The sequence below is a fragment of the Lepisosteus platostomus genome, chromosome 27 (assembly GCF_059453375.1).
Source record: "Lepisosteus platostomus isolate fLepPlt1 chromosome 27, fLepPlt1.hap1, whole genome shotgun sequence".
NCBI classification, from domain to species: domain Eukaryota; kingdom Metazoa; phylum Chordata; class Actinopteri; order Semionotiformes; family Lepisosteidae; genus Lepisosteus; species Lepisosteus platostomus.
The window spans coordinates 5,282,225-5,423,448 of NC_142637.1; the positions used below are offsets into that span (position 1 = coordinate 5,282,225).

At 41.9% G+C, this 141,224-nt stretch overlaps 9 protein-coding genes and 1 non-coding gene across 20 annotated transcripts in view; 5 read left to right on the forward strand and 5 right to left on the reverse strand.

Moving 5' to 3' along the window:
- Positions 1 to 4,351: 4,351 nt before the first annotated feature.
- LOC148639105 (immunoglobulin lambda-1 light chain-like) lies at positions 4,352 to 13,441 on the forward strand. Of its 5 annotated transcripts, none has more exons than XM_088622482.1 (4): positions 4,352 to 6,282; positions 6,405 to 6,533; positions 9,220 to 9,348; positions 12,725 to 13,441. In XM_088622482.1, the coding sequence occupies exons 1-4, from the start codon at positions 6,243 to 6,245 to the stop codon at positions 13,048 to 13,050; spliced, it is 624 nt and encodes a 207-aa protein (XP_088478608.1). In that variant the 5' UTR covers positions 4,352 to 6,242; the 3' UTR covers positions 13,051 to 13,441. The 5 variants fall into 5 exon arrangements, 3 of the variants coding, with proteins under 3 accessions (XP_088478608.1, XP_088478607.1, XP_088478609.1); XM_088622481.1 differs by lacking the exon at positions 9,220 to 9,348 and adding an exon at positions 10,549 to 10,582 and having other exon boundaries at positions 4,354 to 6,282; positions 6,405 to 6,727; XM_088622483.1 differs by lacking the exons at positions 4,352 to 6,282; positions 6,405 to 6,533 and adding exons at positions 8,947 to 9,100; positions 10,542 to 10,582 and having other exon boundaries at positions 9,220 to 9,535.
- A 1,340-nt stretch (positions 13,442 to 14,781) lies between these two features.
- ctns (cystinosin, lysosomal cystine transporter) lies at positions 14,782 to 23,263 on the forward strand. The gene is made up of 11 exons (XM_088622480.1): positions 14,782 to 14,917; positions 16,029 to 16,123; positions 16,976 to 17,054; positions 17,475 to 17,559; positions 18,169 to 18,272; positions 18,671 to 18,808; positions 19,397 to 19,496; positions 19,864 to 19,983; positions 20,789 to 20,959; positions 21,212 to 21,329; positions 21,720 to 23,263. Exons 2-11 carry the CDS (start codon positions 16,057 to 16,059, stop codon positions 21,854 to 21,856), a joined length of 1,119 nt encoding a protein of 372 aa, XP_088478606.1. The 5' UTR covers positions 14,782 to 14,917; positions 16,029 to 16,056; the 3' UTR covers positions 21,857 to 23,263.
- Positions 23,264 to 23,410: 147 nt separating this feature from the next.
- Positions 23,411 to 33,304, reverse strand: tax1bp3 (Tax1 (human T-cell leukemia virus type I) binding protein 3). Its single transcript, XM_088622484.1, has 4 exons — positions 33,122 to 33,304; positions 28,407 to 28,526; positions 27,575 to 27,652; positions 23,411 to 26,012 (listed from the first exon to the last, which is right to left on the reverse strand). Exons 1-4 carry the CDS (start codon positions 33,158 to 33,160, stop codon positions 25,878 to 25,880), a joined length of 372 nt encoding a protein of 123 aa, XP_088478610.1. The 5' UTR covers positions 33,161 to 33,304; the 3' UTR covers positions 23,411 to 25,877.
- Positions 33,305 to 34,132: 828 nt separating this feature from the next.
- cib3 (calcium and integrin binding family member 3) lies at positions 34,133 to 41,891 on the forward strand. The gene is made up of 6 exons (XM_088622061.1): positions 34,133 to 34,385; positions 35,681 to 35,715; positions 36,546 to 36,657; positions 37,207 to 37,354; positions 38,981 to 39,176; positions 40,173 to 41,891. Exons 1-6 carry the CDS (start codon positions 34,335 to 34,337, stop codon positions 40,192 to 40,194), a joined length of 564 nt encoding a protein of 187 aa, XP_088478187.1. The 5' UTR covers positions 34,133 to 34,334; the 3' UTR covers positions 40,195 to 41,891.
- A 73-nt stretch (positions 41,892 to 41,964) lies between these two features.
- Positions 41,965 to 51,779, reverse strand: hsh2d (hematopoietic SH2 domain containing). 4 transcript variants are annotated; one of them, XM_088622057.1, is made up of 7 exons: positions 51,523 to 51,766; positions 50,418 to 50,490; positions 46,524 to 46,663; positions 45,931 to 46,020; positions 45,657 to 45,822; positions 44,105 to 44,407; positions 41,965 to 43,717 (listed from the first exon to the last, which is right to left on the reverse strand). In XM_088622057.1, exons 3-7 carry the CDS (start codon positions 46,646 to 46,648, stop codon positions 43,106 to 43,108), a joined length of 1,296 nt encoding a protein of 431 aa, XP_088478183.1. In that variant the 5' UTR covers positions 46,649 to 46,663; positions 50,418 to 50,490; positions 51,523 to 51,766; the 3' UTR covers positions 41,965 to 43,105. The 4 variants fall into 4 exon arrangements, with proteins under 4 accessions (XP_088478183.1, XP_088478182.1, XP_088478184.1 ...); XM_088622056.1 differs by lacking the exon at positions 50,418 to 50,490 and having other exon boundaries at positions 51,523 to 51,770; XM_088622058.1 differs by lacking the exons at positions 50,418 to 50,490; positions 51,523 to 51,766 and adding an exon at positions 48,540 to 48,776.
- A 708-nt stretch (positions 51,780 to 52,487) lies between these two features.
- Positions 52,488 to 65,303, reverse strand: LOC148639110 (ras-related protein Rab-8A). Its single transcript, XM_088621888.1, has 8 exons — positions 65,139 to 65,303; positions 61,076 to 61,136; positions 59,894 to 59,954; positions 59,048 to 59,125; positions 58,254 to 58,343; positions 58,016 to 58,081; positions 57,675 to 57,725; positions 52,488 to 57,064 (listed from the first exon to the last, which is right to left on the reverse strand). The coding sequence occupies exons 1-8, from the start codon at positions 65,260 to 65,262 to the stop codon at positions 56,972 to 56,974; spliced, it is 624 nt and encodes a 207-aa protein (XP_088478014.1). The 5' UTR covers positions 65,263 to 65,303; the 3' UTR covers positions 52,488 to 56,971.
- Positions 62,416 to 62,601, reverse strand: LOC148639111 (U2 spliceosomal RNA). Its single transcript, XR_015930909.1, has one exon. It is a non-coding gene; the product is annotated as a U2 spliceosomal RNA (small nuclear RNA).
- Positions 65,304 to 66,565: 1,262 nt separating the features above from the next.
- Positions 66,566 to 69,695, forward strand: LOC148639112 (small ribosomal subunit protein eS27-like). Its single transcript, XM_088622267.1, has 4 exons — positions 66,566 to 66,724; positions 67,783 to 67,891; positions 68,231 to 68,341; positions 69,286 to 69,695. The coding sequence occupies exons 1-4, from the start codon at positions 66,719 to 66,721 to the stop codon at positions 69,312 to 69,314; spliced, it is 255 nt and encodes an 84-aa protein (XP_088478393.1). The 5' UTR covers positions 66,566 to 66,718; the 3' UTR covers positions 69,315 to 69,695.
- Positions 69,696 to 70,959: 1,264 nt separating this feature from the next.
- tpm4a (tropomyosin 4a) lies at positions 70,960 to 100,890 on the reverse strand. Of its 4 annotated transcripts, none has more exons than XM_088622264.1 (9): positions 100,448 to 100,890; positions 94,412 to 94,537; positions 79,963 to 80,096; positions 79,439 to 79,556; positions 78,398 to 78,468; positions 77,283 to 77,358; positions 76,895 to 76,957; positions 76,697 to 76,766; positions 70,960 to 72,533 (listed from the first exon to the last, which is right to left on the reverse strand). In XM_088622264.1, the coding sequence occupies exons 1-9, from the start codon at positions 100,559 to 100,561 to the stop codon at positions 72,451 to 72,453; spliced, it is 855 nt and encodes a 284-aa protein (XP_088478390.1). In that variant the 5' UTR covers positions 100,562 to 100,890; the 3' UTR covers positions 70,960 to 72,450. The 4 variants fall into 4 exon arrangements, with proteins under 4 accessions (XP_088478390.1, XP_088478392.1, XP_088478389.1 ...); XM_088622263.1 differs by lacking the exon at positions 70,960 to 72,533 and adding an exon at positions 74,843 to 75,128 and having other exon boundaries at positions 100,448 to 100,887; XM_088622266.1 differs by lacking the exons at positions 94,412 to 94,537; positions 100,448 to 100,890 and adding an exon at positions 88,976 to 89,473.
- Positions 100,891 to 129,513: 28,623 nt separating this feature from the next.
- lpla (lipoprotein lipase a) overlaps positions 129,514 to 141,224 on the forward strand; it is an 11,783-nt gene continuing 72 nt past the window's right edge. Inside the window, exons 1-10 of the mRNA XM_088621757.1 lie at positions 129,514 to 129,783; positions 131,217 to 131,392; positions 132,234 to 132,413; positions 133,384 to 133,495; positions 134,377 to 134,610; positions 134,893 to 135,135; positions 136,413 to 136,533; positions 137,609 to 137,791; positions 138,161 to 138,268; positions 138,954 to 141,224. The exon at positions 138,954 to 141,224 is cut by the window's right edge and continues 72 nt beyond it. Coding sequence (XP_088477883.1) covers positions 129,693 to 129,783; positions 131,217 to 131,392; positions 132,234 to 132,413; positions 133,384 to 133,495; positions 134,377 to 134,610; positions 134,893 to 135,135; positions 136,413 to 136,533; positions 137,609 to 137,791; positions 138,161 to 138,268; positions 138,954 to 139,005 — 1,500 coding nt within the window. The 5' untranslated portion in view covers positions 129,514 to 129,692 and the 3' untranslated portion in view covers positions 139,006 to 141,224. The remainder of the gene's footprint in view (positions 129,784 to 131,216; positions 131,393 to 132,233; positions 132,414 to 133,383; positions 133,496 to 134,376; positions 134,611 to 134,892; positions 135,136 to 136,412; positions 136,534 to 137,608; positions 137,792 to 138,160; positions 138,269 to 138,953) is intronic.

A 141,224-nucleotide genomic window follows, 5' to 3' on the forward strand; every position in this document is an offset into this window, starting at 1 on the left:
TTAGCCTTTGACCTCGGAGCTATCTGTACACAGCCTCTAATGTAGTGGATTGCTTCCTTCAGAGGAGGACCTCTGACCTGGCTGTGTAACTGAACCCTTAGGAAGGAAAACTATGCTGCTGGTCTGTCTGAAACTGGGGATTACCGTCACAGATGACATTTTAACAGTGCTCCGTAAACCAGGTTATTCATTTCAGAAAGGCTAAAGATCATAGACAAGGTTCTATCGAAACAGACAAAGTGCTGTAAACTGCAGATTAGGTTTCCCTGACGCATCTTGCAAGCTAGGAATCTCCTCTGAGCAGGTACTAGTGAAAGACTGGCTGAAGTATCACACAGATTGCATGAACTACAGATTTCTGCTTCCTTTAATAACCTGATCATGTTGCCTTGGTTTTTAGAAAAGGACACTGAATAGGGATAGTATTTGTCTTTGCTTCCACCTTTATCTTTCCCCTTTTGTACAGCATTGAATTGCACTCCAGTAATGGAAATAAGCCTTTTACAAAATGATCTCAACATTGATCTGTTTAATAAAAAGATTTTGCCAGCCCCTTAATTATAATTGCACCCCAGCCCAATGAGGGATTCTGAACACTCAGTTATGTTACGAGAATGCTCCTAATAAACTTTTATAACAATTTTAAAAATGCTGACCAAAAGTGTTCATTATACCTATTGCAATATGGTATAAAATAATTATCATGTGCATTTTATTTCGCCACTTATATGACAGGTTTTGGAAGTCATGGAAAAGTGGGTTCTTATTGTTCTTATTATTTGCAAAACAAGTAAAAATTCAAGCAGCTACTACATGTTAATACTTTAGAAAAGGAAGCAATTGTTTTCTCTTCAGCAAATGTCAAATAAATTGCAGAACAGGGGTTTCAGGGGTGAAACTTAATACAAAACATGTCACAAATCCAAAGCCATAAAATTGATTTAACTAGAGGTTGTACCACATGAGAAGAGCTCTGTCTTAGTTACAGCATTCCTTTCTAGCTAGCAGCTATATAACACTGCAACTCATAGCTGGCAGCCCACTGGAACTCAGCAGCTGTGAGCCTGGTCAGTACCTGAATGGGAGACTCCTGGGAAAGCTAAGGTTGCTGCTGGAAGAGGTGTTAGTGGGGCCAGCAGGGGGCGCTCACCCTACGGTCTGTGTGGGTCCTAATGCCCCAGTATAGTGACAGGGACACTATACTGTAAAAAGGTGCCATCCTTTGAATGAGATGTTAAACAGAGGTCCTGACTCTGTGATCATTAAAAATCCCAGGGCATTTCACGAAAAGAGTAGGGGTGTTACCCCAGTATCCTGGCCAAATTTTCCATTGGCCCTCACCAATCATGGCCTCCTAATAATCCCCATCTATGAACTGGCTTCATCACTCTGCTCGCCTCCTCACCAATAACTGGGGTGTGGGGAGCGGACTGGCGCACTATGGCTGCTGTCGCATCATCCAGGTGGGGCTGCACACTGGTGGTGGTGGAGGGGATCCCCATTACCTGTAAAGCGCCTTGAGTGGAGTGTCCAGAAAAGTGCTATAATAGTGTAAGGAATTGTTATTATTACAGGGGTTTCTGGGAGTGGCTGTTTAATGAATGCTGATAATGTGTGTGACTCTTTTGTTACAGCATGTCTTTTTGACTAATACCAGGCTCAGTTCCCCCCAAAAATTAACTGTTTGAATCACTTAGGACTTTCACATATGAATGCAGTGTGGGGGGCAGCCTAGAGAATATCATCTTCCAAAGTGTGTTCTCTCTTTCTGTGACTGGAAAGCGTTCTGAAGCATTGCGATGTAGGCTGAGCCCAACCTGGGGCTCAAAGGTAATGCCATCGCAGTTAAAAAAAAGACAGTCAGAAACCTTAAGAATTTTTGCAGAAATGTGCAAGAAAATATGTCAGCACCTTGTTTCAACAAGAAGACTAATAAAGGTTCATTCAGTGGAAACAGTGCCTGTAATTGCCCAATCATGAACTCACTCATGTTGTGTAGAGCCATTATTTGGTAGCAAATTTGAATCCACTATCCTGACAAGATGGCCCAGAACAAAATACATTTCTAGATGTCACCCCAGAGGGAAAAAACCTTCTGAGAAAATGTTTCATGTAAAAAAAAAGACATTTGCGAACCCTTTTATTTTTGAGGTTTTAGGGAGGCTCTGAATTGATTTGCCCGTTTTGTATTTGCCGTAATAACAGATCTGCTTTCTCCCTGGGGGGGAAGAGACTTCTTTTCCCCAAAATGCTGGTCCCTATTGGCGTGTGTATAACTTGAGGACTAGTCCTCAATCAGCCACTGTATTCCATGAAGTACTCCAAGCAGAAGACTGTATTGGGTTGGCTCCAGGCAGGTCATTACCATCTTCCTTTCAAACAACACATCTTGATCCATTCATTTTGATTCAAGCTGCACATTTCATCCGGGATATTATTTCTGTTATTATTCCATTACTTCTGCCAGAGTAGAGACTCAATTGAGCATAGTACCTGTTTGCCTGTCGTGCTGGCACTGAGTATAGTGCAGATCTGCAGTTAATAAATGACAAACACAGATCAATTCATTACTGTTAACCACTAACATAGCTTACGGAATGTTCTGTGCAAAAATGAACACAGTAGTACATGTTTTCTTTCTGAATTGTTCCACAACATTAACCTTCTTGTGCCTAGGGGTAGATCAGGGGAAGGCCCTCAATGTTCTGCATGGATACCCTCTGCAGAGAAAAGGAATTTAACTGCAATTAACCTCCTCAGATATTTATTTGGATGGCTGAGTTGACAACATTCTAGCTGAATTAGATGAAATGGTGCATTTGAAATGAAACAAGACGAGCAAACTGTGCACATTTCCAGTTATGAGCAATGGCCTCTTTTCACTCCCTGTGCACTTATTTAGGCAGGGTGCTGGGTACAAGGACACAAGCAACTTTAGGTCTCCCCCTGGGGGCTACAGAAAGCTCTTTTTACACAACTGCTGTAATATCTCCCAAACAAGCAAGTTTTTTAGACTTTTGATGTAATACAAATTGATTTTTCTTTAGAATGTTACTAAACAGAGTATAAACACACCAATAATAAAGCAACCTTTAATTGTCTGACAGGTCTCCCTGTCTGTGTGTCTGTGTCTCATGGAGAGCAAGCTGGGGTATGTGAAAAGACGAATTCCTAATTAATTATCATCCTATAAAACATTATCATTATCATTAACATTATCATTACATTATCAGATTCTGAAACTTTCTTCCTGGTATTATAATGAGCTGGTCTTTCGATATGACTCAAAATAGAACTGTATCATTTTAACTTCTTGTATTACATTTACATTACACTTCACGTTCACATGCATTCTGATATAACCTACTCTGTGGCCTTGGGATGATCTGTAGAGAAATATCACAAAGTGCCTATTAGGTTCAGAAGAATTTCAAGCTTTGATTACGTCATTGCCAGTTAGAAAGTAATCAATGTTGGATCTCAACTTTCTTAGTGCAAAAATTCTTCAAGCAGTTTGTGGTGAATATTTCAGAAGTCCATCTCCAAAGCTCTGCCAAGCAGTAGAGATTAATCTGCATTTTTGAATTAGTTTTTCAGCTTCTAACAGAATCTTCAGATTATGATGTCTTTATTAACTCCTAAATGTTTATGCCAGGAAGCTGTAACTTGGCTGTACAAGAGGTCACACAATATATAACGTTAAGAACCACCAACTATTGACTCATTGTTTTTTGAGGGGTTTAGAATTCTTTTTTAATTTTAAATAAATACATTTAGATTTTCTTTTAAGGAAGATAAATGTTTAATTGCATATGATATAAATTATTACACAGAATCATTCTTTTTCAGTGCAATTCATGTTGCAAGTAATGTTTTTTTTTTCTGTTTAGCAGAACATACAAATCTGTGCTACATGTCTCCAATAGCAAAGGGTTCTCTTCTCTTTAATATTCTGTATTAAGACTGATTTAGAGGAGGGCCTTCAGAAAAAATAGAACAGAGCTAAAAGCAGTCTATGCATGCTAGAGTAGGATCAAAGAAATGGCTTTCGAAAGAATTTTCCAAACCACACAAGGCTATGCATGCTCTCTAAAGAAAACATCTTGAGCAATAAGTAGAAATGTGTTTTCCTGAAACTGATAAGCACCTGCTGCTCTGTTGTTCTACAGCTGAATGTAAATGATTTTGTACTTCTATGAGATGTACCTTCAAAGAGGGAGAGTCCCTTGTCTGATAATGGAAACACATCTGGTAGCTTCGGCCTACCCTGGGGAGTTGGTGATGACACATCTGTAGTGCTTCGGAGCTCACACTGAGTTTCTTATTCACGGGGAAGAGAAATTATCCCTGCAAGACAAACAGTGGCTCCAGGTTTAGTGTTACACAAAACCTGGCCCTCGCTCTTGGCATCATCGCCTTTTCAGCTATGATTGGGTCTGAATTGTCTCACAGGCTGCTCTGCACTGTCACTCGTCAACAGGGCAAAAGAAGGAGGCATCCGAATTCCACAGAAGCAAGAGCTGAGACTGAGGAGGGACCAGAGCTTCTCTGGGGTCTTGGGTCTGATCCCTGTCTGGTGTTGGTGAGGAAAGTAAGTGCTCCAGCCACATCAGTGCCAGTTGTAGAAATCTGACCTGGCTTGAGTGTTTTTTAAATAGATACCTGTTGTACTGTATGTGATGTATCAGAAACAACTGACAGTCAGGGATAACCTTAGCCTCTATGCCAAAGGTGAAGTATTTTCCGTAGTTCTAATACGCATGCAGTGGTAATGAGAAACACCCTTTCATGGAAATATCATAGAGCTGTTGTTAACATAGATCTGTACTTGGACTATAAAACTCTCTGTCTTCTTCAGTTTCTCCTGAAATGGCCTTTTTCATCACAAATTAAAACTCATCTTAAAGCTTCGCTGAACTTCACGGTGAATTCTTTGCAACTCTACACAGCCCAGAAATAGAGCAGTGGTGATGACCAGCAGTGGCAGGACAAGGGGAAAGAAGAAACTGTCACACCACTGTTCTCAAGGTTTTGTGTTTAAAATCCTGTCCACTACAAATAATCATGAAGAAGTAAAAGCATCAATACTGGACCTGTGACATTAAACTGTCCTGTCTGAAATTATAGTTTTTCCTCCCTTCTTGATCCCTGACTGGGAAAGATTTTTAAAATACATTTCTCAAAGATCAAATATGTTTTTTACCTTGCAGTTTTGCTAGTTGCGGAAGTGCATTGCTGCCACCAAGGGGAAAAAAACATCCAGAGTTATCTCATAATCACGAGATAACTCTAATTTCAACGATGATTTCACTGTATGTACAACCTGTTACACTGTGCACTGACAATACCTACAAGCTCTCAATACGTTTGCTAAAACTGTGGGTTTAGTGTTCTTGACAATGCTGCAAAATGCGCACGGAATTACTTTCACCTAATGTTTATTCATAATGAAATGTTCCTGTTAGTACCTCATGTAAACACAGTTTTACCCTTGAGGACACGCATACATAGTCTCAAACAAGGACAAGTGTACTTAAAAATTCTACTGCTTAAAACTGAAAGTCAGACAATTATAATGTACATTACAATTTGTGCTATCGCGTGATCACATAAACTATGCGAGAGTTACTAACTCTTCATTACGAGCTAATCTGCTAACTCGTAATTATGGGAACATTGGATATAGCAATTAATTTGATACAGAAAGTAATTACGAGGTAGTACATTCTCGCGTACTGTATGTGATCACGCGTTACCACAATTGTCATGCAATACCTACATTATGATTATCTGACTTCCAGTTTTAAGCAGTAGAATCGATTCCAGGTCACACTTGTTCTTGTTTGAGGGTATGTGTGAGTTTCCTCATGGTTAAAACTGTATTCACATGAGGTACAGTACCTACTGTAACATTTCATGATGAAGAAATCCCAGAGTAAAGTCAATCCGTGCGCATGTCGCAACGTTCACATTGTCAAGAACGCTAAACCCACAGTGTCTCGTAATTAAGAGATTATTCGGACTTTTTTTTCTTGATGGCTACAGTGCGTTTACCAAAGCTTCTGTTTTTGCATGAACCCTGCAGTGAGCAGCTGTGATTGGGTGAGCAGAGAGTCGCCCTCTGCAGCTCATTGAATGGCCCCTTATAGCCGAGTCCTGCAGCCTCTCCTGTCCTCACAGTGCAGCCCTGCTCATCTCTCAGCTGGACAGCAAGGGGCTCCTTCACAGCGCACACTGCAAACATGCTGGGACCACTCTGGGCTCTCCTCACTGCTCTCACATGTGAGATCTGACACAGACGTTAATTATGAATGAACTTGCATTTTTCACTTGTAATTGATTTTTTTTTTCTTTTTTTAATTTTGAGTGTTTTTTTCTACTATATGTGTCTCTTGTTCTTGCAGGTGTCAGCTGTCTGGCAGTGGTGACACAGAAGCCTCCTGTTCTGTCTGTCAGTCCAGGACAAACAGCCACCCTGGACTGTAACACTGGGACAGTAGACAATACTGTTTACTGGTACAAGCAGATTCCAGGTGCAGTTCCTCAGTTTGTGCTGTATTTCTACCGCACACACAGCGCTCCTACTTATGGAGCTGGGTTCTCCTCCAGCCGCTTCACATCCAGAGCCCAGACTAACACAGATTATCAGTTAATCGTGAGCAGTGTGGAGGTGGGAGACTCAGCAGTGTATTACTGTAACACATGGGACAGCTCTGCCAAGGCTCATGTATCACAGTGACACCGGCTGTAACAAAAACCTCTCACAGCTCTCCTGCTGTACAGCTGGGTCAGTGATGCAGAGTTACTGTTCTGTAAAAACATACCCAGATCTGAAAAACCAGTCACAATTCTTCAGCTGCTCAATGATATATTTAGAGAGATGGAAGCCTTTTATGTTGTTAGAAACGTGTGCAAAAATGTGTTCCTCGTTCTTCTCTCTATCACATGCTCATGGAAGAAGGGCAGCTCATAAATGTATTATTTTTTGCTTTTTATAGTTGTTCTTAATGCTAGCGGATAACAGGGTGGTTTCTCCTGAAATATGTGTTAATGATACACTCCTCTTCTAATAATATTATTTTGAAAATAGATCAATCACAACTGTTAGTCTATTGAAAAGTCCTAGAATATGATTAGGAAACCAATGATATTAACATCACATCGCTGTCTTTACATTGCTGTCCCAACCTTAGCTCACACCTCAGTAATATTCATTATTACAGTTTCTTATCCTGGTCGTGGATACACACACATCTACTGGGTTAATTCCTGCCAAGCTCATAATTTTACAACTGAACCCTTAACTGACAAAACAATAGCAATATTTTAAATTTTTGACTGCTTTCATCCCTGTTGAATGTCGCCTTTTAACTATTGTATTTCCGACATATAATAAACTCCCAAACTTCTGAGTTGAACAGCTGAATTTTTATGGAATATCAGAAATAAGCTGAGGAAAGATTCCATAAAGCTCAGTATGGACACAATGGTTGAAAAAATACTATTTGAAACCAAAGTCTGAGTGCAGGTAAACCAGTCTAATAATACAAAGTCGATCATTTAACTAATATAAGTATTCTAACTCTCTCGCTAATAATGATGAAACAGTTTAAAGTGTCATTCATCTTTAAAGTCACATGAACTATTGAAAGACTTTCACCTTGAAAATTTGGAAAGGATCATTTTGGAGTGTAAAAAACACCGTCTCTTATTTCCCCCCCCCCCCACAACAGAAAAAATCATTTAAAAAAAGTTTTTGCTGTTTCACAAAATATTTATATAAAATATGAATGTTTTATCAACCTTTAAAGTAAGAGAGAAGCCCTCCTGTGTCGTGTTGTGAGACCCCAGGGGTCACTGCTGTCCTGGGTCCCAGCTGAGGCAGGTGCAGCTCCAGGCCTCTCTTCTCAGGGGCTGGTTTTGCATGAACCCTGCAGTGAGCAGTAATTGATAAGTTTTGTATTTGTGATGTAATTTTGAATTTGTAAATGGCATCCATCCTGAAACAGTCATTGAGTTTACAAATGTCCCTTATTCAGGTGTGTTACCTGAAATGTTTCCAACTGGCCCACTACAAAAAGGAAAAAAATCTTATTTTTTTCATGTATAATGTCTGTTCCTGTCCCACTCATGTTTGTTCATCCTATATTGATCACTTACTTAGTCAGAAATAAACAAGTAAAGTCTTAATAAATACGCCTAGGAGAGATTCCATAAAGCTCTGTATGACACAATTGTTGGCAAAATACCATTAAAAGCAGGGTATTCTGAAACCAAAGTCTGAGTGAAGGTAAACCAGTCTATTTAAACACGTGTATTAATTAAAATGATCAATCAGATCCAGCTATTAAGAGTTCAGTTGGAAAACAAGCCAACAGGCTCAGGGGTCCCCCTGGACACCACAGCTACAGCCCCACTTTGAAATCCTCTCTAGTTCCCTGTTGCCATGACGCCCTGGGGGTCACTCTGGTGTCCCTGCTGAAGATACTGTTTCCCAGACTAGCCCCACTGTTACTGCGAGTGTGGGACATTGCAACAGATAAAGGAAGTGGATTTTATATGTCATAAAATTATTCTATTCTCTCACTAATGATGACAAATGTTTTATTAGAATGTATTTACATCCCTTGAAGTTTTGGAGAAGTTTCACATTTACAATTTGTAAAGATTCTTTTTGAAAAAGTAAAAAATCACGACCCCTGATTTTTTCTCAAGAAAAGGAAGAAATATTTTACCGTTGATTCAACCGTGCAACTATATCACAAAAAACATTACAGTTAGAGAGAAGCCCTCCTGTGTCATGTTGTGAGACCCCAGGGGTCACTGCTGTCCTGGGTCCCAGCTGAGGCAGGTGCAGCTCCAGGCCTCTGTTCTCAGGGGCTGGTTTTGCATGAACCCTGCAGTGAGCAGCTGTGATTGGGTGAGCAGGGAGTCGCCCTCTGCAGCTCATTGAATGGCCCCTTATAGCTGAGTCCTGCAGCCTCTCCTGTCCTCACAGTGCAGCCCTGCTCATCTCTCAGCTGGACAGCAAGGGGCTCGTTCACAGCGCACACTGCAAACATGCTGGGACCACTCTGTGCTCTCCTCACTGCTCTCACATGTAGGAAATGGTTTCTTCTTGCGCGATTCTGAGATCTTGTTTGATAGGAACTACTGGTCGGCATGGTGAAATATTTGTGATGCATGGGTTTTTTCTCATTATTCTTTTCTTTTTTGCAGGTGTCAGCTGTCTGGCAGTGGTGACACAGAAGCCTCCTGTTCTGTCTGTCAGTCCAGGACAAACAGCCACCCTGGACTGTAATTTAGGGGGCAGAGATGATGCTGCTCGATGGTACAAGCAGATTCCAGGTGCAGTTCCTCAGTTTGTGCTGTATTTCTACCGCACACACAGCGCTCCTACTTATGGAGCTGGGTTCTCCTCCAGCCGCTTCACATCCAGAGCCCAGACTAACACAGATTATCAGTTAATCGTGAGCAGTGTGGAGGTGGGAGACTCAGCAGTGTATTACTGTAACACATGGGACAGCTCTGCCAAGGCTTATGTATCACAGTGAAAGAAGCCATGTCAATAACAGCACTGCTGATCCACACTGCTTTCACTGTGGCCATTCTACTGTAGTTACATGGTTTCACTTTTCAAATCAATAGTCTTTTCACATGAACAGTGCAATTAACCTAAGCAGTAAAGCACAAGACAGGAAAAAAAATAATTTTCATATTTTCATGCAACAATGCAGAAGTACATAGACATACAGTACTAACAGCCATAATTAACATTTAAAATCAAGGAATATACTTGTGAACACTGCTTGTCCTCATAATACATATAGTTTACAAAGGATCCAGTATCTATTCTGTTTCGTTCCTGCCCTTTTTTCTGAGCTTCTGAGTCACAGAGGTCTATAGGATATTTCCGCCTGCCATGAAGTGCGCTTCTAGTTTTGAGCATGGTTGTGTTTTCAGTCACCCTGGAAAGGTTTTCAGCCAGGCTCGGTTGTGAGTGCGAGGAACACCACCCTCGATTTGAAAGTAAGGATTTTGAATCACAGTCATTTGCTGACATCAAGTTTCTTCTTTTTTCCCCACCAGAGGTGTAGAGTTACCATGACAGCACAGGATCTTCTCCGAGAGTGGAGAGTGGAGAGTGGACTGGGAGTCTCTGAGGCCAGTACAGAGAGGATTACAAAATATTGGGTGGAATCCGGACGGGAAATAGATTTGGGCTCAATACGACACCTGCTGAAATGAGGAGTTGACTTCCTGTCTCCCGGTTGTCCAAAATCAAAGGCCCACGCAGCCCAAGGGGTTAGTAAATCTGTTGAGAGATGGCATACGGAGTATTTTCCCTGGAGATTCCTCTTAATACAACCCATTTGGGGCTTTTAATTGGTATTTCTGATTTAATTTTTAAAAAAGAACATCCTATTTTCAACATGACCTTAAATTGGATTATATGAAGACAAAACGTGTTTTATTTGGGGTGTATTTTGCCTGGGGAAGTGAAGTGGCAGTTTTTGTACGACGCTGTATCTGGTCTGTATCACAGTGGTATTCGGCCAAGGCACCAAACTCATTGTGACCGGTAAGTAGCTCTTCTTTTCACATTTTTCATGATACATATGATCTTTTTCTTGTTAAATGACTCTCTAATATTTTACTCATTTGCTTGTTATTTCCTGTCTTATTAAAGTATAAAACAGGCTGTGGAAAATCAAAACTTATTTCTCAAAGGTGTGGGAAAAAAAACACATGAATCCTGTTCCTTTTCCTTCTAAAGTTTTCTTCTGATTTCGAAGGGTTTGCATTATTAAATTCTAGGTGTGATATTTATTTTATTTCCTTGTAAGGTAAGTAAAATAAGGAGCAAAAACGTTATTCTGGTAATCAATTGTCATGTACTGGTAAAGAATCTGAACTGAACAGCTCATGTTTGAAATGTTAGAAATAACTGATGCAAAACTGAATATATCTCTTATAACCCAATTAACAGAGTTCAGCTCTGAGAATTCTAAAATGTTTTTAAAAATTGTGTATAAATCTAAATATTTCAACTTTTTGTATGTTTTTGCCCTTTGAAAAATATGCTGATCATTTCAAAGAAGACAAAATATTAACATTTCTGCTTAAAAGAAAGAATGTGATTGTTACTGTATGTTTAAGCAGATTTATACTTATGAACAGATGTTTTTTAATCAGAGTAAATAACATTTTAACAGATACAAATACCATTCCAGTTAGTCTTTCGTGACACTACTTTTAAAAATGTCTGGTTTCCCTGATGAGTCAATTTTAAATAACATTCTCTTTTAATATAACTTCACAGTAAAGAAGTTCTTAAGTAAAAAAGCTTTCATATCAGTAAAACAATGAAATAATTGTTTTATCTTAATTATTATAGTTATACAGTATAACTGTAACAGTGTTCTATCATATTAATGTGGTATACTATTTTAAATATAATTGTACATTTAGTACTGTAATTGTTTAAACTGCTTATAATTATTATTATAATGTTTTAACTAAGGTGAGCATAATATGCTCATAATGTGCTAAATATGCAAAGGAAAAGGTAAGGGTTCAATCCATGCTGAAAGGTAAATCTCTTAATATATAATCTCTTAATATATAAGAATTTCTTATATAAAAAAATCAGTAAAGCTCAGATATAAAGACATCCATTACAGAAAGATAATAGGACGTCTTACAAAGCTTTATTTGTATTCCTTGTTACAGGTTTGGATTTTACATAATTACAAACTATATTTTAGCTACTTTAACCTACTGTTATTTTAGTAAATGCTACATAAAGTTAATGTATTATAGTTATTAAAAGTATCCAGATCGTGGTGATTAAATTGCACCATGTAACGGCGGAATGATGCTATCTCAATGCAATATTGAACCATTCAGGGTAGCTTTTCACAAATACGTAGTTACATACCAATGAATAGATATATATAACAACCAAAATGGTGAAGCACTTTAATATTAAATATAATAAGTTGCAAAATACTAATTTTCAAATAACCATTATTTTTCATAAAAGCGTAGCTTTTTCCTAGTTGTATTAGTCTGCCCGACAGGTAACACCGTGCTGGAAATTGTAAAGGAAAGTACAGTATTTCGAGATGTATTCTTAATTATATTTGTACTAATACTTCAGCTAAAGCCTGGCGTAGATTCAATTCCACACGCATGGGTAGAGTAAGAACCGAAATGAGAAACTGAGAAATTTGCATGTTAGGTTAAAAACGGCTGTTGTGTTTTTTGGTTCTCGTTTTCGGTTCTATTTCTACAGTGTGTGCAGGAAGCACAGAGGAAGCAGGGCACAGGTGGGCGCACAGCGGCCATTCGCTGTGCAGACAGCCGTATCTCAACAGTCTTCCTTTGAAGACGTGGGCTACAGAAGACGCTGGATGGGGCCAAGCTCATCCAGTTATTAAGCCTTTTGTTTTACTTAAGACTCTCAACACCGGCCCCCACTTGTCCACAATATTGATTATTTGTGCATATGACGTCATGATGGTTTGACAGGGTACAGCTCTCCGAGAGCCAACGTGCACCAGTCTGATTCTGATATAAAAGTGGCCTCCAGAGAAGCAAACTTCACCAAAACAACTCTTCAGAACCAATGTGCTTCCTCTATGAGTACTCTACATCCTTTCCACCCAGAACCAGACTGCCTCCCTTACATTTTTCTCGTTTATCTTTCTCCTTATTTTAGCTACGAATCTGCCAGCGCCCTCGGTGACGCTCCTGCGTCCCTCCGCGGAAGAGCTGGACAAGGGGAAGGCCACGTTGGTGTGTCTGGCCAATAAGCTGTCCGTGGGGCTCGCTGACGTCAGCTGGGCAGCCAATGGGAGCCCGGTGAGCGGCGGGATCCTGACCAGCCCCGCCTCCCCGCAGACTGACGGCACCTTCAGCCTGAGCAGCCTGCTGAGCGTGACCCCCGCCGAGTGGAGCAGCGATCGCCTGTTCTCCTGCACGGTCTCGCAGGGATCCTCTAGCACCGCCACCCAGCAGATAAAGAAGTCTGACTGCGCCCAGTGAAGCCGGGTCTCCAAGAGTACAGCTGCTGGCTGGGTCTATCGTATGCTTTTCCTAAATTGCTGTGGCGCTAGAAGTACAAATTTCGACTAGGCTTTATTTAGTTTGTGCATGTGTTCTCTTGAACATGCGAGAGACCCTTGTTCTTCGTGGTCCTTGGAACAGTAAGAAAGTTGTAAGCAATTAAAGAAGTACCAACACTTCAAGTACAAAAGTTAATTCCGATTTAATACTAGTGTTCGATCTTGTTGAAGTTGAAATTGAACTGAAACGCCTCCCCCACACTGCTGGGAGGCACGACGGTACTTCCCTATTTTCTCCGAGCTTGCAGTAGAAACCCCCTGAACTGTGTTGAATTGTATTCAATAAAGAGCATTTGTTGACATTCAGCAAAGGTGGTGTCGTTTTTTTTCTGAGCCACTCTGTCGGTCAAATTAGAAACGTTCGCCTGACCAGACTTTCAGTAAACATCACAGCCCATCGTAACATCCCAAAAGGATTAAGGTATGCAATGTAACTCAAAGATTATACCAGAATGAGATATTTCAGAACTGTATTAATGGCTTTTACAGCAAGAGTCCTTTTTGTATCTACGAAAGAAAACGTTAATGAACTACACGTAGTATATTTACCCCATACCCTGCTTTCGGTAGCTCCTTTGAGCTGCATCTCATCTGCAGCACCTGGGGTGAGGTCGCTGTAGGGTTTTAAGTCGTGCAAGCGCACCATCTACTGGGGATTGTATCGCTTTTTCATTGTCCTTAAATTCAGAGGGGGAATCAGCCCGTTTGCCCGGAGCCCTGGTAGCTCAGATAATAATAATAATCAACTCTATTTTATACAGCGCCTTTAAGGTGGCTTCTCAAAGCGCTTTACAGGATGACAACAACAATAAATTAGAGGAATACACAAGATAAGATGGCAAAGGGCGTCTAGGTCCTCACCGGAAGGTCCCGGGTTCAATCCCAGGTAGGAGCAAGCGATGTAGACGGCTCCCGGGTCAACTCAGCCTGCTTTCCAAATAAGTGCTGTGGGTTAATCTTTCCGGGGGTAATAGGACAGCTGACCACATCACCTCCACCTCCGGTGTCGGATGGTTGATAAATCCTCGCCCCCCCATTCTCCAGGGGCCAACCTACCTCCCAATCAGCCCCGATCGTCATTGAGCTCTGTCTTACTTTCATCCAATTCTCGCTTTAAATCGATTCCTGAAACGTTTTTCAACCAAAGAAATACGTTTAACGTCCCTTTTACATTAGTTTTCTTTAATGTCTGTGGCCTGCTGCTCAGATTAACGTGATGTAATCGAGATTGTTGAAGGCACGCGTTTTCAAACCCTGTTATTACAATCCAGTAAAGCGTGCCGGGGACACCGGAGAAGGTAAACGCCGAATAATCTTGTCGCTACGTTAGACGAATTGCTTTTCAAAGTAAATGCGTGGAGCTGAATCACTGTATTATGGTTTGAGCTAAAGCGCTCTTTAGCCGTAAAAAATATGAAATCGTCTCACTGCAGTGCATACACTTGCCCTGAATTTAACAATAATGTTGACATTAAAAACAAGGAAATATATAATTACACAGGCTCATTACGGTCTAACCAGTTTCCAATACACAAATACAACGAACAACCACGTGTGAATTTATTGTGCCTTACTTCCCCAATTCCGTAACTCGAACACGATTGGACTGTTCTGCATTCAATAACGTAGGTGGGCGGGATGAAACCGTAGGCGCCCTGCGCCATTGGTCAGAAATCGGGCACTGACGACTCACGCTAGTGGGTCAGCTGAGCTGTGTCATGTGATCTCAGCCAAGCTGGCAGCAGAGGAGAGGAAGGGGAATTTTTGGTAGCTGGAGAAGAGCTGGGGTAAGAAACTTTTCTTTTAAACTGTCATGATGCCATATTCATTTATACACGTGTATGCGAGGACGATTTTGTGTCCTGTTTGGTAGCTGTATTTGGTTTTCTCACAAACAGAAACAGGGTCATATCTGGGGACAGAGCGACTGAAAGCTTGTGAAGTTTGTGAATCGCTAACCTAAAACGCAAGCCTTACTTCTTGTATCAGTCCTACAAAAAAAAATCCCTGTTATTCTGTTTTTGTAATGCGTTTTGATCATGCTTGCCTTCGCTGAATTATATTTCATGACGATGCTCATGATGAGTTTGTGGACTCAAGCTCACAAAAACGAGACATGAATGACGCGGACGTACTGTAAACGGCTACTATGTAAACTTTCTGTCGTATTGTTTTTAAGGGGCACTGTAGCTATAGCGCAATATGTTGTTTAAATTCTATCGATGTCCGGAACTCAATGTGTGTGTTAGCGGAACTCGAGCTAAAGTTTTTGAAAACGTGCTTGAAGTTAGCAAAGTTGTCCGTGAAGACTAATAACGCCATTCACTCTTTACAAGTTACAGGACTTGCCATCAAAGAAACTAAAGACATTGCAGATGTCACAAGGAAGAGTTAAAAGCTAAGCATACAGTCTGTCAAACTGACAGCAAGATGTGTCTTTAAAGTTCAGTGGGACGTCACTGGAATACCCAGAATTTGAGTCCAAAATCCCGACAGTGTTTGTGAGACACTCTGGAGGCATTTATACAGGCTAAAACTCTAAGGAGAATTTTAACATTTTATGCTCCAGACCTTGATAAATGATACTATTGATCAGTTAGCAAAATAACTGATGACTAATTAGTTCTGCAACTTGAGCTGTCTTCCATGCCAGATCCCAGCCCAGACACTGGGCCTGTGTGATTGCTGTCAGCTCTCCAGGTGTGAGATTCCAACAGGGGGACTGCAGTGCCTGAGCATGTCTTGATACCTTTCTGCCTAATTCACCTGGAGTCTTGGAGAGTGAAGTGTTCCGAGCCGAGTCTCGCGACGGTGTCGCTCTTTGGGAATGTCCCCTGGCATTCGTGTGGCAGCGCTGGTCTGTGTTCCTGACTCGGCCCCTCTCTGTCTGTCTCCAAGGTGCAGTGGGCAGGCCTGTGCAAGGAAGATGAAGGGCCCCCAGCCTCTCTTGGTTTTGGTCTTGGCTCTTCTCCTGCCCCGACTGGAGCCAGGTGGTGAGTTTGCATTGCAGGGTTTTGTTTCCATGCCTGACGCCACACCTGCCGAGAATTTTGTTTACTGTACTCATGGAGAAGCTACAGTGATCAAAGGAACACGAGACGTTTTTGCATTTGGCAGCTGGTTCAGAATGCTGGTCTCATTAGTACTTTTTGTTCCCTTTATTACATAATGGCTATCTGCTGCCAATTTCAGCTCTAGAAAGAGGAGACTGTCAGCGCTGTGAAACCTGTGTAGGCTAGAAGTCATCATTCAGACAAAGCAGTAGTACATGCTGCTTCTCATTCCTTAAGCCCATGTGCTTTGTTAATCAGGCCTAATAGACTTTGTGCTTGTGTTGAAGTGGAAGCACACCAGACACCTCCCAATGGATCCCCACCGAGTCTGAGTGCTGCTTGGAGATCTGGCGTACCTTTATAGGCGGACTATAAAGACCTGTGATTCAAAAGATGCAGTGCTTAATCAGCATTATTTCTTGGTATTTGTTCTGGCTGACTGCATCGGGATGGGCTTCAGCAGAGGCCGTATTGTCCCAGGTCATGCTGATGTCTTAAGTGTCTTTGGTCTGCAGTATTTGTACTCGCTTATAAGAACCCACGAAACCGCGAATGACTGAGCAAACAGAGCAGATAAGATTGTGAGTTCTCCAACATGGACAACTAATGCACTGCTCGTAATCTGACTTCCCATAGTGCTTACTCAGCGGTTTTCTGTTCGCCCTTTTCAACATTAGTTTGCAACTTGACTGATCCTCATGGGCTGCTCTTCGTACCTTCAGAGAAAAGATTGCCTGTGCTGAACTCCCTGCTTGAATGAATTTGTTGTATTAGTTTGTTTTCTGTGTCTAGATGCCAGTGTGATCCTCTCTGCTCCTCCCACTGTGAGTCTAGAGAACAGAAGTTCAAAGAATGTGACCATCGAGACTAGGTATGGCGGTAATGAACTGGGTTTGTCTGAAGTGCTGAAGTGGTACTGAGTCATTATAGCCCAAAGCAAAATGACAGAATGTCAACAGGACTCCTATTGCACAGCAATTTGAGCCATTTCATGTTTTTTATAGTGTGGTTCTTTTGAATATTCTGGCAGGCCTGTTTAATGTTTTTACCTTTTATTTTGAGCGAGTTTGCATACAGTAGGTAATGGTTGGACTTAGAAGTACAGACTGTTTTCTGTCAGTACATTTATAAAGAGTCACACAATACTGGGACAACTGCTGTACACTCACTAAGTCCCATGAACTTAGGAAAGTTCATGTTGCAGGAGTTCATCATCAGGTTTTTTGTTCTTGTTGAAGTTAAACCATTGTATGTTTTTGCCCATCATTTTGTTACTCCTTTTCACTTGCAGTGCTCCTGTAAACGTGACAACTGTCATCGTCTTAAATGTAACCTACACCTCAAAAAATACCACCATTGTTCAGCTTCCAGAGCAGGTAAGCAGCAGGCCTAGACTAGCAAAGCTGCAGCTCAATAAGCTGGTTATCTGGAGCCTGATAACTTTAAAGTGCCTTTTCCAATTTTAGAAATAGGTTTTCCAATTGCAATTGTTTAACTTTTTTGGAATATCACATTGTAGACCTCTTGTGTTTTTTAAAAGGGTTGCCAAGTACAAAGAATGATTATTAGTTAAGTCATTTTGTTTGTCCCAATCCCTAAAACCTCCCAGATGTCCGGACATCTGTTTTCTATTAATGGGGATTGCTACAGAGAACACATGAGATAATTACTGATGTAGATAATCTGGTTTATGATCAACCCACTTTCACTGATGGATATTGGTTTAGACTAAGTTGCTTCTGGCCTGTTTTAAAGGAAACTCGGCTTTATTTTCCGTGTTCAGATTACAGGCTGCTGCTTTTTTTGTCTTTCCTGCGATATGTGAATGTGCTCTTTGGTTTAGAACATTAAATGCAGCCGTAGTATGATCAATTTCAAATTATGCTCTATTATCAGGGGGATCGCCTGAAGTTCACTTGCTGTACCATTGTAATGCGACTGTGAATGTACTGTAAGGTTTCACAGCAGCGAGTTCCCATTTCCAGGTGGTGTTGCTTACCGAAGCCATGACTACAAGCTTTGAAGTCCAGGCAAGGGAAGTCGGCCAAGTGACCGTACACCTGCTCAGCAACAACACCAATGTTACAAGGTGAGAGGCAGGGCTTTGCGCTATTGTATCCAGCCTTTGCAAGCCACTTCTGTCTTGGTGTGAACGCTGAAGAAGATTGGTTCCTAGGGTTCAATACCTGCTTCAGGCAACAACACTGAAAGTGTCATTAGGGTTTTGAAATCCCCGTGATGAAACAGGACATTTGAATATTCACAGTGTCACAGGAAAACATATTGTGCAGAGCATGCACAGAGTGAGGTGGTCACTGTAAAAGTGCGCATTGGAGAAAAGGAAGACAGATGTCAAACGTAGTGTAAAGAACATCTTTCAGGCCCTCTAAGGTTTTGAATTGTAAATAAGCATTGGGTGGTAGGCCTAGTGCTCTGTTGGCCTCTGTGCTCTTTATTTTGTAAGAACTCCTCCTTCTGCTTTTCCAGCACTCACACCAGGATCCGGTTCAGCGTTATACGAAGCCAGATCCTCGAAATCGTCAACCAGGTGATTGGCTGGATCTACTTCCTGGCCTGGTCAATTTCATTTTACCCCCAAGCGTACGAGAACTGGAGAAGGAAAAGGTACAGTTACTTTCCACTTGGATCCTTCTCGTATTTGTCTTCTGGTGTGTAAGTGTGTGTTGTAGTTTATGATTTACACCAGTTTTGTTACATGTACAGTACCTAAAGTATAACACAGGTCATTCAAACAGCGGCTCCCAGCTACGAGTAGATTTAGGCAATACTCAGTCTTCATAAAATATTTTAGACATTCTCAGGGACCGAACAAGACAGAAGTATGTAAAGGCACACACCTGATAAAGGCTCCACAGCCAAAACGTTGTTTCTTTTCTTCTCTTTTCAGCGTGGAATAAACCTTTATTTGTTCCTTTGTATCTAAAGGCATATGCCTTCTCAGGCTGCGAGCCTATAAGGTTACAAACAAGAGGAGGCCAGATTTTAATTAGTTGATCAGATTTGATTAACAGCTTCAGAGCACACCAGGATCTTAACCTTAACAGTAACACAAACCTTAGTGGGCCCAGCCTCATCTCTGAAAATGTACATTGTTTCCTTTCTTGTTTTGTGCTGTTTGGTGTGCTTTCATTCAGATAACATTGCAGCCCAATCCTTAAAGACGTTTTCATTTCTTCTTCGTTCTCCCAACAGTGTGGTGGGGCTCAATTTTGACTTCCTGGCCCTCAATTTGACTGGTTTCATTGCATACAGTGTCTTCAACATTGGTCTCTTCTGGGTTCCCTATATCCAGGCAAGAATGCCGTCTCTGCTACAGTACTAATGGCACAGTATTGCTTTGTTACCTTCCAACACTGAATGGCATTGCACAAAGTAACTTTGTGCTATATTATGTGATGCGTAAATATGAATTTTGGCTTTCATGGTGACATTTAGCGATACCCATTGCTCTCTGTGAAGAATGAGCAACTAGAACAGACTCTGATATCACTCTGAGCTTATTACATGGCACAGTTCTTTATCTGTGAAATGCATTACTCAATGTAGAATTGCAAAACTGAATGCCTGATACTCCCTGTATGTCACAATTGCATAAACGGTGACCTAAAAAGACGTATTCCCTCTCGTACTTGTTTTCACTCTTTACTTCTCTTTCCCAGGAGGAATTCCTGAAAAAAAATCCTGATGGGGTGAACCCAGTGGATGCCAATGATGTTTTCTTCAGTGTTCATGCCTTTGTGCTGACGCTCGTGTATATATGTCAGTGCGTTATTTATGAGGTACGTACTGAGTGCCCCGCGACAGCAATAAGTCATTTCAATCAGAAGTCTCCTTGCAAATGACCATCTCTTTTGGGGGAACAGTATTCCATGGGGCATGAAGTAAAATAAATAAATATGGTATCTGGGCAATAGGAGACCTAAGCAGAATGCTTTTAAAACCATGATTTGATATTCTGAAGTGTAAGGCTTATCAGGATTCTTTCTTGTGAATGTGTATATTTCTGGATGGAAGATCAGGACACTTCCAGTCTTCCAATCCAGTGTGTCTTCCATTTTCCATCTTCTTCATAGTTCTGTGCCCCTGATGAGAAGGATCGATAGGTTAATTAATTATTAATGGGAGTGAAGTCATGTAATGGAAGTGCTGAGGTCCTCTGCCCCTGCTATAAATAACACCACCCGTGGGGGGGGTCCTGCAGGACTCGCTGGGGTTTAGGTTAACCCCAGTGTCACAAATTTGACCTCGCAACATGGCCATCTGTTCCCAGAATTCCCTAAACGGTGCAGTGCAGTTGAGAGAATACTGACAAGGGGGGATTGGGAATAAATTGCCAAAGATTCTCTGTCTAAACAGTGACCACTGCAACTTCCTGGGTGCCTACAAACCTGTAGCAATGTCACTGACAGATGCGCTGCTACTCCACTCAATACAGGGTTTGATGTGAGCCAGGAACCACTGGTGATTACAAATTATTGGGGTATAAAATGAAAAATCACCCCCCCCCCAAAAAAAAAACAAAACAAAAACAATGTCTCAAAGTAAGCCAGGCCACTAAATTGTCGTTCTGTGTCTGTGGTGCAGAGAGGAGGCCAGAGAGTGTCCAAGGTGGCCATCGGCTTGCTGGTGATTGCCTGGACTTTTGCCATCTTCACCTTCTTCATCGCCATAGCCCACAAGATCACCTGGCTGGAATACCTCTACTACTTTTCCTACATCAAGCTGGGTGTCACACTGGTCAAATACATTCCGCAGGTAGGATTCACCAGTCCTTCTGTCTCTGTCTTTTTAATGCTTTTCTTTCTTCATCTTGCCCAAAACTCTGAATTTATTTCCAGACATTTTTTTTCCCAACACTGTAAATCATTTGCTCACACGACAATAGCTCAGTGAAGCTTATTGTACTATGGCAAGGCACAAGCCTTAGGAAAGAGGGCTGTCTGGGGGGTTTTCCTCAATCTCTTGTAATTCCTGTTTGGATTGAGAGTGAGTTCCTGTGTTGTCCAGGCTTTCATGAACTACCAGAGGAAAAGCACCGAGGGCTGGAGCATAGGAAACGTGCTGCTGGACTTCACAGGCGGGGCTTTCAGTCTTCTGCAGATGTTCTTACAGTCCTATAATAATGGTAAGCCTGCGAGAGCAGCTGTTTTGTTAAGCATGAGCTATATCCCATGATCCAGCCAAAAGTGTATACTCCAGCCCATCCTTTGTGTTCCCCTGTAATATAATGCCAGCGTGACCTCCTTCAAGCCTGATCTTGCCAGCTTTCACAAGCAAGACCAGGCTGGTCCTGGTCAGTACGGGGATGGGAGACCTCCAAGGAAAACCGGGTTGCTGCTGTAAGTGGGTGTTAGTGAAGCAGTTGGTGGTTGCTCTGCCCTATGGACTAGAGTGTGCAGATATGTAATGTCTGGAATTTTTTAAAAATAATATAATTTTTGCTGGATCAGGAAATGTGCAGAAATATTATTTTGTGTTTCTCATGTTTGATCTTCTTTTTTTTATTTATTTCTAGATGAGTGGAAGCTGATTTTTGGAGACCCTACAAAGTTTGGTCTGGGGTTATTTTCCATTTTATTTGATATCTTGTTCATGGTTCAGCACTACTGCTTGTATCGTCATAAATCCGTAGTGTATGAGGTTCTGGAATAGAATTGTGGGTACCTCTTCCTCTTTTGAAATACTGCTTTAGAGCAGTGTCAAACTTGAACCTTAATCCAAAAAGGGATAATATTGGTGTCCATTTCTCTTTCTCCTCTAACGCTTCCCACAGTGAGCAACATTTCAGCACTGTTCCCAGAATTCTTTGGAAAATGTCTTCTATAAATGCATAAATGCCGTTTTCATCCTTGTTTTTTCAGCACCACGGTTTCATTTTAATTTCCTTCAAATGATTCCTTTTAATTGACCCAGTCTTTCAAAACAACCTTGTCTGTGGTCTTTAGTGTAACACTAAAGAAAAAAAGCTAGGAATACTGGACTGAATTGTGCCCACATTCCTGATAAGTATTCAGGCCTTAAGTCTTTTTAACACCATGTTCAGGTTGTTACACTAATTGAAACTGTGATGGACAGCAACCGGTCAAAGACTTCTGGATACAGCATGAGAGGCAGATTTGTTTTTGCTGTTATAGGTCACACCTTCTCATAATGGTCATTTTTAAGCTAGGTGAGTAGTTGAGTATTACATTTGATTTTACTTTCTTTCTTCAATAGTTCACTGATAGTCACTAGTACATATATTTTTTTAGATCATTTTTGTATATTGTCCAATTTATACTTGACTAGCATAGTAACACATTTAGCAGAATTTTTTAAAGATTTAGTCTTGCCACAACTGGTTCCACATATACAGCTTTAAGAGCAATCGAGTCAAATTTTAATAATGGAGATCAATATTTTTGTAATTTATTTTGCAGGTGTATAGTAAAAGTATGAAGTACTTAATATAAGTTTGTTACCACATTTTATAGATAGGTACAATATACCACACCTGATTGTATTTTACTCTTTTTTGAGTAATACCCAGGCAAAAGGATTAATTACTAAATTTTTGGGTATATGTTACCATAAGATTTGTGTAATTGCTTTTGTTGCACATATGTTTTCAGGTGCTTACAACATTCAGTAATGACTTCATTCAGATACTTTTAAATTATGCAATACACCAAATACCTCCATAAACTCACGTCTGGTTTTAAAAAGCTTTCTTGGACATGAGCTTGTATTTATACAAGTATGTCTATTCAGAAGCAGCTTTTGTAAGAAATAATTGCTTCAGGAGTTTGTGATCGTTTGAGATTGTAATGGGATTTTTTTTTTCCACTGGTTAAAAATTCTTTAAAAAATAACTAAAGGTTGATATTTCATTTAATGGTAGAATGCATTTATGTACTGTTTTTTGGAATCTAAAAGTGTAGCTTTTATACTACTCCTAAATTAATCTACTGTTCTTTTGCAACTTGTGTATTTTTTTTAATGTTTGATACAATTTGCATAGACAATTCATATATTTTACCTGTCACAACTTGCAAATAAAACAATTGCAGCTTTTTACAATTTGTTTTTCCTCAATTAAACGTATATTTTCCGCAACAGAATCCGCTACTTTCCTCTGCCAGCTACTTGCCATGCATTTTGAAAAACGTGTTTCTCAATGATTATTTGTAGAGTATTTTGGCAAGAAAAACAGCAGTTACAAGTGTATTGTACCTCATAATCATTTAATAATGCAAGACAAGATATCTTCAGAAACTATTACATACAGCACCACACACACTTGCTAGTAGGAGGGTAACTGCAGCAGGTTGTTATCCAGAACAGTCCTACCACAGGTCTGTACTACTGGAACTGGCTGCAAAGATTTTCATTAGTACTTGTCTTGGACTATCTAATTGTAAAGTAAATACAGTGCAAGACTAATGCTCTTTGGGGTCTGCGTAATCATACATTAGCATTTTAGGAATGAAATGAAAAGAATACAGAGACATAACAGTATGAATACCAAGCAGACTTTTACAAAACAAGATTTTTACAGTGTAGTGTTTAAACAGCCTTTCTAGGTCTTTAAAAAAGTGTTAAATTAGAAATGCATTGTGTTAAAGGAATGTAGTGTGTATACTAAGAAGTTTTAGGGTTTAGCTAAACCCTATTGGAACGATCTTGCATAGGAGTGTATAGTGGATCCACAATAACAAACATAGATTAAAAAGCACCAAACAATAAGAAGAGACTGCATCTATGATTATTAGAATCCAAGGTTTACAATTATGGCAGTGATTGATGAAAATGTTTACTATAGGACTAAAAACAAATATGACCAAGTAAAAAAATGTATTCTGTGTTGAATCCACTGATTATTAGCAAAACTAGTTTCTTCTTTCAGGTCTGTTCCATAGGGTGGAGGTAATAACTGCAGATATTGCTTTCTGATATTGTAGTAGCAATGAAACAAGATGCTTAAATGGTTTGGTTTCCCCATCAAGATCAAAAGCCAATGGAAAACCTCTGCACTAAGTGTTTTAAAATCACAGTAAACCAGGCACATAGTTTACATTTTCTTTTACCCTTTTTGAGGCACTGTGGTCAATTTGATGGTACAAAGGTGTAGTTAACCCCACCATTGATGAGCCATTACAGGACGGATAGAGAAATCTGAATTGAAAATGTTACCTTTATATTGTCCCCTTTAAGGATCACATCTTTCACTGTTATTCTTTTATGGAGCTGTGGGATTATATGATTCAAAAAGTTTATTTTACGGTTTATGTGAATTCATTTTTTTCCCCATAGTATTTACAGGGGGACAAATTGTTAGCCTTGAGCAAAGCTATTCCAGTGTAAAACTACAAAGGAAAAACAATCATGTTACTTTAGAGCTCTCACTTAATATCTCCATGAATGCTCAGCTTCTCTGATCTTACACAAGCTGACACAAAAGGCACTTGAACAGTTATCGAATGTAATGGTTCCAAAACATGGGGTCTGAAGGCTCCCAAAAAACATTTCTGTCCCATATAAGCAGTATATCTATCTATAATGTACTAACCCGCTCAATTGTGCTTGTACTAATGGGAAAATCTTAAAATTTTCTTCAAATAATTGGAAATAAAGTACTCATTATCAGCATTGTAAATTAAGAGTTTGGAAAGCAGTCATGATGGCAGCAGCTACAGCTGGGAGTTTAGTTTAATTCTAATCCATTGTAATTTAAAATCAGCTGGCTTTGAGCTGGCAAAGCATACAGGAACTGAAAATCAAAGATGCTGTAAAAGGAGAATTAATGTAATGTTTAAGGGCCGAGATATTCAGATCCTCAACTGCTTTAATCCTATAAACCCAAAATTTGGGACAAAGCCCAGAACATCAGGCTAACCCTGTGCCCCTACCCTCTCAAATGGCCCACCATTTAGCATTTTAAGGCTGTTTTTTAAAAAATATATCAAACATAATTTAGGCTGTGCACATTACTTTGGTATCATTTAAACTTAAAAAAATGAATCAAAATATACTCATAATGTTTTCATATTTTCCCAGAACATGTACTTTAAAGCACTATATACCTTATTGTTTTTGGCACAATTAAATTAAAGGAATCCATTAGAATTAATCCACATGCTTACTACCTTACTAAGAAAACTGAAGTTGCCACAAAACATGACGGTAAATTCAGAGATTCAGTACAAACTCTAGACCGGCTTTCTTCTTGTGGTTTATAGTTTAAACAGGCTGTAATTATGTTCATACATTTTATTTGCTAAAATGCAATGCATTTTATAACACTTAACTTCCTTTGAAATAATCACACTCCAACATTTTCTCCCTCGAATCAGATTTGCATTTTTTATATATTACTTCCAAATGTGCCTGTATTGTAAAGGTTACGACACATGCACAAATTCTGTAAAGTAGAGATAAATAACAAACAGGTAAGGTCCACCTGAATAAAACAATTCAATCGAAGCTGGCCCTCACATTCCAGAAAGGATTTTCCCTGTACAATCTGTGAAAAATCCGGACAGGTAGTATATCTAACCTGCTAGCAGGTTGTTGGGGGTGAAAACTCTGGAAATACACACCTCCCAAGTGTCGGAAATGAGCTCTGCAAGATCAGCAGCCCCGCTGTGGATTAAAACTACGGATTCCTCATCAAGAGCCCTTGTCTTATGCGTTACTACATCATCGAATGCCGGACTGCCTCTTCCAGGGACTTCCTCGTCACCAGAAGTCTCACAATATCTTCGTTCTTCTTCGTGAGCCTCTTCCGTGCCTGGTCATGGGTCACCATGGTCATATCCCAGCCATTCACCTGGATGGGACGGAGGCATAAGATTCATAGTATACCGGGACATGGGATATGGGTAAGGTGTCCAGGGAGCTGACCATATTGCTCAGATTAAATCTATAACTGGTGACAAAGAAAAATCGGTAAAACTGCAACATGCGTGAAATATATATTAGGTCAGTCTTGGTCCTACTCATCACTAAGCCCTTTGAGATCCTGTGAAAGGAAATTGTTACAAATAACTATAATGAGTAATTGGCTTTATCCAATGACATTTACAACATGTAAAGAATAACCAACATATTCTCTTAATGGTTTTAGGCATCCTGCAGAATGTTTTACAGGCCACAGATGAGAGGCCATAGCTACAGTACAAAGCACAAGAACAGCTTACAGACAACTGACAAAAGGTTCAAAGGCAAAACCATTCCTAGACAAAAGAGCTAAAAGTGAACAGCTAAATGAAAATGAATCTTCATAGGATCCAAGGATCAGAAGAAATCAGAGAAAAGACGACACTGTGGACACCGATCTTTCAGATGAGAAGCCCACAGAGAGCTACTATCAGATCTTTTCACTACTTTGTCAACCTTGGAATTCCAATGAAATAATAAGCACTGCCCCTACGCAACTCAGACGGCGGCTATTATGGAGAAATGAACACAAGCATTAAATAATTGACAACAGCTACAAAGACACTAAAGAAAGCTAAGAAAAAATCCCATGCCCACCAATACTGCCTTCTCTGCCTTGGCTACAAATTAAATCGGACAGATGCAGTTTATTAAATGTAGTATAAAAGCACAGAGAACAATTTAAAAAATAAGCCCATCTTGAGACAGTAAAAATGTAGAAAACAACAAGAAGCAGTACTTAATTTATGACTAACTTGTGTTATTTTTTAAACTCAAAGAGGCTTTGCTTCCCCACAAACGATGAAGGAGGAATCCTACCATTAAAACAAATACAGTGCATCCAGCTTCTTTCTACGAATGAGGTACTCCTCGGGTTTGTTAAAACCAAATGCTGTCAATCCTATCCTTATAAGTCCTTATAACCTCATTATAAGTGGAGGTTTGGTCCGTATCTCCTGAACGGAAACTTTCCACTTTGAGTCAAAAGCTCTGCATCACATCACATCGATAATACTGCTCCACTCTGACTGGATCAACTCAGAGTCTTCCTAGGGGGGCTTGCATGCAGCAAGACAAGCCTGTAGTGCCTAAAGAGTGCAGCACAGATGAGCTGCATACTGGTTCTCTCAAGAAGCCAATAAAGCACTGGAACGTCTTGCTCTTCCTCTGTTGCTGCAGCCCAGACCCGCAGACCAGAGCCATAGACGTCACTGACACTGCACCTCTGGCGCTGATCCCTGTGAGTGTTTATGCTGCCAGGATCAAGTCAAATGCATCGGCAGCACCTGACCCTGATCTGTACCCCAAGAGGAACACCTGATCCGCTCCAGTAGCGTTTTCACGACTTTTTTTTTTCTTGAGCCAGACGAGATGCTACTGATGAATGGGCCCATCGTTTGGACACGTGGGATCACCCGTTTCACCCTCTCGAAGATTCCGATCGAGACCCACCTGCATTATTTTATCCCCGACCATCAGCCCAGCCACTTCTGCCGGCCCCCCTGGCGTCACTCTGGTAACATAGATTCCCTGCATCATCGTGTAAAAACACTGCAGTTAATAACCTTGGCACACATATAGGTGAAACAGAGCATTACTGTATTAGTCCAGATGCTTGTGTGGGAGGCCTCCATGTGTGTAAATTTAGTTGTTTTAGAACAGTGTCAAAGGAGTAATTTTGTAGACCCTGATCATACTACACTTGCTTTAATTAGGGTCTATGAAAAAACTTACAATTGTTCTAGACATTTACTAAACATGCATGATGTCCTTCTGTATTCTTAGATTTTTGTGTTTTTAGGAAGCTAAGGCTGCTGCTGGAAAAGGTGTAAGAGGGACCAGTAGGGGGCGCTCACCCTGCGGTCTGTGTGGATCCTAATGCCTCAGTATAGTGATGGGGACACTGTAAAAAAAGTGCCGTCCTTCGGCTGTGACATTAAACCGAGGTGCTGACTCTCCGTGGTCATTAAAAACACCAGGGTGTTTTTTAAAAAGAGTAGGGGTGTTACCCCAGCATCCTGGCTAAATTTCCACCTGGCGTTTACCAATCATGGCCTCCTAATAATCCCGTCTATGAATTGGTTTCTTTACTCCATTCTCCTCCACAATGATAGCTGATGTGTGGTGAGTGTTCTGGTGCACTACGGCTACCGTTATATCATCCAGGTGGGGCTACTGGTGGTGGTGGAGGGGATTCCCCATTACCTGTAAAGTACTTTGAGTGGAGTGTCCAGAAAACCATATAAGTATAAGGAATTATTATTAAAGTCCTGTTGCTGCCTACCTTGTCCGTCTTGTCTTCCGAAAAGGGGTTCTGCCCAGGGTCCTGATCGATTCCTCCTCCTATACTGAATCCTAGTATCAAGTTGTCGCCCTGACGGAGTTTGTGAATTTCGATACGTTGCTGGAAAACAAATTGAACAACCCGCTTCACTATAGTGAAGTGATCCGATCTGTTCACAAGCATGCAAACTAAGCACAGGTACATAACTTTAGGAAGCAAGGAGCAATTACAATAAAGCTCTAGCAAGGCATGTGTTCAACCACATGCATGCATGTTCCTCTTTAGAGACATGCAGAAACATGTTTCTAACCAAGCATCTCACTACAGCATCTGGCCTTTCCAGAGGATACAGCCTACCGACGTTTCCTTCTTCTGAGTGTACAACAATTACAGATCTGGGGTTTATTCATTCCACTCATTTAAAAGGAAAGTGATTGGTTTATTTCCATAATAGTGCTAAATCATAATAAAATAAGCAATTTTCATCTTTGATGAGGAGTTAATAGAGCTAAAGTGTTAAAACACACTCCACCTTAGCTCGCCAAACTGAAATGATTAAGGAAATTAAACCGTAAAGCATGATCCCGACTCTCTAATGTTATGAGAGATTTCTTCCCCACATAAGGAGATGGACAGATGAGACATTAAGTCAGCGGTAAATAGCACCCATGAAGTATTAAGAAAATACCCTAAATTCTCTAGGTTGCTTGGAATTCGAGCCCTGCAGGCTTTCACCCACTCGGCACTCAACAAATAGCTTTTACATGCAAGACTGTCAGACCTTTGAGTCATTTACCCTCCAACTGCTCAAATACCGGAGGAAAAAATAAGCTCTTCGGCAACAGAGACAGATGCAGTCTCTTGGCAGCATCTGCGGCATTTCAGTACACAAAGCAGGCCTATATGTGATAATCAAGTCCATATAAACATCTGGCATTCTGTTCATCAGTAACTATGCCAATTATGTTGAACTTGTTGATTTGGTTCCTTTTATTATTGTCTGTCTCGCTCTCTGATAACATCTGGCACCCAAAAGGCAGAAGAAGAACTTCTTCAGTTGTCTTTATCTGTAACTCATCAACCCCTTAGATAACCTCGGACAGGCGGGTAGTTCAAGTAGTTTGAGACTTTTTGACAAGCTGAGAGCTACTAGACTCTTCACACTAGTTTAGGATTAAAATCCGTAATGTGCTTTGTTTGTTTGCTCGATGTGACGAACAAAGCTCTTTTAATAGCAAAATAATGCAAGAAGCAGATGCTGTGTGGCTGACAGTAATAAGGACAGTAGAAAAAGATTGAGCCAGAGACTAGAAGAGCTGGGCTCTATTCTTTGTTTTTATATTAACTGTTGTTAAAATGTATTGTTCTGACTGAGAAGAAATAAAACTCTTTACTGAAATACCATATATCATCACATAACTTGACAATCTTCACACTAGTTATGTTAGCATCTAATGGAATGATGAGTGTGTATCTATCTCTGTGGATAAACTAAGAAACATCAATTCACAAAAAGCGGATTAACTAAATATTGAAAATGCTTTTTTCACTCCTATGCAATATTTAAATAATCTATACAAGGGCACTGAAACCAGTTCTGGGACTATGACGTGTTAATTTAACTTCTTATCAGTTATCTCACATTCCTCTCCTTATGTGTAATATCAAGGACTCGGCAATCTGCAGTGAGGCTATTGGCTATTTAAAGAACGCCATCATTAGCTTATCCTGTTGAGAATGTTCTGCAATGTCCTGGCATCTCCATCAATATAAAGAAATACCATGCAGCATGTCCTATTTGCTATAGGTCTTCCCCAAAAGTCTTATTTTCAAGTCCTATGAAAGCTAACACTATCTTAATACATCAAGTAATCTAATTCAAGGTTCTTGATAGAACTGAACACTTTGCAGACTTGTTAGTTGCATTTTCAGCATTTTAAAAGTTGTCTGAATACATATGAAAACTGGGAAACACAATAAAACACATGAGTACCCTCATCATATTACGATGGTCTGAAGTCAACTTCACTGCATGTTCAGAGGGAACCCAGTCAATGCACTGCAGCAGAAAGTGTAATATCTGTATTTACTAATCAGACTGGGATGTGGAAACATGAAAGTTCTTTCTTCTAAGTGTGACCTGGAATGTTAGCACTCACATCTGGCTTTCTTTAATATGTTATTGTACTTGCAATCAAAGCTAAAATACTTTTCCAGGAAGTTACTCTTAAGATTCTATTGTTATAAAATACTCCTTTTAATTAAATCAATATAAATGCATGTGAGGAAGCTAATAAAAATAATAACAGCTTCAAACACTACAGTGTCCCAGATTGTGGATGAAAAAAATAATAATTTCAATATCTCAGTTTGAGGACAGCACAGTGGTACAATGGTTAGGTTTGCTACCTCACAATGCTAACTGCTGGGGACCTGGATTCAATTCCTGGTGGTACTATCTACATGGAGTTTATAACACATGTTCTTGCATGGGTTTCCACTTTGTGCTCTGGTTTCCTCCCACAGTCCAAAGACATACTGGTACAGTAGGTCTACTGGCTTCTGTAAAATTGGCCCTGCTCTGAGTGTGTGTGCCCTGAAATGGAGCCATCCAGGTGAACAGTATCTCACCTTGTGCCAGTTGCTTGCCAGGGTAACTTCCAGCTCTCCCTACAACCATGTTCATCTTAAATGGATGAGAAAATGGAAGGATGGATCTCAGTTTGAAAAACTTAAATTCAGATTCTTTGTAAGGACCTCGGGGTGCTCACTTGTAACTCACACAGCAAAAGCACAGAATATGAAGAGGTCTTCCTATATCTTTTCTATTTTGCATGCCTTTTCTCCTCTAATATTTACTAAAAATCATGTTTCATCGTGTGAGCACGTGCTAATACAAACAACATCCGTATGTAATATCTGCCCCCACTGACCCTGGATAACAGCATGTCCTGTGGCGTCAGTCACACACCCCAGCAGTTTGCCAGCTCGTGTACTGACATGGTGAACAGGATGAATCTCTCCGTATATTAGCAATACTGTTGTTTAAATAGTGTGTTGCCAAGGTGACACGAGGTTCAAGGCTTCTTAGATCTTACTATAAAAAATACCATACATAAAGCCTTCTACAGCACCTACAGTGCTCTTGGTTCTTCATTCCTTCAATATTTAAAAACCCAAAGCTAGAACCTTGAATAGAAACAAATTTGTCAGTTTCTCCATATCAGTCAATTTGTTTAGATGAGAAAAGCTAGAAAATGCTTTCTTAACTCTCCACTTAGTTACTGTGTGCCTGTGTGTGTACAAAGTGGTCTCCCCTTCACATTATAAGGATGCTTTTTACGATTGGTCTCTTTAATAACGAGTAAGCAAACACGGTTTAATCCACAGTACAGTTTGTGCTAACAGTGTCATACGTTTATTTTGATGAAACAGCTGGACATATGTTGAATGAATAATAATTGATACAGATGTTGCTGTTACAGTTCTTCATTGAAGTTCGTGAAATACACTGACCAGAATTGCTGCTAAATTAATACATCGAGGAATTTCTCAGAGCACCTCTTTGCCGACAGGTGTATCAGTAACAACTAACAAATGGTTAGGCGGTCAAATGTTTTTTGAGCAATATATAGAATTATATATATATAGAATAATTCACTGAATTGTTGGTTAACAGTTAACATGCACTCAGCAGTGGGAATAAAAATACATTTTCTGCTACAATTGCTATACTGTCTGTAAGTCTTTTCCACATCTGGTGAAAAGACGATTAAAACGAATAGGAAATTGTCTGTAACCTACAAGTACTCATCTCTATATGAGGATTTTTCATTCAAACAGGTGTAACAAATTAACACGGGTAAAAACAGCCGCACGCCATTAAAAATGTATTTCTTGATACTGTAGTTCCGTGAAACCTGACGAGCAAACTATGATAAAAACTCACTCATACACCCATTTCGTAAACACGCGGGGAAACCATTTACCGTAAGTAGTTGTAGTTGAAAAAAATCGGATCAGTTACTTAAAACGAATGCACATCTGTTATAACCACAAAGCAAATAGCCTTAATTGTATTATTAATTTATAATTGTATTGTATAGGTTTTGCATTCTATAAAAGTTTTAATTCTTTCAAATTCACAAACTTTTCATACAGAATACAGTGCAGGTTATCCGTATGTATGTAGTAGTACACGGGTGCGGATGGTACCCTTTAAAATTTAAAGGAACCGTGATTTCTCAAAAAGAGCCGAAGCAAAGGAGACAGAATTTTTTTTCAGAAATGTTCTACTAAGTAAAAATCAATAACGCATCAAACACATACTACTAATGATGTGAATAAAATTACGACGACAAAAACTCACTTTCTTTTACAAAAAATAAAATTTCTCATTCAAGTTTGCATTGAACTAGTCATTTACACGAATGTTAGTTTTTACAACTCGTGCGCGTAAAAACCATGGATGTTATTTTTTATGTTAAAAGTAGATTACTTTAGTCATGCAACAATACATTTAAAGTTTTTTCGTACTCGCACCCCAACGTAACAGCTCTACAAAGGGATTTCTGCGTTTCCCCCCGTGGCTTCAACTTGATACCCAAGACCGAGGCTTTGTAAGGCCTACAAAATATTCCCTTCAAATAGCTCCATAGCCGCTATGGATGATGCACGGAAAAGCAAAAGAAAGTTTTCTTGTTAGAGAAACTTACCACTACCGCTGTAACTGGCTGTCCTGGAATAAAAGACATTGTAAACCGAATACAATAAAAATCGCCTCACTCCGTAAAAAAGGCACAGCCCTCAGCCGAACAAGGGATAAATACAATTAAAGCACCACTTTCCTTATTCATGAGCAGACTTTGTGAATAATTCATGACTCGGCTCCAGGTTGGGCGTATAAAGATGAGGTAATGCTCCCTACTGTTGGTGTTGGAAATTAAGTCGATCGTCCCGATTTGTACAGACTCTTAATAAAAAACTAAGCACTACCGTGAAACTTCACAGTAAAGTGCTGTTGATTTAACTGGAATTTAAACTGCAGTATTGTTTATATTAATAGAAATGTCCTTGCAATTTTAAAGGACGCCAATGTATTAAAAAATCTTCGCTCAATTTCACAATTCTGGAAGATCCCTCCTCATGTTTATTTGGAGTTAGAAGTTACAAAATTGCACAAATAAACGTTTAGTGTTCAAACGGTACAAGGAATTAATGTATTCGTCAAGTTTTGTTAAGAAGCACGTTTATTTTTCTTATGCATTCAAAGTAATTCTGATGTTATTCAGCTGCAGACCTTTTAAATCCCTTCCTTTTGGGTCTCTTTTTCTTTTTATTTGTACAAGGTACATTAAAAAAAACCTGCCCTCTGGCCCATCACGCACCCTAAGGATGTCACCCAGTTTATTGAACAGGGACAGCGCACAGCTCTTAAACAGCACTAGAGTTAGTTAAATGACATCTGTACATCTGGGATGGACACAACATGACACAAACACGATACATATAGAAAATACAAGTATACAAGTACTGCTTGCTGTTGTGGACAAACGTCAGCACACCAGGTTGACGAGACCTGAGGCACTGTCTGTAAAGACCATTTAGAGGCTGTAACGTGAGACAGGGGTGAGTGCGAGGTAGGAACATCACGCTGGGGAGCACTTGGCGTTGATATGAGTCTGAATCATGCTGGACGCCAGCCCTAGTTCATTTTAAAGGGGCTTCTATTCAGATCAGAGAAATCGATGAAATGCTCCCATTATGATGGTGAACTAAAGGGGCGCGTGGCAAAGGATACCTGATCTCCCACTGTTTCAGGGCTCCTTTTGTTCCAGTATTTTCATATCTGAAATATCCAGAGGTCTTATAAAAGGCTGTTGGGTGGAACACTGCAATGGCACTGAGGCAAGGGGAGTTTGCACAAGGATGGGGAACAAACAGACCATCTTTACAACACAGCAGCTAGATGCCTATCAGGTTGGTTCTAATTTATTGTCTCTCAGCGGGATGTTCTTTGAACCCTCATGATTATTCTTATTCAGGGCTGCACTTTGCAGATTGGAGCAGCTTCTCTTTCTGTACACTTTACCTCTGAACCCACTTTCAAAGACACAATGTTCTACGGTGTGAATCTTTCAAGTAAGTCTGCACTAGGATTTTTACTCATCGTGAGTGAGCACTTTCTGAAACCACTGTAAATATCTGTTTTGTGCCAACAGTTATTACTATCAGCAAAGTATAGCAACCCGCTCCACCCAGATGCAAGACAATTGCATTGGATCTTTTTCTAACTGGGTTGTGAAGGCTGAGCATTTCATATAAGTTTAAAAACAAGCAGTAAGGATGACACCTGTCTTTCTGGGATTGATTATTTCTGTGCACTGCGCCTTTCACTTTTGAATGGACCTGCTTGTATTAGCAAGGGATGTGTGGAGTGTGGAGTAGCAGTCCTCATTTCTAAATTACAAAGCTGTATGTTCTAGCCAGCAATCCCTCCATTTGTAAATGCCAGTGGTTTGAAAGGAAAGTTTGCAGCCTCGGTTAAAGAATTGACTGCTCATTCGAAGTAAATGGCCATTCTTGTTCACCACAGTCCGAAGGGTTAGCGCCAGTGTCAAGCAAGGCCGGATTATGGCAGGGTCTTTGTTCCATTAACAAAGAGGGTTGCTGAAGAGGAAATATGATTAATTTCTTCCTCTGTTAGCTCTGCAGCATGACTGTGCCGAAAGGCTGCTGGTACATATTCATCCAGCATTATTTACTGATGAGCTGGTTTGGTATCAGTCCAGAGAAGAGCAACTAGATACATTTTGGGTCTTAAGGAGATGTTGTACACTGACAAGCTGAAAGAACTGAACCTCTTTAGTCTTAAACAGAGAAGAGTATGAGGTGACCTGATACAAGTATTCAAAATTCTGACAAAGATAACCCAGCAGAGTTCTTCAGAACAACATTATTCGGGAAATTCTGGCTTATTTCAAGGAATGGCAGGATGATATAAATTAACTGTTAATTAAATGTTCTTGAATAGCGTTCTGTAAGTAACTGTTTTTATGTTATTATGTAGAAAGGTAATAAGAAATAAACAACTTTTCTTCGTTGAGTCTTCAAGTGTCTTGTATTGTGGTTTTGCCTTATAATGGAGATGTAAAAAAAATGCTAATGTCACATACATGAAGCATGCGTATCACATAAGTGAAGTTATGCCAATATGATGAACAGACAAGCATTCTCTATAGTTCAAATAGTTTTTATCTTTGTTGTTTTTCTAGGACTGTACATTTTTCACCAGAAAAGAAATCCTGAGGTAAGACAAATGGCTCACCTTTGATAATAAACAAGGTTAATGAAGTAAATCCTTTTTGTTCATGTGGAATGTGACACAGCAAAGTTGTGAGGCATTTCTGTTAAGAGAACAAAATACAGAAAAAAACATTTTGCAATTTCATTGAGAGAAAAAAATAAACTCTTTCAAAATCTTTGTTCAAAACAACCACAAGGACAAATTTTATTTGAACATAGTTTATATTTACCTTTCAGTAAAAGAAAGACAATGAAATATAGTCTGTCTGTCAATTCAGGAGCTAAAGACATTAGGTTGAACCATTGACCTGCATGCAGAACATTATTTTAAATTAATTTCTTTTACATTAGAATCCTTTGCACAAAGTTGATTTAGCTCATCAGTAAAAATTCAGTTCTCTGGGTTTGATGTTCAATGACATTTGCAAAATTAAATGGATTTTGATTGTCGTCCTAAATCCTGAACAGAACTGAATGGCTTCCAAGCCGTTCTTCAAAATATAGCGCTTGTGTAGTCCATTTAGTTTAGACTAAATGGTGTCCTGCCCAAATTTCCCCCTGGCCCTTACCAATCATGGCCTCCTAATAACCCCCATCTCTGAACTGGCTTCATCACTCTGCTCTCCTCCCCACTGAGAGCTGATGGGTGTTGAGAGTACTGGCGCACTTTGGCTGCCATCACATCATCCAGGTGGGGGCTACACACTGGGGGTGATGGAGGGGACTCCCCATTACCTGTAAGGTGCTTTGAGTGGAGTGTCTAGACAGGCACTATGTAAGTCTAAGGATATTATGATTATGATGTATCCTTGTGTCATGTACTAATGTCTCTAGGCTGTTTCATCGCTACCGGGACCTGGCACCACAGCTTGTTCCACTCGACTACACCAGCAACCCAGATGTCAAGATACCATACGAGCTGATTGGCAGCATGCCAGAGTTGAAGGTACGCCCACCGATTGTGCTGGTGAAGGATGTCCATGCCATGCTCCTGGGGACACAATCAATTATTCATCGCCTACTAATTGACAGGAGCCTTGGAGAGGTTATGAGTAACTTGATCCCTGTACACCTGAAGAAAGTTATATTGCACAGCTTGTGCTCCTGGCAATAGCAGCTATTGTCTGGCACTTCACACACAGTACAGGGCTGCTCTTGTGGGCATTTGCACCGAGGAAAAGATCAGCATTATTAGTGAGCAAATACACCCTTAATCGTCTGCCAAAATCCCTTTGCAGATAGAGAAACGTTTGCAAAAATATTAGACCAATAGTTTGCTAAATACATTTTTGGTAGAACCTGTAATAGATAAGTTGTGTGCAGGTGAGCATGAGAGGTATGCTTTGTCTCTGTTGTTCTGGTAAAAGCAAACAAAACTAATCAATACATTTCTCTGCAGGATTGGTCATTAAAAAAGGATGTGCAGTACTTCAGATGGTTGTGAGTGATTCAGGGTGGTAGTTAATTAAACGGATGTCTTTTTTGCAAATTGCAGGACAACCCTTTCCGCCAGAGAATAGCTGAGGTTTTCTCTGAAGACGGAGAGGGAAATATGACCCTAGATGACTTCCTGGACATGTTCTCTGTACTGAGTGAAATGGCACCAAGGGATCTGAAAGCATATTATGCTTTTAAAATCTATGGTTAGTCCTGGTCCATTGCAATTTGTTTGTAAAAGATATATACAACATGAGTTAGGGGGAGTAGATCTCAGTAGAAGACAAATACATATGTTTATGGGCTTTTATTTTATATACTTTTCCAAATGTGGTCTACCTTTCATTTGAAGAAACTTTTATTTTGCAGATATCACCTCTACAGTAGCAATCAAACTTTCATTTCTACCCAACTTGACTGATAAGGGCTCATCCGATTTTTCTCACGTTAATTGTCTCCAAGCGTGATTCATGTAAGTTATAGACGTTTTCCAGTCAAGAATAGGATAAAGAGCTGTCCAAGTTAAATGCTTTAACTTTAGTATTGCCGTGCTTACAAATGTGATTTGTGGAAGAGAAGCCATTTTTCCAATTATACAAACTCTTCAGCATACCCAACGATTTTAAAATTTCCTTAGCATGCTAGGAAGTAGATAACTACTTCCAAGATAGACCACTCGGTGGTGCCCCCCACTGCCTATAGCGCAACAAAGCAAAAGGAGCCAAAGATACTCAGAGCTTTAACTGAGACAACCTGAAAAGAACAGACAATAGAAAGCCATTCAGGAATAATTGATGAGCCCGTTATATGAAAAGCTCGGTTCTGAAAGGCTGCTGTGTGCTGGTGTGCCAGCGTTTTCTAATTAAAACACGCTGACAGATCACGCTGTTTTACAGCACGGGGCCATGGTCATGGGTCAAAGAAAGTTTTCATGTATTATTCAGACGAGTTAAAAGAAAAGAGAGCAGGGCCGCAGTAGCTAGGCTTACAAATGAGCTACAATGCCATGGCAGTGAATTACTGATTTTGTCACTTAATTTACGAGGAGTATCAAGTTTATTATTTATTGGCTTAGAAGACGCCCTCGTGTAGAGAGACTTCATATGTCTAATATATGATAACATGCAAGGACTTTAAAATAAATCGAATTATAAAACAATTTACGATGTGTGACAGTGATGACGTCGAGGAAAAGTCTGCTGCTGGTGAATTTTCAGGCATAACATTTCCAGCTTGCTAGTTTCTTTGAAACACACCTGGTTAGTGCGTCCAGACAAAGACAAAACTGTTTAATGTCAAATGGCGATGGACTAATAGAGACCTGAAAGTGAGCGGTTCTTCTTGCTGGACAGATGTAGCTGCAGTGATTTGTGTCCATCCGTAGCTATATCCATCCATGTCCCAACTGCTATATCCAATTCAGGGACCCAGCAAGGCAGGACACACCCTGGAGGGGACGCCAGTCCATTGCAAGAGAGACACAGACACGCACACGTGAGGAGAACTTGCAAACTCCACACAGACAGTACCCCAGGTCTAGAATTGAACCCAGGGCCCCAGCACTAACCACTGTGCCACCATTCCACCCCATACACTTAAAGTACTAGAGCAGCCTTCACTCAGTCTAAGCGATTTAACTCTGGCAAACGCCTCCAGGTGATATTCCTGGAGGTTCAAGCTTCAGATGTTAGACATGAAGCCAGAGTGTCCAGTTCAGCAAGGGACCACCAGCGCAAGCTGAATAACATTCGCTCGATGTCATGTTTTTTTTCTCCCTGGGGAGTCACGCCAGATTTCTCCCTCCACCCCCCCTCCCCCTCCTCTGCTCTCAGACTTCAATAACGATGACTTCATCTGCAAGTCCGACCTGGAGAAAACGCTGAACAAACTCACCCGCAACGAGCTCACCCCGGAGGAGGTGCGGCTGGTGTGCGAGAAGGTCATCGACGAGGCCGACCTGGACAACGACGGGCGTCTGTCCCTGGAGGACTTCCAGCACATGATCGTGCGCGCCCCAGATTTCCTCAGGTCAGCAGCAACCCCTCCCCTGGAAACAAGACAAACCTGACGGCCTGGAATAAAATACTGCTGCCTGCTATTGCCTTCCGCATGATGCTCCAGATGCCAGATTTGCCATTTATACAGCCATAGATGTTGTCCTGGACTCTCAGGCTAACAGCAAGCACCATCACGCCATGCCCTTTTTATTACAATGCCTCTTAGTGTTGTCGTCTCTCTGTTTGGTTAATAGTCTTTTAGAAAGTACTTTACCAACTTTAACTCTGGAAAGGGTGCATCTCTGATAAGCTTATCAAGTGCACTTGTGCTTATTTATTAAAAGAGCAGCCTACTGCTAGTCTGGAGCAAAAAGTTTTTTTTTCACTTGTCGAAATGATTGCAGCTGTGCAGCATGTTCTGTTTGTAACAGTAACGTAAGGTTTTGGGGTCACAAGGGTTCTCTTTTTTTTCTGAAGAACATTTTGAAGATGATTTAGAAAATTACAGATTAAACTTTAATTTGGACTCAGGGACTATTAGAATTATATTGCAATGGTCCCATATCCCATATCACACTGTTCAATTAAATAAGTCAGCTGTGTAATTGTGTTTTGATACAGTAGATTCCTATACAGTTTTCTCAATCATCCATGTAGCCTATTCACTCTGGAACACCTGAGCTGAGCTAAGATGAGACCTCATTTTATAAATCATCTCATGTAGGTGATCATGAAACAGCAAGGACCAAAATAAATACTCCAGTAGATGGCAGTATTGCTTCACTGTTATTCGCAAACAAACTGCTGGACACCCAAGCTAAATACATAGACAGCTGGGTTAGAACCACACTCAGCTATCCAAGTGCAGATTGAAAGGAGATTAACGTTTGTGCTACTCTAGATAGTGCAGGATGTTGTGTATTTAGGGGGGAAAAAATGCAAGTTGAAGTGAATTTAAACCTATTTGCAAGCAGGATATGAAAAGTTGGACTCTGAACACCATAGCTGTTTCTCTCTCACCCTACAGCACCTTTCACATCCGCATATAAGGACCAGTGATGAGGACTTGGCTTCCTGCAGAGTGAAGCCTTTGAAGACCGTGGACAATAAAGGGAGACCGCAGAACAGACAAGACAGACCCAGAGTGCAAGGGTGGAAGAAGAATAAAGACAAAGTGCACATTTGTCTTAAAACAAGGAAATGGCACTTAGTGTAATGCAGCGTGTTCCTGCTCAAAGGTGCGCAGAGCAACCGAAGCCTTTAGAATATAATGGGTCTTTAGATCACGACAGACCAGCATCGACTCCAGTGGCCGATAATCTTCCTGTAGACATGCCTCATGTTGTTAATGAACCAAAGTTTGAGTGAAGGTCAAATCTCACACTTCCTTGTGCATAAAACCCCTCTGGCTGCACACTACGCAGTGTTCATATGTTCCTCGTACCCCACTCTCTTCCTTAACGTCACCCGTTGGTGCAGTGGTGAAGCAGAAGCTGAGGGGTTGGGTGAAGGTCTCCGTTTTCTTCTCAATGAGCATCCCCAGCCTCACACATGGTCACGAGCCCTGGGGAGTGGCCACAAGAACGAGATCATGGCGGAAATGCCGTTTCTCTCCAGGGCGGCTGGACTTGTTCTCCGTGACAGGGTGAGGACCTTGGAGTCGAGTTGCTGCTCCACTGGCTCGAGAGGAGCTGGCTGGGATGCCCACTGAGAGGAGACCCAGGACGCGCTGCAGGGATTCTCTCTCTCAGCGGGCCTGGGAATCACCCAGGAGGACCTGGAGACAGTTGCTGGGGAAAGGGAAGTCTGGTCTGCTCTGCTCAGCTTGTTACCAGCAGGACCCTCGCCAGGAGTGAGCGTTTAGGAAATGGAGGGATGGAGCTGTGGTCAGCTTCTGTTAGTACTCAAGGTGCATGGTTACCTGTGCACTTCTCATACCTTCACCAGGAAAAAATGACTTGAAAACCCACCCCAATATTCATTGGTTATGTTGTGCATTATTATCCTGGTTCTGCTCTCAATTCCTGTGAAATGCTTGATTCCTCCAATTGAATCATAAGTCTACATGATAGAGTGACCCCTGACCCTCCCTGACCCTGCCAGAATACACATCCTTCCAGTATTTACCTCTGCTGCTCTCTGCTCTGATCTTCCCCCAGGCCTGTAGCTTGTGAAGGGCAACTGAGCAAAGATTTGATGCACCACCTCAGTCCCTAATATGTGCTTTAAAAAAAAAACCGTTAAAAGGAATTACACCATTAATAAATCTATGCAAAGTTTTTCCAATTTTACCTTTTTCAAAAATTCAGTCTTGGTGACAGTTTTTCAAGAATGAGTTGTAATGAGCACTCTGGGGGAACAGATTTGTTTTTCTATTGGCATCTAAAATCAACAATTGCCCTGGTAAGAAAAACAAGCTATTTTAACCTGAAGTTATGGTCAGGTTGAAACTAACAATTAATGTAAAATATTATGCAGACTTATATGCCTGGATGCTTTGTATTAAGCAGCATAGTACTTGGAATTATAGGGATAGACTTAATGGAAATAACCAAATCTGCTCACCCAGTAGTTCTGTAAGCTATGGTTACAGTGCTTAGATCACTCCTCGTACTACACTCGAAAAGAAAGGTTGATTTTGAACTACTAATTTGCCTTTACAGTATCAGAAAATGACCTTTTACATTATCTGCAATATTTATCATTCAACAAATTGTGTTTTTGATTTGAAAACCTAGAGCGATTTGGAATATTGTAGCAAGTAAGCTGTGCTTTAAATACAAGTCCACGGCAGAATAACTGACTCTGAAATTAAGATGTTATTTTTACCGTTTTATGCAAGAGCATTATACCCAAACCTGTTTTACAGAGCCTGAACCATCAGATTGCAATATATCTTTCCTTTAACAACACATTAAACAATTATAAAAGAAAATGGGGTAAAACAAATACAAAATTCATTAATCACAATATAACTTCATAATAGGATCTTAATTTGGTCGTTTTGGCAACTCCAAAATGGACAGCTATCCATATGAAAATGGTTCTTTTTTCAGGAAAGGTTTTGTTTCATATGTACAGAAATAGTAACATTTTACACAACACTTTACATACTCAAATAGTTGTTTTCCATGTAAAAAAACCCTGAAAGTCAAGATACTCAAATTGTGAGTATCCATAAAAATTTAAAGAAAGGATACGATTAAAACGCAAAAAATATTAATATTAATTCAGAACTGCTGCAAAAAGTGTGCAAAACTGATCCCAAACTGAACTGTAGGGAATATAGATATGAGCAGTGTGCTAAAACTAGACCTTTATGAATGGGATACTGATAAGCTTATTATCAACAAGAAAATAAAATGGTCAATCTGAAGTTAGAAAAAATATTATATTAATATAAACAACTTAGTACATATTTAGGAGGCCAAATATTGTTTACAATATGTGATGACAATTAAAGGATGATAAAGGGTTTTTATGTGTTATTATGGTAAAGGAGTGTGTGTGTTCTCCCTGTGTTTGCACAGGTTTCCTCTTACAGTCCAAAGACATGCTGGTAGGTTAATTGGTTTCTGGGAAAATTGGCCCTGATGTCTGTCTGCCCTGTGAGGGTCTGGCATCCAGGACCTTGCACCTGTTGCTTGCTAGATTATGCTCTAGCATCCCCCGTGACCCTGAACTGGGAGAAGCTGTTAGAAAAAGTACTTCAAAGGTCAAGCACCTAAAGCACTTGTCTCGCACTATTTCAGTCTCGGTGTTCGCTTGTCTTGCAGGATCCATACCGGCGACCTGCAATTCCATCTCAGTGGGACACATCATAAGGCAGGCTGAAGTCGGCCACATGCTGCACCACTGAGGTGACATTAGGGCCGGGCTCCCAGCCTCCCCCTCACACGGGATGAAGTCAGGGCAGGCTGTGCCCTGCGAGTAGTCCTGCCCATTTCATGCAGCAGTTCCTCAGTAGCCTGGGGCAAAGGGAGGAGGATGGAGGTACTCCACAGGGACACCTGGTTGTTCGTTGTGCACAGAGACTAGTGTGCCAGACCCATAGACGGGATCATCAGGGCTGAAGACCATTGTTTTGGTAGCCCTGGGAGAAGATGAGGTGGTGGCAGGACAGGCCTTTTGCTCCTTCTTCTCTTGCCAAATTTCCTCATAAATATTTCGTTCCTCTGCGGAGTCACCCTCGGTGTCACGCCTGGCTGAAGCGCCTCTCCGATCAGGAGGCTCGGCAACACTGCCAGCAGAGGCATGCTGGAAGGGCTCTTCGTATGTGTGCTCTTCCAGACTCTTCTTTCTGGGGGGGTCCTTGGGGGGTTTTGCAAGGCCTCCCTTCTCTGTACTGGCAAGCTCGCAAGATGGCACCCCAAAGCAAGGGTTGGAGCGTGTCAAAGGCGTTTCTGTGCAAATCAAGGTGCTGGGCTGGGTCTGGACCGGACCACTGCTGGTTTGCACCTGGGTCTGTGGTAGAAAGGTCTGGGAGGGCAATTCCGTAGGCAGCTCCACAGACGGCGCCGATTTCTGGGTCTTCTTTTTCCTTGGTAAAGGTATTGGCATGACTTCAGTCGCCTGCAACGGACAGGAGAAGTAAAAAGAGGAGTAAAACGATCATACCAAGTGCAACGTAAATCCTACAGAAACTTTGAATGATTTCTCTTAATATTTTTTTTTGGGGGGGGGAACCACCCACAGACATACCATTTCCGAGAAACTTCTAAATAAAAAAATAATAAACACAAAGTTCTGCTCAAGTGAAAAGCCTTTAAAGGAAGCTAATGATTATCCCAGGTCAAAGGTTAAAAGGCCCTTCTTGATCCTGTTGCCTGTAGCCTGGGGACAGAGCATCCCCCTGCAAGGCAGCACTTCCTTCAAGACTTCAAGAGCGAGAGTTTGCGTTTGTGAAAAGGAGCAACAAGAGAAGTGTGAACTCCCACACACAGGAATGCAAACACTTACTATGTCCGTGGAGAGGCTCATAGCAGCCAGCTCAGTGGGCAGGCAAGGGTACAGACTGGCCGCTGGCAGTGGGGAAGAAAAGGGGGCGCTTGGTTTGGCCTGGGACAGCTCCCCTGCAGCAGGAACGGGGCAGTGATTGGGGAGGGGTGGGAGGCCGTCCATGGGCGAGCGGCGTTTTGCCAGAGAGTCGGAATGTGACAAGTTACTGGGCGAGGTGCTGGGTCTCATGCCAGCAGATGGGGATCCTGGGATGTTTCCCCAGCCATTCAGCAGCTCAGCATAGTCAGCACTGGCATTTGGGGCCTGCAACAAGACAAGTGTTTTAATGGGATACCGCTGTGAGCAATGCACTAGCTTTACTGTTACGCTAGAGGGAGCAAACTGGGAAGATTCCGTGAGCTGCACTGCTTGTTTGCCCTGGTTTCCCTTAGCATTTCACTGGGACTTTGTGGAATTACACATCACTCTTTTCTATTTTAAAAGACCTCGCTGTGAATTCATCTCAGGCTTTTGATAAGGTGGATAGTTAGAAATGGTACTTTGGCAGCCCTTAGTGATATTCTTTAAATGATCTCAATTCGTCTTTTCAAAGCTCCTGTTATCAGTTTAACAGTTCATTTAATTACACCATTATAGGTCAAGAGACTACATATAGACACGCACCTAAAAAACCCTACCGCCCAAACCAAATAGGATCCAAATACAGAATTGCATTTGGATTTCTTCAGGTATTTTTTATTAATTAAAAGCCCTCTTCACTGGACAGGACTGTGCGTGTTGTGTAAAGAACAAACACTTCCGAGTAAAAACAAAACAAACGTCATGGCCACACCTTTATGAATAACAGGGAAAAAACAGCGGACAAGGTCAGGGCAAGAGAATCAAGCTAAGCCACGGCTTAAACATGAAAGCTTAACACGGATAAGTGAGGAGGAAGTCCAACATTATAAGCAAGAGGTAAATGGACTTCAGCGCTGTAAGATACAGGTCCGAATACATTCCACTCTCAAGCTGTTGGTCTTGGTCCGATTAGGTCCAACCAACAGCAAACATCATCAGTTTCATAGCTGCTTTAGTCAGTACACTTTTGGTGTGAGCTGCATATATCTAGCGAACTACGACTTCCCCAATCCAAAATGTATGGCCGAACTCAACCCGTGTTAAGTAGAGGAAGAACAGCAGCCCAGCATTGTTTCAAAACAAAGAGAAACAACACTTTCCCATTTTTCTAGCAAAGGTCAGTGTCAATTCAGTCTGGGAGCATAAAATGAGGAAACTTTGTGTCGTCCTGCAATGGAGAACACAGAAGAGAAACAACCGCAGCGGTGGAGGTGGTAAAGGTTTTGCACGACCGTGGCTGAACGGGGAGCAGCTTTGCTCTGCGCGCAAGCCGACTCTGCGCTGACCGGTTTGGGCAGCTCCCGGGCCGTGCTTGAGGAGAGCACGGGTTCACCTGACTGGGTGCACGCTGCCCCTGAGCCAGCGTGGGGAGGGCAGCAGCTGGAAATGGGAAAAGAGAGCAGCAGCAGCTGGAACACTCAGGGATACTTGCCTGGCCGCAGGTGGAGAGGAGCAACTCGTTGTGTGGCATGAGGGGAATCCTCCGGTAGAAATCCACCAGGTCCTGGAGAGACCTGTGGGAGGTGTTCTCTCCCACGATGATGTACTGGCCGTTGCGCAGCACGTCGATCATGTAGTGTCTGCAGCGGTCGTCGGCTCTAGGGACGAGAAGTAAGCTCAATGCACATGGGGCCATTTTTCCCCCATCATATCATTCCCATCTTCCCCGCATGCAGCCCACGATGTGAAAAGGCCAATCAGCTCACCGGCAGGACAAAGTATACCCGATGCGGCTCTCACTGACCCGGATGAGGAAACATCCGACTGGTTTGTACATCAGTAAGTCTTCGGCGTTCCTGGAGAATCGGAGCAGCAAACTCAATTAAAACCTGCAAAGGTCAGGGCATGACCTCCGTTTATGGTCTGTACCCCCCCCCAAGATAAAACTTAACTGCCCACTTATACCTCCCCAAAATTAAAATAATAACGCATAGAATTATTTTTTTCTGTTGACATGCAATTTCAATTAATGAAATTATAAATTTTGCCATTGTAAAAGTACATTTTGGAAAAAAAAAAACTTTCTCCCAACGTAATCAATGCATTCACCACTGTATTGGAAATCAGGAAATTTAGAAGAATTAGTAGCATCTTAAAATGTTAGATTTAATAATCCTTCATAGTACTATAGACATGAAAAAGCAAAAACTTCTAAAAATGTTTGTTTTTTCAGCTTTTAAACAAGGTCTTTGGGATCCATCCTCCACACATACCCAAAAGTAAGACATGAAATCAGCAGAAAAATTGGCGATTGTTAGGGAGTAGGAAGTGACCTCTAACAGGGTTTTGAGATCCTTACTTTCTAGAGATGATGCCATGGAACCAGTCAGGAACAACTCCATTCCTGATCACGCGGTCGATCTGGAATTCTGTGAACCACTTGAGCGCCTCTTGGTGTTTCGCGCTCTCGTGCAGATGGCTCATCCTCTCTCTTGGGATCTGCTCAAGGGAAACATGAAACTTGTTGGTCTTTGACAGAATAAAACAAACCACAAACTCCTTGGTCTTCCTGTGCGGAACAAAGTCTGTGCTTCCTTCTTTAGGGAAAAAAGGAGAAGTCAGGTTTCTTAGAAAGAAAGGAGTGCTTTCAAATTTGAAAAATTCTGGGACAATTACTTCCACCAGTTAAAGAAGCTACTAATGACTTCCTCCCTAATCACACACCTGTTTAGAGCCTTCTAACTATATATAACAGCATGACCTCATTTACATTCTGGGAGATTCCAAACAAGCATTTACACGATGATGACTCATTTCGAGCAGCTGTTGTGCCTGGAAGTCCAGGTGTAGCACTTCCAAAATGACATCAGTTGAATGAGGTGTCCATTACTGAAACAAACAGAACTAGATTCCAGTTTCGGGCAGCAAAATAACCCATGACTGAGGCTGCTCCTGCTACACACAGTTTCCTTCCTTAAAGGAACCTTCCCTCTCAAGGATTTTCTAGTAGTTCACAATTTCTAATTCAGTGAAGGGCCAAGCTAACTTGGAGAAAGTTATATTCTTTTGTTATCCATTTGTTTCATTAGGAGATGTGGTCTGTAAACAACTAAAGTGGGATTTCTGCTAGCAAACAGTCAACATTTAGCCTCTGTAAAAGTTCTGTCTTAAGACCTTATTAAAGATATTCATATGCGAGTGGGGGAAAATGAATGTATTTCCATCATCCAGGTGGATGCTGCACATTGGTGGTGGTGGTGGGGAGTCCCCGTTACCTGTAAAGCGCTTTGAGTGGAGTGTCCATAAAAGCGCTATATAAGTGTAAGCAATTAATTAAATGATAATGACCAAACCTAACTGAAGCAGAGGCCTGTTTACTAGCTCTGACAATAAATATCTGAAAGGGATTAAGTAAAGAAAAAGGTTATTCTATTTTATGCCTTTCACAAGGTTCCAAATGCTAACTGCACTTGACATTCATTGTAAATATTGACACAATGTCCCAGAAGTACAAGGCAGTGCACCCCCACCTTCCCATTTCAAAAGCACAAAACCAGAAGACATCAATTGGTGTTCTAGCAATGGCCTGAGACTGACTCCGTTTTAAATAATCACACATTTTATGTTTTTTCAAATTCACTGAAATGTATTTAGATTTTAATCCCGACCTGACAAGATGTTCAAACCTTGGAGGAAAATAGCATATTCAGTTTTGATGTCCAACAACCCAGTAACACAGGCTAGAAGTGATCATTTGCAAGCAATGCAGTTAAACCGGAATGGAATATTGAAGAATCGTATTCGACGAACTAGCGATTTGACATACCATTTTTCAAGCTAAATATATTCAGGCTTAGGTCACCCGAGTTTCCCAGAGTTGACAAGACTCAAAAACTCCCCCCACCCCACCCCACCCTGGATGAGTTAACTCTTGACACACCTGGTTCTTTTAACATAACCTAGAAATGAAAACAATAACGCGTTTTCATTTTACAATCTGCTCACGAACTGCAGCTTCCAGACAATGTGGCCAGTCTGTGCTACAACCTTTAACTGGAAAGGAGACATTGTTCATTTAAGAATTAGCCCTCAGATATGATCATCAAATATTCTGCAGGGTCAAAAAAAATAAATGAAATGGATGATTATTGAGCATCACAAATGAAGTATAATAAGACCTCTATCACAATACAACAAAATATCGATACTAACTCTCAAAATAATCCTTAATGAAACGCATTGAATGCTAATATATCGCAACACTTCTGTCAATCTGCAGACTTCTTGAGATTACGGTTGTCATCGTGTTTCTTCCGTTTTACTATTTAAATGCATTTCAGTTCCGGCCCTATTTTTGCAGTAAGGACGGGATTACCTCTTTACGTGTATACGTGTCACACTGATCGAACTCAATCAGAAAAGCTTTCTTCACGGAGGATAAACTACAGAGCGTTGTGACGATAACTCCAACCCTGCGTTACAACTTTCCTTAATTCTTCCTGATCGTGAGCAGTCAAACAGAATTAGTGGTCGTTCCTGTCACCAAAAGAGATCCCATGAAGTCACAACCTGCGTTTTACGACGTTTTTTCGCTTCTGATAAACCCAACAGCTTCGTCATACTAGGATGGTCACGGGCAACACGTGTCATGCTAAAATACAGCTGGGCAAAATTTAATTTCAAACAGATCAAATCATCGCTTGTCAAAGGTGGGGTTGTGTTGAGTTTTGATTACATGTAGCTGATTACGTATTTAAAGCCTTGGGGGGGAAAGTCTTTAACCCTCGGGAGTCTGTGGGATCAAAACAGAACGTGTTCAAGAGCAGTTCAAAGACTCGACGCAGAAATAAACTTGGCATTTCCAGCAGTAGAGAAACTTCACTTCTCTGGCAAATGAACATAAGGAAACGTGTAACGTGTAGGTTTTTTTACGTAAAAAATAATAAAAATGCTTATTTTCACACCACTGCAATTTGAGCTTATTTTACGAATGTTTGCTTGATTGGTTCTTTGGTGAACTGTTTTTACAAGAATCATGAGTATCAGTTGTACTGTAACTGAGCTCTGCTTGACAACCGTCAAATTCATCACAAAATGAATCGGTCAGGCAGAGTCCGGGTACTGCTTCAATTGTGTGTGACTGATAGTCACCTGAACAGGTGCAGAGAAAATGCACCTATTTTTCTGTTAATTTATACGATGCTCGAGATCTGCAGAAAGACCACTAAGAAGTTTATATATGCGATTCCTATTAGATCTACTGAAATGATGCAAATAAGCTAGCTATTTCCATCCTGGCTTTTGTATTTGAATATTTAAATATTTAAATATTCAAATACTCATAGTTATAACAGAGCTCAGATGTCAAAGCTCTGTGAGCACAACAATAATATAAAATGCCCCGATCTGGCGAAATTGGCGAGAAAAATCCCATTCTAGATGCTAAGATTTAGTTGCACGGGAAATTTTCAGGTAAATTAAAATGACACTATGAGCTGAAAAAAAAAACAGTCTCTTGTTGCTAGCAGTCTCCATAGTAGCAGGTAGGAGAAAAAGCTGGTGAACATATTTTTTAACAGACACCGCTCTGTCCAGGGATCTGGAATTTAAGGGTAATAAATCTCCTGCACAGATAATTAAATTTAATCATTTTAATTGACTTTAAACGATAAAAGTCTTGCATTCCAGTAACATCCATATTGTGGTCATGTATCTATTTTTGTTTCTTAAACATTACCATGTAAAAATAATTCAATAATGAACACCCCATCCATAACAGGAAGTGACAAATTCGGCAACGTGGTTTCAATCTAGGGTTAGAGCCACAAAAGAGAATCTTAGTTTTTGAATTCAAAAGCAACTGCAAATAAAAATAGGATTCCAAGATTTCAAGCATAATAGAAACGTCGAGCTATTCAAAATACAGCATTTCAAGGAATGTTTTCTCTGAGCGATGTGCATAACGATACCCGCTTTATACATTTTTGGGAACTATTTTCGGCGTTCCTCCTTGGAAACCGCTAACAGAAATATGATTTCACTTCGATCTTCTCTTTACGGACTTCACGGAAGTATGTTCCCATCGTTAGTTATCGACTCGAGAAAATAAGAACACTTCGATTTCACTTCGGAAAAAGTCTAAAACAGACATTTGCCAACAAGACCCCCCCCCCCGGAAAATCGCTCAAATTATGTTCTCCTCGTCCCGTTTCACTCTCAAAAAGTTGTCGACCGTGGGAGGAAAAAGACTCACCTGTCTTTACCAATACCGAGAGCTGCAGGTGCTTGGGTCTGTTCCGTGCCGACGGTTCACAATTATTTCACACCTGTGCCAGAAAGGGGCGGGACGAGAGGAAAGCGAGGAACTTTAAAGGTACAAATCGCCCTTCAGCTTTGAAATGATCCTTTCCTGTCCGTCCCCTACGCTTCTCATCTGAGTACTTAGGGATAATAACTTTCTAAAACCAGATCTTCCAAGTTCGCGATATTATTTGTCCCTTTCTGTAGAAAAGCACAGTAAAGTAGCTTTACTGGCATCGGCTGAAAGTCCTGATAGAAGAATGTCCTGTCAAAACAGTAGGACAGGTGCCGAGACTATCCAGACAAGTTAGTGATTGTATATGATCACTTGACAACAGGTAAACCATCACTTTGTAGAGCAATCGAGATAGCACTTCTACACAGCTCTGTATTAGACTCTGAAAGTGTAGAGATTGACGAGTATGAAATTTAACAGCGCAATAATTAATTTAGCCTTGATGAAGCTGATGTGGGTAGTTTATTATACAGAGGTTGATGTTTACTTTTTATTCATCGTAGCCGCATAATAGATATTAAACACAGAAAAGCAGAAACGCCGGGTTACACCTAGGGTAATTATTCTTGACTGGCAGCTGTAATACACGAGGGAGCTTCAAGGTTACCACGCCTAAAATCTGGAAATTGCGGTTGTCATGATTTAATCCACCCAAACTAAGTTTAAAAAACACCCTTTTAATTCGAACAGGAAAACTTATATCTCTATAAAGTTAAATCGGGACATTAGAAACCCGGTGAAAAACATACAAAAAATAAACGAAACAGCCAGTTAGAAACCAGCATGTCTTTCGCCATACAGGGGCACAGTTCTTAAGTAATCTTGTGCCTTTGAAATTAAAGACTACGCGCAGAGACACCGGAGTCTCTGCTGTATGGAAATATTAGGATCAGTGAACCAGCGAACCTCTGCAGTGTTGTTCCGATTGTAAATGTCATCTTATCGCACAGTTCCACCACGTCTCTAAAACTTCCCTGTGCTGCAAGATCTCCGACTCGATATCACCGCGGTATCGCCTTACGCAACACATTTTCAGCACCACCTGCGGCTGCACGATGAAGCTGCCCCACATTATCGCCCCTTCGTCTGGGCAGCACCCCTTCTCTTGCCGGTGTAGTAGCCAATTCAGTGGGTTTCCGAGGGGGGTCTGAATGGGCCACAACGCCGCTGCTTGGCAGAATGGCTTCACCTGAACGCGGCACAAGACCTGTTGCCGGCTCAATGCTTCCTTTTAAACACCGGGCCCATCAGTGGGAAGTGTGTATGAAGAGGAAGCATTCCGCATTTTACTTCCTAAATCTTTCCAAACGTCTGTCTCCCGGACGTTTGAACTGTGAAACGTAAGCAGGCCGTGTCAGGAAATGGAGGGAAACCTGCTTCACCCTCAATGTGCTCGTCTGCGTTACTATAGGTTCCCGTCCTTTCGGGAGCCTAAATACATTAGTCAAGCAGGACATGATCCAAGCGTGGGCCTCAGACACGGTAGATAGTCCAACGTGGCGGAACAGTGTCACAGGTATTTAAATTACAAGGTCACTGTGATTAGTCACTGGGAGCGGTTTTTTTGTTGTTTGGTTTACCTACTGCGTGTCTCATCCTGTACTGATTTCCCTTTCACGCTCCAGGTATCGGAAAAAAAATGGATCTAGGAACGTACCTGATTGAACATTAAGTGTCGTGATGTTAGTTTAACGCATATCGGTTTGTCAATAGGCTTTAGCGCACTGGGTATCGTTAATCCGATTTCTCCCGTGTATCCTATACGAACCACCTTGAATTAAGCCCTTTTGTCTTCCATTTAGAAACAATTCACGTAGAGAGAAAAAGCAGGCATCCATGAAGAACTGCATGGGACAAATAAAAAATAACTACAAAACTGTGTTTAGGAAGATCTCCTGTCCAGGCTGGAATCTATACAATGTCAAACAGTTTTGAGAGTAAGGTAAGCAGTACAAATCCCCCAAAATAGTGGCTGTGAAACTAAAAACAGAACTCCAAAACCACACCTTGTTTTAAAAGAATCTCATTTTAATAAATCAGCAAAAGTACATGTATCTACAAAGCTGTAGATAAATTCAATAAGATTTTAGAAAGTACAGTACAATCAAAGTAGATTTTTTTGTTTTGCAGGTATTGTTATTTACAAATCCTTTCAAAACGCAGTAAAATTTCCTCCCCACTTGCTCGACGATCAGCAAGGATGTTGGAATCTGAACTCGGGTTGGGACCAGAGTAATGCCAATGATATATTTAACGAAAACAAAAACAGTCACTTCCGAAAATGAGAAGTTTGAGAAATTTGAAACAAACGCAAACTTCTCAGTTCCAAGGTTTCATGGAGGTGGACTGTCAAAAACTAGACCCTCTTTGTACCAGAACATCTACAAATCCCATAGAGGAAATAAGTCCTAATTTGCTGACAGCCTCCCTCTGGGTTTTTGATTTTTGGCCTAAAATGCAAGCAACAGACATTTTCAAGGACTGTAAAACCTTGAATGGGTGGTTGGCTCACAGAAAGGATTCTCATCAAGGTTGGCTTTCCAGTATATTCTCCTGCAGGCCTGATATTGTAATCTGATCCCTGATTTTTTTAACGGATTACATTGCACTGGGAAGACCTTCTGCTTCATTGAGAACAAGAAGTAAAATGAGTTCTCTCTTTTGTACAACCTTGCCTTAAAATCAAGAAAATGCACAACAACAAAAAAAAACAGTGCCAATGAATGAAGCAGAGGAATTGAGAAACAAAAGGTGCACGAGGTGAAGGAATGTTTTTGAGAATGGCGGTCTCCATACTTCCTAAATAAATCATTTCTAAGCTTGTTTTTTTTTTTTTACACACAGGCTGAGGTCTTCTGTGATTAAGTTACATGACACATAGCTCCAAAGAGGAATGGAAATCAAGTATCTGAGGTGGTTTAAGACAGTAACATGGTTTTCCACAGGGTTGATGAGGAGTTCTCAACAGGCAAGGCCAAGCACAGAGTTATTTTAACATTTGGAAAGCCAGCCATACCCCAGCAGAAAGAGAGATCCTCTCCCCTTCTCACTTCTTAAACGGAGGTGAAGGCAAACTGGATTTCATGGGGAGAGTTACAGACATACCACAACGCACTCCTCCAATCTCTCTCTTCCGCAGCAGCGATGTTTTTGAAAAAAAAAAACTGCGACAAGAGGCCACTTTAATATTCTTGACCATCACGAGAAAAACACAACGGGCACTTCACCTTCCAAATGACTTGCAACCTTAAAGCATTCTAGGACCCAGAAGCGTAGCGGGCTCGACCGATTACCAATCTGAATTTCCTTTCTCCTACTACAGGCTCGCAGCTAATAAAGACGTTCTCTTCTTTGAAATCCCCTCCTCTCAAAACGAAAACTTTGTGGTCCTTAGTTCATCTTCCAAGAAAGCAGAATTCACAACATAACACCAGCACATAAATGATATCCAAGACAGAAAAGAAAACGGGGTATATAGGGGGTATTTTTCTTTCCAATTCGACATTAAAAGTCCCTGCACTGCCACCTAGAGTGTGGAAGAGGTATGCCATTAACCACATCTTGTCACTCTACTCTCATCTGCACTTTATTTCCACAAATCCCCTCTACTGGAAGAGAACGCCCACCCATCCAAAGACGCACAGTGCCCACATACCGCAGAAGGACACATCGCCATCAAAGCGTGGAGGAAACATTTGTGTGTACTTTCAAGACGGGAACCAGGCTCCAACACCGACTGGGTCAGTCCGTCCGGATGACTCTGAACATTTGCTTGACCTTTTTTTTTTTAAATGGCTCCGTACTGTTTTGTTGCAAAACGACGTTTTGCCTGGTTTGCGGAATTGGCGGATCCAAATCAAATGAAGTGGGGATCAAAATCGGACAGGCCTCTTCTACAGATTTCTTTACATAAATATAGTGCCCTTTGAAATAACAAGGAAATATCCTTTGGGAAAACCATACCGAAAGTAAATGTATCTACGATAATGGTCACGGTATTTTTTTTTAAAGCCGTGGAAGAAAACAATATGCAACTATGAAATACTGCATTTAGAACTCTGTCCTTGGAAGAAAAAAAAAACTTTCTTTTCTAGATTCTTCAGCAACAGCTGGCCCTTGTGACAGCTTCAATACACATCGTGCTTCGTGTAGAAACCCCAACCAGTCTGACACAGGAGCCCAAGAGAGGTCAGTACAGCAACACTTAAGACTGTTTTCCAAAAACAATTAACAGGAATCAAGACGCTAAGTAACACTTAGTCCCATTACAACATTCAAAGCAAAAAAATGGGGTTATGTCTGAAACAGTACTCTTTTCTTAAAATATAATTTTTTATTGACTTTTTTTAAAAAAAAGCAGACTTTGGCTTTCTCCCTTGCAGGAATGATTTTGTTCTACCAAAGTGATCCTCATTTACAGCATGGTTTCCAGCATTTCATAAAAGTTTGGGAGGTGCCATAAGACAGATCTCTGCTACTGTGGGTGAAAGCCAGGAAGCTGAAACGAGGGCAAGCACGTCACGTATAATGACACAGGCAGAAAAATCACGGTGCCACAGAAATCTGAGAAGAACCAGAAATCTGAGAAGAACCAGCTGATCAAATATTGGAGATCGCGATTCCCGGGGATACTGGCTGATTTCAATATATTTAGATCAAAACCCAAAGTGAACATTTCTCCAATTCAGCGCTTTCAAAACGAATACTTGGCTTTAAAAAAAAAAAGAAGCATAAGGAGTGCAAGTACAGATAAAGTGGACAAGGGAAGAAACACAGATGCGCACCTGAAAAGCCAAGGAAAGGTTGTTTTCTTTTGCTAACGGTTGTAAGAAAGTGGTCTGCAAAACAAGCACTGACCTGACTTGTGGAATGCAGGTTAAGGTTCTGCACTCATATTGATGATAAAAACACTTTAACTCCATGCATCTACATTGATATCCGAGTTCCCACACTGCTTTTTGGTCAAGACTCTTTAGGGCTCTGATGCCTGTTGGAGGCCTATGGTGTGATCCTGCAGTACCCTCAACTTTATACATGGTAAGGCAAAAAAAAAACACTTCGATCACATGTAATAAATTAAACGGCGTCCTACAAGGGAAGCAATCTGAAGCAACCCAAGAATCCGAATAGCAGTGGTGAGTGGTAAAAGCTACAATAACCATTGGAAAGAAAAAAAGACGGAAAAATTGTATTAAGTTTCATTATCAAAAAACGCAATTTCAGTCTCCACTATGAAATAATTAAGACCTGGCAGGCAGTAAAAAAAAATCCTTCAATAACTCAACTTCAGTGAACACATGGAATGTAAACTTGATTTCCCAAAAAAAAAAAAGAGACTTAAGTTTCAAGTCAGTGGGCATAAAATTATTTTTTAAGGTGATAGAAGTGCGGTGAAATGACACTTGAAAACACCATTTTAAATGACAAAATGTGATGTAGGCGATTGACGTTTGATAAACAAAACGTTTTACGACTAAAGATTGTCGAGGAATGTATACAACGAACCCTGCTTTGCTCCAGGCTTTTGAGCCAAGAGCTCCTGTGCCAACTTGAGATTAAAAAAGCAGCACTCAGTGATAACTATGCATCATCAAGAACAACTTCTGCAAACACCTCTGGTGAAGATACGGCAGAGAAAATCCCAGCCCAAGGTCTAAACCGGTTTGGAGGCCACAAGCTATTACGCTGGGGCATAGAATCTTTTTAAAAAAAAACGTGTACCTTGCAAAAAAAAATAAAAGAGTCTTGAATGACTAAAATGGCCTAACACTTCCAATCATGAAAAAGAGAATGACAATTTTACACATTACAATGTTCGCCAGCATTGATTCATTCAAAATGTAAGAACTCATTATGGAAAAAAACATCTGGTAAGCCACTCTATTCTTAAAGCAGATTAGCTGGGTTAGTTCGATCTTTGCTGGCCATTTCTAAAAAAATACAACGGTCTAATATGATGGAATCATCTCATCCAGTGTGGCTCAGAGATATTATCTCTCCATCTCTAATCATATGCAACTCTGCTCCAGACCTCAGTGAACTTTGGTGGAGGTGTAAATGCTAAGGGGCAAAAGATCACGAACGCAGGATGCTAAAACAGAAACGTGCAAAAAAAAGAAGAACTCTGGTGTTGAGGAATGCTGGGAAACCAATCAACAGGAGGCCATCACACCCGGCCTGAGGCAGTTGACAGAATTCGTATCTGCTTTAGATCAGCCCCCCAGCCCCCCCCATGGCTGGAGAAGAAAATAAAAAGCAAAAACCCGTCAGGTCAGGAAACGAAGAGGAGGGTCTTGTGCGGCCATCCGCTATGCGGAAGGGTAGGACAGGTGCGGAGGGTGGGGGTGGGGGTGGGGGTGGGGGGGGGGCGAGCCCACGGAGAAAAGGAGACAGCAATAGAGCCAGAGGGGGAGAGAGAGCGCGCTCTGAGCAAAAAAAGCACAGTCCAGTTCGGTCCGGCCACCAGGGGGCGGACAGTAAGGCCATGGTCCTCACAGCAGGTCACATCGGAAGAAACTGCTTTTCTTCTGTTGATCTGAGGTGATCTTCACTCCCTGGTTGCTGCCTTGGGGGCTGTTCCCCTCCTGAAATGGACAGAATCACACGGTCAAAACCCCTCCTCTCTCCACACAGCTCCTGGCACAATTCACCACTCTCCAGGAAACGGGGCTGTCATCTCAAAAGCACCGTATCCGCACTCAGAGGCAGACTTCACTTTCAGTGGAATCAACTGGTTTTTCTTCAGTTAAGAGAAAGCATTTTGCTTTGAAGAAACTAAGGCACCTCCTCAGAGTAGCTTTGGTTTCTATGCTTTATTCGCCTTTTACAAACTTCTAGAACTCGGGAATAAAACTACAAACTCCTATATCACTTTCAGAATTTTCTTTTGTGTTTTTGCCTGCATTTACTGTATATTTATAGGAAATTTTGCCTTTTACTTCATCAACTGTAAACACCCTTGACACGGGCACCACCTAAAATTAGGCGGCCTCAAGTGATTACCAATTAAACATGACTGACTATCCCTGCCTTTCTTGATCTCAGCCACCTGCTTTGTCCCTTTTCTTGGCTGCCACAGGTTCCTTGAGGGTTCTGAGATGCAGCATCTTAAAAAATGTCAACTGGAAATGCCATTTATATTCCAGCTGAAGTGGAAAAACAGTTAGAAAAAAAGATGGGTTTGGATGCTCTTACCAATTTCTTGTCCATTTTTGCTTTGATATCTCTGGCAAGTGTTAAAAACGCCTAAAAGAAATAAACATTGTGCTGTCAACCACAGTTATACATCAGTGACACCTGAATTTTTCCCTTCACTAGGGTGTGCTGTAAATTAGTGCAGCAGAAGTTGGCAAAACTGTCATTATTAACAGTAAAAAAGCATTTGAATCCAAACTGAAACAGCGTGAACTTCAAACGTAATTTAACGGCTGTGTTAACATTTGACCTTAATGTTCTTACCATTCCCAAAACTCTACTGTTTAACAGTCAAGACATTAAATCAAGAAATGACTTAGAAACCAGTCAGCTTCACTCACATTTTCCACATTGATGTTGGCCTTTGCACTGGTCTCCATGAACTTTATCCCATACTCCAACGCCAACTGATAAAAGAGGAAGCCAGAATTAACTAAAGCAAAACACATTTCTTTTCAATGTTTATTCCATGAAGCCGGAAAATTAATCTGAATTCTGCTCATCACTTCAAGCTAATCTTTTGCATGCCCTGCAGTTGCTGGGAGTTACAGACAGTCCGAGCCCTCATCTCGTCTTTACCTTCTCTCCTCGTTCTTTAGAGACCTGCCGTTTCTCGTTGACATCGCACTTGTTTCCCAGAACCATCTTCTCCACATCCGCCGACGCATGCTGTATCAATTAAAAGGAGTCACTACGGTGAATACATCTTTTGGGGAATGCACAAGATCAAAATACCTCTTGCCACTTCACTGGTTCATGATTCCAAAATATTAACTTTTTATTCATGATTATTTGGAACAGTGCAAGACTCAGCTGTTAGGGACCAACTCCCATACTCATTGGAGAAAGAGTGAGACATGTGGACATGCTCCTCCAACACACCCACCCTGCAAAGCCATTCACCTTTTTTAATATGTTGCTGGCTACAGAGCAACTGGCACTAACTGGTGGAGAAGCACTTTTCTCCCAAATGCTACCTTAAGCCTGCAGATCAGCAAGTTACAGCTATGCCAACCAGACCTAAGCAGCACACAACCAGTTGTGTATCACTAAATTAAGGGAATTAAGGGAATCCCAGTTACAGTTGGCTAATGACACACCTGCCCTGAGCTCATACTAGTGACATCAGGGATATAGAGCTGAACATGCACTCCAAGTGCCTTTACTGGTTGAACCATTCAGGAGCGTCTTTATTCACACACGTGGAAAGACAAATCCAGACACATGGAACGACGAGTTGAAACAATACTTGCAATTTCGCAAGTAAAAAACAGCTCTGCACTGAAGCTCTAACTTGAAAACAGATCGAAGGAGACTACATTGTGAAACTGTAAATTACAGGTCAGAAAACGAAATCTCAAAAGTGAGCACACCTCTTCAATGTTCCGTATCCAGTTCTTGATGTTGTCAAATGATTTCTCATTGGTGATGTCATATACTAACATAATGCCCTGGAAGTACAGGAAAAACAGATAACAGATAATCTTTTAAATTACAGATCTAAATGACTGTAGTAAGGTCATAATCTGGAATTCAGTTTCAGGGATCACAAATATTAAGAGCTATAAAAAGCATTCAATATTCACTTTGACAAAGGAAGAAAAAATAGTTCCACAAAACAAGTGTGAATACCAATGTTTTCACTCTCAGCAGTAAGCAATTCTCATACTCGAGATTAAAGGTGACTAAACAGCAAAGCTCATTACAGTGATTGCATGACGGTGGTGCAATTTCTGAAAGCAATTAAAAACTGTGAAAATACTGTTTTACACTTACATCAGTTTATATAAAGAAAAAATACATTCTAATACATCTTTAGAAAATAATTTAGCAAATACCCAGAAATGTCATGCATCACACTTTTGTTAAAAAAAATCACTACAGGATGCATCACCCAGATATAAATCAGAGTTTATCTCTGAAAAATAGCAGAGCAAATGTGGTGTTAGAAGCACAGATGGAAGGGGAGCACAGCTGCACAAAACTACAGATTTACAGAGTATTTGGAGATTCAAGATGTACAAGGTAGCCAAACATACCCCAGGTATCTACAGTATACCTAACACATCACAAAAGGCAGAAATGACTCGCACCTAAGATGAGCTTAATTGTCATTTCATGTTTTTTCTGTTCCCTTATATATGTACACACACATACGAATCAAAGGTAGTCACACTTGAAGGTGATCCAAGTCTTAAATGTTCTGCATCGTTACTCACCATGGCTCCTCTGTAGTAAGCCGTTGTGATGGTTCGGAATCGCTCCTGCCCTGCTGTATCCCTGCAAAATAAACCATTTTCAAAACAAGATCAATTAACATAGCTATGTGCCTGGGGTGTATGTCGCACACAATAGCTGACGCAACGATATCAGGGGCAATTAAGGAAACCTTCAAATTCAAAAAGGTACACTTTATTTCTTCTTTGCAACAGCCTACAATGGGTTTCGACATAACTAAAGCATGCCTTCCTTAGTCCGGTTTCATCAAGAAACTTCTAATTAAGGTTAGCACCCAATTGTTATTCCATTCAAAGAGTGGCAGTGCTTCCCTCCCACTTCCAACACGCCTGTTCGAAGTTGCGGGACGCCCTCTTTCAGCTGAGCTTGAGCCAGACACTTTAGCAGATGCACGTAACTTCTCCGTGCTATGTCTCCCTGCGACAAAGCTCACTGTAAATGTAAAATGTCTCCTCCTGTTTTCATACCAAAAGGACAACTCATGACAGTGCCAGATGCTAGTCAGGACAGCTGCACAGAAACACCATTAAATTAAAAACGGATGACTGGGTTCCTACTGTGGTCTGTCAACAAGAGGCTGAACAACAAACCTTGGTTCTAATGCACTTGTAAACAGTGATCAAACAGCAAGGTGGCTAGTCAGCAAGGTCATTAGTTTGTGACCTTCTCAGCCTCTGAAAGTCATGCCCCCCCCACAAAGTGGTTGAAAAGATTGGACACTGTTGATTTTTACCGAGTATTTCAAAGGGGAGTGATGGTCTCACCTTCATGAATAGAGGTGAATGCAATCTTAAAAGCGACTGAACAGTTTTGGTTTATGCATTTTCAACCACAGCTAGTGAACAGTAAATATAAGGACTGCACACACCAGCTGAAGGCAAGGTGTGAAACTCTCTTTAGAATATTCTATTCCATTTCATAGCTTATGCAATTTTGACATTGTGATATGTCACTAAGCACTTGTTTAAACAAATTCAAGAGAAAGTGCAACCACATCAATTAAACCACTTATCTGCACGTCACCTCTGAACCTGGGCTTAATGGTATTCTTTTAATATAAACTCACATACACCTTTAATTGCAGTTCATTCCTATTGAGAGAGACTCATCAGTGGATGAATACTGAAGGCTATGTGTCAATATGGAACATACACAAAACTTACCATATCTGTAGCTTAATCTTCTTCCCATCTAGTTCTATTGTTCTAATTTTAAAGTCAATACCTAGAAGACAGTAAGAAAATGGAAAAGCTTAATCTTCTGGCAGGGGATCACAGTAAGCAAACAGCAACACAAGACAAAGATAGCATCCTGGAATAAGAAAGAAAACAACAGCCCTGAAACGAGCATACCGGGAAAACCCCTCTGAGCAGGAAAGAGAGGAATGCGATCAGGGTTTTCTTGAGGTTTTTAAGTCAATCCTCCAGTATGGTCACGTTTTTTACTAAAACGGGTCTTGCCAACACTTTTCAACTTTCCCTCCTCCTTCGCAACAAAGAGCTGTCCTTGTCTCACCCACAGCTGCAGTCAGACCCATGCAGCTGTAGTTAATGCTCTTCATCTTTGCACCCCACACAGCTGCTCCTCCCGCAGCCTCACAAGCAACAGCGATCACTTATCGTCACTTGTTCACAGCAGTCAAACAAGGGGCTCAATTTAATGCCTTCCAGGCTAAAGGCTCTTAAACCACCACTTTGTAAAACTCTTATGAGCCCTGATCATTCCAAGCTTCTGTGCCCCCAGTCCCGTGAACTCATGGGTTGTATTCCTTTTACTCTTGTGCTGACTATGCAGAATGCCACCTGATCTCTGCTGCCTGCTGTCCCCAGCTGGGAATTACACAATACGTCTCCTGCCATTAGGGAAAACAAAGATGACTCATTTCCAGCAGGCAGCACATTGTCGGAAACAGAGAGGTATACTTCATACCACAGGTCGCTCCAGGCTGACTAGAAATTTTGGCTAGAAATACATTCAAAACTGGTACATTCAGCCTGGGACACCCTCAATAAGACTTTCCACCTGTAGCGATGTTCACTGCACATGACCTGTAAGCCAAAACGAAGAACGATTGGCACAGAGCTCAGGAAAACAATCCCTGCAAACATCTTGGCAATACATGCACGTGCTACAACAAAGGAAAACTCTGTGAAATGCCCAAATGGGAAGTTTGAAACACGGAAAATCAGAACTAAAACAAGGACATTGGAGAAGGAGGAAAGATGCATCGCTCGTCATCCCTACTTCTCACTGCAGTTTCTTCCTCCTGAAAGAGGGTGGAATTTATATATCAGCTGCCGTATATGTAAAGAGTACTTAGTCCTCAAGCATAACGAGCTCAAAACTGCTGCACGTGCAGAACTGGCTGAAGAGCTGATGCCCAGCAACACTGCTCTGAGAGGATGTTGCCCAGCAACACAACACAGGAACACAAAACCCTGCTGCATCCTCACTATACATTACTCCACTCTTCCTTGATCTATTAATAGCCTAGTTGTTCATCTGATTGTATACAATATCAGGAATATAAAACCTGTTCTACTGGCTACGAGGAAGAGGCATGCCCCTGATCCAGCTCCACATACTGAACATCCATTTAAGACGCAGCCCCCACATAGCTGGCCTATCAGATACCAAACTGAGAAGGACAGAAACTACACCTGATCTGAGCCATAGGGTAAGAAGATTTATCCAGAGGTCAGAGCAAGATAAAGCCCCCGTAGTGTCTACTCCACCTTCCTCAGTGTGGTCACCATACCAGGCGGTGAGCCTGCTCCTGGTGTCACCTGTGTGGCCCCAGGGTGGGAACAAAGGATTCTGGGAGGTATTCTTAATACAAGACATCATCATGGAAGAACACGTGCTTGGAACAAGCATGCATTCCTTTCCAAAAGGTACTTTCAATGGGCAAAGACGGCGCTGTTGCCATACCTAATCTTAAGAAAGGCACGTTTTGGAACCGCCTGCCAGCAGGTGTGATGTGATCGTTACTTAAAGCGATGAAAATGGTAATAACCCTTCAAGGGGTTTATTAGCATGACCAAAAGAGAAACACCAATCTAATGAACAAGTTTCCTCTGGGAATGGCACCTATTGCCTGAATGTGCTTGTACGAAAAACAAAACTCATAGGATTTAGGACTTGTATTCATAAACAGCATCACTGAATGCAAAAGACAATCTTGGTGATCTCCCCAGGGCCATAAAGGAAGGCTAGACTTCATGTTTGATGTTGCTCAGGCCTTGAGATAGGAAGGAAGTCCACATCGCAGTCACTCACACCTACAAATATACATCAGTTCTCGAAAGCGGCTTGCAGGGATGACAGCAGATAATACCAAACCAAACTCGGTCATCCTCAAGGTTTTCCGAAGACAGCCTGCTCTAGTTTCCTCCTGTCCAGCAGTATCTAGGCCTCTTCTACTTAACTTTCTCCGGAAAGATGTTTTACTTTGGCCCTGGTTCCTTCCTGCGCTGAGAGGAAGAGGACTTTGTTTCAGTCTTGTACACAATCAGGTGAGCCTACCAGGCTCTGAATAAACCCGGGAAGATAAAAGCTGGGTGTGCCGAGGTCAGGAGGAGGATATCGCAGCAGAGCCTTGTGTTGCTCTGTTGTGTTGCTGGGCAACATCCTCTCAGTCAGAGGGCTGTCGCTGAAACAAAAGTATGACAGAACTTTTGATGCAACAGCTTTTTGAGGGAATTGACAAGCCTTTCTCAAATTAGAATACGCATAAGCTGCCTCATTGTACCAAGCCCAAGGGGACTACACTGGCCTTCAACTAAGCACAACACATCTGAAGAGAAGGAAAGTGTAAATAGTTTGAAATAAAAAAAACTAAATTGCTGAGCGTACACAACAGCTCTAAACTCACTAGAGGCGCATGTAGTCCATTTTCTAATTGTTCAGATCTCTGGGGGTAAAGACGTGACCCCTCTGTTCTTGGTCTTAAAAATACAGTCAGCAGGGAGGTAGAAATGAAAAAACAGAGCCCCTCCACCCCTTTTAATCCATCTCCAGTGTACTCCAGCACACCAGAAAAGAAACTTGTTAAATATAGAATAACCACATTTTCTGATCTTGTAGAAAAAGTAGCGGTGCATCAACATCTTGTTTTTCCAGAGACGCAACAATTAAGAACATAAAAAAGGTTCCCTTAGACAGTCAGCAGCTAATTCATCCAAGTATCTCATCCAGCTGTTCCTTGAAAGCAGCCAGGCTACTGGCTTCAACCACAGTGTGTGCTCCACACTCCCACAACCCTTGTGGTAAAGATGTGCCTCTTGTTCTTGTTTTTAAACGAACTGCCACGTAGATTCCCACTCGTATCCCGCGTTTCCAGTTTCACGGTTCATTCTGAAGAAACTGACTGTCAGTGCCCTTGGGGGGGTTTTGAATACGTGTATGAGGTTCCTTCGGAGTCTCCTCCGTTCGACACTGACAAGATCCATCTCCTTTTTAGGAAGCTATAAAAACAGCGAAGTGAGCTCGGGGGGATGATGCTATTTCAACTCTCCTACATGCATTTATTTTGTAACAGCTCCACGGCAGCCAGACGAGGACCCAGATACTGTCCATGTCGTATCACAGACGTCCAGGCAGAAAGTACTTGACAAAGCCCGGAGGCGAGATAAGAATTAACCCCCAAAGAAGTTGCGTTTCCGCAGCCTGCAGTCTGCCGGGCCGCCACCGGGCGATAAAAAATGAAACCGGATAGACACTTCACAATACTTCCTATAAAGTTAGCTCCAGCAAGTTTTTAGAGCGCTAACGTTTCGTTTTTTTAAAAAAAAACTGCGGGGTCTTACACAAACGAGCATGTCTTCAAACACTACGCGAAAAACGCGTCCCAATTTAGCCGAGGAAACTGCATAAATATATATTATAGTTCACAGCCTAAATACCACGGAGCCACCGCATAAGGAAATACCAAGACCTTTGTGCTCCATCATAACACGTATATCTACAAAACTATAACTGAACCAAGACCCTGCTGCTCACTACCTTACAATCAAGTGTCGCGTTGTAACGCACAGCGTGCAAGGGCACGCAGTACAACTTTTAGGATGTTTTTCTTTCATTTCATGCCCGACATGAGGTGTATTCTGCGGACTGCTATAGCTACAGGGCTGATTGCACTGGGGTTGTCTCAGCGCAGTAACATACAGCCAACCCCCCCTTTCCAATTTACCCGAACAGAGGAGCTCACCGCAAACGCCGACCTACCTATAGTGGAGATAAACGTTGAGTTAAAGGCATCCTCTGAAAATCTGAACAAAACGCAGGTCTTCCCAACTCCCGAATCCCCGATTAGCAGTAGTTTAAACAAGTAATCGTAAGTCTTCGCCATATTACTCGCGATTGCGGAAATCCCGCCCGGCACTCTGCGGGAGCTGCGTAAACGCCAATCCGGACAACCGCGGCCCCTGATTGACTAGGTGGCGCGTCACTCACAGGGAAGCCCCTCCCCGTCGTCGTGGCTCCGGAAGTCGGGGTTAGGCTGACGTCAATCAAGCCTAAGGGGAATTCTGATTGTGCAGCCGGGCTCCGGCTACGCCCACCCCCAGCTCCTTGAAGGAAAGTTAGGAGTGCAGGTTTTGAGGATGTGCTTAGGTACTGTGTTAGTATAGATCAAAGTGTTTCCACGGTCTGTGCCTGGGGGAGCTATTATGATGAAGACCCATTTCAAAATGCATCATGAAACTAAAAATCTTAAAAGTTTTAATGCATGCTACTGGTAATTATAAACGACGAGCCGCCAGTTCTGAAGAACACATCCACTGTCCCAAGATTGTTGATTTTACACAATTATACATTTGCTTTGTGTTTTGGGGAACCTGTGAATCTTTGGATGTTCATAAACCCTGATAGCGCTGACCAATTTGTAACATGCTTTTTTTTTTTGCTTAAACTCCTTCAGTGGCAGTTTTTAGAACGAGATACAATCTCGACATCAGATCTGCTTTTCTTCACACCTTTGCATAAGTTAAATACTACTGAATAATACCACAGCTAGGACTATCTGCCAGGACTTCCTCGTTTTGGGAATTGAAAAGCGACCAGAGTCCAAAGAGCTGTAAAAACGTGTAGATGCGCAGAGAGATTAAAAGTACAGCACGTAAATCACTTGAGCCCTATAGGCGAGCAGAAATGTATTCTGAATGCCGGTTGTCAGTGCAAGAACAGCTATACTAAGGAGAGGCGTTCTCCTGATTACAGTGCCCATACTGATATGAGCCACTGATACGAACCCCATTTCAAATCTCCTCCTGTAGTTTCTTGTCATCTTAGCGCCTGTGGTATTTTGATGGGTCAATAAAATTAAACATCTAAACGATTGCTTAATACATTAAGAATATTATAATTGGATTTGAGGTGCAGGTTTTTTTTTCACGTAACAAAAGCATGGTTCCGTGAAAAGGACGCTTCTTGTACATTATAAAGTTTATATAAATTCTTGATTTTTAAAATGCTGTCGTTTGTTAGTTTATACAAGTAGCGCGATTTATGGATTACCCCGAGAGCGCTTTATTCAAGTTCATAGACGCAAGAAAATCTGAAATTGGCTTTAACTTGTTACACAAGGATACATCAAACATCACTCTGCAAACTGCGTTTATACAAATATGACGTAGTTCATATAACCCCCACCCCGAGGAGGCGGGGAAATTTCAAGAAAATACAGGCGTTTGCAATAATCACCATACAATACAGCACTTGCTGGCTGTCATAGGTATTATTAGTGAATCAGTCCGTCACTGTTAAAGAAGACAAACCAGGGGGAAAAAAGTCCAAATTAAAGAACGATGCCGGTAAGTTTCAGCATTACAGCTTTAAGCGATTCGCTACTTTTAATGTGGGAATCGACTGTCTAACAATTCGTGCTGCTGCATTTAAATAACTGAATAATTAATAATCGAGATAACCACATCCAAGCAATCTAAACTGCTTTAGTTGCGTATCTTGAGAAGTCTACCGCGTTGCTGAAATAGTCAAAATCAGTAGGCTACAAACTCCGAGGTTTATTCAAAATGTAAGACCATTCAGTGAATGAACTTAGTCGATTTATAAGTGTACAAATGTGCCTAAAACTTCTAAATGTATCTACTTTGACTGCAGAACAAAAAAGACATTGCTTTAGTTTAGCATTAGTTTTTGACAGCTATGTACCGAACGACAGATGTGATTGCTTTATTTAACTTGTTTTTTATTAGGTAGATGTGGGGAATATATTTTGTATTTTGTAAATTACCACTGTCACAGAAACAAAATGCATCCAAGATCATTCTAATAGCAATGATATATTGCAATGTAAATTGGTGTCGTTTTACAAGTCTGGACATGTCTAGTGAACAGCATAGCAGACAAGCGATTCTATTGCAATTCTGAACTTTAAGCACTAGAGGGAGCAGGTCATTTGTAGCTGCTATTGCCATGGTATTTTACGTACCTGAAACTCAATACATAAGCTTGAAAGCTTGCCTTTCAGACATGAACGGCACATGTTATCTTTTGCAACGTCTGACACACGGAAGAAACGAAATCAAGTTTGCCCATTGTTAGTATTTTTCACCAAAACGCTGAGAAAACATATGCCATAGCAAATAGTAGTTTAATAAACACAATAAACAATCATATATTATCTAGATAACAACGAGTCTCGTTAACAAAAAGGCATATTACTGATGGGTTACTCAATTTTAGCTTATATTATTCGGGAAAGATCCATGCGTTACCAGATGCATTCAGATTATTTTTTTACACAATTATTTGAATTGAAATTGGCGACTGACCAATTTCAATACAAATTGTGAATTTGTGACCTACTGTAAGTGGCTTCCTGTGTAAATAAATGGCTGTCCGGTCGCAGCTCGCCACCGACCTGATGCACCCCCTCTACGAGGTGGAGAAGAGGAGGCACAAGAAGAAGAGACTGGTGCAGAGCCCCAACTCCTACTTCATGGACGTCAAGTGTCCAGGTAGGAAGATTTCCGCCCGCTCGCCGGTGTGAAAACACCCTATTCCACCGCCGTGCCGTCCCTGCGCCTCGAACCGGTTTACAGCTCCCGCTCAGGGGAGCAGACGAGAGACACGTTTCGGAAAATGACCCCCGCAAGGAGTCAGCTAGCGCCGAGCCAGCTCGCAGTGCCGTGTCCGGTGTTTTTGTTGGGTTTTTTTTTTGTTGTTGACTTGGCTGCGGCTACGGTGCGTTTTTTTTCTCCCGGCGCACCGGTGTAGCGGCGATGGTGATGCCCGTGGGGTTGGCGTGCGTGTTGTAACGGTGCGTGTCCTCCTGTCCCCCCCCACCCACGCGACAGGCTGCTACAGGATCACCACGGTGTTCAGCCACGAACAGAGAGTGGTGCCCTGCGCCGGGTGCTCCTACGTCCTGTGTCAACCCAAAGGAGGAAAGTGCCGCCTGACAGAAGGTAGGAAGGGAGCCGTTTTAGGAAGAAATCTTAATATCTTCCTCTTCAGGGTGCATGTCCAATAGCCTACTCGCCAGACTGTGATACCTTTTCATTACCCTCCTGAGTTGGTACATTGTCTAAAGCGTTGTTTCTGTGGTATTGCACTGGGGCTAACAATGCTAGACAGACAATTTGCTTTAGTGTTATATTCCTGGCAGCAAGGCTGGGGGTCTGTGCACAGTCCCACTTGACTGACAACTCCAGACATCAAGATCTTGTCTCTCCTTTGATCTTCTCTCCTCTAGAGTGGAGGTCACCAGCTCTGCCCCCAGTCCAGGTGTTATAGGCCAGTACCGAATCACCAGTTTGGAAAGACTTGGAACAATTTCACTGTGGGCAGTCAAACAGATGATTTGTTCAACTGATTCTTTTAGAGATCATGTGGGACCACACTGAACTCTCCTAAAGGAACAGATCACGTTGTTAATTAATCAGCATCTCACTGGTGTTTGATGTGGTTGTAAATGCATGACCTGCTGTAAGATTATCTGGACTGGGGCTCTCTAGTACCAGGCTTGGAGACTCTTGTCTTAAGAGTCACTCCTTGGACAGCACACAACGCTTCTCAGTTTTCAATCTGGCCCTTTTGTACGCTGGCTACAGCTGTGTAGTCTGGCAATTTAGGATTTTTAGGCATATTGTGTCTTTATTTTAGTCCGCTAGGTGGCAGTCATACATGGACAGCAGTATAACTCTGTCTCACTGCCGAACGGGATTCTGAGTATGTGCTAATTAACCCCCTTTTCACCTGCCGAGCTGTAGTCGGGGTTACTGCTCGGAACAGGAAATAGAAATCTGGCGCCATTCTTGACCAAGGCAGCTTCCTGGTAGGTCTAACCCCCCCCTCGCAAAACAAGAGCTGTAATTCGAAATCTCCCCCATTTTCATTTCCTGTCCTCCAGGCTGCTCGTTCAGGAGAAAGCAACACTGAGTACGTTCCCATCACGCCTGAAGAAAGACGAAAAGTGAATGTCCCTCTCTCCAGCTCGCCCGGGGACTGCCAGGCTGACGTGAGCAGTACTCTGCTTGACGGGGGTGGACTGAGGATGGTGGAGGTTCCTCTCACTGCCGGCTGATTTCAGTGGGGGCTGTAGTGACCAGAAGCAGAGCCGTGCACAAACCACATGCACACCAGAGTTAAAAATGCTTCTCCCTACACAGTAACTTAAATATAAACCTGTCGTAGAATCGGAAGGTATCATAAAGAAAGCATTGTTTTTACAGTAAGTCTTCATTTTAAGGGACCTTTTCTATGAATTAAGTTCTTACTGTAATATACTTCTTCCAATAAAAGCTCAGTGTCTTAAATTCAGCTGGAGGTCCTGACCCCTTCTTAAGTATCTGTATTTTAATTTACTAGTTAAGTCAATAGAGAAAAACAGATTCACAGCAATAACCAGAATCAGGCTCTGTACAGCATATTTACTGGAAGAACCAGAAGCATTTTGCCTGGGATTCGAACCCTTACCTTTCACTCCAGACTAATCAACCAACTTAGCTTGCTTGTTGTACTCCAATTGGCAATGTACTATTATATATGTGTGATGTAAAATAATATACTCCAGTTAAAAAATCTCAGATTATGATTGGTTTCAATTTTCTTTGTAATAATAGTTACAAAGAAATACGCAAGACACAGCGTAGACAAAGAAATTCACTAGAAATGCATACACCTTATACACTAGACCTTCGTGTGGTGAGGTATGGCAGCGTGCGTTGGCTGCAAACATTAGGTGAAGGTTAATTATACGAAAAGTATAAAGAAGTAACAACGTTTTGGCAGTTTAGCCTCTTTCAAGGGTCACTCGCCTGAAAATGAGACGATCGGTAGACCGGTATGTTTCAACTACTCCTTAAATGTTTAGGATAGCTACGCAACTCAAGTTTGGCCACTAGAGGGCAGGAAAGCACCAGCGCCTACCGCTCCGGTCGTGGTTTAACGAAGCCGAGGTACAGTAAGTAAGCGGCTAATAGCAGCTTTCTACGCAACAAATATTAAATCAGAAGATCGGAAAAAAAGAATAAAATCCAGTCCAGACCTCACAATAACTGGTACTGAAAAGGCCAGGCGTTGTTACATATTATACACAACAACGATGTCACGTTTTACCTCGGCAACAAAGCCTAAAATGATATCCAGGGATGTTAACTGCTGGAATACCTTTTTGCTTACAAAGCATCAATATATTTTATAGAGAGAAAGCAGGTGTGTATGTTATTTTCCCTGTGCTGTATATTTATGTTCCTTTTCTCAAGAGGAACTCTAATGGTATAAATTTCATATGGCTTCCATTTTTCAGGCTGTCTTAATACTTAGACCTGGGGAGGAAACTCACAGCTGTCTTAACACAAGCGAAATAGTTTCAAACATGTACATTGAACACATTTGCGCCTGAACAACAGTAACATATTAGAAGAGAGTTGCTACCAAAGGAACTGCTGGAAGAATTTCAACTCCAGATTAAACTTTCAGGTCTCTTCGTTGTCTTGAAGAGGTGAAGTACCTTGCAGACACCCGGCTGTGTAAAATACACAAGCAGCAAAGTGGGAAGAAAAAACAAAGACCAACAAAGACACCGTTTTGTAAAAATTTATTAGATTTAAAGCTAAGAAAGTGAAGTATTTCAATACAGATTTAGTGAGGCAAATGTGAGGTACTTGTATCAAGGCCCAGAACATGAAGGCCATCCTCACTTTGTTAACAAAAAAAGCATCATAAGACAAAATACGTAAATGAAGAGTGTTTTTTTTCCTGGTAAAATAATGCACTATGCATATACTTTGGTTCAGAGACACTCCATCCAGAATAATCTGTAGTGTAGAAATGGAATGCTCGATGTTAATTAGTAATGTCAATCTAACATATACACTGGCTGTGTCTTTTGCCTGTACACAGGCACTGCATCTTTTGCTGCTCTGCTGGGAATCCCATAATGTAGCCGATGTAATTTTTATGGGATTATTTTTACATTAAAACACCGGGAGGTTGTTAAGCAAATCAGGAACAAGTCCAAGACCCAGATCTGCCCATTCCTGCTGGTTCCATTGTCTCCAGCTGAGCTCCTCATTACCTAATTAATCCCCTTCATTGACCTGGCACTTGGACTATAACTGATATTCTGGCCTTGATCATTTTTTAGCAATTGAAAATAATGGAAAAACACTAAATTAAGCAAATTGTCCTCCATTAAGGGTTACATTAAGTAAGGGAAAGTACAGCTGGAGCTCTCGGGCCACAAACTGGGAAGCCTATATTTAGACAAATTTTCTTGAACAAATGAGAAAATGGCACTTTAACCATCTGAAACAGCAGAAAAAAGGGTGGCTCTTGCTACAGATGACTGAAATGATCTTCAAATACAACTTTGAACCACAAAGTTCACATTTTTGTTCCATGAAAATGGATTAAGACCGTTGTTACAACACTAATGCATGACATTATCACATTTTGACTAACACATGGAAAACAATTTTTAAAAGCATCCAAACAAAATTGGTAAGACTTCATCAGTATTAAAAAAAGACGGTTCTTGTTTTTTTTACCAGCTCAACACAGACCTACTCCTTTCCCACATCTCCTGCTTTCCTCCTGAGTTCTCTGCTCTCCTGTCTGCAATGAGATGGTTTCTTCACCGCGCAGTCTGAAAACGATCACTTCTTTCAAAGAACTGGCCTCTTTTCTCACACCGTGTGCTCAACGCATCCCAGGTGTGTTTGAACTGTGCCTGCAACTTGTGGATTTGTAAACCTAAGTTTTTTTCCCAAACAAATTCGTTTTTTCCCAGATAAAAACATGAAACAGAACTTTGTTATCATGACTGAGGGTTTGGGGGAGGGGGGAAAACCAGAATGAATTGGAAAGTTCTGTGAAAGAGACAGACAAGAAAAGGAAAGCATGGTCTTTAAAAAAAAAAACACTGCAGATACACGTATAACATTCACTTTTTAGACCCTATTTTCTTGGGGAGAGGGGATCGGGAGATTTGGTGCTCGAAAATGGGGAATGAAATTGAATATCCATGGAATGACGCTCATTTCTCTCTTCCTTCGTGGGCTGTCGTTGCTTTTTATAAGCTGTTCAGTTCCTGCAGTGTTTGATCCAAAACTTGGTGCATTCCCAAGTTCTCCTCTTTGGCACATGATAGCTTTTCTGTAAAAAAAAATATATATATACTAAATGAAAAATATCTAGCTGTATTTTGATTTAACAATAACCATTGCATACTTTGCATTTAGCAATATGGGACCTGAGCTTGTTGCAGTACACCGTGCTCTTTAATAGATACATTTATGCATGGCTTCTTTTTCTATTTAAGGATAAAGCTCCTTATCACTCAACACTAGTAACTAGGGAACAAAAATTGCTAAGCACACTATGCAAAACGCCTTAGCCTTATAACTTGCATGTTACACAAAAGGGATTCTGTCTATATAGTTCTTAGATACAGTACATAGCATTGAACAAAATCTGATACTGTTTATGGATTTGTGAGAAAGACGTATCACTAGTATTTGAATTTGAACACCGCATGGAAAAAAGACCAGATCGTTCTGTGTGAATGATCGACCTGTAAAAGAGAATGGCACACTCCGTGTTTTGAGTGGCTAAAAGCTCTCTCCACTCCAACGTTAATTTGTAACTTGTCCACATTCCAGCATTCACAAGCCTTCATCAGGGAAGACACATTTGCCCAGACAAATCTTATGTTAAAGCAAGAATTCTTTCAGAATTCCATTTGGGGAAACCATTGTTTTAGGGTTAGGGTTGTCAAAAACTACATTTTTATCTCAGAAGTAGATCCATCTTAGAATTGTACTTTAGTCAGCTTCTGTTCATAGAAGAAGCCTCAAAATCTTATTTCAGTGTCTAACTGAGGTGATAAAGTACTGAATTAAAAAAAAACAATGTCTTCCTTAGAAGGACAGTATATTGTTAATATTACTACCTCTCTGAACGATGGCGATCTTTCATAAAAAGGGCTTCCTTTTTAAAACCTTGCTTTTATCAAATATTTGCCTGATCAAAAGTATACAGTATGTTCTGATGAAGGTTTGTGTTTGCTGAAACATTGATAAGAGTTAATAAATTAGCTTGGACTACAGAATGTGCACAAAATTGATTTCGCTACCTTTACCGATTTGTAGTGGACAACACCAATAACTTCTGGATGTGCATCGTTTTCTTTCTTTTAAGATCATTCGTTATTAGTGTGTTATTATATATTGTATATTAGTCCAGTAGGTACAGGATGAATAAGATCAGTTTTTGGTTTTGTTCAGTCCGGGCTGTGACCCCGAAAACATAACTTGCCCAGGGACTGGAGTCCTAAAATTTTCAATGTCTTTTGTAAATCACCACCAGCTTAAAGGCATGACAAAAGGATAAGTCAATCTAATTTAATCTTTGCTTTAAACATTGATGAAAAAACACTAACTCTTACTTGTATCAATGTTACTCCTTTCTCTGTTTATGGCTTCAAGCTTTGAAGTCTCAAACCTCCAGTTTAAGTCCAAAGCCTTAACACTGCTCATTGCTGACTAATGCTTAATGATTAATTTTAGGATTAAAAGTTGGAAATTTATTGTATTTAACGGTTTTCCCGGCAAAGCTCTTAAACTGTTAAATAATCGAACCAGAAGCCCGCATTTGAACATGGTGTATGCCTCTGTCCCTTATAGTACCATAAGCACTCTACATGGAAGGCGTTTTTAAAAATAAAGCAAATAAACTATTTTCCATTTTATACCAAAGCAGTTTAGAGTCACCAATTGCGTTCTACAGCTTTACAGCTACTATATAACTCCAGGTCTGCACAGGGAGAATGAGCACTCCAACATGCCTGTTGATCAGAGCCTTTAATCTCTGGACATGTTTTAAACTCTACAGTGCTTTACAGGAGAGTCAACACCGATTGGAGAAACAGCACTCTTGCTGACATCATCGAAAACCCACAGGTCTCCTGCAGCTCCCAGGAATCACTGCTTGATCCACGGCCAACTAGGCCCCACCTATCCAGTGCCTGGCACATTATGCATTATGCATTATTAAGGAGCTCCAGTCACAGTCAGCCAATGACGTCATCCAGACATGCATGGGCAACATCTGGACCACAGAGACATCTGGACCTGTACTCTGATCAAGCACTTCTGCTGGTGGGAACCGCTGGGGAGTCACCATGCGCAGATGTTGCAGTTACAGTAAAGAGTCTGAAGAGACACTGTCAAAGTCTTATTTTCTGACTCATCATTGCATCTTTTTCCCCCATTGACTAAAAAACAATATAACACAAAGTCGGTCATGTTAAGTTCACAGGCTGTAGGCATCACCTGATATACCTGTCTGTGACATGCTTCCTAGAACAAAAAAAATAGAACAGGCCCCGACAGCTTTTTCATTAGGCAGGAGGCTTACGAATGCTTAAGAATGTTCAAAGAAAGGAAGAACGGAAATGGAAGATGTGCCATGAGACAGAAAGAACTTTATTAAAGCTTTGTTTTTACAGAGAGGTTCTCACAGAAGGTGACTCAGAGAAAAGGCACAGGGGTGAATGACCAGAGATTCGAGGCAGCAGTAGAGAGCAGGCCGCAGGAATTAGGAAGGCCACCCTTCTGGAGAGAAAAGGCTGTTGGAGAGGGTGGAGGGGGGAAAGGGGAGAGGCCATCTATAAGGAGGTCATGTCGTTGAGGGCGTGGTCCAGCTCCTCACTGATGGCCTTGTACTTCAGCTTCTGAGCGTAAAGTTCGTCTGGAGGTCAAAGGGCGCAGGAAGCAGGGAGCAGCAGCAGCAGAGGAGGAGTGCCGGAAGAAAGAGAAGAAATGAAACGAGCAGGGAACAGAGAGAGGGAGAGAAATGGAAAAACAGACAGGTCAGGAAGAGCAAGAGCAGATCATCAAAAAAAGCAAGAAGTCTACAACAACGTTGAAGACACAAAGCCATTTCCTAGCTCCTGATGAAATTCTACTTGAATCATTTCCTGGAATAACTTTTTTTTAGGGTCAGGGCTAGACAAGGAAAAATGGGACACTCCACAGAAAATTGGACTGCCCAGGTCTCTAGTGTTAATGGGAGTCATCTAACTGTGTGAGTCTTTAGTTTATTTTAGAACCGCACAAGTTGTTCCCTTTATTATTCTAAAATGTGCATTTCCCCCCCACACACATAGCCAAGTAAGTGAGAAATCCAGTCTATAAATTATACAGGAGAGGACCCAAAGCAAACTAATATAAGTACAGGAGGTATCCTGCCCTCCATATTGGTGTGCACTATGCACAAGTTACCCTGCAAAGGCAACACAGAGAATACAAATTCTCTGGCAAGTATCCTCTGGCTCTGCCTCATTGCATCATAATTATACACACTACTTTACTCATGAGACTGAGTGAAGCAGCAGACCATCCTTTAAAAATTTTCCACAAGTTCAGCAGAAGGTCTTTTTTTTTTTTAAGAAAGTTGAAACCTTAATCCCAGGCTGGGACCTGACAAGTCAGCTTTCCATTTTAAGTTTGAGAAGACTCAAAAGGACAGGAAGCAACCCGATTCGGTATTTAAGGCCTGCACAAATGAGTCACAATAATAAAACGATTCAGTCATAAAATATGGCCATACAAAAAAAAGATATACAAAATACTGCATAACTGATTAAGCCTGTTTTCAGTAATTTCACTCTTAACCACATTTCGGTTTTTCAAATACGACCAAACATAAAACATACTACGAGTGTATCATGCCACAGTCTGCATCTCAAATCAAACCAAATAAATTAATAAATCCTTAAATTACAGTGTCCAGGAATCCTTAAGTAAAACATAAACAAATCAAAAGTACACATATATAAAAAATCCTTCTTAATTGCAACATTGCAATCCAGTGACAGCAAATTCAAGACAACCCTGATTCTACAGCAGAACTGGGCCCTATGCAGTTAAGACTCAAAGGCTTTTTAAACTGGCCACAAAAACCACCTACCCTGCTAGCAGTTTTATGTTAAAAAGTCTACATTATCATTCATGTAGAATTTCATAGTGCTCATTGCTTTCCTGAAGGTGCTGAAATGCTGAACGTAAGCTCACTCTGTGAAGATAAATGATGAGCAGAAAACCATAATGCTTTGAGGATGGACTACAGATTCTCTTGGGGTGAATAACATCACAGCACATTTCAGCCCAACACCAGTTTGGCCGTTTTTGGCCCAAAAGGCCTTGTAACGTTTTAGCGTGGAAAGAGAAGGCAGTTTTCTGTGGTAACAATTCTGTTCTGTTGCGCATTTCCACACAGACTGAAATGAGGATCTGTGAGAAATGGGATTACCATACCTTCCAGGTCATCGATGGTCTTTTCCAGTTTGGCAACTGTCCTCTCAGCAAACTCAGCTCGGGTCTCGGCCTGGAGACAAGAGAAACCGAGAATGAATCCTTGTACTGGAGATGGACCCAGCCTTGGCTTATGGATGTAAAGATGTTTATTTTTTTCTCAGATATTGTACAGACAGGAAAAGGAGAACCACACTATACCTCTTTAAGCTTGTCGCCGAGAACCTTGATTTCCTCTTCATACTTGTCCTCCTTTTCCGAGTACTGAAAAAGAAACCAATAAAGAGATTTGCTCCCACTCCACAACAAGAGGGACCATGAAAGAAGAGAAGCCATGATTCAATCCTACTGGACAAAATGTCCTGAGACTTTGCCCCAAACACAGGCACTGCTCCAGGTTAGCTTAACAGAGGAGAGTGATCTCGTAGTCTTCAAGAACACTGCTGCATAAAACTCATATTCATAATTCAATTATTTTACGTTAAGTCACTGAGCGTTTCCAAATTCTAGAAGCATTTTTACAAGATTCTACTTCACCCAAGAACAAGGTTTTGGAATTGGAGAAGTATTGCAGAAAAACTGAACACACCTTCTCAGACTGGGCTTCTAGAGACTTTAGGTTGTTGGTAACGTTTTTCAGTTCCTCTTCCAGGTCACTACATTTCCTGTGGGGAAAAACAAAATAGCACAAGATGTGTTAATTAACATCATACAGAACACAAGACCTCGCCAACATCCAACTGACTGGCTGAGAAAAAATCAAAAGCAAAAACCCTCCAGTATTCCAAAGAATCATCAAAAGAAAAACACTCTGCTTTTCTTAAAGAGCATCCGAGTCACACAAAACAAATGTATGCAGTAATGAAAGACAAGTGTAACTTTTGTTCTTCAGAGGAGATTAAATCCATGTTAGTTCAGTTTATATGCCCTGTGGGAATAATATGGCTCTGGGAAAGCAAGTAGGAGGGAAGAGATAGCACTGCTTCTTTTAAGTTAGCGAGAAGGCTTTCTAGCTCCTAAAATTGGCTGGGAATCCAACCATAACCTTGCAGCCCTACCATGGAGTAAAACCACCTTAGCTGCAAATGTGTGTCTAGACTTGCCGGGCAAGAGAAAATAGTGGGAGGGAGAAGATAAATTCGTTTCTGATTCAGATGTGTTTGGGAAGACGTCATTTTTTGTTCATTAATCCTTCGTTCGTGGATAAGAACTGTCTCCCATCACTCTGCAGTGGGACACAACAGCATTGATTTCCATTAGCAGATCCACACAAGAGAGCACTGAAGAATCTTTCTGCTCACAGCCCCTGTATCAGATTCCTGCCTACACTTTGTCTCAAAATGGTTTACTCATTATCCAAAATTTCCAAAGCATTCCAAAAAAAGACAGTTCAGGAAATTGAACATATGACGGAGGAAAACAGTCCTTTCAAGTGAATACTTGACAGGCAATGCAGAATGTGCAAGCCCAAATTAAAATGATACATTACGCTCGGTAAGAGTTAGTATTAACATTAGTACCATATAATCATTAGTGAATATTAACAATAACATCTTAGGCAACTGTGGAAATTATTTACTAAGGGAAACCTACTGAAGCCCTGAAACTGACAATATTCCATTACATGCGTCAATGTGAAGTAGTAGGTTTCCAATCTATCGCACTACTATTGCTAAATACTGGCAAGTTTTTACAGATACTCACAGCTCCGCAACCTCAGCCCGCTCCTCAGCTCTCTCAAGTTCTCCCTCCAGAATCACCAGCTTACGCGCCACCTACAGAAGAACAAGCCCACACTTGGTAAAAGACCAGACGCTGCATCATTGAACACAAACAGCTGAGCCCCAACACCCACTCCTAGAGCAGGGGTCCCAGACTCAACCCCTGCAGGGCCTGTGGTCTTCTGGTTTCTGGGCCCAGCCAAGTGCTTGCTTACATACCTGGCCTAATTATTTAATCAACAACATAATAATGCATTTAATGAGGCTTGAAGTTGTTTTACAGGTAACTGTACATCTATTGAAGTGCTTGTTTTCAGTCATCAAAGGAAAGACGTGAAGAAATTTTTATACGTCTGGGAAAATAATGAGGGTAACTGACTAATCAGGATGGACCAAACACCAAAGGACACCAGGCCCCCCAGGAATTTGGAATCTGGGAGTTTTTGAGAGTTTGACACCCCAGACCTAAGGGGTGGTTTTGCTCTCTCTTGCTGAATTACCTTCTGAAAAGCTAATTTGATGAGAAGCCAGTTCAAAACAGGCCACTAGAAACCCGTTTCATTAGAAACTCGAGCAGCAGCGTGGAGACGTTCCAGAAATCCAACGTTCTGAGAGGTCAAAGACCCGGGCAGTGAGAGATCAGGTTAACCCACCACTTCCAAATACACTGCACTAATTTAAACAGATGGGGAAATAGCAAATACATTCAGTGATGCAAAATATTCCTAAACTGGGTGGCAGATGGTGTGTACTATTGCAGGTCCAGAGCCCTGACCATTACTCCACACTGCAGCCTACATCTATGAAGGTGTTCTGTTCAACTGGGGGGAAAATCCCTTTGCCCAGTATGATGCATACTGTAAAAATTAAGACCAGTCACATGAAGAGCCTGCTGTTGCAGCGGTCAGCGCAAGCTGGGCAAACGTCGGGGGCACTGCCAGACAGCACCGCACGGGCACCTCGAACCCGGGCGTGGTCTCGGAGGCAGGCCTGCAGGGTCCACAGCACGAGCGGCTCGGCTCACCTCCTCGTACTTGCGGTCGGCCTCCTCGGCGATGTGCTTGGCCTCCTTCAGCTGCATCTCCTGGATCTCCATCTTCTCCTCGTCCTTCATGGCCCGGTTCTCGATCACCTTCATGCCCCTGTGGGGGGGGAGGCGGGGGTGGGCGGGAAACAGAACGGGTCAGGCCTTTTCCGAGCAAGACCCACGCAAACCCTAGAGCTCTCGGTTCTCAGAAGCTCGGAAGAAACACCAGATTCTAAAACAGCCAAACAATTTCCCGTCTTCCTAAAGGGGATATTCAGCAGTATTGTCTACTTTCACAATGTAGTGCCAGGACTGAATCAGATGAAGTACATACTTCCTGCTACCTCACCATTTCTGCAACAACGCCCCTGTAAATCGTGATCAACAGCCACGATCCCCATCTCCCACCGTGGCCCTGGGGACTCAGGTCTCTTGCCAACATTCCCACAGTTTCTGGTGATGACGGGGGGCTAGAAGTACTAGACCCACCTTCACCCCCCCCACCCCACTCCTGGACTGACCTCTCACTCTCGTCAGCTGCTTTCTCAGCCTCCTCCAGCTTCTGCAGCGCGGTGGCCAGTCGCTCCTGAGCCCGGTCCAGCTCCTCTTCCACCAGCTGGATCCGGCGGTTCAGCGCAGCCACATCCCCCTCCGCCTAGCGACGGGGCAAAGGACGACACGTCAGGCTGGGGGGGGGGGAACGATAGCGCCCCCTACAGCCCGCTCTTGGAACTGCACCCCCGCCTCCTGGAGATCCACAGCCCTCCAGAGGAAAATGATCAGTTTATCGCCAAGTACTAAACACTGGAAGGATTTATAATGTTCCCCATTTAACTGAGCCAACTAATATCTGAGGTGTTAAATAAAGAAAAAAAATACAAGACTGGAAACTACATACACAAAGGTTCCATTTTATTTTGTAGGGGATTTTGCAGTCCGTGGTATCAGTATGTCGCTCTTTAAAATGGGTAAAAGTTAAATGAGGGGACAAAGGAACATAACATTCACTCTCCCTAAAGAAACAGTGTCTTGGGCCCACAGGCAGTTTATAGCGCAAGAATGCGGACAGTGATGTCAAAATACAATCTGAGTCAAGTATTATTCTCAAAAGAAACAAAAACCTGTGTGAGAGCACCAGGGAAGAGTGAGTGGGATAATATTTCAAGCTGTACAAATTACACTTACTCCACTGTCATGCTTGTAAGACACAACAAAACCTGGAACTGCTACATCTTTCCATAATGACCTGTATTATAAACCCAGTCTTTTCTCCCCCTCTACAATCAGTCACGCAGACAGGCGTCCAGCTAGGAGAATGTGAAGAAAAACTTGCGCAAAGCCTTAGTCTGCAGCTCCAGCTTCAAGGCATTAATTTTAGTGCCCCCAAAAAGGAGGAATTTACTCAGTGAAAAGGAAAACAGGACTTTGGTGATTTACTGTCTTCCATTCCCTCACAGGCGGAATATTCCAGTCTGGCAAATACTTCTTCTGCCCACAAAGCCTGAGCTTCGACTCAAGATTGGCCTGCTGATTTTAGGCAGTCCTTGTTACATATTTCTTTGAATGCCTCTATTACACTTCAACAGTGCTAACGGGGGGGAAAAAGTGCCTGAAATGTTTAAACCCTTTCATACCACATCTTGGCAGCACTGTTTAAGATGGCCTGTTGGGTTAAACATACGGATTCATTTTATGATAAGAAACACCTACATATGGAGAATTTTTGTAAGTTGCAAATCTAGTCAGCCAAATCGATTCTTGCTGTTGCAAGATATTAAAAAGATTGACTAACCCGGGCCTCTACTGAGGACTTGAGATAATATAAGACTTAGAACAGAGAGCAAAGTATCCAAATAACAGGGCCTGAAATTCTGAAACTCTGAGGAAAGAAGATAAGGCATGTGCAAGAATGCCTTGATATTTATACTTGTCTGGTATGTGCTTATGTGGTACAATTATGCTTCAATTATCATAATAGCTTCATTAACTGTAAAAACCACAAACAAAATACTGAAAATTTCAACGGGACTGAAAAGGTGAGTGAGTTTTAAAGCACTTTATCATGTTTGGATCCTGTTTCCACCCAGACTATTTCCTGTGGAACAAACAAAGTGCATTCCAGTATCTCACAGAGAAAGTCATCTGGACCATTAAGTGAAATAGCCTGACTGATATCCATTGTGGTAATTCAGAATGGTTGTAAGGTTCTCAGCACTCCATTGTAGGACTATTAAAAACAAATGGAAATGGAAAACAAATACATAGCTTCTGCACAGTAGCATGAGGGTCAGCACTGCTGCCTCACTGGTCTTGAGTTAGGTTTCAAACTGGGGCACCTGCTGTGTGGAGTTTGCATGGTCCCATCATGTCTATGCGGCTTTTCTCTGAGTGGTCCGTTTCCTCTCACAGTCCAATGACAATCATGAGGTTTACTGGCCTCTCAAGTTTGCCCCTGTGTGTGTGCCAGTAGTGTGCATGCTGGAACTGTGTGTGTTTTACAAAGCCCTCTGATAGACTGCTGTCCCAGCCAGGCTCTGTTCCCACCTTGCATTAGGCTCTGGCTCATCACAATCCACTAAGGATAAAGTGATGATAGCGCAGGTGCTGGGCCTACTCCTTGTGCCAGCTTCCTTAAAAGATGCAGATCACCTTGTGTAATAAGTGATCATCAAAACAAAAAAGTGTCACAGAGTATATTTGCTTTGTGTGCTAAGAGCATAAGACCAACAAAGCCAGGGCAAAGCACAGTTATAAAATCTAAACAAACACAAAGACCTGGTCTGCCTGTTGAGCTTGAAGGCTGTGTTTCTTTTACGTCTGGGGCCAACATTAGAGATAGCAAGAACATCCGTCTCCTCCTTCCCTAACAAGAGAGGAGCTGAGAGAAAAACTTCTAGAGAACCCCGGCTGCTGAAAAACAAACACAGCCTGGGCTAGGGTACGAGATCTGCACCTATTAACGCAAGAAGAACCCAAAGGGCCTGATGGGGGCGCTGTTGAGCAGCAGGGCACACTCTACGGTGCCCCAAACTAGGGAGGCCATGGAAGAAAAAAAAAAAACAATGCGCATGAAGTACAAATGTCATGAGAAAAATGCTTTGCAGGCAGTTTTCCCTCCACGAACTCCAAAGGAGACTTCCAAGATGAGTTGCAAAAAAAAAAAGAAACTGAAAAGGCTAGGTCACATAGTATGGTGACCGTCTCTCAAGCGGAGCAAAAAAAAAGGTGGGGGGGGGGGAATAAAATAGGAAGAGTGGCAGGATGTCCCCCCACGCCCACATCCTCCCTCCCGCTCTCAGTTCAGGGTCAGAATTCTGCTCCTGGCCACGCCCCCTTCCTCCGATCCACAGCTGGCTGGGCCACGCGCCTTATAAGGTAAAACAGGCTCAGGGAGAATGTTTGTGGTAGAATGTCAGGAAGATGTAAGATCTAAACGAAACCATCTGCTTGCACAGGGAAATCAGGAAAAGAAAGACACACTAACAACTGGGAGCAATACCACTGCCTCCCTAAATCATCCTTTTTCCACAGACAAAGTTTTAACTTTTTAAATTTGGGAATTTTATTCCCGAGTAATTTTCCCCAACGGCTTTGTGAATTGCATGGCTTCATTTTGTTTAGTTACCTGTTCCTTAAAGCACAGAGCTACAGGGGAAATGATTCACTTTCAAGGCAGCAGAAGTATTACATTGAGAACAGACCCCAGGCTTGATGTTTTTAAAAGGCTCAGTGTGTGTGAAAAAAGTCCAGGGCTAGTCTAGAGCATTTTTACTCAGCCTTGTGAAGAGAAAGCCGAGCTCCTAGATAGGCTTAACAACTTGCCTTTAAGATTCCACCACAAAGGAGAACAAACACCTTCACAGAATAGACACTTTGCAAATTACAACAATAAATACAAAGACTGGGTTCTGTTTCAACAATCAGATTTTGCTTTATGGAAAAAAAGAGCAACTCAAGCTTTTTACAAAGCAAGTGGCAAATCTCTATTGACTTATATGAGGGTTTTGAAATGCTCAAACTCCACACATACCCACAAAATTAAAAAATAAAACACCTCTCTTTTACAGGCACTTGGTGTTCACCGACTATGCTGCAAACCACTGATACTTGAAGATTCAGGAGACAGATGTTCATCACATCTTTTCACAGTGGTGAAAAGTATGAACTAGACCAATGTCACTTCAGCGTATCAACAAAGGGAAACAAATGAATGCAAAAAAATTATACTGGATCATAAATTCAGAGTTTCAGCATTGTTTTGGATCATAGCTCCAGGACTTCAGCTGCCTGGGCTAAACCAGCAGTTCTCTCCTAAGTCCTGAAGCACCTTAGCCCTGCAAGTAAAACTCTTAGGTGTTCATTCTGCTACATGCCTGTTGCAATCTAATGAAGCTGAAGACTGGTTTTGTCCACAGCAGTGCCAAAAGCGAAGCAGAATTCCACTTACCCTGCTGAAATTTGTCAAATTCAGTAAACCCCCACAAACGTTTCATCAAAGTCTGTCTAGGAGTTTCAGCTTTCTTTTTTACAGATGGGCGCACAACTGCCACCGTAAGAGTTATAGAGTGAGCTCTGCTCTTTTCTGGAGATTGCACTATTATTCAGGGGAATAGGCACAGAGTTTAATGTTAAAAAATGAAGTGTGAATTGGCAGTGTACTATAAAGTCTACTGGGATCTAATCAGCTGAATATCTTTCTAGGGGCCCCTATTATGTAAATCTCCTCCAGTTTCTGCAGTGTCCAGTATTCTCTGAACTCTTTTCCAGAAGAGGAGTCCCTCTTCCCCAGTTCCTTTGCTCTGGGTGTTTGTAACCAATGTGACAGGACATGGTAGAAAGATAAGGCAATGTGGAGCAGGAAGTTAATCAAACTTGCAACAATATTAGAATTGAAAAATAAAAGTAGTGCAGCCAAAAAGTAATGTATTGCACACTGTCCCTTGCATCACTAAATAGTCCTGCTTTCATTGCAGAAGGTTTAATTTTCCCAAGTATCACATCTGGAAGAGTTATACTTCATACATTATGTATAATGGAGTTATGTACTGTGTAACTACATCATGTTTAAAGATTACATGCAAAGCAGTTAACAAGCAAGTATAGAAAAGGGACATACTGTATGAGTGTAACTGTTAAACTACTTCTTGCATTTTATTATTTTAAAATTCTCAGTCCATTAGCACATATGCTACTGAAATCAATTCTGCCTATGAGATTGGAGATCTAAAGAATTCATTGAGTGACTCTGGATTGACAACTAAGAAGGCAGAGAGGCAACTCACTGGTCAGGCTACATTTTCAGAGTTATATTTACATTATCTGCAATATAGGTAAAATAAAGTACCCAGAGGTGACTTAAAGTACTATTGTAGGCTTGTGTTAATTAAACTCACTGAAAGAGTAGTTTCAGTAGTAGCGTTCATTTTTAGTGTGAACGCACAGCAAAATAGATACTTTACTTATTTTTTTAAAAGCAGTTTGGCCATTATTAGTTTTCATGGGTATTGTATCTATCCCCAGCTCCATCAAACACAGGTGCTGTTCTGCTTCGATTCCCATCAGCCTCCTCCCCCTGCTCATTCAGGGCACAGCGGGAAACCATAGTAAAACCACATTTGAGAGTTATAAACTTTTTCTAAACAAATGCATCAGATGTTTACTGCATCTTTGTCATAAGTAAAGACTTTCAGTTTCACGATCTTTGAAACTAGGTGCACCTTGTTTCCTCACTAGGAGTAGCTGGAGTGTTATGCAGCTCACACGACACACACCTAATTCAACAGCAAAGTCAAGGGGAAAATTATCCAGAGGTAATACTGATAGCATTTACGTTTTCCACTGTTTTATGCTTGCTAGGCTTGGGTTTGTCTTTTTAAAGATTCAGTTGTAGCAAATCTGGTTCTGAAAATACATCAAGCGGAAAAAAAAAGATTTAAATGAAAGGCAAGCGATGGAACAGAAGACTCGACAGATGGGTTTTACCAACATCAGTTGGACAAATTGTCATCATGGTTGCTGTCCTTGCACACAGGAAGCACTCCATTCCTCCAGCCCTCTCCCTCCAGACTGCGGTCCTCTTGTTTGTGTTACTCAAGCAGAGAGCAGTTGAGCACTGACTTTCACACCCTGAAGCAGTATAAGCTAAATCTGGAACTCTGCCATGTTCCCATAGAACCATTCCAACTTAAACACACCATCGGATCAGGAAGGGAGGACATTCCAAGCCCTGCCATCAATTCTTATGCTGGAAAAACATTCAGTATGGGCTGCATAAAACACCCCCTAAAAGTGACACAAGAGTCAGCCTCCATGTACAGCTAGGATCTCAGAAGCTTCTCGCAGCTCATGAGCAACAATAACATAAACACCAAGATTCCTGGGATAAAGGTCATTCACCCTCTGCCCTGTAGGGCAACTAAGAGTCCTACTTCCCCACTTTGTCTGCTCTGACACAAAAACATAGCCAGCTTGGTATCAGAAGCATGCATCTGGAATCTATTGATTGCATACCTCAGAGCTCATCCATTAGTGAAACCATTCAGCTCAATGCTGTCAGTTATATTTTATAGATAAGGCTGCAATGGACTGGCATCCTGTCCAGAGTTTATCCTTATTTGCTTCCCTGGCCTGCTGGAATGGGTTTCTCTTCTCCAAAACCCTGTTTTGGACAATGTGGTAACTGAAAATTTCTGGTTGGATGTTTAATAGAGTTTAATAGAGGAGGGTCCATTGAATTAGAGAAGGAATTAAAAACTACCAGTAGTTTGGGTTTAGCTTTCAATTTTAGCAATCTGATGAAGACCACACAGAAACGGATCCATTCCACTCCCAATCATTTATAGAACTACTGTCACGGCAGCTTCACAATCTCACGTAACAAGCTGCAGGCCAGACCTAGCAAGAGTTGATTTGCGACCAGCCTTAAGACCTGGATGGGTCAGAGGAGCCCAATTCAAGCTCTGGCCTGTGAGTCATTTGCTTATCTGTCTGGTTATCTGGTTTTTCAACTGGGAGGACAGGAAACTGGGCAGTAAAGAATCTCAGCTCAGTTCCTGAGAGTGATCAGGCAAGGAAGTCACTGCACTGGAAGCTTACAGCAGCCACTCCCTCTGTAAGCAGACCCCAAAACAACAGGACAATTAAAATCAAAAGATTTGCTTTCCCGTCATTAACAAGAAACTCCTTTTGAACATGAAGACCAGTGTATTATTTACAAAGCATGTAACTCTTTACAAATTGCTATTGCTTTGGCAACATTTTATTTCATCATTCAGGCCAATAAATCTCTTTGAATTTGAAACTTGAGTGAGAGATGCTTTACTTAAAAATGCACGTTATGACTTTGAAGATGACTTCCAACACCTAATCTCTTTGTAGGAGATGGGGCTTGGAGACCAGCAGGGTTTTAATCTCTAAATTAAAGTTTACACCTCAGTTTCCAAGCAACACTGAGCAGTGGCGGGTAACATCTTTTTCACTTCTGCAATAGAGGACAGGGCAAAACCATTCTTGTTAGAGCCATATGATTCATTCGTGAGACACACAGCTGCTACACAATTCTCTTACAGGAAATGACACATGATTGTGCATCAGAATACACAGCAGGGCGAACACATTACCTTAAAAGTCAAAGACAACTAGAAGAAAGCTCTCTGAAGCCTAAGCCACCCATTTGCTCGTTAGAAAGCATTATGTCGACTGCTCTTTTATTTGCTGCACTTCCTATCTTAACCACTCCTGACTCATTTGTCCCTGGCAAAACCTCTTGCCCGGAATGGGAATTTTCTTCCCTTGTTTCCAGAAGAATATCCATTAGCAACACAAATCATGAAAAGAAACAGCGGGATTTGAAATGTGGAACAGCTAGACTGAAGCAGGGGCTCCCAATTAGAAATGAAGAAGATGCCTGAATGAGACTCTATTGGATGTCCACACAGCCTCAAGCACTGGGGAGACCTGAGTGGTCTTGTAGGAAGATGGGGGAGCTATAACGTATCGAGGAATTAATTAATTGAGCTAAATCAGGAGACTTCTGCTCAATGGGGGCTGACAGATCTCCGCAGTTTGATTGCAAATGATTTGTACATTATTGTTTCTTTTATTTTCAAATTAAAAATCGTTGATTTACTGGCGACCCACGAAACCCGCAGAATATAATCGAAGCCCCCTGGTCTTTGGACTCTCTGAGCATCGACACCGTTAACCCCCAGTTTCCTCCTCACGAATAACGTTGGGTCCCTATTCTAGGCGTGGCTCCGAGGAGATACGTCACCACGCACAAAGCAAAGGACCCCAGACCAGCTCCAACAGACGCTGCCAAAACTTCAGCACCTTTCCTCCCACATTCCGCAGCTCAGCTAATGGAATCCCCCAGCGCCACCCTGGAAACCTACTCGATTCCATCAGGGTAACCCCTAATCTGAGGCTCGCGAACCCATCCCAGGGGAACCCCCAAAACACTTCAGTAATGACGAAAATAAAACAAAAAGCCTAGAAGCCAGCCAAGTGTCTTTTTTGACAGGATGTATGAAAAACGAGGAAATCACAGAGAAAGGCATCCAAGAGCCCACTTAACCATCTGTTCCGAAAATTATCAAGTGGAAACATGGAATAAAACAACATTTTTTGTGCCGTGCACACGTAGTGTTATGATCTTACCACCAGGGAGTCAGGCAACTAAAGTAACTCTTATTCTGCTACAGGCGTGCCCCAAATTACTGTCTGAAGATGGACAACACGACCCTTATTTTACCATGTTGTCCTGCTGAAGAGAAATCTACTTCACCTTAGTCCTGGTGGCATTAAAGACATCTTCGAAATAAAATGTTACTATCTTTAGTTAGTCAACCGAACTAAATAAAGGTGCGAATAAAATGTATTTTACATCTGTGCCGGTAAACCGTATTCAAACGCGTTCAAACTAAGCAGACAGTTCAATATTGACGATTATTAGAAGTAACGATGGGTAGAAGTTAAAAAAAAAACAACAACTTTGAATCAGCACCAGATGGGCCAATGTCGTGCTCATTGTTTCGGGTTACTCGCGAAAACGGCCCCGTCGGATATTGAGGGTCCACCCTTTTCTGCAAACACCCGCAAAGCGCTATGAGAGTTAAAGCGCTAATTCGTATTTTAAACCTCGTTTTAATTGGGAAAATAAGCAAGGGCGCTGCCTCCCAATCCGAGAACTAAAAAGAAGTTTGCAGGACACGGGCACCGGGGCTCTGCAAAGCGCATAAAAATGGACACGTAAGCTAACTGCAGGCTTTAGGACCCGCAATTAATTTCGCCAGCCTTCTTCGATTCCAGAACCAACGCCTTGTATTGTAGGCTGCAGCCGGTCCTATCAATGAATTTACGTGGCTTTTTGCAATTGCATTTTAACTCATTTTTTTCAGAATAATAACGAGCGCCACCGCCTATAGGGGGGAAACAGGAACGAAAACTGCGGGGGGGAAAAACAAACACAAAACACAAAAACTAATCATTGGCACAAGAAACCAAAAGTTACAACAGTTATGATGAATTTCTCACTTTCTCCCGAAGTTCTCTCTCACTGTCCAGCTCCCTCTGCAGGATCTGGGCTCGGTCTTCCGCATCGTCCGCTTGCAGTTGCAAAGTCTGGATTTTTCTTTTAACAGCATCCAGAGAATTCAAGCCTGCCATTACCGCAAGAGGTGAACCAAAAATCTCTCTCTGTATTATATATATATGCTGCTTATGTTAAAAAAATCAATCTCGTACAAAAAAAAAACGTTCAGACGAAGTGAACCGAATATAAAAAGTTAAATAGTATATACAGTTACTGAATTAAAAAATAAGTCTGAATGGTGCAAAAAAAATCGCTAAGTCTACGTTGAAGTGCAAACAGTAATAAAGCTTTCTCCCAATTGGAAAAAAAAACAGAAGTGTTGCCTCTGTAGCCGATAAATAGTTTCTAAGCAAAGCGCCGCTTCCCCTGTGTCATTTACGCTGTGGAGGGCAATATTAAGGCGTTAGAGAGGCTATCCTTCCAGTTTAGAAAAGGGAAAAAAGCAGGATTGCTCAAGAAAAGTTGAGGCTAAATCCTCCAATCCCGGGAAGAACTTTTCTTTTCGGATGAGGTCACGGTTTTCAGGGGTGGGCGGGGCGTGACTGGCTGATGGATTTCCTCAGGGGTGTAGGTTCATAATGAAAACTGCCTCTTTTTTGTAGTCTTTATTCGGGCATAATAAAACCGGCATCCTAATGGATTAAAGCACCTGGTTGCAGACGTCACGTTTCGAAAATTCCAACCTGAACCGCAAATACAGGGTTCAAACACAAGAAAGCGCATTGTGCCAACTTGAAAAGCAACTTTTAACAGCCGTGATAAAATGTTCACTTTTGATACACGGAGGGGTGGCGTTTTTGTTCTCGATAATACATTGAAAAGATCACAGGGCCTCGGTTCATTCGATTCTTTCAAACGGTACGTCTAGTTAATAATAACAACAACAACAACAACAACAACAATACTAATGAGATCATGTATATAATGAATTGGTGAGTGTTGTAATACTAGATGCCAAAGGCCGTCGCTACCCATAAGGGGCGTAAGGTATTTGATGCAGAGGCACTTAGGGCAGTTTTAACCTCTGACGAGTTCCCACCGCTGGGTTTGGCAAAGACGTCGAGTGTCTCTCAGTTTGAAGGCTCCTGGTACCCACACGCACACGCACACGCCTCCCGTGGAATGTTAACTGCTTACTAATAGCGCCAATGCTGAGGCCCTCGGCGAGCGAGCGACACATTCCTGCGGGGGCCTGGGGTTCCCTGAGGATTTGCAGGACAACAGGTCAACGTCTTGGCCAGCACAGGACACTAGAAATCGCCGAGAAGGAATTTCCCTCGCTTTCCGAAAAGCCATTGCTTGCCAGGCTTCAGCAGAAAACCTTCATATAAACGTTTTGGCATTGTGCTTTGTTCAAAGACCAACTCTTAAGAAAGTTTTATTTTAGAACATGAACATTAAACATTCATGAATTTGAAACATTTCTCCCCCAAATTGTAACAAAGGAAGGATGAAGACATTATAGGGGGGGTTGTTTAAACTTTTATTTTCACTTTCCTCTGAAACAGACTCTAAGACAAAGAATATCACAACTGCTGGGAGCTGGAAATACCCGTTTTCAGGAAGTCTTTTCTTTCACTAGTGCACTTATCCTTCTGGCACCTGTAGGGTATTGTTCCCCCCCGTGGTGAAGAAGCCAGCTTTGTGCCGTGAATTTGCTTCTTCGCACGATGCAGCGCTCGGCTCACAGAATTTCAATCCCATTCTAGCAGAAGAGTTCAGCTCTAGTGCCGGTGCTGGAAAGCAGTTGGAATTCTATCTTGCTCCTATCGTCAGTACGTGGTGGGGTTGCACGATATCGAATACCCACCAGGATTCAGCTCAGCTAGAAGCCAGGGAGTCCTCCCCTGCACACGCCATGTGTATCACCCCTCTCCACCTGAAGCAGAATGAGTCATTCTAACTGAATATAAGAATCTTTCTGGCTGTTCTTCAACTTGCCTTCTTGAAAGTGTCTTATTTAGCACTGACATTGTTAATATTAGTGTGTTTGACTACAATTACTACTAATAAAGGACATATCAACTATACTTTCTTATATTGGGAGGCACTCATCTCTACAGCTGGAGTTGCAGGAGAACTCTGGGTAAAGAAAAACTTTGCTCCTGTGCACCACAACAGTCTCCCCACCTGGGATTTGAACCAGCAAACCTCTGGTCAAGAGTCCAGACAGAACCACTGCTCTGGTTTGGCGACTGTTTTCTATTGCTGCTATCTTTTAAACTGAGAAGGCAGAACTTTCTCTTAACACAATGAAAATGGCTTAAATTTAATTTGCTTTAGGCTGACTCCTCCATCTGTGGTTTGGTAGGTTTACATATATTATGTTTATTTCCTGTTTCACCATGCACTGGGATGAATGATGAAATGCTTTTAGGTGGTGATCAGGCTACAAAGAGCCTATTGAAAATATAATTTGAATTGATCAATTATTTACGTTGATCAATTAAAGGGTTTTAAAAAGTTCAAACCTAAGCATTATTTAAGAGGCTGAGAAAGTGCCTTGTCTATTTACATATTGCGTTCAATTTAAATCTCTCACCATTTGTGTTGCTCCTTAGCAGCTGAGAAGGGATTATGTTGTGTAGAATCATGCTGCAGTATCAGTTTCCTTTAGTAATTGTATCTGTCTGTTGATTTTTCATTGTGCCTGGCAATGAGAAAAATATCCTTCTATGCCTCACCCACTCAGCTCTTGATGAGACAAAATGATGTGACAAAATGACAAAAGTTTTCCTGACACTCCAGGAAAAAAACTTTACAAATGGCACTATGGTAGCTTATGGCATTAGTATGTGTTTTTAAAGAAACAGTCCTTGAATCTATTATGCCGTTGTGTGTTAACAAAGTAGACTTGTGCAATGTAACTTTAATTACTTGTTTAAACAAAATACCTCTAATTAAAACCCTGACCTGGGGATTTCATTGCACCTAATTTTCCTGTCTGCAATGGTCCGCTGAGAGATACCGCCCTTTGACCTTTGACCCCAAGCCTTCCTGATTTTTGTTCCACCTAATGTCCAGCTCTCTATTGAGACAAGGAAACCCCAGGCAGGGTCAGCCTAGGTCACATTGCAATGCAGTGAGTGAGGCTAGTGTTACTTTATCACCAGTTTCTCTACAACACATAGAGTTTCATTAGCAGATACCCAATGCATTTTCTCAAATTAGATTTGATAAGACCGAATATGGCATTTCATTCACAGAAAAGACTCCTCAGAAAACCCAGCAAAAATGGTATAGAAAGAGCAGAAGCCGAGTCTATAGAAATACACTAAGCTGATCTAGACATAATGTTTTCATTTTTGTGCCTTTGAGGAATGCATTGTCTGAAAAGTCTGCTACCTGAGACATGCAATAAATAAGTGTGGGCTAAATCCCCAGTCTCGTTTTCTTAGAACGCTGTTCCCCAGCTAGGAGACAAAGCGTCCACTGGTTTTAATTTATATGTCCCTGTGAATTTTCCGATGGAAATGTTTGGCTACAGCTTGCAAAAATCTGGCCCTCTGTATTGCCCACCGGAAAAGAGCAAAGCATTGATTTCATTAGGCACAAGGGTATGAGGTTTACTGTTTGCATTAGTCGCATATTTGGAATTCCTTTGGTCCTGCAAGGCAGGCAGAGGGATGTCTCCCATACTGTAAGCTTATCAGCAGCAGAGCTGTGAAAGCAGTGCACTAATGTGCAAAGCACACTCCTGCAGTGCTACCATTTTTATTTTTTTTTATGTTCCAGGAGCATTGGATTAAATTTTACAAGCGCTGTGACCAAAGAACGACCCCATTGTGCAAATAGAAGCCGCAGGGCCCAGTGTACAATGCTGTGAGTCAGCCCCTGCCTTCGTTTATGGTTTTACCACCTATTCTTGCAGGCCCAGGAGCTAGATCCCCAAGAGCGTTGTGTAAAACTAAAGAACATGTATATAAATACGCATCTGTGCAGTGCACTGTGGTTCTTAATCAAAGTATTGCATACAATATAAAATAATCCTCAGACCAGGCCAGAAAAAACATCATCCAGGCAAAGAATTAAAATGGTCTAATTTATATTTAAATTGGAAAAAAAAGTTTATTCGGCAGTCATGGTAAACGTCGACCAGCTGAATCAGTTGAAAAATCTGTAGGTTGCCCTTTAGGACTGGCCTCAACTACTCGCTGCCATTGTCCTCAGTCTTTTCCTGATGATATGTAAACACACTTATAATATCAAGGACGAGTCTGGAAGAGAATCCAGTAAAGCTGTAGTTTAACAGATTTTTGTGAAAGATGAACCAGCTAACTGGCTTGATGGAGGAGAACGTTTCACATATCTGCCCTTATTCTGCACAGGGAAATAAACGACTACAATATTGTTGCTGTGAAAAACAAGAATAAGCAGTTGTTTTTCCCCTTAATTCCTACCTTAGAAGTGCACTGTAAGTGAAAGAGTTAATCGTTGAAGATTTTCTGCGGAATTCACCATACTTGTTTCTCAAAATGACGCTTGTAACACTAGCACCAGATCAGCCTGTATTCCTTTAAATAAAGTATATACTGTAACATGTAAAGTGAGATTTGCATGCTAAGTTTGTGTGTCAATGGATTGGTGTGTTATGTTGCCACACCTTTAACACGGATTCTAGTAGGTTTTGTTACTCATACTTGATAATGCCTTACCGACTGGAACAGTAATACATACAGAATATTCATTTCTGCAAGGCTAGGATTGACTCAGAGTGCTCCCACAGGAACAGCACTGGTATGGTGTGTAGATTTTGTTTCTCTTACTTCTCAATCTAATCTTTCAAGACTTGAATGAAAAAGAATGTTAAATACCCTTTGCCAAGTAGGTCATGATTCAGGCTGTTCTTGATCAAAGCCGTCTCACAGTTGTTTCCAGTAGTCTGGCATGTCTTCTGATTAACTTGTCTCATAATATGATTTCAGTACACACAGGTGGCATGTGTCCAGTTAACAATACTCTTTGTTCAAAGAGTGTAATTGTCAAAGGAATGGAGTTTACACTACCCTTTATGAGAATAACTATACAGAACCATATAGTATACTTGACCATTGCAATATACAGTAAACGTAATGGTTCCACGTACTGTGTTTTAGTTTTTAGAAATTGACTGCATTCCTAAGAAGATGAAATGTGAATTGGCAAAGACTCAGGGGTGAAGGATTCAGTTTAAAAAGGACATTGAATAATTAATTGAATTGCAATCCATTCCTAGGCAGGGCTTTGTTACAAACTTTCCCATATTTACGTGTTGAGAATAGGAAAAATGAAGAATAACTACTGTGAAGTGTTTTCTACAGGGGAATGACGTGGGGAGGGCCTGTTGTTCGGTAGTCCAGGATGGAGCTCTTGGCTGACTCCCAAGACCATTTACTCACGTCTGTGGCCTTCTTCTCCGACAGCTCCAGTTTCTCCTGGGCATCCTTCAGATCTTCAGAGTATTTGTCCAGCTCATCCTCAGTGCTTTTCAGCTTCTTCTGCAGTCCCATAAGCTCATCTTCCATCTAGAAAGAGGGGAGGAGATGAAAGAGTCATGGAGAAGGGTTTGGCAGCAGTGTTCCTGTCAAAACCTGACATTAGCCACAGCATTAGCAGATAATAAAGGTTGCAAAAGAGAGGATGCCATTGGGCATTTCAAGCTGTTATTGTTTGCAAATAATTGATTGATCCAAGTATCTTTTTTTCAGCCGCTTGTTAAAAGAAGCCAGGGTATCATCTTCAACAGCAAGGCGGGAAAGTTTGTTCCAGGCACCTAGAACATCCATCTTTCCATTTTCTAACCACTTCTTCAGTGTTGCGGTTGAGCTGGAGCCTAACCCAGCAAGCAACAGGCACATGGTAGGGACACACACACGCAGACACAGACAGACACACTCACACCTAGGGCCAATTTTTCCGGAAGCCAATTAACCTACCAGTATGTTTTTGGGAGGAAACCGGAGCCCCCAGAGGAAAGCCACACAAACCCACCTACTAACTCCTAGCAGACAGCACCCCAAGTCTGGAATTGAACCCTGGGCAGCAGTGCTAACCACTTCACCGATGTACTACCAGTCACTAGAAAGCAGTGTAAAGGACACCCTGGTAATATTGTGTTGCAAAAACAAATTCACAAAGAAGCACCTTCATGAATTTTTAGAACCTACTAGTAACCTACAGTAACCTAATAGTAGGCACACAACCACAACGATCAAACTAATCTTCCACTCAATTGCGACCTTTTATATGTTTTTGTATTGTTAGAAACAGCCTGCAGTGAGCACCTGTGTTTTATGTCCTGGTTTTGTTGTGTGCAGACATGGTACCAGGGCAATACAGAACAGATATCATCATGCAATAATATCGCTACAGTCAGACACAAGGCAGAATGAGAGAGGCGACACTCTCTGGATATCAAACAGGTTTATAATTTCACATTTTCTGCTGCTTTCTTTCTTTGTTTTCCCCTTCACATAAACCCTTGGATAAAAGGGAGTGTGGAAATACCCAAAGCTGCTTCTGTGGTCAAACAATATTTCATGAAAAGGGGCCTCTTCATGGTTCTAATCTATCATGAAAGAGAACATCAGTCCTTGCTTGTGTCCTTGTGCCAGCAGAAAAAGAACAAGAGCTGATAGGGTTTCAGACTTTCACTCATTACGTGCAATTTAATCCCTATGATAAATCCTAACCTAAATTAATACATCCATCCATCCATCTTCTTTGTACTCCTTCCAATTCAGGGTCACGAGGGAGCTGAGGCCTTAATCGGTCAGCAATGGACAAGGCAGAGTGCACCCTGGGCAGTCTATCTCTGGGCAGACAGACACAGACAAGTTCACACTCACACATACGGCCAATCTTCCCTGAAGTCAATTAACATCCCAGTATGTTTTTGGACTATGGGAGGAAAGCAGAGCTGAAAGAAATGCACATGCATATGAGGAGAAACCATGCAGATAGAGCCCCATTGAACCCAGGACCCCAGCACTGGGAGGTAGCACTATGTGCCATGCTTCATTGGTACATATACAGTACAGTAAAATATGTTTATATATAGTATACACAGTGCCTATGGAAAATCTACACACCCATTTTATTCTGAAACCATCAGAATTACTGCAATTGGACACAGGCTAATTAGCTTGCTGAAAGGGAATTGATTATACCTGAGCTAATTTACCATTACTATTACAAAGGGGTGTGTGCACTTAACCAACATCCTTTTCTAGGTTTTCATTTTGAATTATTTTTGAGAAGTTGGTGCATTTGATTTCCACTTGGAGTTACAATGTGTAAATAAAGGGGAAATCTGATTGAATGTGCCTTGATTGCAGGCTAAAAAATGTGTTATTTTGGAAATGGTGCATAGAGTTTCTGTACTGGAAGGTGTAGCAGGCTTAGTTTTCTTTCTTTCAATGGAAGAATCTGCAAACCAACTGGTGTGTTTCAACGAGCTGTGATTGGAACTGTTTATCGGGAACCACAACTTGAAAATAAGCACTTGCTGTTTAAAAATTGAATGTCAATGGTCTAATCAGTATCAAATATTGCAGAATGCCTCATATCTCTGTTCCTGTAGTGCAGTTTTTAACTGCTTGATTTCCCTTTCACAAGACTGAGCATAAACCTTCCTCAATCATGGCTCTTCTAGGTGTTGCTACAGGTGATTCCAATAGCAGTCATGCTGGCCGTAGCCAGTGAATGAAATCATTTGCTTGGAATTCCAAAACGGGCTGAATCAAGACAAAAAGGGTTTTTTATGTTCTGTATCTTGCCCTGATGTCAACACAAGGTCTCCCAGATCAGGTTTCCCTCTCTGGGCTTTAATGTTCCATGACACTGCCTCCAAGGCACCATGAGTACCGACACACGCAGATTAAAAACAGTCTTTTAAGTGGTGGGAAGAAGCATGTTGTAAAAGCAGAAAAGGCAGCGGTTTCAACAGTGGGTCCTTTTCTTCTTTCGAGCACTGTAAAACATACACATCTCCGCTGTCTGCAACTCGCACTTTTGGAATCTGTGTCTTTGAGACTGTGCAGCCCCGCAGAAAGTGCGAGACAGTGCCCTACGCTGTTTTATTTCTTTGCTTCAGAATTCTTTCATGCACTGGCTCACTCTAACACAGCCAGCCACCAGGCAGACTGTGAGGTATTAGAAAAAATTATCCCTCATTAGCCTGTGTGACCTGAGGAAGTTAAGAGCACGGAGCATGGATTTATAGTGTGTGAGCTCTAATCCTGGCAAAACAATCAAATAAATCTGGTATCATAAATGTTATACAGTATAACCCTTAATTAATAGCTTTTGCTAACAAACCTATATAAACCTAATTGAATGCATGGTGCAGTTCTACTGTGTCAAGTTCTAGAGCTAGAGTTCTAGAGTTATTCTAGAACTTATTTTTCTGCCTCTCCAGATATATCTACCATTACAGCCATACTTCTACAAATACCCCACAGGGCAAAATTAGAGGTGCTGTCTCTTAAAACCGTTCGTCCTTTTTAAAACCCATATTAATCAATGGATATACTCTATTTGAATTATCTGAATGTTGTTTTTAAGGAATAGCATTCTTCCTATCTTATCTTAATAGTGACAGATGTCAAAAGATTTTGGGAGCAGTTTAACTTCAAAATGTGCTGACCATTGGCAACGTTCCCTACTGCTTACCAAACACCGAAATGCCTTCTAACCAAATATAACTGGTCTTCCCCCTTTTCAGTGGTACAATTCATTTTAAAGTGCCTATTGAATGAATCATTTTCCCAATTGTATTTTTTTGGGGGGTTAAAAGATGTCCATTACGGTTTGCCATTATATAATAAAGATGACTTTATCCTGGTGCTTCTGCCTTTAGGAAGGTTCAGGACTGCTGTGTCTGATATCCTGATCACACTTCCATTTTGTTAAGAGGCTCATCAAGTTGCTCAACCATGTGTCTCGTAAGAGGCTCAAACAAGTGTCTTGTTTCAATATGCTGCAGTTTTTGCAGTTGTCAGTGTTTGCAGTTAAGCGGTGAAGGTGGATAACTTAAGCCTGAAACTGAGCCTTTAGCCCTGATTGTTGAGCACAGAGTATATTTATAGTTTTCGAGCCCTTCAGGATGTTGCTAATTAATGCCCAAGAGATGACAGCGGCTAAGTATCTGTTATCGAAGTTTGTGCATTTAATTCTCCAAAGCATCCCTGATAATCCCCAGGCTTCCAAGCAGGCTATCTCTCCGTGTTTAAAAATATCGCCATAACTATTGGCTGCCAGTAAGTTGCTGCTCCTGTTTGAGTGGCGATGGAGATGCCTGTCAGCCACTGGGGCTCCTGTCCTCTCTCCCCGCCACCTCTCCAACTTTCTCCAGCTGCCAACTGCGCTCTCCGTCCCCTTCGCTCCCAGAATCCTACGCATTCTTATCCCAATAGGACCCCAGGTCAGCACATCCCAAAAAGGTCACCATCTGTCCCATCCATAATCCATACTGCTGTTCCCGCTGTTGGTGGTATATCGCTCCATAAGCAAGATCCCGATGACTAAGAGTTCAAAACTTGAATTGCCATGTCGATGCATCAAAACAGCCTTTTCCTACACGATGCGTTACAATAAAACATGTTCGCTGAGATCCTGTACATGGGCTAAATGCAGAAAGAGGCAACGGAATAAATAAGATTATACTGATGAATCTTCTGCAGAAACAGAAGACTAAAAAAATTGTACTACTGTGATAGATATTGTGGTGTTCCTCCTCCATAGTTACAGGTAATGTTTGGACAGACTGAAACAAGGCTAGGTCTGAAACAAGGCCAGGAGAGCCCAGAGCTTCAGTGCCTTTGATCTATTTCCATGTAATCACACACTTGGCAGTGTTTGCAGGTGTTGGAAGTCTGCTACCCTTGTTCTAGTGATGCTGTTTTAACCTGTTGTAAACTTTCACACTGCTTTCCCCCTCCTGTTACTGTACTTTCACTCCATTCTGTCCCTCTCGACACGGGCATTTCAACTGGTCAAAGGGCTCTTCCTGCTGAACTGAGCTCAGCTGAGCAAACTAGCAAGAACCACAACCCAGTACAACTCCTCACCGGGTCTCTTTAACGCTGTTGAGCTCCCAAACTAAATCCTTCTTTTTTGTTTTTCATACATTTCTGCTTTCCTTTTCCCTTAAAATCATTTTCATTGCGAGACAAACAATGTACTGTACGCCGATTCAAGAGGCAGGGCTAAATCTACCCTACAGGAAACTGAAACTATATGGTGCTCAGTTGGCTTATGTCTTTTCCTGTGACAGGTTATTGAAAGCTGGGCATTATAAAGTAATAAAGGAGACGCCACTGAAAAAAGCTGGCCAGAAAAATGCTAAGAGAACACCATAACAGGCATTTTATGATAACATTGTATAGACAGGAGATTTCATGGTGGAATTCAAATAGGTGAAGTATTTCGTTATTGAGAGTCTAAGCCTTGAGACTAGATTATCGTAGATTTCAGATGGATTCCAAAGTATGTACTCATATTAAAATTGCTGCAACAGCAATAGTTTCTCACCAAGTGCTAATTATTGGATCATAAGACTCTGTAGTTAGTCATATTGCCTAATATATGCTATGCTAGCTCGAGAACGTCACCAGGTGTCTCTCATTTTCAGAGCTCTATGGCCTTATATGGATGTGGTTTCTTTAGCAGTCTACATCATGCACAAACAGAGCACCAAAATCTCCAGGAAGAGGTTAGGTTATGACACAATTCCGTTCACTGCACCTAACTCCAAGTATGTTTGGCACTCTGGTGACACTGCCTGCCAACTGATTTGAGCTAGAACACTGAATCTCATGTTCCCACTCATTCTGCACTATCACACACTCCTGCTGTGGACATTTATTGGAAGAGCTAAGCTTTTCTCTCAGAACGGGATTCCCCATGTAGAAGTTAATTATTATGTATACGTTTTCCTCTGCTTTTCATATTTAGCTATTAATTTATGATCATGATTTTCTTATGAAACCATGACACTTCGGAGTTGCTTTGACCACAGAATGCACTTTTTTTTTATCAGGGAACTGGGATGTGATACAGGTACTGGTTTCCCTTCTGTGATTCCTGTTCTGTGTCAGTTTCCTGGGGCATGTTTGGATACTCCAGGCAGCCACTATACCTATCCACATTCATATCTCCATCCTCCTCCCTAACTCCTTCCCTCTCCTTATCAACATCCACATCCACATCCCTATCCCAGTCTCAATCCATATCCCTATCATCATCATCATCCCAGGCTTTATCTCCATCCCTATCCTAATCCCAGTCCATATCCCTATCCCAATCCCTGTAATCCATATATCAATCCTTATGCTCAGACCTGTCCCAATCCTGATCCGTATCCCCATCCTTATACAGATCCCTATCCCCATCCATATCTCCATTCCTATCCCTATCCCAACTGCATGCCTCACCTGCTTGCACTTGTCCTCCGCTGCCTTCTTGTCGGACTCCGCCTGCTCCGCGCGGTCGATGGCGTTCTCTTTGTCCAGCTTCAGCATCTGCATCTTCTTCTTGATGGCCTCCATTTTGGCTTTCGGGTGTGGGGTTTACCGCCGGCGAGGAGAAATACAGAAAGGCAAGAGAAAAACAGCAGAGTAAAACGAGGGGCGTCTCTGTGCGCGGGGGACGGGGAGCAGACTCACAGAGGTGGCTCAGTCAGAAGAGGAGCAGAGACTGAAGAGAGAGCAAGTCTTTTGCCAGGAGGCAGAAGCAGCCGGCCCCAGTCAGAGGGAGAGAGGAGTGAAGGAGAGAACTCCAGTGATCGAGACTCAGACCCAGCTCTGCCTCCGCGGCTTTAAACTCCTACAAAACCTGACTGGAGGTTTTGGAGACAGCCTCAGTCCCTAGTGATTCCCCCCCGTCATAACCCTCTACCCCCCCCCCTCCCCACACACTACTCTCTCAGCCACCCCCCCACTAAATCTTTCTTTCAAAGCCTTACTGAGGAACAGCTTGGACTGGATTCACTTGCAGTCTCCAGCCAATCTCCTTATTTGGGGTTGCTGCATTTTCTTAAAGAAGGAGCAAAAAAAAAAAAGAGAAAGGTCCCGTTTCCATATTTAACCCTCGGACCGATGATAAGGGTGTTGACATACTGTACCAAGCACACGTCTGCTAAAATGTAAACTGGAACGCTGGCTGGGACTGGTGAAAAGCAGGGAGGAATTATTACGTTTAATAACTTTATTCCAGCGACAGGATGGGGAAGCCACACAAAGAATGAAAGGACAGTTTCTGCTTTCCTGTGTTGGGGGTCCGTTTCAATCCACAGGCATTTCTTGAGAGAATTTGAAGGCTTTTGGGGGTGAGTGTTTAGTGAACCCCACCTACCCAGAGTGAGGAATGCTCAAAGGAGCAAAGTACAAGTTAAAGCTGGAACCGGATTAAACATTTTCTTGTTTTCTTTTTCTGAACAAATGGGAGCCCTAGACCAAGCTCTGCAGTAAAAAGATTAGATAGCTACCAAGGAACAAATTGTAAAAGATGCAATTTATATTGAGCATGATATGCAAGGTATTTTCATTACTAATTTCTATTAAACTTCTGTGTTTCTTGCTTTTCGCTGTACAGTGTGTACAGCTAGCTGCGTCTTATTTTTCTGTATTGATGTATTTTGCATTAAAGCCTTATTCATTGCAGTCTTCATCAGGGTTTCATTTCACAGCAAGATATGAACTCCATTAAACTGAAGGAAGATTTTCTCCATCCCTACCCTGACCTAGTACATATTCCTTTCCGCATTTAAAAGCGTTCCAAAACTCAACAGCACTGAAACACATCTGTCTGAAAGTAATGCAAAAGGACCCGTTTTCATTTCATTTTACACAAAAATCGGCATTTAACAAAGAAAAAAAACTTCAATGGTGTCAAAAAGAAGAACACCATACACCATACAGTGAGTATTCCTTCCTTCTGGAGCTGACTTTCTTGAATAACAAGTAGCAAACTGGTCGACTTAAACAAACTCTTTGCTGAAACATACTGTAGATCTCAACAGTTCGTGATAATGTTTTATTTTAAGGTATGCATAACCAGATAAACTATAATGCTAAGAATAACACTCCTGTAGAGTATATTATAGAAACTAGTGGCCCAACAGGATCAATGGAAACATTTAGGTTTTCCTTTGCATTTCTTGAAACAGGCTTTTAAAAAAAATGTACTTTTCTTTTTTTACATGAGCTGAAATGTAAGGAATGAGCACATGGAAGCAGACAACTTCGGGAAACTCTGTAAATCAGCTACTTTATAAACCCCAGCAGCAGCAAAGACCATAAACACGATCTGCTGAAAAGCGATGTGAACAATATGGTTTTCAATAATTTTGAGTTAAAGCTTTTGTTTAGATTATTCTGATGTATATTTTACTATGTTTGTCTAACATTCAGATTTGTTTGATGGCCAAAAGCCAAAGAGATTAGATTACTTGACATTTTCAGCCTACTTTTTGTCTTTTTTAAAAAATGTTTACAAGACAAAATGTTGGAATCAAAGACACACACAATTGAGTGGATTTTTGCATAAATTCCTACATTAACAAGAACTATGAGATTTTGGAATTGTCATCACAAATTTAAACAAAGGACAGCAGAGCTCTCTTGCTTTTCTGTCTGACAGTAAATCCCAAAGGCCTTCTGAAACATCGCAGACATGATGTCTGGGCATCAGCTCATTCCTAAAGACCTCATTCTGCTTGTTTCTGCTCATCTCTGTAGCTTGGAGAAGGCCTGCTCCTTCAAAAACCCAAGCACTGCAATGTTATGCAACAAGAACACCACATTATACTTAGACAGGTTTTACATTTTTTTACACTGCGAAGAAAGAGGAATTTGTGTACGTTGATTATATTAGTTGTAAGTTCAGAATATGTACAGTAACTTTTTTTCTACATAGGCGACAGACAGGTAAAGGTTCACTGCATGCACCTTACAAATATGTACCGACTAACTGTGTTACAGTATATGATTCTACCGTTTTTATTGAATCCTGCAGTATGCATGGATATTTTAGAAGAATAACTATTTATCCTTACGCTCCATAAAGCTTGCAAATTTGTATATTTTTCACGCACCATTTTATCTTATTTTTAACAAAAACATTGCCACCCACTCCTAAGGAAAATGGTCCCCTTCAGCTGCTGTGGTTCCAAACAGAAGACAATTATTTGACTTCATGCTGGAATCGTGTTTGCTGGATCAAACACATTTTAGGAGGATTTAGTCAGAAATGGAGAAGAAGCTTATTTTGTTTGAATTCTTCTCACTTGCCGTCTTTTGCTGTGTGAGACATCACATTCCAGGCAAATGAGCTGTGAAAGAATATCTTGCAATCAAGGATTCTGATCTGCCTGAAAAGAATTTGCAGAGCTGGACATTTTAATGCACATTATTAATTGATGAAATACACCTGAGAAAATACAAGAAAGAGCTTTGCAATGGAGGGTAAGGCAAAGATCCTTTGGGAACACACTGAGGATTTTAAAACTATTACGATTACAATTCGAGAAATGCAAAGCATTCAGCCCTAGAATGAGAAAAAAATAAACTTGGTGGACTGCCTTTAGAAAATCTAAAAATATTTAATGGTGTGATGGTGTTTAAACCTTCTTTATAGTCACACTTGCCGCTGCTGAGTTTTAATATCATCCTATAAACACTGAAAACGTAAACTGTATAACATTGGCCATCACCATTTTTCCGTATATGTCTTGTTTGTTGCATTAAAGAATTAGTATAAATGTATATCCTCTCTCAGGATGTTTGAGTACTTTTCTAATTGACACTTTGATGTGATGTTCCAGCTTTCCTTCGTATTTAACAGAAGACACTCTGTTCCCTTTTCTCTGTGTGCATTGGTGAATACACCTCACACATCTCACTTACTGATATTACATTATTAAAGGTTGCTTTTTCCTTTCACAAGCCATGGTGTGACTGTAGACGGATGTAAATCAAATGCTCATAAAAGCTACTGTCCAACTACTCCAGAATTGCAGAAACTGATTACAGCAAGGGTGGGGTCATGACTTTTTCACACAGCATTGATCTGCAATAAGTTTATGAGCTCCAGTATTTCTCTTGGAGAATTCCGAGCCACTTTGCCTCTTCAGACTTAAGTAGCAAAGTTCATGTGCAGCAGACCAGCTGGTTGATCAGTGAAATCCGGGGACTGTGGTGGAGAATGAGAGCTTGGCCCATTGGCCCATTGGCCCATTGTTGGTGTGTTTATGGGGCATCAGCATGGCATGGAAAGTGAGCTCAGTGGGTTGCATGAGTGTCTTCTTATCAAGAGCCTGTAGGTTAGTGCTGGACATCAGTAAGACCTGGATCAAACCGAAGCTTTCTGCACTCTCCTGCCTAAAAGGATTCAATCTCACCACCAGCATGTCTTGGAGCACATGACTAAAGTCATCTGAAGTTCTCTGAAGTCATATCGCACAGGTCAGCTAGTGGGATTAGAAAGGAGGGAGCAATCCAACATGTCCTATAAAGTTGTGCATGCTGGCCTCTCAAAAAGGAAATCTCATATCCATCATTCCGCCGGCTGTATAAAGAAAGAAACAATAATATCAGAGGTGCACATCAGGACAGCCTACTGGGACAAGAAATTAAAACCACAATGGAACCCTGCACTAATATGCCAAAAGTACTACAATGCAGTTAAAAATAGATCTCTCTCTGCTCTCTTTCTCCTAACCCATCTAACTGTACATGACATTGTGACTGTCCGTGGCACTGTGTCTGGAGAGCTTCACTACCTCACTCTCTGTGAGCTTCTGGAACTGGCTGATCACAAACACATTGAGAGGCCTGTTGTCAGAGACAGCGCTGAGGTCAGACTAAAGCACAAAGCTGACGCACTTTGGGGGGAAGAAACTGGCCAGAACACATTGTTGAGAGTATTTGCTAAGAAAGTGCAAAATGTAACACTATGTACACTTCTGTCCATCACATCTGCCACTCCAACATCATCACTCCTGTGTGGCAGACAGTGAGAATTATACCTTCAATATGGACAAACCAAAAGCTAAAGAAATACTTAAAAACAAAACAGGGAAATTAATTGTTGTGCCTTCTATTATTATTTCATTAATTATTATTTACAGCTGTTGTTTCCTGGGTTTGATTCTGGGCTGGGGGCATTCCGTATGGAGTTTGCATGTTCTCCCCCATCTTCGTGGGTTATATTCCACCTTCCAAAGGCAAGCTGACTAGGACAACTGCTGTTCTCAAAATGTGCCTGCTGGCTTCCTGGATGGACTCTGTCAATACCTTGTTTGCAGGCTACAGGTAGATAACACATATACTATTATTAGCAGCAATAGTACAGTATATTAACCTACAGCCAACAGGTAGGTAATAAACCTGTACAGTACCAGTACACTATGACTCACAAATAAAGAAAGTAAAATACAGAATTGTGTACTATATACCATCTGCATTTGGCATCTGGTTCTGAATAATGTGGAAATTCCAGTGAAAATGCTTTTAAAACAAGTTTTTATTTCCCATTAAAATTACGTTTAATTTTATTGAGTTTATTCTCTAAACCTAAGCCCCAGCAATTTCTCAAGCAGTGCACAATATCTTAAACACAGAAAACGGGAGAGGAGCAAATTGCGTGGCTTTCATAGGATTGGAAACATCTGGCAGTGACAGCCAGTCTCCCTCACCATCTTCTCCCCAGAAGGACCCTGGAGGGGTCTGTCTGCCTGCTAACAAACTGCAGTGATAAGCAGCAGCATCACAGAAGGGCTTAGGCTTGACTTCTCCGATTGTCTCCATTTCATGGAGAGGATCTGTAAAATGTAATTTAGAGCTTAGATGTCTTCTGTTACATTCCAGCGGTGTTTTTAGCCACTGAATGATGGCCACAAAACTTCTCCATCTGAGAGCAACATGGAAAACAGACATGCTAATCTTAACAAAAAAAAACACCATTGCTCTCAATCACTCATAGCAGTGTCCTTGAAAAAGAAAATCTGTTACTCGGGAGAGAGATATACTGGACAGATGTATTGAGAAGTAGCACCTTTTCCAAAGTATTTTCTCACATGGTTCTGCATACAGAACAAAAGGAGTTCTTATATCAATTTTCAGGATGGAATGCTCTTCTCAGATGCAGAAACTTCCAAACAAATACCAGAGCCTCAGTGATATATTTATCAACGCTCTGCTATTGCAAGCCTTTTAGTTGATCATTAGCCACAGCATAAATCAGTTTTTAATGTATTCCACCCCATTAACACTGGAGACCATGGGGGATGTGCTAATTGTATTTCATTTTTGATTTGAGACCAGTGTGAAATCAGGCTTGGTAAAAAGGCACTTAACCCCAACTCTCTCTTTTCCACCACCACCTGGTTTTGGACTCTAATAAGTGAGTGAGCACACCTGCATTTCCCACAAGCCCTACAGTAATGACTGCAGTCTGAGGGTCAACTGTGATTCTATTTTAAAAAGTCCTTTCACTACATGTATTTCAATCCATATAGTAATTAATGTGATCTCCATTTTTTTCCCCTGTATTACCTATATGTGCCCCCTGGGTTACATACAGATGTTCTCTGTCTCTCTAACATAACAATAAGAGGTTACAGTCTCTAGTGACTCTCACAGGTTTTGGCTCAAAGGACTTCTTAATACACAGTGAAACAATAGTGAGTCAATTGTTACACTTTCCTAGCCCTGCCACCCATGAAGTTAACGAATTGTGACCTCCATGAAAAATCAATGCAAGGACTATGTAAATAATACACTTGCAGCTCCATATAACAGTTCAATGTTCTACTATAATGGCAAGAGCCACTGTATAGTACATTCAGAGAGAATGGGAGCTTAGGGATATCTTTTTTCCCCAATAAGATTGAATTTATGATTACCCTAATGTGCCCCCTACAGAATTTTGTACGTTTACTGTCGAAGTTTTGGATGTTTCCACACTGTGAAAAAAGCTTTGGTGCATCTCTGAAAACACTGCTTCTAGTTAGTGCAGGGAGTAACCTGAAAAATCATTTGCCTTACCTTTCTCGAATATAATATCAAAACAATGTACAACATTTGAAATGGAGATGTATTTTAAACCTCATGCTTCAGTCAGTGCCATGAATCAGTGTGCTAGCTGGCGAGCCTCTGAGGTCAGCAAGGTGAGATCAGCTTAATCAAAGAGGCTGATTCTGAAACACCAGGCTTGTCTCAGTGGCTCCCTGACATTTCCCCACATGGGGAGGAAACAGCAACATTGCCCAGACTGGCTTAGAAAGGCATTACACTATAGCACTGGCACCTACTTCCTGGCTACAGGAGTCTATATAAGGTCTCTATGTAGTAAAATCTTGCCCTGAGTCATTAATTTGCTCTTGTGAAAATACCTTTGTACTGAAATATAATGCAACCTCCAGATGGAACCTGTCATCCAAGAAATAGGTCCAAGAGGATAGATTACTCTCATCTTTTTGCTATATATGCAAATTATTAAGGTTTGGATGCTAAAATAGTCCATTCATAATTAACCGTTTAATTAACCATTCTGAAAGACCTATGGAGCGTTTAAGTCACAATTACATTTGGGTGAACCCGCTTAGCTAAGGGGTCAGCCCCCCTCGCTACAGGACGAGGAGCCTGTGAAATGAGGAGTGACCCAGGGGCAGCAGCAGAGGTGGGATCCAAAATAACACAGGCGAGGGAGAGAAGAAGATAATGTATAGTGTTCATAATACTTCAGGTGAGGAAATTACATCAGGAGCGACTGTGAGTGACCGATAGCTGTGTCTGATTGAACTTGGCTGTTGTCACCCCTCCTGAACTTCTGTGTTAAGCTCCATTAAATACTGTGCCTGCTCTTAGTCCCAGGCACCTTACACCACAGTGTAATCAGGAAGAACAGAACCCTCTCTGGCCTGATTTTGCTCAGATAAGGGTAAAGCTATGCTGTACTTTACAGAGAATGATACCAGACTTCAACAAGCTGATAACAGCGGACCAGAACTCAACAGCAGACACAACCCCTGGCAAATCCTTGCTTTTGGTTTGCCAATGGTGCCACAGAAGCTGAAAGGGCCTGTGAGGGTGGTGCCTTCTCCCGTTGTTGGCAGATACCCTGGTCCGACTCCTATGGCACAGTTTCCCCCCCCCCCCAGATGTGTGAAGCAGTGTGGGGCGCATTTCATTCATGCACTTGCCCACAGCCCCCTGACAAGCCTCTGGAAGGAAAATCACAATTCAGAGAAAACGTCCCACTTGTTCCACATGACGAAGGGTCATGCTCTCGGCACTCGGAAACAAGTTCCTTGCTGGGGTTCCTGTAGGATGTGGCGTGAGAAGTGGGGTATAGTTGAAGGATGAAGATGAGAATTGGGGGACCCCCCTCGGCAGGGGACATTAGATGATTAGCATGATTCAGCACAACCAGGCATTGCCCCATAGTAGAGTCCTGCAACAAAAGGTCTACTAAGATTTAATCTAGTTTACAAAAATCAGCCTGGTCACTATTGCATCATATCCACACAATATCAACTTTGAGCCTGCTGTGGTCTGGAAAGGAGCAGCTCTTACACAGTACAGAATACTGATACTGTATCTACACAGATTCTATTATTACTACGCATTGAGGCAAGTTACGCTGGGGAAACCTGTGTAATTTTCTATAAAACCCTTATTTTGAGACCAGCTGTAGGGATCTCCTCTGATCATGTTCTGCATGAAAAATATCAACTCGTGTCTTCAAACAGAAGTTTCAGAGTCCCTCAATATAGACGTATAAAATTATTATTTTTTTGCATCCCATACTCAATGAGTACTGATTTATGGGCGAGTGCTATCAGTGTGTAATATGTGCTCAGTATAATTGTAGAGGGAGTAAATTCAGTGTTCAAGTGTAGCTGTGTGGATTCCTGTAGCAGTTGTGTGAAACGAATATGCATGTCTCGATGCGTTCTACATTGTAACGTTTACGGATACTGTTTTATTTTGTGATTAAGTTTGTGTAAGACATAGCTGCTTTGATGCCAGATAAACTTCCGCGAAATCAGACGATAAAAGTGTTATCGTATAGCATCATCTGCCTTCAGTCACGGTGTCCGGACTTCACAAAAAAGGGTTTGGTGCTAGACTGGACGCCTGCTGCAGGGGAAGGGGATGTAGTAGAGGCACAGAAAAAAAAACTTAAATGTCATGAACTCGGTGTAATCCTGACTAGTACCCCGCCAGCTCACCGCTCTGAGGCTCTGGCCTACAGCGAGCCCGATACTGGCTCTCACATTCAGAGAAACCAAAGCCCTCCCACAGGAAACCACAGCTCAGCTCCACATGGCCTTATATGGTAAAAAAAACTCCCCAAAAAGCACTCAGCCACCGGGGGATAGTGGTGAGATAAAGCTGGATTTAAAGGAACAGAGACACTTGGAATGCAGCGCAGTACAAGAGCAAGGGAGTGGTCACCAGGCGGGCTGGGTGACGCTGAAATTGCTCCACACTCTCTCCGGCTGCGCAGACATTCCAGGAATGTTGAGTGCTGCGTGTTCCAACGTCAGAACGAGCTTCCTCTCTCTGTGCAAACCCCTCTTCTTGAGCTCCTATTAGCAAAAAGACAAACCCTAAACATTGCCTTCGGTAAAAGTCACGCACCGTGAGATCCGACCTGCGCATCTCATAGGTCTCGAGAGGAGTTTCACGGGAAACGATTCTATGCGGTTTTGTCGGCGAGTTAAGCGTCCAGCTCCGAACTATTTAACAAGTTCGGGGGGATTGTTCTGTGTGTGAAACACAAAATTCTAGAGTGCAAAAGCAAAAGACGTGCAGCTCTCTGGTTTGCAGTTATCTGAAATAAGTTTCTTCTCCTGCTTGCCATGCTGCACTGGGATATCTGACTGTTCTGTTGTTTTGGAAGCACTGCTGGAATGTGTGTACCTAGGGCCCTTCCCTAATGAAGTTTAATACTGACACACAGCCCAGCCCTGTGTGCAAACTGACCGACTGCGTGCACCTCGCTAACGATCTTCGGATCCTGCTTTTGTACAGTGAAAAGTCTCTTTATGCATGATTGCAACACCTGTCCAGCACATGAGGCTTTCAGAATTTGTCCTTTTGAAAAGAAAAGTACAGTGTGGCCTAACAGAAATTTGTTGGAGGAACAACTGGTGAATTCTCATTTACAGTAATTTCCTATCTTCACGCTTAACTTGAACTAATCTCGCTCTGATTTGATTAATAGTTCCTCAACCTCATTGCTGGTACAGGAATAAGTCAATCGCGGGTTTAAATTATATACCATGCATGTACATCTGCCACTGAAACATCTGCATGGCCTCATGTTTTCCATTACTCTCCCTTGCTTCTCTGCTCCAAAGAAGTTCTACCCTCAATAACGGGCGACCGTGATCCAGAGAATCAGATCATCCTTTTCCCTTCCATGAGCAAAGCCAGTGGAAAGAACAGCTCCCTACCAGAATAAGGACTGGTGGGCAGACTTAAGAAGGCAGAGGAGCCACATCAGAGCAGCAGTGACTGGACAAAGGCCAGGAGGGACTTGTGGGTACTTGTAGGAGGAGGGAGAGTGTGTGTGCACCCTTCTTTCCATAACCACTGAACCTACAGACACCAGCTTGGCATCGGACTGCTTACTGCTGTCCTGTTGGGAGCATGACCGTTGAAAGAGAGCAGTCTTCAGCCCGACAGTGACCACGTCTTGACATTAACAGACATGCTCCATTCCTGCAGGACTTATAAAGCTGCTTACATTATCAAGGATGAAACAAGACTGACATCACAAGTACTTCCCTTAATGAAATCGATTGATGCAATTCAGTTCACTATTCGAGTGGAAAAAAAAATCCTGTGGCCTTTAAGGTCTCACTTTTGGTTATCCCCGTGTATAACTTGCTGAATTCAGTGTCTGTCTTAAAAGGAGAAACACTTAATTTTGTCTTGTTGAATATAAAAGTAATTTTCTCCTTTATTTAGCAATAATATACAGTATACCGTTTTAATCTACCTTCAGAAAGTCCAGTCTTTAAAAAAAGATGTCCTTTTACAAATTATGGATTATAGTATATATACAGTATATGTTCATCTTAAACCAATGTAAAGCACCATATAAAAAAAAAACACATTAATGTTGTATATGTTAAAACACAGGGCATCATGCTGAATTGCTTCCATTCAAAGGACACTTTCATTATGAAGTGGGGCATTTGCAGGCTTGTGTGTTTGGTAATACTTAGACACATAGAGGTGTGCAACCTGCACATCCTTTTAGAAATCCTGGAGTATCAAGGAGGTAGGCATGACTTAAACTAGTCATGTAATCCTGTGCTTAATAAGTGCTTATTAAGTTGCCAGAGCTTTGGACGTCTGCTAGCCAGCACAGCAGTTCACAATGTCACTACCTACTACCACCCCCCCAGGAAAGTCTGTTCAAACACATGAAGTGGCTTGCAAAGGGGGCAGCCTAAGGATTAGGGAAAATCACAACTAAAATGTTGACCAAAACTCAGAAGCTCACAGATTCTGGCTGGTTGGTGCCATTGCAGAACACGATACCTGAACAAACTTGCTTGCTTGCTTGCTTGCAGCGGTTTTTGAGCCCAGCCACCTTAAAAGGCCACCGTAGCACAAGAGAGATTATCCCATCTGCGCTGGCTCTGGTATTGTCCCGCTTGCAGCAGCAGTCCAATTCAAAACCGCGCCGCCTGTTTCCTCTCAGATCCTGGGTTTGGTCCCAGACAAAATCACCCGTGCATTAATCCTTCAATGCCTGTGCCCTGATAGTCATCTTCAGCTGGATAATAACTCTGATCTTAGCCTGTCAGAGAGGACTTGGTTTACACACAACAGTTCTATTACCCTTTGCAAGAAAGCTTATCTTGTCTCCACTCAAAGCTAAACATTTTGCTTCAATTATGAAAGACCTCCTTTAGGCCAAAGCTTTTAGCTAGATTGGAACTTTTCCTGCCATGGTATTTGTTTCCATTTCTATCACTCCAAGTTCCAAAGGTGCACACATGGTCATACTGTTATAATTCCTCTCTCGGTTCACTACTTCCTGTTTAAACTTGCTCTAGGACTCCCTCTCACCCAAAGGGCCTCTTCTTCCTCAGGAAATGCTCATCAAAGAACTTGCAGTTTGGGACATTGAATCCATCCAATAGAAAACCCTCCTTTTTTAATGATGTGTTACTGAAGGACCACTCCCATAGCCAACATTTAAAAACCCATTAAATCGTGTGTGTGGGGGGGAAATGGTTTACTAGCTGTGTAAAGGGCACAGGCACCCTGGACTCAATGGCTATTTCCTGGACTTGTCATTCCTCATATTTTGTAGAGCTAAAACATTTGGAGCTCAGCTCAGAAGCAGCTGCAGTATTCCTGAGAATTATTTCCTTTTTTTTTGTTGTTCTAATGCATCGGCAGGGAAAATACTCTTCTTCTCTGCACTTGTGTTTCGCTGGACACTCAAATGCAAGGAAATGCTTTTATGCCTTTCAACATTCTGGCCTTCACCTGCTCCAATTAATTCTAAAAAAAAAAAGTGCCAGTGAGCAGCACAGGAATCTGCCGACGTGGAAGAATCACCAAACTTAACTTCACATCTCCCAGAGGTAAATCAGATTTCTCGGCCTGCAGGATTAGAGCAGGACATTAAATATAGCAACTCTCCTTTCTCCGTCTGCCCATACAGCCTGCTCTGTGGCTCTGGCAACAGGCTCTTTGAACTAATTGAACTAATCCCAGTTAGGGTGGCTCTTTTTCTTTTGCCATAAATCAAGACCAGCTCCACAGCACAACCAGACAGCCCTGGTTTTGTCTATCCAGCACCTATATCTCCCTGCAACTCACAGCTGGCAGCCCACTGAAGCTCAGCAGGTGTGAGCCTGGTCAGTGCCTGGATGGGAGAAAGTTAAGGTTGATGCTGGGAGAGGTGTTACTGGGGCCAGCAGGGGGCGCTCACCCTGCAGTCTGTGTGGGTTCTAATGCCCCCTCAACACTATATGGTAAAAGAGGCACTGTCCTTCGCATAAGGCATAAAACTGAGGTCCTGACTCTCTGTGGTCATTAAAAAGCCCCGGGCATTTCTCTAAAAGAATAGGGGTGTTACCAGGTCATATTTCCCCCTGGCCTTTACCAATCATGGCCTCCTAATAATCCCCATTACTTCATCACTTTATCACTCTGCTCTCCTCCCCACTGATAGCTGATGTGCGGTGAGAGTACTGGAGCATCACGGAAGAGGGGCGACACACTGCTGGTGGCGGAGGGGATCCCCCTTACCTGTAAAGCGCTTTGAGTGGAGTGTCCAGAAAAGTCTTATATAATTTATATTATTTAATAAGTATTACTACATTTGCATCCCATAGCTGAAAAATAAGCTTTACACAGGGATAACAGGGTTCCCAGCTGGACCCTGCCTGCACGCTTTTCAACAAGCCAAAATTGCAGATGAGCCCTGCAACTGCTAGGCACCCGCAAAAGGACACTGGCTACCCACAGCTGCAGCCACCCACACTGTCAAGAGAGCCAGCTGAGCCCCCACCTTCCCTCACCCCAGCCCGGTCTCAGAGCAGAGCTCGTCTCCGGAGCCAAACGTAACAGAGGAACTCCCTTCCTGCCCCAGAAACTCCCTGCCAGGCTCCCTTGAGGAGACTAGCAGTGCAAGCTGCTTCAGTTTGCCTGATGGACACTTCCACACCTCTAAGCCCCACGATATGCATGGTATATAATTAGCTGACAATTGCTTTTCAAATTTTTTATGGGACAAATCTTAGAATTAGTTGCTCCTGAAACCTCTGTACTGCACAGGAAAAGTGGATCTTTGATTTGAGTTTGAACCTGAGCACAGTGGAGTTGCAATACTTCAAAAGGACAGGGGAAGTGTTCACAGATTTCTGTAAAAAGCCAGTGCATTGCTAGGGCAAGTCGCCATTAAACCCTAGACAGCGTAACAATCTGTGGCCGAGAATGACTTTTTTTTTTTTTGGAATAGGAGTTCACAGGTTCGGAAGGGGTTTTGCACAGTCTGCCCCGAGTGGGAGTGGAACCGTGATCGCACCCCGACAACGACACCCATCACACATGCACAGCTAAAGCATGCTCACTTTATTAAAAATATAATTCATAATTGGAACGGAGGCTTATAAATGTCCCCCCCTGGTGGTGGGAAATTTCACGTTCCATCGTAAAATTTAGCTGTACACAGAGCAGGCCCGTTGCTGCTGCTTACCGTGGATTTATTACCAAACTTCGAAAGATCCAGGCAATGGGTCTCCAGCCCTGGGCCTGGAGCCTTCCTTCTTCACAAAGTTTTGAAGGTCACCGCGAATCTCCTTGTTCCTAAAGATTCTAAAGATTGGGAGCATCTGTCCAATCCCTAAAGCAAACCCCCCCCCTATTAAAAGAAAATCTGAACCTTGAGTCCCAAAGAGTATTCAGATTCTTGTTCCAGATTATTTTTCAATTAATTGTAACAAATTGGTAACTTAATCGATCACAATCCCATTCTTATAAATTGTTAGAGGGGGTGGCACAGGGGAACAGGGGGTTAGTATTACTCACTAAGCTCTAAGGCACCCGGATTCAATTCCAGACCTGAGGTGCTGTCTGCATGTTCCCCCCATATTTGCCCGGGTTTCCTCTAGGTGTCTCAGTTTTCTCCCACATGTCTCCAAGGACATACTGGAAGGTTGACTGGATTCAGGGAAAATTGGCCCTGCTGTGAATTAATATCCAGTCCAAGGTGTATTCTGTACTGTGCTCATTGCTTGGCGAGACTCCAGTACAGGGTCACAGGGGAGCTGGAGTTTGGAAAATGAACTGACAGACGTCTTTAAACGTCTATGATGATTCTACCTCTGAACCCTTCGGGATCTCAGATTTCCAGTTTTTGCGACCCTGATCTAGACAGATATTTCCCAGGAATCCCTGAGAGGTTTCCTTCTCCTCGTCCCTAAGACAGGAGTCTTTGTCTAGCAGAGAAGATGCCTTTAGATGTCAAAATAACCCAGAAATATTGTCTCCTTTAAGCCCTTTGGCTAAAGCGATAAAAAAAACAACTTTCACACTAGGTTGGACAGTGTTGCAAAAGGAGTATCATCTGTTGCTCTAAAAGGGCTGGACAGGTTTTCGAATGGTGTGATCTTTTGTACCCGAAGGAGAGATCAAAACCTTCTGCTTCAGTTTCAGACAGAAGAAAAGCCCAGTGGCTCCAAGTGACTTCCGTACGTGAACACAAGGGAGTTGTCAGCTTCCCTGCTCCAGTCTCACCAAATCCAATCGGGCTGGCAGTGCTGAAGGAGAATTTCATGAGGGAGGTGCTGTTCCTGCCTGCTCTCTCGCCCCCCCCTCTGCAGAGCTCCAGTTTGGAAAGAGGGAGGATGGCTGTTGACTTTTCAGAGTATCAGTTCGGAGGCCAGATCTTCAGGATTGAAGCCAGCAGATCTGACAGCTTAACAAAACAAGTTAGTGCCATTTCTTACTGCACGGGAGAGACCGTGCCTGACAATGTCAAGGCCCTGCATAAAGATAATATTATCTAGTGCATACCAGCCAAGTCTCCTGACTTGATTTCTAATGTCTAATTCTTATAAAACTCAGTACTCAAAACTCTACAACTCAGAGAAGTAAAGAACATAACAGCAGGATATAGGGAGACGTTTCTAGTGCTCATTTAATGCCTGAATCCAAAATTATTTAGTTTAAACTGGTGCGAAAAAAGATTATCCCTTAATAAGATACATGACTGAATAAATGATGAATAAAGGAAAATAGGCAAAGCTCTTAAATAAATGTACAGGACTATATCTACCTATTTGTATTTACATGATTTAATTTTATATTAGCAAACACAATAATTTGTTTTATTGTGTTTGAAGAAGGCTCCATGGCCAATACGTTGTGTTTTCTTTCAGCATGGAATAAACCTATTACTTGTTCCTTTGCAGCCTACGCATGCTGACGCAGCTGCCCACCTGAACTACTACAATAATTTGTATTTTCAATATAGTAAAAAAGGAATAAAAACTGAATGACAATTAAAAAAAAACATTTCTTGGATGTCCGTAACATCTGTTTATGACACAGCCTCATTATAATCCGATTTAATTAGAACAGATATTCAATTTCTTTTAGCCTTTCAGATGCTGCCTCTTTAAGGAGTTCTTGCTCCATCTAGTGGTTATTGGGAGAAGTACTATCTACCCACAATCACCAAGTACTGTATAATTAAATTTAACAATAGGCTAGTCTAAGCAAGTTGTAAAACACAGACCACAATTCTTTATAGCATTCCAGTCAGCTAAAAATGAAAATAACTTACAGAAAAAGGATAATAAAATTGACCCTTTTTAATTTCTTGTCATTGGAATGCATGTAATGCATCTAAACAAAATGCATAAAAAGGAAATACATACTTCCACACTTCTGCACATCAAGTGGACATGGGAGTACTATATGTGCTTGGAGCAGGGCTGCACAGTGCTCTAGGGTCCAGCGTTTCATTGCTTCATCACCTGAGCTCTCAAACATCTGGATGGTCTAATTTTTTGCTTAACCACACCAAGCAAATACCTTTCCCCAGTTCTCTAGGTGTTGGATAAACAGGAGTCCTAGAGACTGCTGGGCTGCAGTCCTCCAGTACTCCTTAAAGTACCGATCTTTGCCTGTAAATTACTGTACAGTCTTGGGCAGAAGCATTTAAAACTTTCAGTAGAGGGAGCTACAGAACTTGAGATCAAAGATGTGCCAAGGGGGTGTCCGATCACTACTAACAGGTATCGGCTGTTTTGTACATTACACTTGTGCACATGACAAACTGAACTGGAACTAATGAAATGCTTATTTGCATGCATGCTCCGATACAAAGAATTGTCAAAACATAAACACAGAAACGCAGCAACAATTTAAATACTACTTTTTTTTTTTAAGTTGCGTAAGTCAGACAAGCAGTGTAAGAAGAGAAAAAAAAAGTCTCGATCCAATGTCCACAAGCACTTGTCAGTCATGAATAATTGCCGAAAAAGCACACTGGATACAAAAAGCCCACAACACAAAACAGACAAAGAGGTACAGACGAGGAACAACGTGCAACACTCCATGGGTACCATGTTGGGTAACATTAGCGAGAATTCTGTAAAGAAAGGTAAGTGCACTGGAGATATCGACTGTGATATTCAAGGAGCCTACTAAACCCAAAATACAGCTTCTGAAATGCTGAACAAAAATATTGCAACTCAAGTACAGTATATCTGCAGTCCCAACATATATAACACGCAGTTCTTTCACATTTTATTCCCCCCCACCAATAAGGCAGACTGTGGAAAATATTAAAATGCTTTTATTTTGCTATGCATTAGGTCCCTTTTGTAGAAAATGAAAGGAAGCCAGACCTGTGTTGTGTAAACTTTGGGGCTTTGGGACTAAATTATTACAGGAAAAACAGCACAGCCAGCACAATAGCCCAGAAACAGAGGAGACAGGAACCAAGGGAGTAGCTTAGCCGGCCCAGGTGTGGCCTTGACACGCTGAATTATCTGTCGCAAGGCCACAGGAAAGATTATTTCCTGCCTTAGCATTCTGGTAAAACTGCCACATTGACTGGCATATGTAGGTCAATTAGATCTCTCTCTCTCTAAAATCTGGGCTTCTTAAGAAGAATGACTGAGAAAGCCATTGGCCCCTCATGCATCAAACAAAGCTACTAGCTGCAAGAGCTCCATGAAGCTGGCCCCCCTACAAACAGCACAAGCGATGAAACCCACCTCATTCGTTAGTGCTAAGTTTCTGCCGGTTCGTGTCGTTGAAAGTGGCGTTTGTGCTGCTGTCATTTCCGAGATATATAGTGCTTTGTTCTTTCAGGATCAGGACATCACTCATCCCCACTACAACGTCGTAGGAAAACCAAACCGGTCTCATTCGTTTGTGCCGTTGAAAGTAGCTTCCCATCTGCTTTCATTCCTGAGATATACAGTAGCACCTTTTTCAGGTGATCATGTGACCATACATGCCGACTCTGACCATTGGTAACCCTGTCCGTTGAGCTCAAGCACTCGATATCACGGGTGTGCAGATAACGATGTCTGCAATTTTGTTTCTCTGTGGTGGGTTGATGCGAGTTTCATTGTTTGTGCTGTTTGTAGAGGGGCAACTTCACAGAGCTTTTTGCAAGCTATGGTGTGTAAATAAGAGGACATGGTGTTGAAAGAGTTGAAGGATAAAGTGAGCACGTGTGGTTTGTGTTAATATGAAACACTGTACCACAACGTTACTGCCTTCATACCTTGCATCAAATTGTAATGATTTTAAAACGCCACAGCAACACTGCATCTAAAAGCCATTTGCCAGAATGTTATTGGATTCAAAGTGTCTTCCAAAAGCAACACTCCGAAAAATGACTGAAAATGAGAAATTCCACATAACATTTAAACAGAGCATGCATTTCACCAGCTGTGCTGCTTATGAGTGAAAACAAGTGGTAGAAAAAGTACACTTATACAGAATGCCAGTTGTCATGCAACACTGCACATACCTTCCCTCTCTTCCCCACTGATAAAAAAAAACAGGAAATATCATGAAAAATTTCTATGAATTAAACAATGGCTAAATCAGGAATCAAAAAGGAGAAGAAAAAAGTCCTGCAAAACCCACACCTGAACAGTTTGCAAAGCCAAGCATTACAGATGGCTCAAGAGAGCACCTTGGAAAGCAGAACAGAGGGTATTAATTTCTGTTCGGTGCCACAACTGGTGCCAACAGATCCCTATTTTAATTTATATTGAGTGCTGGCATGCCCCGAGTGGGTACTGATGCAGTTAGCTACTAAGAAGTGACTCTCAGTAACCCATCACACAGTTTACTGACAAAAAAACAGATCTGCAAAATTACATCTATAGGAGGCCTTCAGATAGAAAAAGTCAATTCAGAAAGAGCAAATGAACGTGGTCATTAAACTCGCAATACACTGCCCCCTGCAAACCTTATGTTGCCTTTATTTTGTCAGTAACTAGAGTAGAGTATGATGAATGCAACATCACAGCATTTGGGGCTAATCAGTGAAGCAAAATCCATATGTTTTATTTGTTAGATTAAACATCCCCACATGGTGTTCTCGTAAATTCATGAGTGGTATTGTGCAATCGTTTTTTTTGTTTTTCTTTTGTTCTGTGTAATGTCTGATTCAAAACAAGATGTATTGTAGCAAACAAGCTGGAAAATAATTAATGGGTAAGGGCTTTTTTTTTAGTTTTAGTTTTTGGGAAAACACCGTGTTCTCAGAGTGTGGGAGAGGATATAATGTTCAGACCTTAACACGCTGCACGACCCAGACTTGGAAATCTTTCTCAGCAAAGAACAAAAAATAACCAAGAGTTGTCCTGCATGAAATATGTGACTGATTAAACAGCAATTAGAGTTTACAAACACACTTGGTACTTTTCTTGGTGTTCTCCGATGACAGTGCAAAGGACATGAGAAAACATATGCCTATAACCCTTTCCTTTCTGGAATCAAAGAGGTTCCACCAGAGCATTTCTTCTCGTTAAGAGTAGCTGGTGAGGATTTGTGGCTCCCCTTCTTTGGGGAAAAAAAAACAGATGAACGAACCAAAAAACTGGAAATCTAGCCAGCCAAATGTAGGGTTAAACTATTGGATCTCGCATTTCACTGTACTGAAAATTAATTTGTTGTGAAAGGTGTTGGAGTTTTCTTTGCTAAGGGAATCCCTGCATGACCCCTAGACTGAGATGAACGGAAGACAAATGGCAATGGGGTTGTGCACCCCACACTTAGCTGATAGTCCCCCCTAACTGGCTTTCCTTGGATTGTGGGATTGGGTTAACAACAATGCACCGAGCGGAGACTTCAATAACATACCCTCCAGCAGTCCGTTTTCAGACAAAGTCAAGGATCTTAGACTTTATAAGTGGATTATACGCAAACTGGAAAACATAGATGCTATACAAGATATTCCTTTCTCGTTTTGTTTGAAATAGAATTAATGTGAGAGGATTCAGGTTTCTAATAAATCGGATAGTATCAACACCCTTTGCATTTTATGGTCCATCTGGCTTAAAACATAAGAGCACACACACTTAAGCAGTGGTAGAAAAGGCTAAACAAAAAGAGTATTACAGCTGTTATAACAGAAACAATCCTAGTTGTTTGAGTTGAGGGCAGACCCACAGCTGGATCTGAAACTGCCAGCTTCCCGGTAACATTTGGAATTTATTCCCAATAGCCTGCAATGGGATTTCATGAATTAAAATAACCCAGAATTCTACAATGCACAACACATGCAAATTTAGTGCCCCAGAATGCACAGTAGGTGTATAAAGTGTATCAGCACTGCAATGACAGTAAATAGAGGGGACTTATTGCACTTAATATCCTTCATGTCACTTCCAATAGCAGTAGATCGTGACGACTTGAAAAGGACTTTAAAAAACTGGTTACTGCACCTAGTTCATTTCTACTAGAATCGGGGCTTTGTTGGTATTTTTGAGCGTATGTGTGGTGTTTGCTGGAACTCGGGGAGCTGACACATGCTGGATACAGAGATCAAAAGGACGCAAAATAAATGCCCTTTTCTCAAGTGAGAAAGAACTAAGCTTCTGTACATTAGGGAACTATCAGCACAGAAGTCATTGCTCTTTCCACAAGGAATATCAATTCTGAAAGCTTTGGAATTCCTGCAGGCTTAACATTCCAATCATGTACTGGGGAAGAAAGGGTTTCTTCTAGTTTGCCTTAATGAAGAAAAACTTAAGCCAGCTGCTATTAATTAAATGAGCGATAGGGAGCAAATCCCCAAGCCTGGGCAAGGTAGACTTTCGGGTTACACTAAGCTGCAGGGAAACCTGTATCCGTCACGAAAGATTAGCACCACTTATTCTGGAAACCTGCAACTCAGTGCAAAGTAGAGAATTTGGACACGAGCTTGAAACTGGAATGAAAGATCCATCAGATTTCAAGAGCGTGGAAAAAAAAGCTCTGCTTTTTGACCCTTTTCTTACACAACGCAAGAGAAATCATGACTGATTTTTGGCTGCTACCGTCAGGCTCCAGCAGCCTAAAAATCCCAAGTGGATATATATGTTTGCCAATGACAGTGTCCACCTACCATTGCAAAACACAACTCTGGGCAAATGGAAAATGATACGAGTTTTATTTATGTTTTCTTAACAGTAAAGAAACAGACAAGAATGTGAATTGTTCACATGCAAACTGCAACCTTTGATTTCACTGTATCAGAGTGAGACTGTGCTGAAGGAAACATGGAATTGTTGTGAAAAATCTGAACTTCTACAGTATTGAAAGGTTTTGCATTCACCCTGTGCTTTTAACCTTACCTCAGCATTTGTTTCCATGATTTGCGGGTATATCAAAAGCTGCTGTATCCCTGAATATTCAGTCAATATCTAAATCCCCCACGGATCAAATCAATAAATGCTAGACTACTGCATAAAGCAGCATTAAATCAATATCAGTCTTGCTTACTGACAGTATGATCCAGTGTACTGTATATGACAAGAGAAAGGATACACTCAAGACCAATATGCAAGGAGGGAGGAGTTAAAACAGCACTTTGGACATATGGTTCTACCCAACCATGCTGTGGTACAGCATGGAGCACAGATGGCTCCCTAATTTTTCCCCGATATTCAACATGCCAGGGCCTATGATACAAGGTAGGACTTTGCCTCCACAAGTTGAGATGATGAAAGAGTCTTACACACAGGCTGTTTAGAGACACCACTTACCCCAGCCCTGTTTCAGGAAGCTTGGAGGAAACCAGAGATCCCATTAAAACCTCATAAAAGTGCATGGAGCATGCAAACTCCACACAGAAGGACCCCCAGTCTTGAATCGAACCCAGAAATCAAGAGCTGTGAGACAGTAGCACTGCCTATCACTCTACTATACAGCTCAAGGTCTTGATGTTTTATAGCTCAATAATGTTTTTGCTCAGCCTTGATAATAAGGTTATCTTATTACACGATTTTGTTTTTTTACCCAGTGGTCTTACACATCTAGAATTCCACTTACACAATGACTGGTAATACATAATCATCTGTGCATTCCTACTCTCTTGCATCCTAACCCCAAGTTTCAAACACAGTTTTCCAATTTACACTGCTGAGGATTTTGAATACACGTATCCAGTCCCATTCGTAGCCTTCTGTGTTCAAGACTAGAACCCCAGCACCAAGGAAATAAAATAAACAGTGGTCTTTCATGTTGGGATGATGGTCCTAGAAGGATCCACACTAGTGTGAACCAGGACTAAATACTCCATCATCCTACCGATTCAAAGCCACTATCCATTAGAGGGTAAATCTTGTCCATAAAGCCTGCAAGACTGGAACTATTCAGCAGTAAGGTCTCCAAAGTGAGAGCAAAGGCATACTGAAATGCTTTGGTTGGTGACCAGGACTTGCAGTTCAACTTCCAGTTCATTTTCTGCACTCTCCGTTATATCCAACTGACCAAAGAAATCTGGTACAATGCTGCATTGACATCTTTTCACAGGGGGCCATGTGTTGAACCCAAGTAACAAAAAGAGCATGAAACTGATTACATGATCTTAAAGCACACCAGACTCACAGACCTGCAAGCCATACTCACTCTTGTATAAATCCTGTGGCGAAAGCAGATGCTGAGCAATTTACATCTCAAACAAATATTTAATCTGTCATTTCAAAACACTGCACTGGCAGTAAACATCACTGCACAGAAAAAGTCTTTGATGACTTTTCTTCTACGGGTTATTTATACAGTAAGTTGATTTTTTAACTTCCAAACCCTGCATGACGAAAAGTCAAAACGTGGGTTGGGTTTCATTATCAGGTACAGTGCGAGAAAATAACCTGACGTATGATCATGCCAACCCGACCTTCGCCCTCAAAACAAACAAAGAAAAAAAAAAGTTAGCAACTCCGCTGGACATTTGCCTTCCTCCTCTGCAGTGAATTCCAGGGTTGTGTCAGGAAGTGTGTCAGACTGGGAGCTCGCAATAATAATTTCTGTTTTGCAGTGTTCCAGTGGAAGCGTTTTCCTTTCCAGATCGTGGTCCAGCCTTAGCTGTCATAGATGAGTTTGTTTGCTGGCATTCACAAAAGCCAGTGTGACTACAAAAAAGTAACAAAACAGTTTTTTTCCCCCACTTCCGATTTCCTTAGCATCATCATCATCACATAATGATTCTCGGCTTTCATACAGCATTTTTATATCAATGGATCTCAAAGTAGGGTGTCACAGTGATTAACACTGCTGCTTCCCAGAATAGGGGCCCCTGGTTCAATTCTGGACTTGGGGTTCTGTCTGTGTGGAGTTCGTATGTTCTCCCAAGGTTAGTGTAAGGTTCCTCCCACAGTCCAAAGACATACTGGTAGGTATTGTCTCTGGCATCCTGTGACAGACTGGTGTCCCATCCAATGTGTACCCTGCCCTGCACTCGTTGCCTCTCCCATAACCCCCAACTTGGATGGAGTGGTGAAAGTGGATGGATAGACCCCAGAATGCTTTTCATAGGGGAAGGGACTCACTTCAGCCACCACTAAGGCACAGGACCCAAGTGGTCCAGAATGCAGCTGCCATTCTGCTCTGGCAGCCCAGCTGCAATGCAGAGAGAAGTGAGATGTTTCTTCACCCACTGAACTGTGGGAACTTTAGGCCTGAGTGCACAAACCCAGAGTGGAAATTAACCAGGACAAGTGTGTTAACCTTTGGAAATCGTCATGGGATCACATCCAAAGGAAGGAATATGTGATATATTGCTTAGTTTAACTCAGGTAATGGAGGGAATTCCTCTGGCAGCTAGGTCTATAAGGTGCAGTAGTTTATCAACTCTTTTTGCAACTTTCTCCAACCATATTTATCTAGTGCAGATCATGGGAAAGAGTCAATCCAAATGATTCTTGCTTTTAATTGTTTTCAGTGCAGTATTCCATGGGATCCATAAAAAAAACCTGGGAGGATTTTCTAACTGTTTTGCAAGAGGGGGTTTTGGGACCGGAGCCAGCCTTTCACAGAAAGGGAATCATTGGGGATCGTTAATGCCACCGACCTGTGGCAAGACACTAGTAAATCTTGGCAAGGCAACTCTTTAATGTATAACATGGAGCTGGGCTCAATAACAACTGTCAACACTCACCTCAACTCCAGACAGTCTTTAATTAACATGATGATTTACCTTAAAGGCAGAACTAGTGAGCTGTGCCTCCAATTCTCCCTTACACACATCAGATACAGCAGTAGACATTCTAACTGGGTTAAGTACGACAATGCCGAGAAATATCCACATGCGAGTTATGCAGGTAATGTCATATTCTGTGACATTCATAGCTAGTTTGCTTTTTTTACAGTTCTACTTGATCTTATTTGATAGACAATCAAAAAAATGATGACAATGGGTGTGTGGTGGCATGGAGAGAAACCACACTACTTTCACATCTCCACCAAACAGAAGAGTGGCCTTCTGTCGCTTGTGCGATTGGTTGGATGGGAATGTTTCAGGAAATACCGAATAGTGACAAGACATACATAGTGCTACAGCCAAAATTTTTAATTTTCTCAGATTGCAAACCCCATAAACTGATTAGCCGTTTCTTGAAGACTAAAAGGCGACTTGCGTTTTAAAACTAGGTCGGACGGGAGACGGTTTGGACGCTGGGGGAGGAGGAGTCGTTGTAACTCGGGAGGGTCGTGGGTTCAGCTATCCAGTGAGGCCCCGCTATACCCTTGAGCAAAATGCTTTCCTCTCCGGTTGCTCCAGTGCATCGAGTTTAATAAATGCATCAGGTTCATGTAATCTGAAGCGCTATGTTCCGAAAACACAGGGTGAAAAGCTGAACACGCCTGATAAAGGGGGCAAGGTCGTCGAATTTTATTTCTCGCTTCTAGCTGGAACAAGATTCGGCAGGATTGCACAATTTCAGCCGAAAATGGACATTTTCACAATACCGAGCGAGGGCTGAGATACAGACATCACGAACGGTTGTACAATGCGTCTGTGCGTTGTTTCACAAGATCGCCACAGAAAGGGAGGCCACTCGGACAGCAAGGCTGCACAAAGGTTGTCCTGCACCTCAGTGGTACAACTGCCAGCCGTTTAAGCACAAAAATGTATTCAGCACAAAATTAACTACACGCTTTTCACGGATAGACCTTTTAACCGAGTTTCACAGCACAGTCGCGCTGCTATTTGGTTGACGTAATTCGACAATAACCCGATGAATACGTCCTCTCTCATAACATTCATATGTACATATATTTTAATGTATTAAAATACTGAAAAGACTTGCTCACGGCAAGGTGGTTGACGAAGAACTGGCTTGCTAACTATTCAGTAGGTCCCCTAAAACTGCACCGAAATACTTTTACTGAAAAACCCCAGACTGACCCTGGATTAGCAATGCAATGACCACGGACAGTGGAAGGCCGATGACAAGCAAGAGATCCAACACATTAGTTTTTTTAAACAAAATAATAAAAAGGGTTATCAAAAGTAACCTTGAAAAAATATATATTTCTGAGCTTCCCAGGCGAGCGAGGAAACTTTGAAACAGGTCTGTCGTCAGAACGTGGGATCTTTTACACTAATCTGTACCGTAGCCTCGCTGTCAATTTAATTACAATTGTTTTAGCCTTCATCACCCATTACGATATAATCACAAAGCAGCAACAACAACAAAAAAGGTTCCCCTTGGACAAACATTCGTAAATCATTTTTTCCCCCTTCAAAAAGGCCCAGATCCATCCTGGTAGCGTGTTTTACCGATTAGACTTCGCTAGTCTCGTCTGGACATTGGATTCCGTTTGTCCATCAATATCGTGATATGTTGTATATTGATTATTTAAACATGTCCCCGTATATAGTCGGATTTTACGCAAATTTTAGAACGTCCTGTGTAATGTTTATTTAAAAACCCTTACACTATTTTTTTTACACCAGACCTCGTCACATATTTAAGCATACACTAAAAATAAGACACTCACTGAAGACCACAATTTAACTCCTCTCCAATGCTGAAAAATTCCTGAAGAAATAAGACTTATCAAGCTGCTCTAAATTAATAAGTATATGAATCGTACTACCATAATAAGGAAACAATTTATCCAAAAAACCTGATTTCCTCCCGTCTGATGACCATTATCTGCCGGGATAAAATCCGGATTACATCGGCTCTGCTGGTTCCGGAGTATTCCTGTGTCTCCTGCTTTTTATCCACTTCCTAATCGCGGGCTAATTAAATTCAATTTTTGGAGCAATGTTTCAAATTTCCTTTCAGATCTTTGACATTTTAATGGAATTTTTAACTGGTATCAACGCTAAATCAAAATCTATGTTTTCAAAACCGCACTCGTTCATTTGTGTTGGTTGAAATGCAAGCAGCTAGACCTCTGTAGAAAGACCTCTCATTTTGGGAGCGTCTGATACCTTGTCATTCCAATCTGTGCACGTTCATCATCCAGTAATTAATCCCCTATAGACAGAAATAAGGAAGCAAACTCACAGGTTGAGGAGAGATTGCATACATTTCTGTACGCTGAATTTGTAGGAACGTCATTTTAAATCAAGACCAATACAGAAAGAGGTAAGTAGGACTTCAAACAATCAATTAGATTAATTAGAGGCACTTATCAATTAGCACCAGCGATGACCAGCTCAGGTGAAATGAAAACCGACAGACAAGCGCCCTCTGGTGTTGGGGTTGGTAACAACTGGTGGATCGGACTAAGCGGTTATTGACAATTGGTGGGTAGAAACTACAGTAAACACACATCTGATTTGATTTAATTTTCTTTTGGTGTCCTACGCAACTGTGCGAGAGTCCAAACTTGATACCATTGTTTGCGCAGGTGCTCTCCTACTCTTTCCGTTGGCTTTCCATAATGTGAAACAGCTTCCCCAGTTCTCGCAAATGCGTGTTGTAAAACGCAATAATAAATTCGCCGTCTCGAACTGCAGCCCATTTCGGCTTCGTTTCACACGAAAAAGCCACCCCACCCCAAAGCCCTCCAATAGTAATTACATGAAATTAGGCGAGGTTTTAAAAATAACACAGCGACAGAGCTGCGTCCAGCCCTGGGAGCTGGGAGTATAATAAATAAAATCTAAAAAATAAAAGCAGTTGAGAACAGTTGCTCCGGAGCGGCGAGACTCTCGGCGGCGCGCAATGTCAGCCGGCGGGCGCGCCCCCGCCGCTGTCCAGGCTGTGCCAAGCGCCGCTCCCGTGCCAGATGGACAGGATTAGCGGAGTGTTATTCAATCCAGCTGTTCTGTTCAAGGCTCCGCTCGGCACACCGCGGCCCAGCCAATAGCATAGCTGGCTCCACCGACACACCCTTCGACTGCCCTCTTTCGGGAGGCAAATCTCTGTTTCAACCCCCCTCACCCCCGCCAAAAAAAAAAAGTGTGGAGAGACTGAGGAAAAAAAGGCTACAGAATATATTGAAATGCCGAGTCCATTGTCTGAGCGTTTTTCATCAACCGTTATTTCGATGACGGACATCGGTTAGGGTGAAAAAAGCACGATAAAGCAGCGCGATGCATCAGTCTACCACGTTGCGTTTTGCGCTACTCGTTTTTGATTTAGGAGACCCGACACTTATATTCCAGTGGACACCGACAGACGTGTCAAATTAAAGCTCATTCCACGCTAAAGGAAAAAAACACAACGTTTCGGGCCGTTCAGTCTTCTTCAAGCGAGAACTGCAGGAGGCTGGACGCTGTTTCTTCTTGTGGGATTCAACTTCACTGCCCCCCTCCACTCGAGCGACCCGCAGACATGTCAGTGGTGTGGTTTGGATTTCGCCACCCAGGTATATGGCTGGGTTTGCCGGAGCAATCGGGCGGCTGGACGCCTCATTCACGGGTATCCCACCTGGGGTTTGAACCCACGACCCCCCCCTCCAGTCAGGCATCTAAAGCATTTAAATACTTATCGGCCAATAACGTGCGCGGCCGCCTGCAGGGATGTTGTGTTGTCTTTCTACAGTGTGATATTTGTTCCGTCTACAGGAACTGCGGCTGTAACGGGATGAGATAACCGAGGTAATAAACTGGCAGTCTCACTGTAAATAAGCGTTGTTGTAGCCTTGAGGAAACGTACCAGCCGCCCCCGTAGCGATCCCGGTACCCGTTGGCAAACAGCAGCCTAGGACAGACGGCAGAACACAGCCTCGTACCCCGGGAAGCGAACTGAGCCACAGGGGCGCACGGGAGCGATCAGTGTTCTTCCGCAGGTGAAAGACAACTATCAAGGCGATGTAATGCCCTGAGGGTCCAGCCTAAATTCTCTCTGTAAATCCATACTCATGTCACACACACACGCACACCTGTAGATTTCAGAAATCCTTCAATAAAATAGCGGATAAATAAACGCTTAGGAATGACATGCATAGACAGTGTGTGTGTCAGAAATATACTTTTGTGCAGACGGTATGTGTTTTAAAAGCAGGTTGGATTGTAATTCAATAACGCATGCAATCACTTTGACCCAAAACAAAACGCACTTTTGTTCCATTAAAATCTAGACCAAGTATCGTTCGGTCTGCTGTTTTCAAGAGCGAAGCCGAATGAAACTGAGGACTGACAGTAGCCTTCAATACCAACTCGAGATTCTTCTCCACAATGAGAGATATTTACATTTTACCCAGGTTGTGCAGCTCGGATAAACAACCGAGCTAGGCTAGCCCACAAGTACGCCCTGGGTTTAAAATGGACATGTTCATTTCAGGCGGTTTCTTGTGCTGTCACCGACAGCTTACAGAGCTGTTTCACACGCAGTCTAACTGAACAGGTGTCCTGTTCTACAGTAGATGAACTACTTATTCGTGGTAAAAATAATTTGACATTTAAACTAGGAAACTATTCAAGAAAAAAAAAACCCATAATAATCTTTTGTAAATTTGTCAGATTTTTTTTTTGCATTGTTTGAGTCCTTTAAAATGTAAAAAGTGCTTCAATATTATGGCAAGCTCTCCGGTTATCAGAGAATATTTTATTTTCATGTTATGTGGAGATCAGTTTTAAAACTGATCAAGCTTTTGCGTTTTGGTGTAGTTACTGGATGATGATGATTCTATTTGTCTTGTTATTTTTCCACAAGATATACTGTATACAACAAGAAGGTTTGAGACACTTTACCAAATAAAAAAAAAATCAACATTATATCGAGCAGAAATAAAATATATAAAGCATGACTGAACAGGTAAGTCTTTACATTTAAAAAAAAAACTGTAAAAGAGTTTACATTTCTCAAATTGGCAGAAAGTGACCTCCAGAGCGGATAAAAAGTTAGAAAGTTAAATCTAAATGAATACATTCTTTTTTTAAAAAAAAATCAGTTCCACATCGGTCTTAATTTCTCTATAATATCAAGATAAAAAAAAATGCGAATTTGCGGCAGTTCACGCCCACGGCGTGTGAACCAATAGAACTGGAGTTATTTGCATGGAGTCCCGGGTTTAACATAAAGCCAGGCTTGGACAGGCGAGCATTGCACATTTTGTGAGGAGGTAGAAACCTCAACTCACCCCCCAGGAGCAACAATTGCACTTTCAGTAACTGCACTTTAACTCATTGTCCCGTCCGTTCGGATTACAACTACAAGCCCAGACCCTCTGCGCCGCATTCGGACCGCTCTGCACCTCTGAGCCCTATAATATCATGGGAAAGGAAAGCCTGCTGCTATTTCTGTGGATATACGTCGCGAAAACGTGGGCTAGCCTTGCAATCTCGACTGAAGCCACCTCTTTAAGTAAGTGAGAACTGCGCGCTGCAATGAAATATAACGGGTCTTAACTTTTAGACGAGGCAGATTTCTAAAAACCCAACGTGTTTTCTATTGTCTTGGAAGTTAAAGAATGCTAGAGCGGTTAGCGGTTAGGGCTGCAGAAAGCCAGCGGGATTGACCGAGAGTAACCCCAGGCGGGTAGACGGAGCGGCGAGTCAGCGCTGGCGCGCTGGTAGGTTTGAGACAGGGGGCCGTATGGCGCTCGGTTCTCTCCGTCTGTTTCGGAAAATCGTAGTGGCGTGGGCGAAGCCACACCGGCTCATAGGCTAGGCGCACTACAAAACGCGCACCACCAAACTAGACGTGCGTTGCTTAAGCGCAATAATCTATTTTCAGGGATTTTCTCCCATTTGGTTAATTTAGCCACCAGCAGATTTTCCACACACAAAAAAAAAACAAACAAACCACACACATCTACTGTTTTTAAATCTATTCAACGTCTGTCATCGTAATCTACAATTACAACTCTACATATGTGATTAATGTATGTTTAATAACAAATTGTAAACACGGACAAAGTCTCATCCGCATAATCTAAGCACAGTAGTTCCTTACTGCAACCGTTGGCGAAAGACAACATTTAAATTACACTTAAATCCGTTTATAACGGCACCATAATCTGCTTGAATCGTGATCTCTTCCAATGAACTGAGTTGCTATATTATTTCAGTCACCGGAATGTAGATTACAACTAACCTAAGGGGAAAATTAATTATTACACACACTTTGGAAGGGGGAGGGGGGTGGGGGACTGACAGTAGTTGAGCAAAGTACAATTTGGGACTGGATGTATTCTAGTTATTTTAAGATACTGCTTTTCTGCCAATAGACGGCAGTGTCACGCTGTATTGTTGCAAGAAATATCCTGCGATGGTTGAGATACTCTCTGCCGGAGAGTATCAAGGAGAGTATCAAGCGAGCCTTGGTAACTCTGACAATAATTAAGGGCAGAAACAAAGAATGTTTAAATTATTAAAAAGTTAATAAGAGGCGATGTGCCGAGGACAGTCGAATCGATGCTCATACTGCATCTATACCTGTTTAAATTACAGCTACATATTAACAGGATGGTTACACCTCGGTACACAACCTTACGAAGCGATCAACTATCCCTTCTTTGAACAGCGCACGCACTTTAAAATACACATTCGATGAGGTTGTGCAGCTTGTTGCATTGTGTTGGTCTTTACTCGGAGTTCCCTTTCCACCGAAAATCTGAAAAGCTACGGACATTCGTAAATTCGAAAATGTACGTGATTATGCTGTAGTTTGAGCTTGTGTAAGCCTATAGTGCAAAAAAAATGTTTAATAAGTATTAAGAAATCGGTTTTCCCGTTCTAGTGCGCCCTGGCATTCCCCATTTACGGTCCTGGTGTTGTATCTCTCTCTCTCTACAGGCAATACCACTGACTGGGTTGTAGACTACAGTAACATTCAAACCAAATTCTCCCTCCGAACTGCGGACGAGCCAGAGGACGATCTCTGCTACCTTGTGCCTGGTCAGCCCGAAACGATCTCACAGTGTAACTTCAACCCCAACGAACAGACTTTCCTAGTCATTCATGGCTGGACGGTATGTCGCTGAATGCCTTGCATTGCGCCGGAAAAAGTAGGATCGGAGATGTGCATTCTGTTGCATTAATACCGGTCAGAAACTGAAATGCTATCATTTTTAAATATGGGTAGCGCAGAAAAAAAAGTAAATAATAATCCATGAATGTTTCCAAAAGGAATTCAGAAGAAAAAACAAGTCATTCTTAAAAAAAAGGGAAATTTCAACACGAGCAACACGAGAAAACGCAGGAAGAGACAACAGCATAACCCAATTTCACATAACTTGTAAGATAAACGAAATTAACAGTTCTCAGCCTTTATAGTTCTCTGATTTGGCACTCTATACATCAGAATGTGAACCCACACCAGAGCTGTTTGAACCTTTATTTCTGAAACCTTTAATTCCAGGAATACACACCTAATCAGCAGACGTTATGACTCATCCACCTGCTTACCTTAACAAGCTGATGCAACAGAAAAACTCAAAAGTCACATTAAAAGTCACTGGGACCCTGAGTGCTAAAGTATTTATTGATATATTTAGGTGAAAAACGTTAAGGTTAAACGGTTTAAAATGTGTGTAAGACAAGAGAGAATATTTTGTAGATTTATGCCACTGTTTGAAGTTGAAATCCTTAAGAGTATTAAAAACAGATTCAGACCTAACATGGGAAAAGAGTTTCCCCAAAAATTGGGAAAAACAGGCAATATTGTTTCACTAGGAAGCATGTTGCAATAAGGAATCCCATCTGAGCCACGGGATCTTCAGCTCTCCTTGTTCATGCAGTGTGATGTTAGCATGTCGCAGTAAACAGAGCAACACAGGCACACCTCCACTGACCCAACCTTGCTGTCCCCAGGTGACAGGGATGTTTGAGAGCTGGGTCTCCAAGCTGGTATACGCCCTGTACAAGAGAGAGCCCGCCAGCAATGTCATCGTGGTGGACTGGCTGCACAGAGCCCATCAGCATTACCCCACCTCTGCAGCCTACACCAGGCTGGTTGGGCAGGACCTGGCCCATTTTCTCAACTGGATCGAGGTGGGTACAAAGACCCCAGAGCCAGCCCTATGAGCCTGATCACCGGGGTACAGTGATTACACCCGCCTCGTTGAGTCAGAAATGAAGAAAGTTCATCCTGCTGCTGCATAGCAGAGGGGAATCAAATATTTCTTTCTCTTCTTTGACTCTACCACCTTTCTCAATCCCATGCATACATACAGTACAGCAACATGATCATACTTCTCAGAGCTCTTTAATTCCAAAGAAGAAATCAGTTCTGGGTAACCTGTATGCTTTTACAAAGGTGTCAAACAGCCCACTGATCTATACTGTTCTAGGATTATTATTATTATTATTATTATTATTATTATTATTATTATTATTATTATTATTATTATTATTATTATTATTATTATTATTTACTTGGTGCACTTCCTGCATAGCTGCAGGTCCCATACCAATCCGGTTAGTAGTGTCTGTAGTCATAATTTGGTAAGTGCTGTCCTTTGTAATTTAGAGTAAAAGTAAAGGACACTGTTACTTTTGTAATTCCAGTATTAGCTAAACTTTTAATAATGCATATTTTACACTTTTAAGCATGCCTTGGCAGATATAAAAAAATTCAGAACTGGGCTGGGGTTTTTGTTAAAAGGTGAGACTACATTTTGAGTGCAATAGCAAAATGATATTTCCCTCACGTACAGTATGTTTCTACAAATGTAGATTTAGCAGGTATGCAAGCATTGGTAGGCCCAACAAAATTTCAGGCATGGTCAAAGTACTGCAATGAAGTCCCTTTGCAAATGGCCAGACAATTGCACAGTTCGTTCATTTTTTCAACCAAATCAGAACCTGGCAAATAATAAAAGGTTGTTGTCAGTTTTCTTTTTTAAAAAAGTGCTGCTTCTGCACAAAACTGTTTGGCAGTGTATATACATGTCCGACTGACCAGAACCATAAAGGTTCTGGTTTGCCTGTATCAACATTTGCCTTACCCTCTTCTCTTTAGGCTGAGCTTGATTACCCTCTGGAGCGCTCTCACCTGCTGGGGTACAGCCTGGGTGCCCACGTGGCTGGCATTGCAGGGTATCTGACCAAGAAAAAAGTCAACCGCATCACAGGTGAGTGAGAAAAGGACCCGCTGAAGCTGCAGTGCCTGTCTGGTTTTCCTCAGCGGTTGTGTAACGCGGAGCATCATGAGGCAGTTTCCACTACAGTTCATTTCACATCACAGAGTACTTACGGAGTCCCTCAGCTCTAAAAAAATCTCAGAGGAAAGTTTTGTTTACATAACCACTAACTGCCCAGGAAGTGTTGTGGTCCTATTTAGATTTAAATCTGTTTACAGGGAAAGCTTGCCAAGAAATCATTAGACCATAAAAAATCACTGTCGCTGCCCTTCACATGACACGTAAATGTAACTTGTGACAGCAAAGATGAAAGCACGGAGCAGCCTTTATGCAAGAAACACGTCGTTTTCAATACTGCTGTTGCTCCAATCTCCTTATGACATCACTGGCGAAGTCTGCCAGAAATTCCTGAGATGGAGATTTAGGATTATTTCAGCTTTTAGGTTCAAAAGAAGCTGTACTTTCAGACTAGTCTGGTTCTCAAAGAACAGGAACAGCAACACTGTGAACAGGAACAGCTACTGTGATCATCACCAAACTTTCACAGCCTAAAACCCTCTCTGGGCAGTCAGTAGCAAAGAGGTTAATTCATTGACGATGCCCTGCACAGCAGCCAGGTAGTCAGCACTATTCTCTTACAGCACCAGAGTCCCTAAAGCTCCCAGAGGCATGTAGTTTAGGTATGATTGGCAACTCTGAACGATCTCTTTCTGGTGGGGTGCTCAAGGGGTTTTGGTCCTTGTAGAGCCCGAACCACACGAGCTCGATGTCTCTTTCCTGGCCTGTGATGTTCGGATAGGGTATGCAATTGCAAGCAAAGGCGTTGTGTCTTTGCCCAAGTGTCATGTTATCGGACTGCCTTGCCCTTACAGGTCTGGACCCCGCTGGCCCTAACTTTGAATACGCCGACGAGCAAAGCAGTCTGTCTCCGGACGATGCCGAGTTTGTGGACGTCCTGCACACCAACACTCGGGGCTCCCCAGACCTGAGCATAGGAATCAAGAGGCCCGTCGGCCATGTGGACATTTATCCCAACGGTGGAAGCTTTCAGCCAGGGTGCGACTTGCACAAAGCGATGTACATGATTGCTGCTGCTGGCTTTAAAGGTACAGAGTCCCTGATTGACGGCCATCGGCCCCTAGATCCCAAAAAATCATTAGAATGCAAAAAGAAATTGGATCAAATCTCCTTCAGCAGCAGGGCAATAATCCAAGTCTTTACTGTCATGTTTGAGTTTAATTTCATTGTAAGGCAAAGCAGAAGAAGTGGTGCATCAAGCCACACAGTCAATTAAGAGGTTGATTTTCCAAGCGCTTTGCTCCTGTGCAGAATTTGCTTCATCTTTCCCTCCCCTCCTCCCTCTCCGTCTCTCCGGCCCGCCCGCGCAGAGATGGACCAGCTGGTGAAGTGCTCCCACGAGCGCTCCGTCCACCTGTTCATCGACTCGCTGCTGAACGAGCACAAGCAGAGCCTGGCCTTCCGCTGCGGGGCCAAGGAGACCTTCGACAGGGGGCTGTGCCTGAGCTGCCGCAAGAACCGCTGCAACAAGGTGGGCTACGAAGTCAAGAAGGTGCGCAGCCGCAGAAGCAGCAGGATGTACCTCAAGACCAGGGAGATCATGCCTTACAAAGGTGAGGGGGGGGGGTGGGGTGGTCTGAGGCAGGAGTCAGAGCTAAATCCTCTGTGTGCTGCAATGCAAAGCAGGAGCATAGGTATCTGTGGAATCAGTGGGGAAATCACACCCATGTTAACATGTTAAGAGGACTGAAGTAAAGCAATGCTTTTTGTAGTCTCATTCACCTGTAACGTCTTGTGGATAAAACAAAATTAGATCCAATATTGAATGGAACGCAGCTTAAAAAAGAAACCAATTCTGAGCTGATCTGGAAGACCACAGCTAAAAGGGAGATTGGGTGCAACAACATGGTGTCATTTCTTTTTGTGACTACAACTGTAATGCCTAACTCGGGCACATGAAGGGACAATACACTATCGCTGCAATCTGCAGTTTCAGAACCATCTGTAACACCTGACCTGGTACTTAAGGCTTCAAGCACAAGCACTGCTCACCAGGCAGTGGAACAGAAACAACAGTGCCCTTTACCTTTACTCCAGTTAATAGAGGACACGACTTGCATAAGATATGAACACAGCAGGCATGACAGCACGTCCAGCTCTGACACCCCTGTGCTAGACTGGTACAGAGCGACATTCCTGCAGTGAGAGCACCATGTTAAAAAAAAAAGTCAGGTGACGATGAGGTTACTAGGAACTGGAGCGAAGAGCATTCTGGCTACTGCATTTGAGACACACAACACCCTGCTTGCAGAGGGGCTGGCTGAAAGCACAAACTCAGTGGCATTTTATGAAGTAGCTGAAGTAATGTGAGCCACTCTCGCTGCCACCCCCCAGCTGGAGTGAGCATGTCTCCTCCATATCTGTTTACCAACATGCATTTTATTTTAAAGGCAATAAACACCGAGCCTGTAAGTATGTGTTATCTCCATTATAAAAGAGCCATTGTCATAATGAATACCTAAGAAGTGCTTGTCAGTTATACCCTTCAGCATGTGAATAAATCTAACAGGGATAATTTGATAAGCTTAGTATCTAAATCACCACCTCTTGTCTGCCAGGATATCTTCACCTTTGCTTTCCAAAGTTATGCAGGAATCTGTCTTGTCCCTTTTTCTCCCGGTTTTTGTCCCGCTTTGAGCCCGTTGCTTGCTGGGATAAGCTCCAGCAACTCCGAGACCCTGTATTGGATAAAGTGGTTAAAAAATGGATGAATGGATGACTGGGATGGTTGATCTGGGGTCTCCTCGGGAGCTCCAAATTAAAAAATGACGGGGTAAAATATGTTGTGCTCTGTGGCAGGGAGATTACTGAAAAGGCATTTCTTTCGCAGTTTTCCACTATCAGATCAAGCTCCACTTCTTCAGCCAGAAGAACATCAGCTTCACTGTGCAGCCTGTGCAGGTGTCTCTCCATGGGACCCAGAATGAAACGGAGAACATCGCACTTGTCTTGTAAGTTGATCCAAGAAAAAAAAAGCTATCCGTCCACCTTCCTTGCTTTAGCAATATAAGCCACATTCTCATTGCATCTTGCTCTGGACAAGCTTACAGTGACCCGACTGTTAAAAGTCTGCTTCAATCCAATGATGTATCTTTACACTGAGAATTATGAAAAAGGATGGGATGGATTATCATGGTCACACAGTGAAAACAGACTCTGGGCAAAGTTTGAAGGTCATAGTCTGTAGTAAAATCACACACAGTCCTAATTGGTAGCTGTTCTTTAAATTCAATTTTTGTAGCAAAACTGATTTTACTGAAAGATCAAAACACCTTTGTTAAACTGGCCTTACTGTTTTGCTTTATTACATTTTTGGTAATATAAATCTTTAGCATTATAGTTATACACTGTAGATATGTGTCTTACCCCTGGTCCACATTCAGTACAATACATCTCCATCTCCATTCCAAGACCTAGGAAGGATTAAAAATGGGAGGAGGCAAATTGGCCCATCGAGCACATGTATCTAACTGGGATCTCTCTCATCTGTGTTTTGAAAGAAGCCAACCCTGTTTCGGACTCTGGATTGGATAGAAATCTCTTTTAATCCAAGGAGAAATATTGTTTTCGACTTCAGGATGGTTTTGCTGACAAATCCAATTTGCTCGTTGACTCTGCATGCAGATTTCACCGCAGAAATGTTCCAGTGTAATGTCTGCTGCACACCCTGTACTTATTTGTGCTTACATTGCGTTACATTCGTCATCGCAGTGATTAGTGAGCAGGAAGGGCCGCTTCACATCACAATTCACGCAAACTCTTGCTCTCACCCATGGCGAGACCTGGGGTTTGCAACAGCATGGTGACTATACAGTACTTGCACAAAGTTCACAATTTTGTGCTTAATTCGGAATTAATACCGAGATTTAATAACCAGGCTGAGAAATTGGGACTGCAGTTTCCCTTAAATACACAACCATTTTCCAGTGCTGCCAAATGGCACCCACACGATCGGGCTGTTGACCAGCCATGAGCAAACTCATAAGCAAAGCCTGACAAATCCTGTCTCTGTCTTGGCATGCACAGACCTGCGATGTCCACCAACAAGACCATCTCCTTCCTGCTGACCACAGACGTGAACATCGGGGAGCTCCTGATGGTCAAGATGAAGTGGGAAAAGGATTCGTACTTCTCCTGGTCCGACTGGTGGGGAAGCAGCAGCTTCATGATCCGCAAGCTGCGTGTGAAGGCCGGGGAGACCCAGGCCAAGTAAGCCTGAGAATTGGGGGTAGACAGGAGGATAACAGCTGGGGCTCATCGGATCACAGGCAGAGATCCGATGAGCCCCAGTTGTTCTCCTAATAGGGCTCATCAGAACTGAACCTGTTACAAGTTGATGTCAACACCTTGGAAGCTGTATGGCGCTGAATTCTCCCACAGCTTAGAACCAGTTCTTTGACTTGGCAGAATTCACTGCCATCCAGCACTTAGTGGGGCTCTGAAGTCAGAGCTGGCTGTGATCAGATCCTGGCTTGAAGGCATCTGGATGACGGAAGTGGACGTCAAGCGTCCGTTTTATTTTCGTTTGTTGAGCAACTCATAAGGGACCGTGTACTGACCCCGCTGTCTTGAATCCAGGGTGGAGTTCCACGCCCAAAATGGAGACTTCGCAGAGCTGAAAAGAGGAGGAGACTTCGCCACCTTCGTCAGATCCAAAGAAAGTCACGTGAGCAAGAGACATGCCAGGTGAGCAGCTACACGCACTGCGGCAGGGAAGGCTCAAGTGATTTGAATCAGTCCATACCTCTTGCTGTTAACAAAGGAACACCCTGAACCTTGGGCCCCTCAGACGCCCGCTGGCTTTTCACTCCAGCTTAGCTTTCTGCTGCGCCATCGAACCCCTGCCTGGCTTAATACCAGGATTAATCTGAACTCTTCGTTTTCAGTTCCTTTACATGGTGGAGGCTGCCTTTGAACCTTTGCATTTTTCTCCACGACTTAAGAGCTCCTGTTTTTGAGTAGAGGAAAAAAAAAAACGCTTCCAAGAACGCCAGTCAAGCGACTCATTAATTCGACTAGGTAAAAGCCTAGGCAACAAAATCCAGCAGGTGTGGAGGTCCCCAGGCTGAAAGAGCTGGGTGTACACAGGTGATCCTTTTGTGCTTCTGTATGAATGTCAGTACTAGCATACAGGCATCATATTTCAACTGGGCCCCTAGTTTTCTAGTTGTTTTCTAGTTGTCCTCACACAGCACGAATGAGAGGACCGAACTGCTCCAACGCAAAACGGATCCTACTGACAGTTTAAGAATGGATTTCTGTAATTGCCCAACGGAGGAGTTAGGGAGAGAGGGTAATGGAGATTTATCGCCAACCGTGAGCTCTGCTCTTGTCATTCTGAAACGAGATCTGTCCTCCCCTTCTTTGGCAGGGAGCACAGACGCAGAATGTACGCCAGCCCCTGGGGAAAGAAGATGGACTGAGCCGCAGGCCGGACAGAACAGCACAGCGTCGTGGGAGCGAGACCGGAGCGAAGGGGCGGCGGGGAGCTAGTGTCTGGATGACAAGTTTGAATTTTGTTGTCTCTGGCTCGGCTCAAGTGCGTGGGCTCTTCAGCGCCGGGCAATCTTTGTAGCCATTTTCCATCTGCCCTTCGCCACTCCTCTGCGTCTCAGCACAGACTGTTGCTATCAAGCGACCGAACAGGCGTCATTACACAGATCCCGAGCTTGGTCTTAGTTAGTTAACCGCAGCTTTGGAATTAAAGTTAAGGGAGAGGAAGAAAGAAACGGTGATCTCAGTTTTAGCACTGGCAATGTAGATGTCTCACCTTATTGGCTTTTATTTACATATACATTGTAACTAGGCAACTTATGCAATATAGCACTAGCATTTTAAGAGAGCAGGCATATTTACTGGCTGTATGGAAGAATTTGGATTCCTTCTATCCTAAAGTGTATTAAGTGTTGTGCTGTTTGGCCTGTTTGAATGTACCTGTTCACTCTGCGCCACTGTGTATTAAATTTATTTATGCTTTAGAGAAGTGTATTTTTCTGTCCTTGGATGTGTGCAAGAGACACTGCGTGCTTTAAACGTGGGAAGCACAGACCTTTCAGCACACAAAGCTTCTTCCTTCAGAACACTACGGAGGGTTAGGATGAATCCAAAGGAATGAAGATTGACTATGCTCCGTTTTGGGTTTTTTTAAACCACAGGGACCAAAGCACTTTCCTTTTAAAAATTGCCTGTTTGTTCTAAGTGTTTATGTTGTACCTGGGCCAAGGACTCGTGTCAGCAGCACAGTAACATCTCTTGTGCGCGTGTGTTCTGCGGATGGTCACAGGCCATCAAAGTCCCAGCATGTCAATCAGTCACTTCTTCAATCAGATTAAGCAAGATCTCGATTACATTGCATCTCTCGGCCTCTGGAGAATAAATAATGCCCCACTCTCTGTTTGGACCTCGCTCAGAGTTTCTGTGGCTGCTTTATACCAGTAGAAGCTGATGGTAGAGGACCAGAAGGCTTTAATGTCCCTGGTTATTATAATCAATTAATAAATGTTATGCATCTACTTGCAGTAAATTCCCGAGCTGTTTTATATGTATCTGTGCTTTTGTAATTTTCTGTGTAATAATCTGTAAAAAGAGCAGAAGTAAAAAGTAATAAGAATAATATTTTAATTGACTGACACTACTGTTGGGCCCTCCAGGGAGAGAGTTCGAGACCCCTGGATTAACCCAAATGAAACCTCTCTGTGCCTAGCCAGGTAATACAGTCCCAGGTTGTGCCTTTTGGATTCAGATTGTTCCTTTGCAGGGCGATACAATACACAGAGTGAAAAATCTACGGGGCTCATTAATTATCCGTAAATAAAAACTGTAATTAAATTTCAGTTTTGTTATTTTTGTCCTTCGTAAGAAAGGACTAAAATAAAACTATGAAGGGTTGAGAACCCTCAACACTGAAGTGTGGTGAGACTTTCCTATGCCACATAAATCATACATTTTGAGAATATTTCATGGTATATTTATTAAATGTATATATTTGTATAATAAGCTGTATATAATATATTTTTGCTAGGTTTTCTGAGGCTATGTGTTCTTTTTGTGTGTTCTTTTTTTTTTTCAAAACAGCACTTGTCATTTTTTTAAAAAACTGCTTTGTTAGGCCTGTCACACAAATTAAGAGTGATATCGCTGTAGTGTTGAGAAACCATCTAGGGGTAACGTTTCTGACCAGCAGCTTTCACACTGTAGAACTCATATGCAGTGTCTTGTACTGAAAACTCCATTGAACTGTATTAAACTCTAATGATGCACAAAATCACATATTGAATGTCAGCTTGTAAACTTTTGTGCATACTAGAGTCAACGATGCAAAAACAGAGCCCCTTAAATGCATAGTGTTGCACATCAGGGTTCTGGATTTTAGAGCTTCACAATAACAATCTTTTTGTACAAGAGGGAAAAAAAGTCTCCTTTTGTACTACTATGTAATATCTTTTTTACTACTATCTGAAGGTAGTTTCAGACATGTACTTATGTCACTTTCAAAGAGGCCTATTTTTTGCCAACAGATACTTTTAGTGTGTGTGTGTAATTGTTGTCAGTCAGCTTCAAAAATATAACAATATAAAGGTCTCCCATTTCTCTGTCTTGTGGGTTGCAGCAGATAGAAGTGATCTGCATTTTGAAGTTTCTG

Excerpts from the sequence above, each read along its gene's own strand:
- hsh2d (XM_088622056.1), bottom strand. The coding sequence starts at position 51,552 with ATGTGGGGCAGCTTCATCGTGCAGCCGCAG. Across the intron at positions 46,021-46,523 it reads CATGGCATCATCTCTAGAAA|GAACGCCGAAGACTTACTGA; the intron begins GTAAGGATCTCA and ends CCGATTCTCCAG. Across the intron at positions 43,718-44,104 it reads TGAGCCTCTCCACGGACATA|GCGACTGAAGTCATGCCAAT; the intron begins GTAAGTGTTTGC and ends TGTCCGTTGCAG.
- LOC148639112 (XM_088622267.1), top strand. Across the intron at positions 67,892-68,230 it reads CATGGACGTCAAGTGTCCAG|GCTGCTACAGGATCACCACG; the intron begins GTAGGAAGATTT and ends CCCACGCGACAG. Across the intron at positions 68,342-69,285 it reads AAAGTGCCGCCTGACAGAAG|GCTGCTCGTTCAGGAGAAAG; the intron begins GTAGGAAGGGAG and ends CCTGTCCTCCAG.
- ctns (XM_088622480.1), top strand. The coding sequence starts at position 16,057 with ATGAAGGGCCCCCAGCCTCTCTTGGTTTTGGTCTTGGCTCTTCTCCTG. Across the intron at positions 16,124-16,975 it reads GCCCCGACTGGAGCCAGGTG|ATGCCAGTGTGATCCTCTCT; the intron begins GTGAGTTTGCAT and ends TTCTGTGTCTAG. Across the intron at positions 18,809-19,396 it reads GAGAACTGGAGAAGGAAAAG|TGTGGTGGGGCTCAATTTTG; the intron begins GTACAGTTACTT and ends TTCTCCCAACAG.
- tpm4a (XM_088622264.1), bottom strand. The coding sequence starts at position 100,561 with ATGGAGGCCATCAAGAAGAAGATGCAGATGCTGAAGCTGGACAAAGAG. Across the intron at positions 78,469-79,438 it reads CCGACCGCAAGTACGAGGAG|GTGGCGCGTAAGCTGGTGAT; the intron begins GTGAGCCGAGCC and ends GTTCTTCTGTAG. Across the intron at positions 76,958-77,282 it reads TAGAAGCCCAGTCTGAGAAG|TACTCGGAAAAGGAGGACAA; the intron begins GTGTGTTCAGTT and ends TTTCTTTTTCAG.
- cib3 (XM_088622061.1), top strand. The coding sequence starts at position 34,335 with ATGGGGAACAAACAGACCATCTTTACAACACAGCAGCTAGATGCCTAT. Across the intron at positions 35,716-36,545 it reads ACCAGAAAAGAAATCCTGAG|GCTGTTTCATCGCTACCGGG; the intron begins GTAAGACAAATG and ends TAATGTCTCTAG. Across the intron at positions 37,355-38,980 it reads TTATGCTTTTAAAATCTATG|ACTTCAATAACGATGACTTC; the intron begins GTTAGTCCTGGT and ends CTCTGCTCTCAG.
- LOC148639105 (XM_088622481.1), top strand. The coding sequence starts at position 6,243 with ATGCTGGGACCACTCTGGGCTCTCCTCACTGCTCTCACAT. Across the intron at positions 6,283-6,404 it reads TCTCCTCACTGCTCTCACAT|GTGTCAGCTGTCTGGCAGTG; the intron begins GTGAGATCTGAC and ends TTGTTCTTGCAG. Across the intron at positions 6,728-10,548 it reads ACAGCTCTGCCAAGGCTCAT|GTATTCGGCCAAGGCACCAA; the intron begins GTATCACAGTGA and ends TGTATCACAGTG.
- tax1bp3 (XM_088622484.1), bottom strand. The coding sequence starts at position 33,160 with ATGTCTTTTATTCCAGGACAGCCAGTTACAGCGGTAGTG. Across the intron at positions 28,527-33,121 it reads AGCCAGTTACAGCGGTAGTG|CAACGTATCGAAATTCACAA; the intron begins GTAAGTTTCTCT and ends TTTGTTTTCCAG. Across the intron at positions 26,013-27,574 it reads TCGGGGATAAAATAATGCAG|GTGAATGGCTGGGATATGAC; the intron begins GTGGGTCTCGAT and ends CGTCCCATCCAG.
- LOC148639110 (XM_088621888.1), bottom strand. The coding sequence starts at position 65,262 with ATGGCGAAGACTTACGATTACTTGTTTAAACTACTGCTAATCGGGGAT. Across the intron at positions 59,126-59,893 it reads CTTACTACAGAGGAGCCATG|GGCATTATGTTAGTATATGA; the intron begins GTGAGTAACGAT and ends CTGTACTTCCAG. Across the intron at positions 57,065-57,674 it reads CAAAAATGGACAAGAAATTG|GAGGGGAACAGCCCCCAAGG; the intron begins GTAAGAGCATCC and ends TGTCCATTTCAG.